This window comes from Anomaloglossus baeobatrachus, chromosome 5, assembly GCF_048569485.1.
Source record: "Anomaloglossus baeobatrachus isolate aAnoBae1 chromosome 5, aAnoBae1.hap1, whole genome shotgun sequence".
NCBI classification, from domain to species: domain Eukaryota; kingdom Metazoa; phylum Chordata; class Amphibia; order Anura; family Aromobatidae; genus Anomaloglossus; species Anomaloglossus baeobatrachus.
Window position 1 is genome coordinate 419,103,436 of NC_134357.1, and position 137,092 is coordinate 419,240,527.

Sequence of the window (137,092 nt, forward strand, 5' to 3'; positions counted from 1 at the left end):
TTATGAGCAGTGAGGGTTTGAGTGTAGACAGAAGCAGGATGTTATGCTGATTATGGCATCATCGTCGCTCACAGTCATTCCTTAAAGTTTTGGAGGACCTCACAGATGTCAGTCATCCATGCCCACTGACCTTTGCTTCTCACAAAGCCTTGCCAACATGTGTAATGTAGAGCTCCAGCCTGTGGGGAACATTGCATACCAGTGGGTGCGCTGGGACTTGCAAGTGCTGCTGCAGTACTGTCAGACCGATGGAATCCTGTCAAAATGGGCATACACATGGCATACCTTCACAAGTAGCTCAGGCAAATCTGGGTAGGTTTTCAGACACTGCTGAACCACCAAGTTGAGCATGTGGGCCAGGCATGGGACGTTTGCAATCTTGCCAAGCTTCAAAGCCGCCACCAGGTTACGGCCATTATCACACACGAACATACAGTATCTGCTTGTAGGTTCAGCAGCAAGAGACACAGATCTGTCTGGTCTGTTAGACTTTTCAACAACTATGTGGCAGTGTGCTGTTTGTCATCTAAAGAAAATTAGTTTCAATAGAGCCTGTTGCTGCTTCACTGAGGCAGTGCTGCAGTCCTTCCAGCTTCCCACTCATATGGACTTCAATGCAGAGATTGAGGATGAGGAGGGGGAGCAGTAACTAGTGTAGAAGGCCGGGGAAGCCCTGATGGAACTAGAACTTGTAATCCTAGGTATCGATAGCATGTTAGCCGCTCCCGGGTCTTACACAAGGTTCACCCAGCATGCCATCTGTGAAACGTACTATCTCTGGTCACAAGCACCTGTTCACGTGTCAATGGTTAACTGAACCTTACCAGTAACTGCATTGGTCAGGGCAAAGGTGATGTTATGGGACCTGTTCTTGTGTAAGGAGGGGACAGCACACTGGGAGAAATAGTGGTGGCTGGGGACCAAGTACAGAGAGGTGGCCGTCGCCATAAGTTTGCGAAAAGCCTCAGTGTTCAAAAACCTAAACGGCAACATTTCCAGTGCAAGCAGTCTGTAAATGTGGTAGTTTAGCTTTTGGGCCTGTAGGTGGGTGGCTGCATATTTCCGCTTGCATTCCAAGGCCAGGGGTAGGGACAGCTAAATGTTGCACTGGGACAAGTAAGTGGATGTAGCTGCTGGTGGCTGCAAATGTGCAACGACAGGTGCAGGGTAGGTGGCATCTACGCCTGTGTCCTGGACAGGGGATTGGCAAGGGCATGGGAAGAGGCAGTGGTGTCACCCGCAGACACAGATTGTGGACCCAGGTGTTCGGTCCTCTTAGTCGGCTACGTTAATGACATGTACCTGAGCAGGCTGGTGGTCAGGTCCCTACTGAGTTTGCTAAAAAGTGCCTGTCTAGAGAACATCTAAATCTTGGCATGGGAATTTGCCTCCTGTGCGTGCTATGGGGCACAGGATAACGGCTTCTCACTCTGGCCACTTCTCTGCCTCTTTCTTTATGTTGCAGTGCTACAAATCCCACCCTCTCTGCAGTGCCATCTTCGCTTCCCAGGTTGGGTCAGTGACTTAAGCCATACCTCCCAACTTTTCAAGAAAGGAAAGAGGGACAAAGTATGCGGCGCGCGCAGCGCGCCGCGGCAAATTTTGACCACGCCCCTAGCCACACCCCTAGCCACACCCATTTGGCAGTAAGGGTCATTCAGCAGATGCTGTGGACTGTTCATTCATATTCATAGCAGTCAGAATTTTTTTATATTTCTGTGTCACTATATGACATGTTGCTTATTTGTGCCTATCAATCTGTGTTCACACGTTGCATAAATTCTGTTTGTTTTTGTTTCTGTCTGCACCAAACTACACAATAACAATCTTCTCTGTTTTTTCTATTTTTGCTGCATTTTTTCTGCCTTTTCTCCATTATTTAATGCGTTTTTGGTTCAGATGTGAATCTGCGTTTTTAAGTGTTTTTATTCTATAGAGAAGCTTTTTCCTGCATTTTTTTAAGCTCCACATAGAAACCTCCAGAGAACCCCCCCCCCCCCCCCCCGAAAACCACAGAATTCAGGAGCGTCTTTTCATGGAATCACATCCACTTTACTTGGACAATTAAACACAGCAGAATAAATGTGCAAAAAAACAGCAGACAAATATGCAGCATTTACACTACATGTGAATATGGACTAATTGTCCAAGCAAAGTGGATGAGACGTCCTGAAATCTCCGCCCCTGGTGCGTGGAAAGACGCCGCTGAACTGTGCGGATTTGGTGTTTCTTTCTTTATAAGCTTCAGGATTCACATCAGCAACAAACATGTATCAAACAAGGGGGACAATGTATAAAAAATACCGCAAACACGCAATAATCAGAGAACATTGTTATTGCACTCGTGGCGCGGACACATGCAGAAAAAATGCCGCATTTACGCTATGTGTGAACACGGCCTCAGTGATCCATTTTTATTACATTTTTTATGGGTTTTAATAAAGAAAAATAATAAATTGCGCCTTTTTTTCCCGCCATTTACCGATCCCCATAAATAATCTGATCGCTGTGGGTCATTACGATTACAGGGACACCAAATATGTCCATGTTATTTGCTGATTTGTGATGTTTATTATTTTATAAAAAAGTGCAATAAAATTACATTATTCTATTTTTTTTTATTATTTTTAGTAACTTTATTAGAAGAAAAAAAATCCTCTTTTCCTCTCCCTCTAGAATACAGGACATAGAGATGCTGCTCTGTACAATGTAGCTGTGTCCTGTGTAATTTGCTGTGTAAGAGGCTGCATTGTAGGTTCATTTATGTGAAATCATCCCTCTGACATCATCAATCCTAGTGGCTCAACAGCTAGAGCAGCTAGAAAAGCAGGAGGCTGCTGGAGACAAGTTTTGAACGTTGCTGGTTTGAATCCAAGGTGGTGAAGATAAAAAAAAAAAAAAAAAATTGTATTTGTATTTATTTCCTCATTTCTTTATAGTAGTTTTATGGGAACAAATGAATCTGACTCTTTCACCTACATTGAGATACAGTATTTATTTATCTATCTATCTATCTATCTATCTCTATCCCTCTATCTACCTATCTATGATTCTATCTCTCTATCTATCTATCTATGATTCTATCTCTATCTATTATCTGTCGTGTATCTATATATCCCTCTATCATCCATCCCTCTATCATCCATCCATCCCACTATCATCCATCCCTCCCTCTATCCCTCCCTCTATCTCTCCATTCATCCCTCCATTCATCCCTCCATTCATCCCTCTATCCCTCCCTCTATCCCTCCATTCATCCCTCCATTCATCCACCCATCCCTCCCTCTATCCCTCCATTCATCCCTCCCTCTATCCCTCCATTCATCCCTCTATCATCCATCCATCCCTCCCTCTATCCCTCTCTCTATCCCTCCATTCATCCCTCTATCATCCATCCATCCATCCCTCTATCCCTCCATTCATCCCTCTATCATCCATGCATCCATCCCTCCATTCATCCCTCCATTCATCCCTCTATCATCCATCCATCCCTCCCTCTATCCCTCCTTTCATCCCTCTATCCCTCCATTCATCCCTCTATCCCTCCATTCATCCCTCCTTCTATCCCTCCATTCATCCCTCCATTCATCCATCCATCCTTCCCTCTATCCCTCCATTCATCCCTCTATCATCCATCCTTTCATCCCTCTATCCCTCCATTCATCCCTCTATCATCCATCCATCCCTCCCTCTATCCCTCCTTTTATCCCTCTATCATCCATGCATCCATCCCTCCCTCTATCCCTCCATTCATCCCTCCATTCATCCCTCTATCATCCATCCATCCCTCCCTCTATCCCTCCTTTCATCCCTCTATCCCTCCATTCATCCCTCTATCCCTCCATTCATCCCTCCTTCTATCCCTCCATTCATCCCTCCATTCATCCATCCATCCTTCCCTCTATCCCTCCATTCATCCCTCTATCATCCATCCTTTCATCCCTCTATCCCTCCATTCATCCCTCTATCATCCATCCATCCCTCCCTCTATCCCTCCTTTCATCCCTCTATCCCTCCATTCAGCCCTCTATCATCCATCCATCCATCCCTCTATCCCTCCATTCATCCCTCCATTCATCCCTCTATCATCCATCCATCCCTGCCTCTATCCCTCCATTCATCCCTCTATCATCCATCCATCCCTCCCTCTATCCCTCTCTCTATCCCTCCATTCATCCCTCTATCATCCATCCATCCCTCCCTCTATCCCTCCTTTCATCCCTCTATCCCTCCATTCATCCCTCCTTCTATCCCTCCATTCATCCCTCTATCATCCATCCATCCCTCCCTATCCCTCCTTTCATCCCTCTATCCCTCCATTCATCCCTCTATCCCTCCATTCATCCCTCCTTCTATCCCTCCATTCATCCCTCCATTCATCCATCCATCCTTCCCTCTATCCCTCCATTCATCCCTCTATCATCCATCCTTTCATCCCTCTATCCCTCCATTCATCCCTCTATCATCCATCCATCCCTCCCTCTATCCCTCCTTTCATCCCTCTATCCCTCCATTCAGCCCTCTATCATCCATCCATCCATCCCTCTATCCCTCCATTCATCCCTCCATTCATCCCTCTATCATCCATCCTTTCATCCCTCTATCCCTCCATTCATCCCTCTATCATCCATCCATCCCTCCCTCTATCCCTCCTTTTATCCCTCTATCATCCATGCATCCATCCCTCCCTCTATCCCTCCATTCATCCCTCCATTCATCCCTCTATCATCCATCCATCCCTCCCTCTATCCCTCCTTTCATCCCTCTATCCCTCCATTCATCCCTCTATCCCTCCATTCATCCCTCCTTCTATCCCTCCATTCATCCCTCCATTCATCCATCCATCCTTCCCTCTATCCCTCCATTCATCCCTCTATCATCCATCCTTTCATCCCTCTATCCCTCCATTCATCCCTCTATCATCCATCCATCCCTCCCTCTATCCCTCCTTTCATCCCTCTATCCCTCCATTCAGCCCTCTATCATCCATCCATCCATCCCTCTATCCCTCCATTCATCCCTCCATTCATCCCTCTATCATCCATCCATCCCTGCCTCTATCCCTCCATTCATCCCTCTATCATCCATCCATCCCTCCCTCTATCCCTCTCTCTATCCCTCCATTCATCCCTCTATCATCCATCCATCCCTCCTTTCATCCCTCTATCCCTCCATTCATCCCTCCTTCTATCCCTCCATTCATCCCTCCATTCATCCCTCTATCATCCATCCATCCCTCCCTCTATCCCTCCATTCATCCCTCTATCATCCATCCATCCCTCCCTCTATCCCTCCATTCATCCCTCTATCATCCATCCATCCCTCCCTCTATCCCTCCATTCATCCCTCTATCATCCATCCATCCCTGCCTCTATCCCTCCATTCATCCCTCCCTCTATCCCTCCATTCATCCCTCTATCATCCATCCCTCCCTCTATCCCTCCATTCATCCCTCTATCATCCATCCATCCATCCCTCTATCCCTCCATTCATCCCTCTATCATCCATCCATCCCTCCCTCTATCCCTCCTTTCATCCCTCTATTCCTCCATTCATCCCTCTATCATCCATCCATCCATCCCTCCCTCTATCCCTCCATTCATCCATCCCTCCATCCATCTTTGCAGCTGAATTCCCTGCTTCTGGTGTCTCACCTGCAGTATAGAGGTCAAGATAACAAAATCTTCCTACTGCTTTCAATAGAGGCAGTAGCTCAGTGGTAAAGCTGCTGCCTTTGAAACAATGAACTCACAGCTCCACGAGTTTGAGTCCCGGCCGCCCCGAAAATCCAGAGCCGATGATAATTTAATTTAATTTATTCACTTCACTGAGGGGAGGAGCCGGGACATAAGCTGTGAGCCGCGGGAGTGCGGGACAGCCCTGATAAATCGTGCAAGTCCCGCAGAATCCGGGACGGTTGGGAGGTATGCTTAAGCATCCACAACCTCGTCTTCCACTTCCGCACTCTTGTCCTTCTCCTAACTTGTTGACTTAACAACATGACTTGGTGGCAACTGTGTTTCATCATCAGTCACCTCTTGAGACAGCAATCGTTGCAACCCACCATTTTCTTCTGACCGTGGCTGCTCAAATATTTCGGCATCACTGCACATGATCTCCTCACGAGTGGTCGGAATCAATACATGTAAATGTAAAATGTAAGAAGCTCCGAGTGTCCAACTGTGGGATCACGTGTCAACCCCCCCACCCGTAACGTGCGGCAGGAAGATACAGTACAGACTAAAAGTTTGGACACACCTTCTCATGCAAAGATTTTTCTTTATTTTCAGGCCTATGCAAATTGTAGATTCACATTAAAGGCATCAAAACTATGAATTAACACATGTGGAATTAAATACTTAAAAAAATGTGAAACAACTGAAAATATGTCTTATATTGTAGGTTCTTCAAAGTAGCCACCTTTCGCTTTGATTACTGCTTTGCACACTATTGGCATTCTCTTGATGAGCTTCGAGAAGTAGTCACCGGAAATGGTCTTCCAACAGTCTTGATGGAGTTCCCAGAGATGCTTAGCACTTGTTGGCCCTTTTGCCTTCACTCTGTGGTCCAGCTCACCCCAAACCATCTCGATTGGGTTCAGGTCTGGTGACTGTGGAGACCAGGTCATCTGGCGTAGCACCCCATCACCCTCCTTCTTAGTCAAATAGCCCTTACACAGCCTGGAGGCGTTTTTGGGGTCATTGTCCTGTTGAAAAATAAATAATGGTCCAACTAAACGCAAACCGGATGGAATAGCACGCCGCTGCAAGATGCTGTGGTAGGCATGCTGGTTCTGTATGCCTTCAATTTTGAATAAATCCTCAACAGTGTCACCAGCAAAGCACCCAAACACCATCACACCTCCTCCTCCATGCTTCACGGTGGGAACCAGCTATGTAGAGTCCATCCGTTCACCTTTTCTACAAAGACACGGTGGTTGGATCCAAAGATCTCAAATTTGGATTCATCAGACCAAAGCACAGATTTCCACTAGTCTAATGTCTATTCCTTGTGTTCTTTAGCCAAACAAGTCTCTTCTGCTTGTTGCCTGTCCTTAGCAGTGGTTTCCTAGCAGTTATTTTACCATGAAGGCCTGCTGCACAAAGTCTCCTCTTAACAGTTGTTCTAGAGATCAGAAGGTGTGTCCAAACTTTTGGTCTGTACTGTAGGTCTAGATAAGTGATTGCAGTTGCTCCTGCAGCAGGCACAGCTTGGCCTGACGCCTTGCGTGCACCACTATCATCGGAACGTCCACTTCCCTGTTTCTTACCGCACGCCTTACATATTTTAAATTAGGTATGCAGCTAAGAGGGGTAATAATGGGGACTAGAATAGATATAAGCATGAAAGGTACTTTTGGTTTTACATTCCAGCTGCAAGAACTGTTTTGGTTTTACATTCCAGCTGCAAGAACTGTAAGGCAATAACCCCTGCCTAGATGCCACTAAGGCTAAACTAGGCTTTCTCCAGTAACTCTTCCACTAAATGCAGCTAAGGCCATGAGCGCACTAGAAAGTGACTTTTTCGCAAGGAAAATCCAGACCCTCTTAAAAAATCTCGCACCTGTGGTAAAAAACTGCACCAAAACCGCAACGAAATCTGCATGCGGTTTTGCCGCAGTTTGTTGCGGATTTGCTGCTGGTTGGTCCCTGCGGATTTTTACCATTATCTATGGCAAAAACCACAGATACCTGCGGAAAAGAAGTGACATGCACATTAATTCCGCAGCGGAAAATCCGCAAGTAAATCCGCAGGTATAAAAAAACGCAGTGTGCGGTTTTTTTTATACTCATAGGTTTTGCTGGGGATTGACTGCAGAAATGTTAGACACATTTTCTGCAGCAAATCCGCTGTAAAATCCGTGGTAAATCCGCACCATGCGCACATAGCCTAAGAGCATTATTATTAGGGAATAAAATGGATTGTTAACGTTGCAGCAGCAAGGACAGAAAGGCAATAATCCTTGCCTGGTTACAGTACCTCTAATACACTATCTCTGCACTAAATGCAGCTAAGAGTGGTACAATTAGAGAATAGAATAGACAAGACTTCGCCAGGAAAATTCCCTTTTTCTTTGTCGCTCCATTGGGAGACCCAGACAATTGGGACGTCCAAGAGCAGTCCCTGGGTGGGTAAAAGAATACCTCAATAAAAGGAGCCGAAAAACGGCCCCCTCTTACAGGTGGGCAACCGCCGCCTGGAGGACTCGCCTACCTAGATGGCGTCTGCCGAAGCATAGGCATGCACTTGATAGTGCTTCGTGAAAGTGTGCAGACTAGACCACGTAGCTGCCTGACACACCTGCTGAGCCGTCGCCCGGTGCCGCAAAGCCCAGGACGCACCTACGGCTCTGGTAGAATGGGCTTTCAACCCTGAAGGAAGTGGAAGCCCAGAAGAACGGTAGGCCTCGAGAATCGGTTCCTTGATCCACCGAGCCAAGGTTGACTTGGAGGCCTGAGAGCCCTTACGCTGGCCAGCGACAAGGACAAAGAGCGCGTCTGAACGGCGCAGGGGCGCCGTGTGAGACACGTAGAACCGAAGTGCTCTCACTAGATCCAAAGAGTGCAAATCCTTTTCACACTGGTGAATTGGATTAGGGCAAAAGGAAGGCAAGGAGATATCCTGATTTAGATGAAAAGGGGATACCACCTTAGGGAGAAATTCCGGGACAGGACGCAGAACCACCTTATCCTGGTGGAAAACCAGGAAGGGGGCTTTGCATGACAGCGCTGCAAGCTCAGACACTCTCCGAAGTGATGTGACCGCCACCAGGAAGGCCACCTTCTGAGAAAGACGGGAGAGAGAGACATCCCGCAGCGGCTCAAAAGGCGGCTTTTGAAGAGCCGTCAGAACCCTGTTAAGATCCCAAGGTTCCAACGGACGTTTGTAAGGTGGGACCATGTGGCAAACCCCCTGCAGGAACGTGCGGACCTGCGGAAGCCTGGCTAGACGCTTTTGAAAAACACGGAGAGCGCCGACACTTGGCCCTTGAGAGAGCCGAGGGACAAACCCTTGTCCATTCCAGATTGTAGGAATGAAAGAAATGTGGGTAAAGCAAACGGCCATAGAGGAAAACCGTTATCAGAGCACCAGGATAAGAAGATTTCCCAAGACCTGTAATAGATTTTGGCGGACGTTGGCTTCCTGGCTTGTCTCATGGTGGCAATGACATCCTGAGATAACCCTGAAGACGCTAGGAGCCAGGACTCAATGGCCACACAGTCAGAATTCAGATGGAAAAACGGCCCTTGTGACAGCAAGTCTGGGCGGTCTGGAAGCGCCCACGGTTGACCCACCGTGAGATGCCACAGATCCGGATACCACGACTCGGCCAGTCTGGAGCGACGAGAATGGCGCGACGGCAGTCGGACCGGATCTTGCGTAGTACTCTGGGCAGCATCGCCAGAAGGGGAAACACATATGGCAGTCGAAACTGCGACCAATCCTGGACCAGAGTGTCCGCTGCCAGAGCTCTGTGATCCTGAGACCGTGCCATGAAGGCCGGGACCATGTTGTTGTGTCGTGACGCCATGAGATCTACGTCCGGCGTTCCCCAGCGGCGACCGATCTCTCGAAACACGTCTGGGTGAAGAGACCATTCCCCCGCGTCCATGCCCTGACGACTGAGAAAATCTGCTTCCCAGTTTTCAACGCCCGGGATGTGAACTGCGGAGATGGTGGAGCCTGTGACTTCCACCCACTGCAGAATCCGCCCGACTTCCTGGAAGGCTTGACGACTGCGAGTGCCGCCTTGGTGGTTGATGTAGGCGACGGCAGTGGCGTTGTCCGACTGGATTCGGATCTGTCTGCCCTTCAGCCACCGATGGAAACCAATAGGGCTAGATATACTGCCCTTATCTCCAGAATATTGATCTGAAGGAACGATTCTATTGGAGTCCAGGTTCCTTGAGCCCTGTGGTGGAGAAAAACCGCTCCCCAACCTGACAGGCTCGCGTCCGTGGTGACCACGGCCCAGGTTGGGGGGAGGAAGAATTTTCCCCGAGACAGAGATGTGGGTAGGAGCCACCACTGAAGTGATGTTTTGGCTGCAAGTGAAAGAGAGATGTTCTTGTCGAGGGAAGCCGAACTCTTGTCCCATTTGCGAAGAATGTCCCATTGGAGTGGCCGTAGATGGAATTGCGCGAACGGCACTGCCTCCATAGCTGCAACCATCTTCCCCAGGAAGTGCATGAGGCGCCTTAAGGGGTGTGACTGACTCTGAAGAAGTGACTGCACCCCCGCCTGCAGAGAAAGCTGTTTGTCCCGCGGTAGCTTGACTAACGCTGGCTGGGTATGAAACTCCATCCCGAGGTAAGTCAGTGATTGGGTCGGCGTCAACTTGGATTTCGGGAAATTGATGATCCACCCGAACTGCTGGAGAGTCGCCAGAGTGACGGTAAGACTTTGTTGACACGCCACCCGAGAAGGGGCCCTGACTAGGAGATCGTCCAAGTATGGAATCACCGAGTGGCCCTGAGAGTGCAGGACTGCCACGACGGATGCCATGACTTTGGTGAAGACCCGTGGGGCTGTCGCCAGGCCGAAGGGCAATGCGACGAACTGGAGGTGTTCGTCCCCGATGGCGAAACGCAGGAGACGTTGATGTTCGGGTGCGATCGGCACATGGAGATAAGCATCCTTGATGTCGATCGATGCTAGGAAGTCTCCTTGTGACATCGAGGCGATGACCGAGCGGAGAGATTCCATCCGAAACCGTCTGGTTCTCACATGTCTGTTGAGCAGCTTGAGGTCCAGAACGGGACGGAATTACCCGTCCTTTTTTGGCACCACGAACAAGTTGGAGTAAAATCCGCGACCACGTTCCTGAAGGGGAACGGGAATCACAACTCCTTCCATCTTTAGAGGAGCCCGTGATCCACGGGAGGGTGTATAGGCAGAGGGGAGGGGTTACACTTTTTTAAAAGTGTAATACTTTGTGTGGCCTCCGGAGGCAGAAGCGACAAAAAGGAATTTTAGATTTTACGTTGCAGCAGCAAAGACTGTAAGGCAATAATCCCTATCAAGGTGCATCTAATACGATATTCCTTCTCCTGCAGCTCTCCCTACACTAAATTTTTGGTTTTACCTTGCAGCAGCAAGACTTGTAAAACAATAATCCCCGCCAACATGCCTCTAATACACTCTCTCTTCTCCAGCAGCTAGCTCTGCACTAAATACAGCTAAGAGCAGTATTATTAGAGAAAAGAAGACCTGAAAAGGACTTTCGGTTTTATGTTGCAGCAGCAAGGACTATAAGGCAATAATCCCTACCTAGATGCTTGTAATACACTATCTCTTCTTCAGTAGCCAGGCCTAAAGCTGGGTTCACACATAGCGACAGCGACAAGGACATCGCTGTTACGTCACCATTTTCTGTGACGTAACAGCGACCTTGTAAGTTGCTGTTATGATCGCTGCTTAGCTGTCAAACACAGCGACGCAGCAGCGATCATAACGTCGCTACATGTGCAGAGAGCAGGGAGCCGCGCACACTGCTTAGCGCTGGCTCCTTGCTCTCCTAGCTACAGTACACATCGGGTTAATTAACCCGATGTGTACTGCAGCTACATGTCACAGTGCAGAGAGCAGGGAGCCGCGCACACTGCTTAGCGCTGGCTCCTTGCTCTCCTAGCTACAGTACACATAGGGTTAATTACCCGATGCGTACTGCAGCTACATGTGCACAGAGCAGGAGCCGGCACTAGCAGCAATAGCGGCGGAGGCTGGTAACGAAGGTAAATATCGGGTAACCAGGGAAAGTTCTTCCCTTGGTTACCCGATGTTTACAGTGGTTACAGCTTTCCGCAGCTGCCAGACGCCGGCTCCTGCTCCCTGCTCGCTTCATTTCGTCGCTCTCTTGCTATCACACACAGCGATGTGTGCTTCACAGCGGGAGAGCGACGACGAAAAAATGAAGCAGGACATTCAGCAACGACCTCACAGCAGGGGCCAGCTCGTTGCTGGATGTCACACACAGCGACGGGACGTCGCTGCAACATCACAGAAAATGGTGACGTAGCAGCGACGTCGTTGTCGTCGTCGCTGTGTGTGACACCACCTTAAGGCCCCTTCACACACTGCAACATCGCTAGCGAGATCGCTGTAACGTCACCGGTTTTGTGACGTAATAGGGACCTCCCCAGCGACATTGCAGTGTGTGACACGCACCAGCGACCTGGCCCCTGTTGTGAGGTTGCTGATCGCTACAAGTCGTTCAGGACCATTCTTTGGTCCTTTGTTTCCCACTGCGCAGCATGTATCGGTGTGTTTGACACCATTACAACAACGTCGTTAGCGACCTAGCCCATAGGCGTGCTATAGCGTTCCCTTTCCAGCGAAGTCGTTCTGTAGGTCCGTATCGCTGCTGCGTCGTTGGCCAGATTTGCCTGTTTGACAGCTCACCAGCGACTGTTAGAGACTTTCCAGCGATCCCGGCCAGGTCGAGTTCGCTGGTGGGATCGCTAGAAAGTCTCAGTGTGTAAAGGTGCCTCTACACTAAATGCAGCAAACAGCGGTATTATTAGAGAATACAATAGATTTCTTCGCATGGCAGCAGCAAAGATGGTAAGGCAATAATCACTCTAACTTACTATTCCTTCTCCGGCGGCTCTCCCTACACTGTTTCCAGATTAGAATGAGCCAAGCAGCGCATCACTGGAACTTATATATAGACCTGATGATGCAATGTGGCTGACCAATGACAATAATGTAACTAATGTCATTAGCCAACACGGCTACCGCATTATAGTGATTGGCATTCAATCCTTGCATGTTTAGTGGCTGGAAAAAGCTATGAAACATGCGGGACAGGGACTCTAGCATGGCGTTTGAGCACCAGGTATATTTGATCGAGTAGAGAACATGCCCGAGCATTCTGATGCTCGATAGAACACAGAACAGTGACGCGCACGCTCCCCCTTCACTAGTTGGCATGTGATTGTCTCTATGCAAATTGCATATAGAGCGGCGGTAATGTGACAAGGGCAGAGTATGAAAACATCTGAATCCTAATATATTACACAATGCTAATTGCTGATATTGAAAGGAAATTTCAAGTCACAGAGACAGGAGAGTCTGGGAATACAAACTTATGATGACCTTTGACACATTCAAAGCAGGAATGAATGTATCACATGGATTTATGTCTTTTTACATCAATTAAGAGATGTGCTCCTCAGGCCATCTGGGGGCATCACAACTCTGGACCAGACCTCATTCAGAGGTCAATAAAACCTTCATACACATTATCTATAAACTGCTGCAATATTTACTGCCACAACAGTTTGTCCCCTTGCCATAGTGATAGTTCTGCTTCACATAACATGTCTTATTTACTGCTGCATTCTATGTCCTGTTGTGTATAAATATGTGACTTTTTAGATTTTGTATTAGACTGAGCCTGATGAAGAGACCTGCGTAGTCTCGAAAGCTTGCTATTACCATCTTTTCAGTTAGCCATTAAAAGGTATGACTATCAGTTCTTCTAAACAAACTCTTTTTTGTTAGAAGTCAGAGAGAAATGTCCTGGACATCTCTTTAAAGGTAACTTGTCACCTCGAGAAACATTTAATTTGCAGATATTGGGTTAACCTGCAGATCAATAGCATTTGAAGCCTGGTTAGCATGTTTAATGGAAAAGCGTTGACTACGGGGAGAACATTGAGTTTTATTCTTTCTGCAGCTACTTGCAAAGAGCCATTACAGTCACCACTAACTGCAAAGTGAGCATGCAGTAATAAAGTGAAGGCATGTTGATTGTGACATCTTCCAAGGGGCCCAACCTCAAGCTTTATAGTGACAAACATGGCATTAACACATGGCAACCCATCAGATACCCGCAACAGTGTCACAGGAGGCCTGATAGGAGTGTGTGAGTGCATGCATCTAAATGCCGCTGCTACTGATTGACAAGGGCATTTAAATACTGAAAAACATAGCAATCAAGGCTAGCTCTGATCACAATTATTAGACTGGGGACACAGAGATTTATTGCGAGTCAATTGCATAACACTCGGCTACCGCTCTGCCGGTGTAAGCCGAGTGTTATGCAAGTGTCAAGCCACGGTGCTGCGTTCACATCACAGCCGCGGAGGGAGGGATGGGTGCTGCGGAGGAGAGGGAGGGAAAAATCTCCCTATTTCCTCCATTATCACTACAATCTATTACATACGGGTACCTTACAAGACAACATACAATTTCAAATACACAGACGCAGACATGCACACATACAGCAGAAAGGTATGTACATAGTATTCAGATATGCACATACATGCAGACCAGCACAAATACAGTATACAGAAATGCACACATACAGCACACAGGCAAGTACACGCAGAAGGGGATCTAGGTTTTCTGGCACGCAAAGCAAGAATACAGTTTGCTGCCCCCCGATAAAGCAGTTTGAGCAGTTGGCATGTGACCGCTCATATGCTATTTGCGTACTTACAGTCATGTGCTGACTAGCTGCTCTTCCTAATTCGGCACACAACCTAGTATGGTGTACTCAAAAAAAAGTCTCCTGTATTAGTACACATGATAAGTTTAAATAAGGTCACAGACAAAGGACAAGGTCCTTCTGAACTATGCACCAATAAGAGCAGTATGGGCGTGAATAGAAATGTGAAATGTCCACTCCCAGTCAGTGTTATTTAATCACCATGACATCAAAATTAAAATACAGGATCGATACCACAGGAACAAAATGGATTTTGTTCTCTCACATTCATCCCTTTTGTGAACAATTCTGGGTATATCAGGAGGTTTTATTATTAGAGCAACTTAAAGCACATGGAAAAATAAAACGGTCTGAGCAGAAATGGGGTAATATAACCCACTCCTTTAGGTTAGTATAACACTACTCATATAATGTAGGATATCAAAATGGTGAGAGGATTATAAGGTAAGGTTTATGATAGGGTTAATGAAGCCTCTCCAACTGATGTTCTGGCTATAATGTTGGGGAGGCCCTTCAAGAGTACAATTGATATGGATGGAAATATTATGAGTGGAGGGGGTTATTGTGCAGGAGGCTGTGCTAGAAGACTGTGCTCTGACATTTGTTTTTGTATGGTCAGTTGAGATATTGGTCTGAAGCAGTCTCGGTAAACACTCTACGTATCGGGGTGAGGTGTCAGCAGTCACTCCTGTTATCTCCATGCTAGAACCACATGTCGTCAATGTATCTTGTGCACATGGTCCAGAATGGTAGGCTCGATGATCAGATAATAAGCCTTGGTATTTATTGTAGAGGTAGCTTAATTAGCGGTGGGAAGTGCTTTTGGTGTTCCTTGTTCCACATGCCAAGGTAGTGGAATAGTGGTGAATTGCAGGGTATTTTAGTGAAAGGATGCAGAGGCACAGCAGTAGTACATCTTTTTTTTTTTAATCAGCCGCAAACCATGTTCACCTCCGCTCTAACATATGTTCGCTCATAGTGGCATATTTATCAAAACTAGCGCAAAAAAAGAGTCAATCAGTTGTCTATAGCAATCAGATTCCTGCAGATTTGGGTAAAGAAAATCTTTCCTTATATACGAAACAAATTACTATAGGGTACTACGCCTAATTTCCTTTGAACTAGTATTCCACTCAGAAGATACTGTTTTTTTTAAATCAGAGATTATAAAAAAAACAAAACACACTTAAAGAATAACAATATCCGATAAATAATTTATTTATTGCAATAGTTGTCCAGCTGCAATAACCAACAGATCATTTATAACAACATAAAATCCACAATAAAAATATACACATACTGTGGGACGGCAGATATGACATGTGTCTGAAGATTGGGGGATTTAAGTAGGGGTAAAGCAGCCACAGAACCACAGCACATGTCACCTATGGGAAAGACACTGAAAGGTGGGGGAGGTCAAGAGAGGAGAAGGGACATAAGAAACCCACACAGAGTGTTCACTTCAACTGTGAGCATAGTCAAGCCAGAGAGACATGAGAAATGAGTTTATTCACAACCTGTCTTCCCGATATATAGCACTAATGATAGCTAAACATAACCCTGACCGTTACTTACCTACTGCGCGGGCAGTCAATTTGTGATGTTAACGAATGCCCAACAATTAACTAGTAAATCAGTATATTGTATGGGTAAGACATTCAAATATGTCTGTACTCTACAAGCTGTACAATTTTGACATCAACCCAATGGGAAGATAAATCAACATGGCTACTGGAATATGGCTAAATCACCACAGCTTTGCATTGATGTAGGGTAGATGTACGGTTACCGCTAGCCTGTCTTGTGCAGTGATTCCACCAGAAGATCAATGGTGGCACTAAAGACATGCATTAATGAAGACATTACAGTGTTGTTACATTGTGGGTACATCATGGTTGCAGGATGGCACCGCATCCTGTGCAATCGGAAGCTGGGTGAACGGAGAAGAGATCTGAATGGCTTAGACAAAGCATAGTATAGAATTACATGCACATCCCGAGTGATACAGAAATTAGGGAGTCCGTGGTGTGCTTCTAGAATCCGACCTTCCCAGAAACAGCCAGTGGTGGGTGGAATGTTACTTGTTCAGATGATGATGACGACGACGACACCTTCCCCCAGTGCCCCTGCCCCACCAGTTAATCGTAGGCACGATGCACTGGATCTCTACAAAACAGAAAAAACGATTTTAGTTGGAGATTGTTTGAAAAGAAATCTTAACAATTGGCAATATCTGGCATTCAGATAAGGAGAAGGCATCTTGATCTAAGTGTCTTTTTTGCATACTGATCATAGTGCAAAGTAGGATGCAATTGGTCCATCTTGGAGCATCTTCAGACTGCCTGGTCTAAGATTACGCTGTCTAAGGGTAAGTTCACACTTCCGTTGTTTTGCATCAGTCCCAATCCGTTGCCTTGAGGAATTACGGTACCCTGCAAAATATTTTGCAGGAATCCATTTTTTCCCCATAGACTTCTATTAGCGATGGATTGTGATTGATGGCCTTGCGTTGAATCCTCTGTGTGACTATCAGTCGTTTACTGACTGACCGTCAGGCGGGAGCAACGCTGAATGTAACGTTTTTTGTGTGCGGCGGATCGTTTTTTTTACTGTGAGGTGAGCATGCGCACAGTAAAAAACCATGATCGGCTGTAAATTCAGTTCCAGCGGCCGGAACGATCAGCTAATCGCCTGGAGGCCGGCTATTGTGAATGATCAGCTGATCGCCCGGCTATTGTGAACGATCAGCTGATCGTTCACAAAAGCCATCCGCTGGGCGATCAGCTGATCATTCACAATAGCCGGCCCCGGTAAAACAGTAAAAAAAAAAAAAAAAAAAAAAAAAAAAAACAAAAGAAAAAACAAAGGATCGTTTTTTGCAACATCAGTCACATCAGTTGTGCCACTATCTACAACGCATCCGTTGCATCAGTCACACAACTGATTTTGACTGATGCAAAACAACGGAAGTGTCAACTTAACGTAACTATTAAACAGCCATGTTCTCCAATCTGTTATATCTGCTGCTGAGCCTGAAGGAGTGGAGCGTAACAGTCATCTTTGTGCTGTACTCCACCTCTTAGGTCATGCACGAAAGCATGATGTTCAAATATAAAGGATAGAATTGCACTTCTGCTAACCCATATACCAAATACCTCGCATAATATAAACTTACGAAGCTTCTTCTTTCAGCAAAGCCAGGAACTTCCTGACGCGATACTCTGGATCCATCTTAAACATAAAAATAGAAAACATTATTGAAAATTAAGCATAAATCAGAACCCAGTATCTTTGAAGAAAGCTTTTAGGGTCAGTGAGGATCAAGTATCATCAACTGGCACTGGTGACAAAAAGTACAATTGGTTTGGCCTAGTCTGTGGAAGTCAGGAAATTTTGGAACTTTAAAGTCCCTCAATGCAACACAGAAATGAAGGGTGAGATAAGTGAGCATTTTTAATATGTAAACCATACTAAGAAACTGCTGTGCAAGCTGTTCGCTACACATGGAGAAAATAATGTACAAGATAAAGCTATACATTGATCTACACAAGTAAGAAGCGCTGGCTCCTAATGTGTGGTCTGAAAAATCCTTCTGATCAATGGTGTGCCTGGTACCATGGTTCCTGGCAAAGAGGTAACTGAACTAATGTGGTCACGCTCTTTAGCAGATATTTCCATGTTGCCCATTCATTAGAATAGACGGTGAACGCACATGCACAGTATCTCCACTCCAGCAGGTACATGGTCCGACAACCCTTATTCTTTGTACTGGACTCCAATTCAGATGGCATAAATATCTTAACACTTAAAATAAGAATATCCCACCCTACTGTGTGTCCTCACCTGCATGGACATCTCAATTAACATCAGCAGCTTCTTGATACCTATGTAAACCTTCTTGCCCTTCACTTGCTGAGCAATAATACCACGTTCATTGTCCTTGAAACTACCCAAAAGCTGCAGAATAGAAGAAATAAAATACATATAACTGGAAAACAAAACCAAAACAACACACAATACAACCAGTTCATGTGATGAGCTGACCTCCAGCGCCTCCATCAGTTGCTCTCCTGTGCAAATATTAGGAACCTGTATGGTAGTGCTAAAGGCATCCAGCATCTCCATCTCTTGGAGGACATCCTTACGACTGGTGGTGCCAATGATCAACAGTTTACGACCCTGGAGAGAAATGGCAAAATCAGAGACAAGCTCAGCACAATATACCAAAAGTCGTTCAATTCTTCATAATATCCAGGAAGCAGCATCTCCTGAAAGTTGTAGCCCATAGGTGGACAACTCACTAAACATGTCTATTACCTGTGGTGGAGCTTTCTTCAAAAGTACAAGTAATGCCTGGAGCACCAGATTGGAGAAGCGAGGACCAATGGGAACATAATCTGACATAAAAGTAAAATAAAATAGATTATAATCTCATGAGTTATTCATGCACTGATCTGTATAGCTCTGTGGTCTCACCTAGAAGTCTTTCTATATCATCCACCACAACACAACTCAGCTGAGACTTGTAAGCATCATCAAAGATCTGCCGAAAGCCAGAACAATGAATGAATTAGAGGTAAAGGAAAAGTCACTTTTAGGAACCGGACTTCATAATCTCATAAAATGAATTTATATTACAGACTACTAGTCCCTTTAGGTGAAGAGTAGTAGTGTACTTCGATCCTCTGGTCCAATGTAACTAACCATACAATAGGTAGATTCAATTTAATTCTAAATAAAGTGATCAGCAGTCTATCGTAAAGAAGAAACCTGCGTCCTTACAGGGGTTAAGTAGTGGAAACAAATTATCACCTATCTTCACCAATCACCATCATGGAGAATTTTTATTTCTCAATATAAAATAGATCAGCAAGTCCCATGACCAACAACCACTTCATTCATTCTCTGATCTATGGAGCTACCAGAGAAGCAGAGAGCAGCATTCGGCCGCCAATAGGGAATTAATGGAACGGCGGTCAAGCATGTGTACTGACGTTCCATTATAACAGGGACAAAAGTGCTGACAATCAGTGGGGGTCCCAGAGGTCAGAACCCTATCGATCAACAAGTTATCATTCTTGCAAGTAGGTGACAACTTGTTTTAACAAGAGAAATCCTTTAAATAGGGTTGAAAAGAAGTAAGAACCATATGTTTTAACAGCTACATAGGAGGGAAAATGAAGATCGATAACATTTTCTCTGAGTATAAGATGTACAGAACAATATTCTGTATATATTGCTCTGTACATCTTATACACAACTTTTTCCTTATACTATGATGCTGCCACCATGTGTGGCAGTGGGGATACTTTTTCGAGGCATTGTATTTTGGTTGGGCTTCAGGTCTAGTCTGCATATTATTATTATACCTCTTTATTATTTAAGCCAATATCTTACTTGATGGATGTAAGATCTGCAAACATACTGAAGCCCAAAAACTAGTGGAAACAAAAATAAGTCATACCTTTTTCATGGCCTGGCATTTGGCAGTCTCAGAGAATCCAATCATCTTCTCTGGTGAGCAGATCTTGATAAAGGGGAAATTGGATTCCTCGGAGATCTTGGCGGCTAGTGCGGTTTTGCCACTATGTGGTGGGCCTGACAACAGAAACTCATGTAAAATCTTGGTTCTAAAAAAACATCCTTTTTAATCAATAGCCCCATTAGAACACAGATTGAAGAACTCACCTTCCAGTAAGACGCTGACCAAAGGTGTGCGATCACTGTTCTTGGTTTGTTGAACAAGTAGCTCACCATCATCAAGGACACGAGTAACGGGGTCACCCCATTTAATGATACCGTTCATAATATAACTTGCATAGTCCTCTTGATTGGTCCCAAAGGCCTAAAAACAAGACATCAATAATCCCAGCTAGGGCTTGCCAATGAAACTGATAAAGGACCCTGACACTGAACTATTGCGTCTGAACAAGTCCAGTATTATGCTCTATGCAATAGCTTCCTACAGACATGATGTGAAACAGTCTATATATCCATAGTGGGAAGCTTGTAGGTCTCCATGTGCCTCTGTACTGTTTTTGCAGATGGCTCTGCATTGTGTATGAGGTTTTGTACCCACAAATGTGTATAAAACGTGGATCAACAGGACAACAACTTACAGGCTTTATGTCATTTTCCAGAGAAGTGAGAAAGTCGCCTCTTGTGACCTGGAGCCGTTCGGCTTTCTCCATATCCACCTCTACTTTGGTGGTTGCCTAATAAGAGAGAGCAAATATCAGTCACGGCTATGAGCAAATCTCATATTGGCAAAAATCTTCATCTATTTTAACAGAGCTTGATTAAGAGGACTAGAGGTTTCAGCTACACATAATAACAGCTGGGCTTTAACTGGTTGACCAGGGGTTTTCTGCACTTGATGGTCCTATGCTAGGAGGCTGGAACCTCAATGCTCAGCTAAAGCTGGATCTGGGGATTTTTTGTCTCAGCATATCAGTTTATATATAGGAGGTGGGAGATAAAGCAGCACAAGTGGGAAAGGACGGGCCCATAACACCATGCAGCTTTTACCAAGGTGGGATCTGAACCCACAACCCCAGCGCACTAGGCTCTTAGGCATCGAGACACTAGAGAAAGAAAAAAAAATAAAAAATACGTAGGAAAACGGCAAGAACCACACGTCCACCAGCTCATCTGCATACATTAGGGGGAGAACTCTGATTGGTTGACAACTAGAAATGTTCTGTCTGTACCACTTCTCATTGGCTGATAACTCGGGGAGTGTCCTGCCTAGCCCCACCCTTGATATTGATTGGCTGGTTTCTGCCTGTAATGTACATAGACAGCTGTAAATCAGGATCTCACAGATACTGAGGCCTACACAGTTCAACATCATCACTGAGAAGACTAGCAGAGCTGCAGCAAATAGTTTTGATGTAGACCCTTTTCTATCTCAGGAAACAGAGCTATATTGGACAGTATAAAACTGGTGTTCAATTCCCTTTATACCAAGAGGATGAAATGATCAACACATAAATGTATTATCTAAATTTTCTTTCCAATCTCTTAAAATATATGTTGTATTCCATATATTAAACAGGTTGTCCACTTTTGAAGACAAGGCTGACTGACAGATTCTCAGTTAAAGGGAATCTGTCAGCAGGTTTTTGCTACTTCATCTGGGAGCAGCATAATGTAGGCAAATAGACTCTGAATCCAACAATTTTTAACTTAGATTACTGGATGCAGCCGTTCTGACACAATCCAAGGTTTTAGATTTAGCAAAAGCAGCAGAGCTGGGAAGGTTGCTCTCGCCCACCCCAGGCTCTTAATATAGATTGTACAGTGACAGTGAGTTGTCAATCAGAGGAGGGGGCATGCCAGACTGCCATGCGCGTGGCATTGTAGTCCAGTCATGGTAATTAAGCATGTGATAAAGCCTTTACTTTACAGTAAACAACAGCACACACCCTGATAAGAGCGGCATAGCTTTTATTTTTTTAGCTCCTGCAGCATGCTGTCCTCATTTTACATAGCAAAATGATTCTCTTTAAACTCCTCCAGTCCTAAACCCAAATATTATTGCACGCTGGCCTGGATTCATCATTGCCTTTGCATCTGTTTCTTTGCTTAGTTTTATGCCTTTTTGAAGGTTTCTATTTGTACCTCTTTTAACTATTTTATATATGCTTACCAGTTTTTAATTTCTACTATGTGGGCGATATTTAGCGATAAAAGTTTCTACCAGATTTATCAATTGTGACTCTTAAAAAGTGGCAAGATATGGCGCCACTGCATTCCAGTCCACCACAGGTGTATTTTTGAGTACGCAAATAATTTGGCTAAATAATTGCACAATATGCAACTAAACAAATTGCAAAAAAATTGAAACATTTGCCAGCAAGATTCCAGAATATAAAATATACACCGATTTCCATACATGGAGAGTTTACAGCAAACTTTAAGCAGGGTACCCATCTTCACCCTGGGCAAAGCTCTAAATAAAGGGAGTCACTTCAGTACTGAGCAAGATGCACAAGGCTGGGAAAAGCAGAACTAATGGAAGTACAGGGGACCTGTAATTTTCTCCCTTTCGGGTAATAAAGTAAGCGTGAATGGTAACAGAACTAAGATGCCGCTTACATATTGTAAGGTGCTGAAAGACAAGGGATTATGACACTAGGGCAAAGCAGGGGAAGAATAGTCAGAACATCCTGAAATTCGGAGTCTGGACCCTGTCCACTAAATGGTATTGCAGTCTAGTTCATTTTCCCCCTTAAAGAGGACCTGTCACCATGGCAAAAGTAGCTAGTTTTTGTTGTTTTAATATCTCTACTCCATTATTTTGTTTTATTTTTTTTTACTTTTAAATCCGCCATACAGTTTTACACTGGGTGCAGAATTATTAGGCAAGTTGTATTTTAGCGATTTTTTTTATTATTGATCAACAACTATGTTCTCAATCGACCCAAACGACTCAAATATCAAAGCTTAATATTTTTGGAAGTTGAAGTGGGTTTTTGTTTATTTGGCTATCGTAGGAGGCTATTTTTGCAGGTAACTATTACTGTGCAGACTTATTAGGCAACTTAATAAAAACAAAATATATTCCCATCTCACTTGTTTATTTTCAACAGGTAAAGCAATATAACTGCACAAAATTTAGAAATAAACATTTCTGACATGCAAAAACAAAACCCCAAAAAATTAGTGGCCAATATAGCCACCTTTCTTTATGATGACACTCAACAGCCTACCATCTATAGATTCTGTCAGTTGCTTGATCTGTTTACGATCAACATTGCGTGCAGCAGCCACCACAGTCTCCCATACACTGTTCCAGAGGAGAACTGTTTTCCCTCCCTGTAGAGCTCACATTTTATGAGGGACCACAGGTTCTCTATGGGGTTCAGATCAAACGAACAAGGGGGCCAGGTCATTATTTTTTCATCTTTTAGACCTTTACTGGAGTAATTGGATGCATGTGATGGAGCAATGTCCTACATGAAAATCATGTTTTTCTTGAACGATACCAACTTCTTCCTGTACCTCTGCTTGAAGAAGTTGTCTTCCAGAAACTGGCAGTAGATCTGGGAGTTGAGCTTCACTCCATCCTCAACCTAAAAAGGTCCCACAAGTTCATCTTTGATGATACCAGCCCATACCAGTACCCCACCTCCACCTTGCAGGCATCTAAGTCGGAGTGGAGCTCTCTGCCCTTTACTGATCCAGCCTTTGGCCCATCAAGAGTCACTCATTTCATCAGTCCATAAAACCTTTGAAAAATCAGTCTTAAGATATTTCTTGGCCCAGTCTTGACGTTTTATCTTATGTTTCTTGTTCAAAGGTGGTTTTTCAGCCTTCCTTACCTTAGCCATGTCCCTGAGTATGGAACACCTTGTGCTTTTTGATACTCCAGTAATGTTTCAGCTCTGAAATATGGCAAAACTGGTGGCAAATGGCATCTTGGCAGCTTTACGCTTGATTTTCCTCAATTCATGGGCAGTTATTTTGTGCTTTTTTTTGCCTAACACGCTTCTTTAGACCCTGTTGGCTATTTGCCATAAAACGCTTGATTGTTCGGTGATCACGCTTCAAAAGTTTGGCAATTTCATGACTGCTGCATCCCTCTGCAAGAAATCTCACAATTTTGGACTTTTCAGAGCCCATCAAATCTCTCTTCTGACCCATTTTGCCAATGGAAAGGAAGTTGCCTAATAAGTATGCACCCCTTATATAGGGTGTTGATGTCATTACACCGCACCCGTCCTCATTACAGAGATGCACATCACCTGATCTACTTAATTGGTAGTTGGCTCTCAAGCCTATACAGCTTGGAGTAGGACAGCATGTATAAAAATTATCATGTGATCAAAATACTCATTTGCCTAATAAGTCTGCACACAGTGTAGAGCTATGGGCCTTTTTATCCAGGGCTAATTTTTATGGTTTTTATCAAGTAGGCATTGCTCACAGTGTAATAATGAAAAGCAGCCAAAAGACACCACCCCAGAGAATACTGTGAGAAATGCACTCTAGGAAAAGAAGATAAAAGAAGGGAATTTTGTTACTTACCGTAAATTCCTTTTCTTCTAGCTCTTATTGGGAGACCCAGACGATTGGTGTATAGCACTGCCTCCGGAGGCCACACAAAGCAATTACACTAAAAAGTGTAAGGCCCCTCCCCTTCTGGCTATACACCCCCAGTGGGATCACTGGCTCACCAGTTTTAGTGCAAAAGCAAGAAGGAGGAAAGCCAATAACTGGTTTAAACAAATTCTCTCCGAGTAACATCGGAGAACTGAAAACCGTTCAACATGAACAACATGTGTACCCGCAAACAAACCAACAATCCCGAAGGACAACAGGGCGGGTGCTGGGTCTCCCAATAAGAGCTAGAAGAAAAGGAATTTACGGTAAGTAACAAAATTCCCTTCTTCTTCGGCGCTCTATTGGGAGACCCAGACGATTGGGACGTCCAAAAGCTGTCCCTGGGTGGGTAAAGAAATACCTCATGTTAGAGCTGCAAGACAGCCCTCCCCTACGGGGAGGCAACTGCCGCCTGCAGGACTCTTCTACCTAGGCTGGCGTCCGCCGAAGCATAGGTATGCACCTGATAATGTTTGGTGAAAGTGTGCAGACTCGACCAGGTAGCTGCCTGGCACACCTGTTGAGCCGTAGCCTGGTGTCGTAATGCCCAGGATGCACCCACGGCTCTGGTAGAATGGGCCTTCAGCCCTGATGGAACCGGAAGCCCAGCAGAACGGTAGGCTTCAAGAATTGGTTCTTTGATCCATCGAGCCAGGGTGGCTTTAGAAGCCTGCGACCCTTTGCGCTTCCCAGCGACAAGGACAAAGAGTGCATCCGAACGGCGCAAGGGCGCCATGCGGGAAATGTAGATTCTGAGTGCTCTCACCAGATCTAACAAATGTAAATCCTTCTCATACCGATGAACTGCATGAGGACAAAACGAAGGCAAAGAGATATCCTGATTAAGATGAAAAGAGGATACCACCTTCGGGAGAAACTCCTGAATAGGACGCAGCACAACCTTGTCCTGGTGGAAGACCAGGAAGGGAGCCTTGGATGATAGTGCTGCCAGCTCAGACACTCTCCGAAGAGATGTGATCGCTACCAGAAAAGCCACTTTCTGTGATAGTCTAGAAAGTGAAACCTCCTTCAGAGGCTCGAAGGGCGGCTTCTGGAGGGCAACTAGTACCCTGTTCAGATCCCATGGATCTAACGGCCGCTTGTACGGGGGTACGATATGGCAAACCCCCTGTAGGAACGTGCGCACCTTAGGAAGGCGTGCCAAACGCCTCTGAAAAAAGACGGATAGCGCCGAGACCTGACCTTTAAGGGAGCCGAGCGACAAACCTTTTTCTAACCCAGATTGCAGGAAAGAAAGAAAGGTAGGCAATGCAAATGGCCAGGGAGACACTCCCTGAGCAGAGCACCAGGATAAAAATATCCACGTTCTGTGGTAGATCTTAGCAGACGTGGGCTTCCTAGCCTGTCTCATGGTGGCAACGACCCCTTGGGACAATCCTGAAGACGTTAGGATCCAGGACTCAATGGCCACACAGTCAGGTTCAGGGCCGCAGAATTCCGATGGAAAAACGGCCCTTGGGACAGTAAGTCTGGTCGGTCTGGGAGTGCCCACGGTTGGCCGACCGTGAGCTGCCACAGATCCGGATACCACGCCCTCCTCGGCCAGTCTGGGGCGACAAGTATGACGCGGCTGCAATCGGATCTGATTTTGCGTAGCACTCTGGGCAGGAGTGCCAGAGGTGGAAACACATAAGGGAGCCGGAACTGCGACCAATCTTGCACTAGGGCGTCTGCCGCCAGCGCTCTTTGATCGCGAGACCGTGCCATGAAGGTTGGGACCTTGTTGTTGTGCCGTGACGCCATTAGGTCGACGTCCGGCACCCCCCAGCGGCGACAGATTTCCTGAAACACGTCTGGGTGAAGGGACCATTCCCCTGCGTCCATGCCCTGGCGACTGAGGAAGTCTGCTTCCCAGTTTTCTACGCCGGGGATGTGAACCGCGGATATGGTGGAGGCTGTGGCTTCCACCCACATCAGAATCCTCCGGACTTCCTGGAAGGCTTGCCGACTGCGTGTCCCCCCTTGGTGGTTGATGTATGCCACCGCTGTGGAGTTGTCCGACTGAATTCGGATCTGCCTTCCTTCCAGCCACTGCTGGAAGGCTAGTAGGGCAAGATACACTGCTCTGATTTCCAGAACATTGATCTGAAGGGTGGACTCCTGCTGAGACCACGTACCCTGAGCCCTGTGGTGGAGAAAGACTGCTCCCCACCCTAACAGACTCGCATCTGTCGTGACCACCGCCCAAGACGGTGGTAGGAAGGATCTTCCCTGTGATAATGAGGTGGGAAGAAGCCACCACTGCAGAGAGTCTTTGGCCGTCTGGGAAAGGGAGACCTTCCTGTCCAGGGATGTTGACTTCCCGTCCCATTGGCGGAGAATGTCCCATTGAAGTGGACGCAGATGAAACTGCGCAAACGGAACCGCCTCTATTGCCGCCACCATCTTCCCCAGGAAGTGCATGAGGCGTCTTAAGGAGTGCGGCTGACTTTGAAGGAGAGCCTGCACCCCAGTCTGTAGAGACCGCTGCTTGTCCAGCGGAAGTTTCACTATCGCTGAGAGAGTATGAAACTCCATGCCAAGATACGTTAGTGATTGGGTCGGTGACAGATTTGACTTTGGGAAGTTGATGATCCACCCGAACGCCTGGAGAGTCTCCAGTGCAACATTCAGGCTGAGTCGGCATGCCTCTTGAGAGGGTGCCTTGACCAGTAGATCGTCCAAGTAAGGGATCACAGAGTGTCCGTGAGAGTGCAAGACTGCTACCACTGCCGCCATGATCTTGGTGAACACCCGAGGGGCTGTCGCCAGACCAAATGGCAGAGCTACGAACTGAAGATGGTCGTCTCCTATCACGAAGCGTAGGAAGCATTGGTGCTCTGTAGCAATCGGCACGTGGAGATAAGCATCCTTGATGTCTATTGATGCTAGGAAATCTCCTTGAGACATAGAGGCAATGACTGAGCGGAGGGATTCCATCCGGAACCGCCTGGCGTTCACATGCTTGTTGAGCAGTTTTAGGTCCAGAACAGGACGGAAGGAGCCGTCCTTTTTTGGAACCACAAAGAGATTGGAGTAAAATCCTCGCCCCCGTTCGAGAGGGGGGACAGGGATCACGACTCCTTCTGCTCTTAGAGAGTCCACCGCCTGCAGCAGGGCATCTGCTCGGTTGGGGTGTGGGGAGGTTCTGAAGAACCGAAGTGGAGGCCGAGAACTGAACTCGATTCTGTACCCGCGAGACAGAATGTCTGTTACCCACCGGTCTTTGACCTGAGACAGCCAAATGTCGCAAAAGCGGGAGAGCCTGCCACCGACCGAGGATGCGGAGGGAGGAGGCCGAAAGTCATGAGGTAGCCGCTTTGGAAGCGGTTCCTCCATTTGCTTTCCTGGGGCGTGAGTGAGCCCGCCAGGAATCTGAGTTCCCTTGTTCTTTCTGAGTCCTTTTGGACGAGGAGAATTGGGCCTTGCCCGAGCCACGAAAGGACCGAAACCTCGACTGCCACTTTTTCTGTTGAGGTTTACTTGCTCTGGGCTGTGGTAAGGAAGAGTCCTTACCCTTGGACTGTTTTATGATTTCAGCCAATGGCTCACCAAACAGTCTGTCTCTAGATAATGGCAAGCTGGTTAAGCATTTTTTGGAACCAGCATCTGCTTTCCAGTCCTTTAACCACAAGGCTCTGCGCAAAACCACAGAATTGGCGGACGCCATAGCGGTACGGCTCGTAGATTCTAGGACAGCATTGATAGCATAGGTCGCAAACGCAGACATTTGCGAAGTTAGGGACGCCACTTGCGGCACTGCTGGATGTATGAAAGCATCCACCTGTGCTAAACCAGCTGAAATAGCTTGGAGTGCCCACACGGCCGCGAATGCTGGAGCAAACGACGCGCCGATAGATTCATAGACAGATTTCAACCAAAGGTCCATCTGTCTGTCGTTGGCATCTTTAATTGAAGCGCCATCCTCTACTGCGACTATGGATCTAGCCGCAAGCTTGGAAATTGGGGGATCCACCTTTGGACACTGGGTCCAGCGTTTGGCTACCTCAGAGGGAAAAGGATAACGGGTATCCTTAGAACGTTTAGCGAAACGCTTGTCTGGATGAGCGTCGTGTTTCTGGATCGATTCTCTGAAATCAGAGTGGTCCAAAAAAGCACTTAATTTACGCTTGGGATATAGGAAATGGAACTTCTCCTGCTGTGCAGCTGCCTCCTCTGCAGAAGGGGCTGGGGGAGAAATATCCAACAGCCTATTAATTGCCGATATAAGGTCATTAACCATGGCGTCACCATCAGGGGCATCCAGATTGAGAGGGGCCTCAGGATTAGAATCCTGGTCACCTTCCTCAGTCTCATCACAGAGAGACTCTTGTCGCTGAGACCCTGAACAGTGTGAAGACGTGGAGGGTCTTTCCCAGTGAGCTCGCTTAGGCTGCCTGGGACTGTCATCTGAGTCAGAGACTTCAGCCTGTGATGCTTGAGACCCCCCTGAAGTACGGATTAGTTCCAACTGAGGGGGACCGGGGAGCATAGACACAGCAGTGTCCATGGCCTGAGCAACTGGCCTGGACTGCAAGGTCTCCAGGATTTTTGCCATAGTCACAGACATTTTATCAGCAAAAACTGCAAAGTCTGTCCCCGTCACCGGGGCAGGGTTCACAGGCGCCTCAGCCTGGGCTACCACCACATTAGGCTCTGGCTGACGAAGTGCCACTGGGATTGAACATTGCACACAATGTGAGTCTTTGGAGCCTGCCGGTAGATCAGCCCCACATGCAGTACAAACAGTGTACACAGCCTGTGCCTTGGCACCCTTGCGTTTTGCGGATGACATGTTGCTGCCTCCTCAGAGCAGTACAGGGTGTCCAGCCAAGAAGCGACCTTACAGTGCAAATATATATATATATATGGTACCAAGAAAAAAGTACACTAATATATCACTGAGGCACAAGTGGGGCCAGCACTAAGTGCAGCTTACCGCCCGCTTAGGAGCGGGTGTGTGGTCGCCGAAATCCCTTTAGTCTGGGTCTCCCAGAGCCTGCTGCCTTTCCCCAGCCAGACCGCATGTGTAATGGCTGCCGGCGTCCTTGTGGAGAGGGGGGGCGGGCCCTGGGCGTATACAGACGAAAAGCGGGAAGCCTGCTTCCCACTGTGCCTAGTGAGAGGGCTGGAGCATGTAAATAAAGCTCCAGCCCTCGGCGCTGCCTATTGAGCAGCGTCTCTCCCCTACCCTGATTGACAGGGTGGGGGCGGGAACGAAGCGGCGCTAGGCCGCAGAAGCCGGGGGCTAAAGTTAGAAGCGCCGCCGCCGTAAAAGCGCGGTCGGCGCAAAGTCCCCGGCGCACCACAAGTCGCAGCTGCGCCGCCGCTCCAGTAGCGGTCGGCGCAGTAGTTCCCAACATGTAACGTCACTCAGCAAAGCTGCAGTGACCTAACCCCAGCGCACAGCGCTACTGTCCCCGGCGCACTATAACGCTCAGCAAGCCTTGAGAGTGTCCGTGCCTGCCGGGGACACAGAGTACCTGAAAGTTGCAGGGCCTTGTCCCTGAACGGCACTCCAGCTCCAAATCCAGCAGGTTCTCTGGGTCTGTGGATGGAGCCCGGCCCCAGGGCTTGGGGGCCGGCAAGATCCCACTTCCACAGAGCCCTCCAGGGGATGTGGAAGGAAAACAGCATGTGGGCTCCAGCCTCTGTACCAGCAATAGGTACCTCAACCTTACAAGCACCACCGCGGGTGAGAAGGGAGCATGCTGGGGGCCCCATATGGGCCCTCTTTTCTTCCATCCGATATAGCCAGCAGCTACTGCTGACTACAAACAGTGGAGCTATGCGTGGATGTCTGACCTCCTTTGCACAAAGCAGAAAACTGGTGAGCCAGTGATCCCACTGGGGGTGTATAGCCAGAAGGGGAGGGGCCTTACACTTTTTAGTGTAATTGCTTTGTGTGGCCTCCGGAGGCAGTGCTATACACCAATCGTCTGGGTCTCCCAATAGAGCGCCGAAGAAATGAACAATAAATAACAAGGCCTACATTTCTAAGACCATATGGCAGATTTAAAAAAAAAAGAGGAAAAAAAAAAGGAGGAAACTCAGGAGAGCAGCGGAAATTGAATTAGAGCAAAAACCGGTCACTTATGACCCGGTAACAGGTCCCCCTTAAAGGGGTTATCTGGCTTAATTTTGACTTTTTTGTTATTACACTATTGGGCTACATTGAGGCAGGTAAGTAGATAGTGACTAGTTATCTGCCCTGCTGTCAGCCCCTCTCCCCCGGCTCAGAGTGGTCATGTGACCTTGATTTTGCTGCTTCCTGTAATGTCACAACGACTTAGGAGCTTATGGGCCTGCCTTGTCGACGGGCAGCACAGGCGACGTCATGTACACGCCCTGCTGGGCAGGTACAGTGTGTGGCATCCTCGCCCCCCTTCCCTGCACCCTACCTCACATTCCATAGTGCAGGGGTCTCGCTGCCTGTATGCTGCACGTGGCCCCCGATGCTGCTGGCAGCGCGCAGGCAAATGGCCCCCCTTGCTGAACGCAGCCTGTGCTGCGGCCGTGCAGTCAGCGCTGTATATCAGATGGCAGATTCCATGGCGCCCTGCAGAGCCTCTGTATAAAGTGATGAGCAGCCGCCGGCCAATCAGAGGCAGCAGCAGATCACTGGAGAAGCTGCATACAGAGGCGTCCCTGCACAGTGACTGGAGATCTGACATCTGATATACAGCGCTGACTGCACAGGCCGCGATCAGCACGGAGGAGGCTACAGCCGGAAGAGGCAAGACACAGGGCACCGAAGGAACGAGGACAGGTGAGGAGGATTTGTGTTTGTATTTTTTGCATGTGTGAAGAATGGCAGACTAGGGGGCAATTCTACAGGAGAGAGCATTACTACAGGAAGAGGAGCCCAAGGGGACATTACTACAGGATGGGCAGAAGGATGGGGCACAATACTATAAGATGAGGCACAATACTATATTATGGGAATACTACTATAGTATGGGGACAGGGATGGGCACATATATGTGCGGTTTATTGTGCTGTAACAGGTGAGAGAAGCAAAATCACTGCTGTGTACTATCAATGATTGGATATACAGAGCAGTGATATCTCATCTGTGACAGCACAATCACCTCACATCCACCGCAGATGATATGTAGTAATGTGCCCATCTTTGCTGGGGCGATGAGAGGTCAGTGCTGCGGCAGAATACTAACAGCCAATGAGTGTGCAGGGGGCGGGGATGGACACTGAGGCCGGGCGGTGCCAGCTCTGATTTGAGATTTGGCACAGGAATAGGTCATGTTTGGTTGAGCTGCATGTAAACAAAGAACTGCAGAGTATAAAGGGATAACTCAAGAGGAACAAAAGTTAAAAAACAAAAAAAAATAATGTATGGGTGATTTATATGACAATACAGCACAGATTAGCTTACAAAACATTTTGGAGTTTGTCGGACAACTCCTTTAAGTCTCCTATTCACACATCTGAGTTTCATGTAGAGTGCCATCCATGTGTTTTTTTAAATAAATAAACCAACATATAGGAGTCTATGGCTTTGATCTGCAAACTCTCCCCAGTCTCATTCTGTTTGAGCAGAGACCAAGTGGAAGAAAATCTTAGAGACATCTTCATTCTTTAAATAAGTTAAGTCCTTTCACAGTTGGAGCTGGATGGCGCCCCAAGTCTATGCCCATCATTTGAACACTGGGTAGAATGATTAAATCTAGCTATACATAGATAGCGGTCGGCCGATCTACCATTCAACAGACTGACAACACTAAGTGTGGCTTTGCACACTACGACATCGCAGGTTTCGATGTCTCTGGGGTCAAATCGAAAGTGACGCACATCCGGTGCCACTTGCGATGTCGTAGTGTGTAAAACCTTTTTGATACGATGAACGAGTGCAAAAGCATCGTTAATGTATCATCGGTGTATTCTCCGACATTTCCATAATGCCGGTGCAGCGACAGGTACGATGTTGCTCCTCGTTCCTGCGGCAGCACACATCGCTGTGTGTAAAGCCACAGGAGCGAGGAACCTCACCTTACCTGCGTCCCGGCTGCAATGAGGAAGGAAGGAGGTGGGCGGGATGTTTACGTCCCGCTCATCTCCGCCCCTCCGTTGCTATTGGCCGCCTGCCGTGTGACGTCACTGTGACGCCGCACGGCCCGCCCCCTTAGGAAGGAGGCGGGTTGCTGGCCAGAGCGACGTCGCAGGACAGGTGAGTGCATGTGAAGCTGGCGTAGCGATAATGTTCGCTACGGCAGCTATCACAAGATATCGCTGCTGCAACGGGGGCGGGGACTATCGCACTCGACATCGCAGCATCGGCTTGCGATGTCGCAACGCGCAAAGCCCGCCTAACTCCCGTACACAAGAGTTCTGGGCTCGGCGGAGTGCTCCTGTTTTCTGTATTGAGAGCTACTGTTTTTGCAGCGTTTTTAGATACGGTTTTGCCTTGGTTGATGCAAATCCATGCTAATAAATCGCTCCTTTTTAAAGTCCCAGCAAAGTTTATGAGATTTCTGAAATCTAATGCATACATACAAAACACCTCCAGATTTTCGTGAGAGTTTTGTGAACCACCTCCAGTTTTGCTGTGTTATGAAAAGAATGATCATGTCAATTCTTTTCAGCACTTTTGCCATGGTTTTTTACCCTAGTGACAGGTGGACTCTCAGATACCCTGGATCGGCGGGTCTGACCGTGTTAATAAAAAACCCGGTTCTGGCTCAGAATTGATCCAGGGTATCTGGCAGACACTTAAAAATGGTGGTGGGGATAGGGGGGTTGGAGCAGGCGCGCTATATTTACCGAATCACAGGCGCGGCTGTATGCTCCCGTAGCTCCTCCACTTCCCGGCTCATTACCTTCATTATATATTCACTGCTTTCATCTGTGATTGCTTGCAGTCAGACTGAGTGACAGCATCTGACTGCAACCAATCACAGACCCGGTCTGGATTTATAAAGAGAATGAATGAGCAGCTTATTCAGCGGTGACTTTACTCAGGCTATTTACGGTCACATGTATCACCAGCTGTGATCGGGAATCAGCTGAGTGAAGTGACCGGTGATCGTGCGGCTTATTCATTATTTGGAGCTCATAGAGAGCAGTCTTGTTCTATGGCCGCTCGCTGTGATCTTCACATGTAGCAGAGCTGAATCGTTGTGGGCCCTCGTGTGGATTACGTCGGACCTGCAGGGTGTGTTGGGGTTAATAAAGTGGTGAAAGAGGGGGCTTTTTGTATTTTATTTTAAAGGATTTTTTTACGTGTGTGTTTATTTCTTTTCACTTATTACAGATTTGTAATGGAAGGTGTCTCAGGTGCCTGCCATTACTAATCTAGGGCTTAGTCGCAGCTATGAGCTGCGATTAACCAGATATTACCCCGATTGCCACCGCACCAGGGCAATTCGGGAAGAGTCGGATAAAGTGCTGGGATTGTCACATCTAATGGATGCAACATTCCTGGGTGGCTGCAGGCTGTTATTTTTACGCTGGATCTCTCCAGCCTGAGAATACCAGCCCCCAGTTGTGGGCTTTATATTGGCTGGGTATCAAAATTGGGTGTGTCCGCATGCTGTTTTGTTTTTTTTCAATTATTTCTTTAAATAATTAAAAAACAGCATGGCGTACCTTTTATTTTGATACACAGCAAAGATAGGCACACAGCTGTGGCTGCAGCCTGTAGCTGTGGGCTTTATCTGTGCTGGGTATCATAATATGGGGGAACCCTACGTAATTTTAATTAATTTTTTACTGTACGATAGACTCGCAGACCAGGTCTGTGATTGGTTGCAGTCAAACGTTCACACAGGCTGGGGGCGCGTCTCACTGCAACCAATCACAGACTCCAGTGGGGGGGGGGAGGGAAGCAGTGAATATGCATAAGGCTAATGAGCGGCACCATAAACAGGAGGGGCCGTGGGAGCAGGTACGGTTGAGCCTAGAATATATGGGCTCTTTCCAGGTTAGTGGGCGTGACCAGTTGGTTTAGTGGGCGTTTCCTCCCTTCCACTATATCATGCTTTGCCCTCCTGCCCCTGTGTGATAGGGGTATGTTTAAATGACGTCATACCTGGATGGAGCCCATACACACTAGCATCTAGCATGCTTGCTTTACTTTTTTTTTTTTAATTTTTTTTTTAATTTTTTACTACCAGAGTGCCGGATCCAGGTCAATCCCTGCCTGGCCCAGCCCTCTGGTACTTTTGAACCCTTGCTGGTCTTGACATCATAAAAAAAACGCTTTAAAAACACTACAAGAAAAAGGCCACAAAAATCACACCAAAACCGCTGATGACTCCCAGGAGACATCCTGCCACAAGATCAGGTTTTGGTCAGGAAAAAAATGCTGCAAAAAAAGTCCCGTGTGAACATAGCCTTAGACTTCTTTAGCAGCGGCTTATCTCACAGCTGAACAAAAGGATCAGGCAACTGAATGCCAACAAGTCTGATCCTCATGTCACCTAAATAATCTGTTGGCGGATAGTCAGTAGACTCCAAACACATTAGATGGTCGACCTATCCCTCCAAAGCTGGCGGGTTGGCCATTTTTAATTTAATGTGTATGGCGGCCTTAACAGTTTAGTGCCCTGAAGTGGTCGAATTTTTCCAAAACTACAGCTCAGATATGCCATAGTGCCAAATCCTTGCCATGTGAACTTACCATAAAAATGTAATTCACTAAATTATTTACTGTATTATAGGAAATTAGTCTTCACTTTACTTGACAGATGCAGCTCACCTTCCCCCTGGTTACCCACTTACCATCTACATCCAATAGAGCTACTGTATATACTACCAATCAATGCCAATTCTCCATTGACAAGTCTACGCACAATATCTGTATAAATATTACAATCTGGTGTCAGAACCTGATGATTATGCAGAGATACCTGTCACTACAGAGTTGTAACTCACCTCTTCCTGCAGAAGCCGGCTATCATTGGTGGCTTTTATAGGACAGCTGCAATATGTACTAATCAATACTGGAAATTGGCTGCTGCAGCACATCACAGCACACCTCAGCTGCGCAAATTTATAAAAACATACCTCAGCCACTGCAGGACTTCATAATGAACACATCTAGATCATGTTCTTTATAAGGGCATTTAAGATTAACAGTAGATGAAAATATTCCACTGACGGATTTATAAAGATTCTGCAGCAGCTGTGGTATGCTATGAGGAATGATAGACACACTAATGTAAAGTATGAGTAACAGGAGTCCTTGGAGTTGTGTAATGATGCACAAGATCCGTTCCCATTTTGACCTGGCTGTGTTACCACTTACCTTGATGTGTCGGTTCATGGCAGTGGACTGTGCTGCCCTTACGAGCCCCTCCAGCTCGGCTCCACTGAAGTTTTTGGTCTCCTGAGCCAGTTCTGGTATTTCTACATCTATAGCCAGCAGACTGTGCTCCCTCATCCGGGCAGTGTGGATATGGAGGATCTGGATACGACCTTTTTCATCAGGTAAACCTAAATTATGGTAATATCGGAGATGACTATGATGCTTGAAAGGAAACAAAGTAAGAAGTTGTATGTATGTGTTGTGAATGTCATACTCACCTATCTCCATCTTCACTTCCAGCCTTCCAGGTCTCAGAAGAGCCTCATCTATCAGATCTGGCCTGTTAGTCATACCTAGACAGAAGGAGTTAAAAAATGGATAAGATCTACCTATACACCTATCAGGAGTGTGGATGGCACCATCTTCCAGGGCACCTCACCTATCACCAGGATGTTGTTGAGCTGCTCCACACCATCTATTTTGGAAAGCAGTTGGTTCACCACCGTGTCATGGACGCCTGTGCTTCCTGCCATGCTTCCTCTCTGCTTACAAATGGCGTCTATTTCATCAAAGATGATTATGTGGAGTCCACTGTTTGCTCCAAGCTGGAGACACAAGAAGATGACAGAGGTGGTCATGAGCATTTAGTGATCAGGGAATGACCCTCCCACTTAAAAAGAAGGTCACCCAAGTCAACTATTTTATTAATTTTTGCAATATAAGCAGGTGAAATTATTAACATGCTACCAACTTTCTAAGTTATTATATTTCTAAAGGTGCTACGGAGATGAATTTCTCACCAGATGTCAGTAACAAACCATCCAATCCAGAAAGGCAAAGAAATCAAACCATAGAGGTCTATAAATTATGTGTAATAAATGAGAAATTACACAAAAAAAGTATTGAATATGCTTACTTAAATGTATTTAATACTTCGCACAAAAGCCTTTGTTTGCGATGACAGCTCTAAGACGCATCCTGTATGAAAAAAGTAGTCATATGCATTGCTCAGGTGTGATTTTGGTCTATTCCTCAACACAAACACTCTTCAAATCCTGAAGCTACTGTGGGGCTCCTATGAATTTTGAGCTTTAGTTCCTTCCAGAAATTTTCTATTGGATTCAGATCAGGTAACTGGCTGGACCATTCTAGCAGCTTTATTTTCTGTGAAACCAATTGTGAGTTACCTTGGCTGTCTTTGGGATCATTGTCTTGCTGAAATGTCCACCCTCATTTCATAGTCATCCTGGTAGATGATAGCAGATTTCTATCAAGAATGTCTCCGTACATTTGTCCTTTCATCCTTCCTTCAGGCATATGAAGCTTGCCAATGCCATATACTGAAAAACAGCCCCACACCATGATGTTCCCACCTCCAAAGCTCAGTGTTGGTATGGTACTAAACGCCTCCAAACATGGTGTGTATTATGGCATCCTAAGAGTTTAATTTTTGTCTCATCTGGACAGATTTCTTTGTCTGCATGGATTGGATGAGTTGTTATCGACATCTGGTGAGAATTTTGTCAATATCACCTTTACAAATACATTTACTCAGAAAATTGGTGACGTGTTCAATACTTTTTTCACCAGCTGTAACTATATCTACAATAAAAAAAACCAAAAAACCCCAAAACATTCTTGCATTTTATGTTTGCAGCTTTTATGCAGACCCATGTGTCTCCCATGGTAAGAAACAACAAACAGTGTGTAATCTGACCCTGCATTCATGTTGCTATTTGTCAGTCAAATGCTTCATGCTAACCTACCAATACACATTAACATAAAAGGAAGGGAATAGGACTGCAGGATCTGGGCTAGGCGGTTGCGGAAATACATAGATCTGCACTGGAGCTATAGACACACACAGTAAGATTAAAAGTTATTATTTTTGAACTATGATTTTAGACGCAGTGAAGCAGACTCATTGACTCACCCTCCTTTGTTCCTCTTCGGCATCTGCAAACAGCTTTCGAATGTTGGCCTCAGACTCTCCAACATACTTGTTTAGGATTTCGGGTCCATTGACAACTTTGGGTTCCCGGGCATTCAGCATCTTACCGATTTGTCTGGCCATAAGAGTTTTACCACATCCAGGAGGACCGAAAAGAAGAATACCTTTCACATGCTTGCACCCTGCAGGTTGAAGTGATTGATTAGATCACGGCAAATGCCTTCCGCCCCTAATCACACTAGCATTTAGTATATAAAGGCCCCTTTACACACAAACTTTCTAGCGATCCCACCAGCGATCCCAACCTGGCCGTGATCGCTACAAAGTCTCTGGTGAGCTGTCAAACAGGCAAACCTGGCCAACGACGCAACAGCGATCCGGACCTGCAGAGCGACCTAGCTAGTCATTGGGGACGTTGTAAAGCAGCTTTTTGAAAGGGAAGTCGCTAACGAAGTTGCTGTAAAGTCCCCTTTACACACTAAAACTTTGCTGCACAGCAGGAAACAAAGGACCAAAGAATGGTCCTGAACGATTTGTAGCGATCACAACTTCACAGCAGGGGCCAGGTCGCTGATGTGTTTCACACACTGCAATGTCGCTGGGGAGGTCGCTATTACGTCACAAAACCGGTGACGTTACAGCGATGTCGTTTGCGATGTTGCAGTGTGTAAAGCCACCTTAACAAGCACCGCTCTTTACAGAACATACTGACATGTCCCAGTATGCAAAATAAGCTCTGAGCAGACACTGAATCAGCAGGGGTGGCTGGGAGCTGTGGGCTTAGGAGATTAGGAAATATAAAATAAAGTAATTACATAAATTGTATCATTTCTTTTGGAAGCAGCAATCAGATTATTTTCCACATCCCTCTCTGGTGAGTGCAATTAACTTAGGTCAGCTAATGCTGCCTTACATTTCCATTTATAAGCATTTAGGTTAAGGTCCATTACACGGTCCATCCTGGGGTACTAAACGTCCGCTTGTTTGCTGGTCGGCATTCGTTTAATAGCCCGTATACATAGCCAGACTGCGCTTAACGATGTGCACTGAACAAACTATAATAGAACGCTCATTGTTCTCGGCAGCATAAGTCTTGCTTAGACAGCACAATGTGCTGCAGAGAATAACTTTTTTGTGCACCATAAAAAATCAATTCACCTAAAAAAAATGTGTGTTTTACACATTAATCAGATGATCGGCATCCTGTTTCAACTGCAAGATTATCCTGAAATGAGCGTTCTTAGAGACTAATGTGCAAGGTAATCATGCAGTATAAATGGACCTTTAGGCACCATTACCAGTGGCTGCAAACTGCATCTACACCTAGACTACCATATATATTCAAGTATATGCCGACCCCGAGTATAAGCCGAGCACCTAATTTTACCACAGAAACCTGGGAAGACTTATTGACTTGAGTAGAAGCTTAGGGTGGAAAATGCAGAAGCTACTGGTAAGTTTCAAAAATAAAAATAGATACCAATAAAATGTAATGTGCCTGTTGTCCCCTGTGGTATTGTGCTCATATTGTCCCCTGTAGTAATGTGCCTGTTGTCCCCTGTAATAATGTGCCTGTTGTCCCCTGTAGTAATGTGCCCATATTGTCCCTTGTAGTAATGTGCCCATATTGTCCCCTGTAGTATTGTGCCCATATTGTCCCCTGTAGTAATGTGCCCATATTGTCCCCTGTAGTAATGTGCCTGTTGTCCCCTTGTAGTAATGTGCCCATATTGTCCCTTGTAGTAATGTGCCCATATTGTCCCCTGTAGTATTGTGCCCATATTGTCCCCTGTAGTAATGTGACCATATTGTCCCCTGTAGTAATGTGCCCATATTGTCCCCTGTAGTATTGTGCCTATATTGTACCCTGTAGTAATGTGCCCATATTGTCCCCTGTAGTAATGTGCCCATATTGTCCCCTGTAGTATTGTGCCTATATTGTACCCTGTAGTAATGTGCCAATATTGTCCCCTGTAGTATTGTGCCCATATTGTACCCTGTAGTAATGTGCCATTGGCGCTTTAGTTTATTTGAAAAGCATTCAAGTGAAGTAAAGCGCTGAAGACCACAGCGGTGGCTCCTGCATCGGTCACGTTCAGCGAAGGGTCTATTGTGCCTTCGGTTTGCAAGAAGCACGTAAAAAGGCACCACAGGAACAGAGGACAGGTGAGAATAATATTTTGGTGGGACCCTCACTCGAGTATAAGCCGAGGGGGGCGTTTTCAGCATAAAAAAAAATGGACTGAAAAATTCTGCTTATACTCGAGTATATAAAGTAACTAGATGCTTTTATATACAAGTCCGAAGCTCCTGCATATAGTGGTATGGGAGACTGTAATAATATACCAACACACCCAGTTCCTCCATGTTCTTTACTCCTTGGCCCAAAAGCAGAAATATCTAATGTGTAAATTTGGAGGAGTGACCAACTGATCAATCCTGATGGCTGCAGTGTCAGCAGATTCCAGCCGCTGCCTCCCAGTCTATTACCTGCCAGTGATGACAGCCATGTTTGGGTAGAGGAGGGCACCTGTCATCCCGGCCTAATCCTGTAACAATATGACCTTTTCCTGGGATGCAGGTGAGAATGTACAAGAAACACACAGTTATACTGAGATAAGGTCTACAAGACAAGGCTGGTGGAGGTGACAGAAGAGCGGGGAGATTGAAGGAGCAGCTTTTACTGGAAAAGTTCTGACATTTACGACTTTATAGACTTCTCAGAGTTCACCACTAGCACGAACAGGTGCAGCAGACCCCAGTCCACTTACAAAATAGACATAATTAACCAAGTGTGGGCTCCTGGGCACCGCACCTGACTACCAGGACTGGCATGACTATGTATACTGCTCCTCAATAACAGCCCCCTTGTGAAAAGCTTATCGATGTCTGATCACTGACTACTATTCCTGGCAGAAAAAAGACTAGTCAACTCTCCTGACATTGACTCTGCATTGTGCTATTCCTCTGTCAATCCTCCTGGAAAATATGAAAAAACTGACAATTGGACATTATGTGCTATTCAGAAGGGGAAAGGTATCACTACAAGGAGAAAAAAAAACAGGGATATCTAAGCTTCCAATGTAGCCATACATTACCAAGAGCAATGTCAGAGGAATGACTACGCATAATTTTTCTATAATTTACGTCACACAAGTGCTGTAAATTATAGCAAAAATGTATTCCTGTCCACGACTGGTGCACAGGCAACTGAAAGAAGAGACATAATAAAGAATTTGGTGCATTGTGACATAATACGCCCAATGAACCTCTTCAGAATGGCTATAGAAAGTGTGTCTGCTGACCACCCAAGATCATCCGATTTCACTGTACAGTATTAAAAAAACCTCACCCATCTGTTCCACAATCTCTGGTGGGAAGACCCTTGAGGCAAAGGCTCTTCTAAAGATGTCGGAGAACTCCTTGTCCAGACCACCGATCCCCATCTTCTCAAAGTTCCAGTCTGGGTTGATGATGGATTGGCGGTCCTGCTTGGTCTTTGATTTACCTATATGTGAAAAATTGGAAGCAAAATATCAGTAAAATCATCTACACAGAGATTCGAAGAGGAATAAGAATTCTGTTGTTGGCCGACAAGACCAGGGCTTGTAGAAATCCTCATCGTTACATATGATGCCAGAAAAGATCAGGTGCGTAACCTAGAGCATATAGGCAAAACTAAACTTCCTTTTTATCCCACCTCCCAATCAACATTTTCTGTTTTAGGTCCCCACATGCCCACAGGAGACCGTGGGGTTAATTAATTGATAATCACAAAAGGCAATTAAAGTGAAAAGTTGTTTTAATAATTAGAGCAAATTCAGCAGTTCCTACAGATATCGGAGGACAATTAACCTAGAATACAATAATCCATAACATCCACTAATCTAGAAACACACATGATAATTATATATATTGTACACACATACTTTATTGATACACACACACACACACACACACACACACACACACACACACACGGTAAAAACAGGTGTATATACAGTATGGAAGTGAATATGCTATGGATTCTACATATTACATATAATCAATAGCATATTAATTTGCACATATTACAAACACACACACACACACACACACACACACACACAGTTATCGCTCCACTCTCACATTACTGTATACTAAAGCAGATTTGCCATTCAGGACTCTAGGTAGGTGATAATGTTTGTGACTATTTTACATTATTTTTGTGTGTGTTTTTTTTTTTAAATAACTGACAGAAAAAGTTATTTTATATTTCAAAATAAAATTCCTATTTGAAGGTCATATTTTAAACGTTGCCCCCTTCTGTCAGTTGTGTGTGCTGCTGCATCTCAGAAGGATGTGTTCACGCTGCCACCTACTGGTCAAAAGTGGCAGAACACTGAACAGTCAAGCTGACTTCCTACCCAATATGCCAGTCGGAGGTATTTAGGATAAATGTCAGTTTGTTCAAAAATGGCTACCAATGATTTTACCTCCCTGACCAATACTGGCTCTGCCGGCACTACAAAAATGACCCCTTGTTTTTTGTTTAAAGTCCAGAAGAGGAAGCCACAGTTAAAGGGAACCTGTCAGCAGATTTGGGGTCTATTAGCTGTGGCCACCACCACCGGGCTCTTATATACTGTATTCTAACATGCTATATATAAGACCCCAGGCCGCTGTGTAGAACGTAAAAATCACTTTACGTGTGTTCTGTATAATCCGGACATGTCCTGGTAATAAGGCTATTAGGTCTCATAAACAGATTCTAGGGTTGCACCCGCTAAGCTGCAGAGGATCCCTCAATAATATTCAGCCATCATCCTGATCGGTCTCCATCTTCCCCAGTCTGTTTTCTAAGCTCTAAGGAACTCCGTTAATATAAGGATCACTCACCAGTGAGATTTAGCGAGGAGTTGTCGGCCTTCTCAAACACCACCTGACTGTTCCCCACAACCAGACCGGCCTCGATCTGCAGAAAGAACATGTGGAGTCAGCTATGCCAGTTCACCCTTAAGGCAAAAGAAGGTCATAGACTGTTTATATCTATGTGTAGGATCAGACTTCAGAGACAGAAATTGTAACAAAGAAGGTAATGGAGATAAGCGGCAACCAGATAGTACTGGCACCACTTATTTTAGGGGAAGCAAGATATGAAAGAGTAAATCCCTAATAAGATATAAGGTCCCAAATGAATTTACAAGGATGGAGAATTTTCAAATAGGAACCACAAACAAGATGCAAATGTAGCCTGGAAACCGTGATTGGTCATGGTATGGGGCTGTTCTGATCCCCTGCTTGTCATAGTATCTACTGCCACTAGAGGCCTTGCTCACGGTATTCCATGCTCACCCCCCGTCCTTGCTTCCATACCTCCTACTTTTCCTTTTTCTAGAGGGACCTATGGTTTACATATGAGTCTAGGTATGGTGCCACATTAGGCCATCTGATTCTAGTCAGTAACTTGCAAATTATATTATTCTGACGATGTCCTGTCACTATTGGGCCTCTCTCTGCCCTGTGGCTTCATGAGGATACATGGTTTCTGATCCCCCTCTGGGCTTGTTACGATTGCATACAGGCTGTGTAATGCTATTATAAGTAATTGATATATGTTATTAATGCTTGTATTTTGTGATCTGTAATATATACAATATTGTCTTGGAGCTGGACGGTGGGCGCATGCCGTGTTACTAGGTGTGTGTCTTTTGTATTTTAATGGTTTTTTAACTTTTACTACAAATAAAGGTTGCATTTTATTAATCATTGTTGTTGTGCTCCCCATTATGTGCGGTACTCCTCTCTTTTGCTTGTGGAAACCGTGATTGGTCATGGTATGGGGCTGTTCTGATCCCCTGCTTGTCATAGTATCTACTGCCACTAGAGGGTGCTCACAGCATATACATTACAGCTAGGGTTCCACAACAACTTGTGTGTGCACAATATTGCAACGTCATGCAGTCACATAACGAGCAATAATTGTGAATCGGGGGGTCACTTAGTGGCCCAATCGTTGCTGGATCCCTGTGAGACCCATCCACATCAATATGTGTGATTGTGGCAGCGGGACATTGGGATTCTAGATCAGCGGTCTCAAGACTTATGCAATTAGCTCCCTCTAGTGGTGAACACATGCACCACCAGACATCAGGACAAAAACCACTGTTCTACAATATACTGTTACACTATTAACGAGCCCAGCACAAAACTGGTGCCACGAAGATTATGATAAAGGATAGTAGAAATGGCAGAGTTCTTAGAGGGGTCCAGCCCTGACAGAGCCTCTTCATAATTATACATTATACAGGAGATATCAGACACATGAGCCGCACCTTCTGCTTCTTCCCACTGGACTGCTCCCCCTTCAGGATGCTGGGGTCCATTGCTTCAATGTCTTTCACAACCAGTCCAAAAAGCTTCTCATTGAAGGTGAACACCAGCTATAGAAAAGAAAAAAAAGATTAGAAAAACTTCCACAAACAGCGCAGCGTAAATCCTCAGGCTGTGTTCGGTTTCGCAGCTTTTTCCCATTCCCTTCAATGGAGCGTAGTTGCAATACCAGAGACAAACTATACACAGGTGTGGCGCTGTTTCAGGGAAAACCTCTGCCATCACTTCTTTATGGTGATGTGGGTCCATGTGAAAACATTTTTGGAGGTTGTATAAAGGGATATGACTAACCTGCTGCCCCACAGAGAAGGCCTGGTTATTGAACTGCTGGATGTACTCTCCAGCCATCCTGTCCGTGTCATACGGGTTGGAGTCCACACTTTTCTTCTGCAGGAAGTCGACCTCGATGGTCATGACTCCGATGCACTGCTTGGTCTTGTCGAAGCTGTACACCGCAACTAAAAACAAAAAAAAACAAACAGATGCTTGTTATGCACAGGCAGAACCCACACATATAAATGAATCATGTGCTGTACACTTCACTATATAAAAGGGACAAGACATAGCAATGGGTAAGGCTATGTTCACACATTGTGTTTCTGCTCTGCTTTGTTATGCAAATTAAAAGCTGCATTTTACAGTTCAGGCAAAGGCTATAAGATTTCAGAAAACCCGTGCACACAATTGCATTTATTTCCCTGATTTAATTGGACACTGCGGCTTTTTTGTTTTTTAATTTGCAGTATTTAAATTTTTTCAGCTTTTTTTCATCACAAAAAGCAACAGGAAGGTGGAAAAATGCAATCATGCGCTTCTGCTGCTTTTTTGGTAATTTAAAGGGAACCTGTCAGGTGCAATATGCACCCAGATCCACGAGCAGTTCTGGGTGTATATTGCTAATCCCTGCCTAACCGTCCCTGTATACACTAGCCTAGATATAGGGATCTTTAGAAAAAGTATTTCTAAAGATCCTTAATGATATGCTAATGAGTGCAGGGACTAGTCACAAGGGCGTTAATTGCCCCAACTAATCTGTCCTCTTAGCATCTAAGCACACCCACAGGCGCATGCTAACCTGCTATTCAATGCCCACTGCCCAGCGTCATCGGCGGTGACACACGTACCTGTGTTCGTTGTCCCCAACTCAGACGCCGGGTTTAGGCTCAGTGCGCTTCCCCCAGCACTTCCGGTCATGCGCACTATGAAGCTGGGTGTACGCATCCCGGCTTCAGAGAGGTCTAGTGCACATGACCGGAAGTGCTGAAACTTCTAATCATTCGCACTGAGCATTAACCCAGCATCTGAGGCGGTGACAATGGACACAGGTGCGCGTTTCACTGCTGATGTCTCTGGGCAATGGGCATCGAATAGCATGTTTAACACGCTGAAAGGGCCTTGCAACTACTCCCCTTGCTCATTACAATATCATAAAGGATCTTTAGAAATACCTTTTCTAAACATCTCTACCTATGCTAGTGTATACAGGGATGGTTAGGCAGGGATTAGCAATATACACCCAGAACTGCTTGTAGTTCTGGGTGCATATTGCACCTGACAGGTTCACTTTAAACTAACTTTATTAAACAAGTACTGTAGACAAATGGCACATATAATCTGCACCAACAACACAGTAAAAAACAAACAAAAAAAAAAAAAAAAACACACCAAAAATGCAGCAAAACCTGTGGGCAGGGTCCTCTCTCCTCCTATACCACTCTGTGTTGTATTCTTCATGATTATTGTACTTTTTATTATGTATACCCTTTAACAGGTAAAGCTCCATGAAATAAATAGCACTGTAAATAATCTATCCCCAAACAGATTTCTGCACGATAGAAGCAATACCATCATTCTTGGAATCCAAGAGAACAGCGCCACCTTGTGGCACATTATCCATTTGCAGTTTAACTATTTCAGTGCATTTTTTTTAAATGTTAAGTTATCCATCAGAAAACTACTGATGGGATATTCTAATCCTAGGTCAAAAATACCTGGACCCCCGCAGATCAATAGAATAAAGCGTAAGCAGGTGAATGTCCTGAGCTGCACATAAGGATAGGTGCTAAACCTAAGCAATGAGGGGGCAAGTCAACAGTCCTCAACGCTGCTTCACGTTATGACAACGGGGTCACAAGAATCGGACCCTCACAAATAGTGACTTCACACTTGTAGCCTCAGGCCAGACAACCCCTTTAAATAACAGGGTAGGTTATTACAAGGATTTGAAGACTTTGGGGGGCATTTGTGTTTTACTTAAATCGATAATCATTAGGCTTCCTTAAATTTTCACCATTTTCCTTCCATAGGGCCTTTGTGTTGCATGTATTGCTGGCTGCAGAACAAGTTAACTGAGAGTTCTCCAGTGAGCTCATTCTGAGGGAAGGAGTTTATAAGTCTTCTGTTCTTTACATCATCTTTCCACATCTGACAGTCACAATCCAAGCGTGGCCCACAACGTCCGGACATGTATGTGGTAGGCCTGACATGGACGCAAGAGCTTCGTAGGCCTATATGAGGCTGTCGAGGTCGGGTCACTAGGTCTAGACATCGTGGTCTGTGCTCAGGCCATACATCTCAGATGCATGAAGCCAGCCTTAGTCTGTGATCCTCTCGGCTGATTTCTGACCACATTAAACTTGAGCTGACCTTTATGGTTCTATCTCTTGAGCTCAAAAGAAGAAAACATAAAAAGTTATAAACTCTCCTTTAAGAGACAGCTCACTGATGGATTCTCAGTTAACTCACTCTGCAGGCAGCCATAGAAACTACAACAAGGAGATCCCAATTGAAAAAAAAATGATTTTAAGCCAGAAATTGCCCTCGAAGTGTTCCATATCATTTAAGCTTTTACTTCCAGAAAACCTAGTTAAATTAATATGCTCTGATTGTGCCCATTGCACAGGTGAGAGGTAGTGATATTCAAGCCCCCAAAATGTGGTGTATAAAGACCACTGAAAGCAGATCAGTCATCAGACTATGGTGAATGCGTAGGGGCAGTAAGGCCTCCAAATGGCACAATAAAATGTGCCCTACAGCACATCTGACCGCATAGTCTGGTCAGCTATGATCAGCTGCCTAACTTTACAATGTAATCTGCATTTTCATGTACCTATGCTTCACATGATCCATGGATATAAAAAAAAAATAAAGTTTTAGACATTCCCTTTCTGTTGGAAGAGTCCTACAACAGTCGCCTATGAACAGCTGTAATCTATGGGGGAATCTGGCAGAAGTATTCAATTTCCTTACAGTGCCACCAGAAGAGGCGGAGAGAAAAAAAAAAAAAATAGCCTTCATTTAAAAAGAATCTGTAAGGCTACTTGCCCGCGATCAGGCTTATGTGGCATTCTGGACGCAGTGCATTTTCACTGCGTCTGCTCTGGGCCCCTTGAGGAAGCAGGGTGAAACACGCGTCGGGACACACATCAGCATACCACACTAATCCGGTTGGTTTATTGCAGTTTATCTGTTAGTTATCTTTAGACTCTATTGGCTATCATAATCTAAGCATACTGTGCTTGGTCACTTTTGATTGCAAGTGGTTTCTTAGTTTTAAGAGGTCTCTTTATTTGCGAATATTTAGTCTTTTTTACCATGAACCCCTATTACAAATATATGCAAGAATATCCGATTTACTGAGCTGATAATATTGGTAATACTCTGCTTGGTGGTGGCACCTTGATCTACTACCGGTAGCTATGTTTATTTATGTCTTTTTATGTATCGTTTTAAAGTTATTTTCAATAAAAATTTAATTAACCTTTTAGAGTTTCAGTGTACTTTGTATGGTCTCCTGAGAGACTCATTTGATATATCAAATATTGGATGCATACTTTATTATTATTTTGGTCAATTACGGTAGGTAGGATCAATGAGTATTTATTTACGTAAAAATATGTGGCATGGTTTAAGAAATAATAAAAAAAAAAAAAAAAAAAAAAAAAAAAATCACCCACAAATAATTGATTAGCTGAAGACCCCACACTGTTCAGGAAGCCCAAATAAATTAGTTGCAAAAATAAAAATAAAAAATCCTAAAAATAATTTAAAAATCATAATATATTACTTTGAAAAATAAAAATTTATTAAAAAAAATAAAAAACACCCCAAAACAGACAACTCAAAAAAAAAAAAAAAAAAAGAAGTGCAGAAAGAAAGATGAATTGGGGCCTCAGAATAAAGGTATGTTTCTTTATTGACGACTCCATAATATCTAAATTCTATAGGATTTATCCGGTCTGTGGCATCACATGTGCGCTCTCTAAGGCCTTTTATCGATGCGCTATAAAACCTAATGCAAGTAAAGAATCATTAACGCAATTAGCAAAATGGTTTAACTGTGCAATGGATTCTGATCACACAGTATGTGTACAATACATTTCTGCTCTGTGCCAGGAGATGAATCAGTCTGTGACTCAATGAGAAAATAAGCAAAAATCCTGGGGGGAGTGACGCAAGTGTGAGCGTCTAACAAAATGTCACATCTAAAAGGGTATTCAGACCGCTGACCGTTTCTGATCTGTGGGAGTCTGACCGCAAGGAAAACCACTGATCACAAGAACTGGGCATTGCACTGTCCCTTCAGAAGCCACTCGTGCTCTGCACCGGTCCATTTATAGTCTACAGGACTGATCGACGATAGTATGCTGAACTCTGCCATATCGGACAGTCCCATTGAGAATTTATGGAGCAGTGTTGCGCAAGTGCTGGCACCACTCAATTCTTATCCTGTGGACAGGTGATAAATTTCAATTGAGAATAACTCTTGATGGGAAAGATGGGACCACACGAAACAAAATAGTGATCTAATCTAATAGTGATTCTACTCTGAATGAGGACCCAATAATCTGTCCGTCACTATACACCTCCTCAAATACGCAACATGTGCACGGGGTCTTAGGGCTGAAATGTCCCAGCATTCCTTGCTTAGTCAATGCCTGCACGGAGTTTGCTATGGTAAGTTACATTTGGGGAGATCTGTATAGGCACTGCACAAAAAAATCTAGTATAGTAAGAACTAAAGTTGGACACACACATAAGATTAATGGCAACCCACCAAGTTATTCATTAATGTATAAATGGCCCCCCATCCGCTGGACCTCCCACCTTCACACCTTGACTCTCAGGATTAGGCACTAGGATTTTAACATGCCATATCCTTTTGTACTCAAGGGATGTAAGTTGCCAAAAGGTGTTAAGACATCGCCATACTCCCCTCTCACCATTCAGAGCATGTGCAGAGTGGATAGGGGGGCTGGGATGAATAGCATTTGGCTAATAAGCTATCTAATTCTAAGAGTATGGCCAGCCTGTCCCCACTGCATTGTGAGAGCTGACCATATTGGCTGCTTCTATTGACAACCAGCAGAATTTCAAATACAGCTCTGGAGAATAAAACAGGCTGCAACCCAGGGCCAGCACACAAGGAGTAATGTATTTACAGAGGGCCTCAATATTCTGTGAACAACATTATTGAAATGAGCTCTCACAGAATGAACTGAACTATCTGGAATGTCCAACCTAGAAGAGGCGACTAACATAAGTCAGTGACCAGCTTTGTAATATGACCAGGGAGAATTGCCAAGCCTCACTTTGCCTCAAGGCCATAGCCAAATCTTCGCTCTACAATGAAGAGGTACAAAGACCCCAAAACAGGCTGTCCGTAGACCATAATGTGCACACATTTCTCCCGTTCAACACTGCCTGTAAGACACTGGTCACTTGGTCTTCAAGGACAGCCATTACTTCCCTCTCTCTGTAGAAAACACACATTGAAATAGTGTTCCAAGAGAAGAACTTTATTCTTAGTATTTTGAATTTTTTTTCCCCCCTACGATTACGATTTTCCATTACTTTACCCTTTCACTTTATTGATTTTTTTTCAACAGGGATGGTCTTCAGATTATTTTGGGGGATTCTGCTCCTCAGCTTCAAACCTTTCTGGTAACCAGGGGAAGAATGCGAGGTAAGCACTCCTAAATGAATGACCGTTTGGGTCGGAGGCATGACTGCACCGATGGTCCGAGGAGCACAGGACCAAATCCAAAAATCCGATGTCATTCTGAGAAGTGACTGAAAAGAGCTTATGACCGCTGTTGCTCATTGTCTTGGAGACCAGCCACCTTTGATTGACTAAAGAAATGGCTGATAACCTAGGCAACGAGCAGTAAAACTATAAAATCAAACATTCTCTGGTGTTGAGTGCAGAAAGGAATTTTTTTTTTTTTTAATACACGGCTTTTGTTATTTTTACCATATCTGATGTGGAGAACCACCCTTGAACATATCTTATTCCTAGTGCTATTACATCCACAAGCAAAGACAATACTAAGGACCAGGCGGCATTCACTGCGAGTGGAAGAAAAGTGATTACGGCAGCTAAATAGGAAAGGGTTCTTTACAGTTAGAGCAGTCAGACTGTGGAATGCCCTACCACAAGAGGTAGTAATGGCAGATACTATAACAGCTTTTAAAAAAGGGCTGGATGATTTCCTCAGTACACAAAACATTGTTGGTTATAAGTGACTTAGGAACAAAATGTAGAATTGGTGGAGGAAGGTAGAACTAGATGGACCTAGGTCTTTTTTTTCAACCTATGTAACAAAAAATATTTGATGGCAGTGTGTGAACAATGGATAAACCATTACATAATGAAAATTATCCATTTTCTACTAAATTCATAAATCGATGTCAGTGAATGGAAAACATAAGTCTTTGATTCTTCTTATACGGTATATGTGTTTCCTAAAGGACACTTAAAAACATACACTGGGCTGTAAATTCTATTATATTGTGACATCCTGACTATTCATAGTTTCACTTCTCACTAAAAAAAGACCGCAGATATAACCTGGAGTCTTTACAAGAGCAGAAGGTGAAGACCGAGGTCCAGTAATAGATAAGAAATTCGCCCCGATGGTAGATTCCTATTTTATTCTGTTCTCTATGGTTAGGAGTCTGACGACACAGAATAATTACCGTACTAATCCTGATTTACAACAATCATGCATGAAACACAAGGAGGTGAATGTAATTTTGATAGAACAAGGAGTCGGAGATCAGACGCAGCAGGTACACGCTAGATACAGAACAAGCCGTGTAGGACGATGCTGTCAATCTAGAGCCGAGCTATTCACTGGATGAAGCTTCTACCGTTATTTTATCACCATAGTAACTGGAATATTCTCATCGCTGAACAAAAAGATGATGTCTATAAAGCAGCAACTCCCCCGGGTAATGTCAGACATGGGAGGAAAAAAAAAATGAAAATGCAAAGAAGGATATCACAACCTATAGCAAAAAAATGGAAGACAAACATAGATCCATATCAACTGAAATACAGCCACTCACAGGAAAGTCTTAAAGATAAAAGACGATATTTATTAATCGCAGATTTTAATAATAGTGCAGGGTATAGGGGACAAATGCAACATTTAGTATTTTGAGGTTTCAATCTGTCCCGGGTCTTTCTAAGAGGTGTTGCTGCGCATACTTTTAAAACCAGAAGCTTACATACAGTATCTAAAATGACACATATCCATGATTTTCTCACTATCTGACATGAAATCAGAGTAAACTTTTCCCATTTTAGGTCAACTAGAAACCAAAATTATTTGCGAGGATAAAGAGAGAGCGCGCGACCGAGAGAGAGAGAGAAAGAGAGAGAGAGACAGAGAGAGAGAGAGACAGAGAGAGAGAGAGACAGAGAGAGAGAGAGAGAGACAGAGAGAGAGAGACAGAGAGAGAGAGAGAGACAGAGAGAGAGAGAGAGAGAGACAGAGAGAGAGAGAGAGACAGAGAGAGAGAGACAGAGAGAGAGAGACAGAGAGAGAGAGACAGAGAGAGAGAGACAGAGAGAGAGTGACAGAGAATGATTTAAGGCATTTTTATTACTTTCTGCAAAGTCAAAAGGTTACATACAATAAAGATTACTTTACACGCTGCGATATTGGTACCAATATCGCTAGCAAGTGTACCCGCCCCAGTCGGTTGTGCGACACGGGCAAATCGCTGCCCGTGGCGCACAACATCGCTAACACCCGTCACACGGACTTACCTTCCCTGCGACGTCGCTCTGGCCGGCGATCCACCTCCTTTCTAAAGGGCGGTTCGTGCGGCGTCACACGGCAGCCGTCCAATAGCAGAGGAGGGGCGGATGTGATCGGCCGGAACATCCTGCCCACCTCCTTCCTTCCTCATTGCCCGTGGATGCAGGTAATGAGATGTTCGTCGTTCCTGCGGTGCCACACATAGCGATATGTGCTGCAGCAGGAACGACAAACATCGTAACTGCAGCAGCAACGATAAAGGAAATGAACGACGAGTCAACAAGCAACGGTTTTTCACGTTTTTGCGCTCGTTGATCGTCGCTCATTGGTGTCACACGCTGCGGTGTCGCTAATAGTGCCGGATGTGAGTTGCTAATGACGTGACCCCGAAGATATATCATTAGCGATGTCGCAGCGTGTAAAGCACCCCTAAGAGTACTATGCTTTTAAACAATATGGGACAGCCCATATGATGATATCATGTCTTTGGAAGCTTCCGATAGGTTTATTGGCAACATCTGAGTTAATTAGAGACACACGTGTGCATGTATTTTAATGCACACCTGAAACACACTACTTCTTTGTGTAGCCTCATGGGAAAATAAGAAGAAATCAGCCAAGATCTCAGGAAGAGAATTGTGAACTTGCACAAGTCTGGGTCATCCTTGGGAGCAATTTCCAGATCCGGAGAGAGAGAGAGAAAGAGAGAGAGCTCACGTGAGCGTGAGATAGAATGGCATTATAGAGTCTTGCCCAAGGACCCCAACTGCTATTATTTCCAACAGGACTGGGCTGGAACTCAAAGCCCGGTCTCCCATGTTGGAGGTTATGCACTTAACCACTATGCTATACCAGCCATTAAAAATCTGAAAAGGAGCAAAATATGATTGATACTATGATGATTCACAGCAATCTGTATCACTAAGTGATGGAGGATATAGGCCAGATTGCACATTGTATCACAAATCATATCACGGGAGATGGAATAAATTAGGATCCAGGATGAAGGGACTTGCGAATAACAATAGACAATGCAATATGGGTAAAAGATTGATCAGAAGACTGACGAAGGCTAAGCAATATATAAGACATGATGGAAGTCTCCTTGGAGACAGTAGTTATTGCAGCCAGATAGATTATAACGCTTCAGGCAGAAGCCAAAGACTATTGATCAGCAGGGAGGTGACGTGAATAGCTGCTGACAATCACAAGGGATAAGGAATGTCCCTGGCGCCAGGATAGAGCGACATATGGCCGTGCAATGCCTCCCTGTGTCTCCCTCACAACGAAGACAACATTTATTCCACAGTGCATTAGCAGCCTGGAGGAAACCCCGGCAGAAAGCGGCCATTAATGTCTTATTATTCCTGACAATGATCTGTTCTCCATGTCAGATATCTAGCACTGACTAAAGATAAGCTGTCACTGCCTCGATCAGAAGATGTGACATGATAGCACAGTAGTTCCAGATCTTTATTTGCAGTTTTGTTTGACGTAATCTATTACTCCCTGTTATCAGCCCTTTCAGGTTGAGAAGGTGCAGACTGTGTGAGCAGATGGGGCACACACATTGAGTAGAACAGTCCTCCAGGTTCAGGACCACGGACAGCTCAGCAGACACTGCTGCATCATCCTGCGGCTCAATTCCTGCTGTCCTAGGCGTTTTCCTAGAAAAGGTCGGCTGTGACATTGAGATAGTCTCAAGATCTCCAGGACAGATCGGACGGTCCTGGCTCACAGTTTCCATCTTAATGAGCAAACAACCAAATCAATCCGAGTGTTGATTAGAAACATTGAAGGTCGGTGGAGGGAATGGCTCGGAGATATCAATGGAAGGACAAGTAGTCAATAGGCGACTTACAACATCTATCCTCTAAAAAGGTACCGTCACACATAACGAGATCACTAGCGAGATCGCAGCGGAGTCACGGTTTCTGTGACGCAGCAGCGATCCCGTTAGCGATCTTGTTATGTGTGACATGTATGAGCGATCAGGCCCCTGCTGTGAGATCTCTAGTCGTTGCAGAATGGTCCAGGCCATTTTCTTCAAAGGCGATGTCCTTCTGGGCAGGACGCATCGCTGTGTTTGACACTGTGTGACAGGGTCACAGGTACCGCTGAGATCGTTACTACTAGTAACCTGTATTGTTCCTGCGTCGCTGGTAAGGTCTGACTCTGTGACATCTCACCTGCGACCTCCCAGCGACTTACCTGCGATCCCTATCAGGTCGCATCGTTTTCACTGGTAAGTCGTTGTGTGTGACTGGGCCTTTAAGGAGGACTTGTCACCTCTTGACATTTCTCTTAGTAAATGAGTGTACTCCTATTAACTTGAGCAACTCTTCTTCTGCTGTTCATACATATCCAGAAGGAACAACAGGTGAATGACGCAAGGGATATGGTAGGTGGGTGCACAGTCTAAAAGCCTATTTATACTGGAAGAACACTGCCCCATAAATGAGTGCTGACAAGCCGATCGGGGCATTAACACAGAATGATAAAACTGTATGAGGAGGGAACAATTGTTATAAGGTTAATAAAACAATGAAGTATATAGGATAGGTAGGATAGGTGACATTCAGCCGATTACTAGGGGGAATCATATCCCTGGGATCCGCAGCAATGCAGAGATCAGGGCTCTAGGAGAACCAGGAGCCGCAAGCCCCATATTGAATGGAGCTGAGGGGCCACATAGTCTCCTCTGCTTTGTTCATCTTTTACGGGGCTGCCGGGGACAGCCTAGTATAGTACTCCTCAATATCCCACAGAAAATGAAGGAAGAAGGAGTCTGAGCACATACCCTTCTGCTCCATGCAGGACGGGGCTGCGGGATTGCTGGGGGTCTCAGGAGTCGGCTCCCAGCTATCAGGCAATCCCTTATCCTATAGAAAGGACAGAACTTGTAATTTTAAACACAAGTCTTTAAGATGATCTTTCTGCCCCTATAAAGCAAGCACATTATTGCCAGGATATCTCGGTATACCGAGTGATGTGCTGCTGACAATCATGATTTTTATGGCGCGAGAAACGATCTGTTCAATCAGCGAATGAGCGTTTTTCGCGGTCGTCAGCTGATCAGTGAAATGTATAGGTCAACCAATGATGAGGAACGAGTGCTCTTATGACAACTTACAATCTGTGCCGACAGTGTGAAGGACCACCCTCACACCAAAGAATAGTCCAGGAGCTGGACAAATAATAATGGGGGGAGGGGGGGGGAAACGACAAGACGTGCAATTTTATTAAAGAGAACAGTCATTAAAAAAAAAAAAAAAAAATGCTTATTAAGCTACAGATATGGGGTTAATCTACCGGTTAATGGCCTTCTGATGCAGAGTGGCCTCCGCTCTGAGAGCCCCACTGCCGGGAGGAAAAGAATTTCATTCCTCCAGCAGCTTGGCTTTTCAGTGACCACTCAGTATGTAGTGAGCAGCGTCTGTAACCACTCATTAATGCAAGCTGACCGTCAGTGCCGGGACATGGTTACAGCCGCGCTCCTTATGTACGGAGTGGTGACTGAAACCGCATCTGTCGCTCCCTATGACTCAAAGCCAGAGGCTGCCGCAAGCAATATGGATAATTTCCTCCTGGGTGCGGGTTTCAGTGCGGTGGCATCAGAATGCTGTCAATCTGCAGATTAACCCCATATCAGCAGGTTAATGACGGTTTTTTTTTTTCATGTGACGGGTTCCCTTTAAAGCTTTAATGCAAAAATGCAAAGAAACAATGCAAATGGTTAAAAAAAAAAGCGTCATGTGGAGGCGATACAGTAGGGGATGGACAGACCTCCCCTTCCCCTAGGGTCTCTGTGATCACATATGGTATTTAATGTTTCGCAGGAATACACTGTACTGGATTTTGTATGTGAAAGCTTTAACGTGTGCAGCACAATGGTGCATTTTTAACCCCTTAATGACTGCCAATTTGTACCGACAAAAGGAATAAAATAATAACGTCCCCCGGTGGGTAAAATTGCAATGGGTGACAGCAGTATTTTATAGCAGACAACCTGCTGCATTGACCAGGATAAATGTTACCCATCATGGTCATTTTACCCACTAGATGCGGCTGTCAATAAAGTGGGAAAGCGGGATCTAGATGGTTAACAGAGGGAGGACTGGTGACCCTGGGATTGGCCACCTATGATGGCTCTTTAGGGTGAAAAAAGAGAATTTTGTTACTTACCGTAAATTCTTTTTCTTATAGTTCCGACATGGGAGACCCAAACCATGGGTGTATAGCTTCTGCCTCCGGAGGACACACAAAGTACTACACTCAAACGTGTAGCTCCTCCCTCCTAGCATATACACCCCCTGGTAGCCAGTCCTAGCCAGTTTAGTGCAAAAGCTGAAGGAGGACATCCACCCACAAGTAGAGACAGAGCAAAACCCGGAACAACCGGAACCTCTGTCTACAACAACAGCCGGTGATAACACACGGAACAAGAAACCTGCCAACAGGCAACAGGGAGGGTGCTGGGTCTCCCATGTCGGAACTATAAGAAAAGAATTTACGGTAAGTAACAAAATTCTCTTTTTCTTCATCGTTCCTTATGGGAGACCCAAACCATGGGACGTTCTAAAGCAGTCCATGGGCGGGAATAAACAGAAAAACTGAGAAGTAGGCGAAACCTAACTTCACAAATGGGCGACAGCCGCCTGAAGGATGCGTCTGCCCAAGCTCGCATCTGCCGAAGCAAGAGCATGCACTTGGTAGTGCTACGAAAAAGTATACAGACTAGTCCAAGTGGCAGTCTGACAGACCTGCTGAGCCGTAGCCTGTGCCTGAAAGCCTAAGAGGCACCGACAGCTCTGGTCAAGTGTGCCTTGATCCCCGGCGGGAGAGGCACTTGAGTACACTGGTAGGTATCGGAAATGGCCGACCTAAACCAACGAGCCAGGGTCGGCTTAAATGCCGGAAGGCCCTTACGCTGACCAGCGGTCAGCACAAAAGAGAGATGCGCCGCCTAAGAACAGCGGTGCGAGACACATAGATCCGGAGCGCCCGCACCAGATCCAGAGTATTCAACGCCCTTTCAAAGCGATGAACAGGAGCCGGACAAAAGGAAGGCAGGGAAAATGCCCCGGTTAAGGTGGCAGCAACCACCTTAGGGAGAAAGTCCGGAGTCGGACGGAGAACCACCTTGACTTGATGAAGGGAGGACTCCGAAGAGAGTGCAGCCAAAACAGAGACTCCCTTGAGGGAAGTCATGGCCACTAGAAAGACCACTTTCTGTGAAAGACTAAACAAGGAAAACCTCCCTAAGAGGCTTTCCGGAAGCTGTGAGGACCGAATTAAGGTCCCAGGGCTCCAAGGGCCGCCGGTAGGGCGGAACGATGTGAGATGCGCCCTGCATGAAGGAGCGCACCTGGGCCAGCCGGGCGATACGCCGCTGGCACAACACTGACAGAGCCGAGAGCTGTCCCTTAAGGGAATTGAGGGATAGTCCTAGCTGCAGACCGGACTGCAGAAGGGACAGGAGGGTCGGCAAGGCCAAAAGGCCAAAGGATACTTCCGAGCTCGAGTCATAGTGGAGATGACTTCAGGAGGGATACCAGAAGTCATCAAGATCCAAGACTCAAACGCCACGCCGTCAAACTGAGAGCCGTAGGCTCTGGCGGAAGGACGGATTTCGTGAGAGAAGGCCTGGACAGTCCGGGAGATGCTATGGCACCTCTACGGACAGACGGAGTAGGTCAGGGTACCAAGCTTGCCTGGGTCAGTCTGGAGTAATGAGAATGACCCGACGGCCCTCCTTTCTGATCTTGCGCAGGACTCTGGGCAAGAACTAGAGGGTGAAACACGTAGGACAGACGAAGCTGGGACCAAACTCGAACCAGTGCGTCTGCCGCAAAAACCTGAGGATCGTGGAGCCACGGTTTGACGGCAGAAACAATCTGCCTCCCAGTTTCCCACGTCTAGGATGTGGGCTGTGGATATGGTGGACTAGGAGTCCTCCGTCCACTGAAGAATGCGATGAACCTCCAACATTGCCAGGCGGCTGAGTGCCCCGCCCTGGAGGTTGATGTAGGCAAACGCTGTAGCGTTGTCTGACTGGACTCGAATGTGCCTGGCTGCCAACAGATGGTGAAAGGCTTAGAGAGCTAGAAACACAGCTCTGATTTCCAGCACATTGATCCAGAGGGCTGATTCGGACAAAGTCCAAGTGCCCTGCGCTCCATGGTGGAGATATACTGCTCCCCAGCCGGATAGACTAGCATCTTGGTGAGGATCACCCGGGACGGAGCCAAAAAGGAGCGTCCCTGAGACAGAGGGGACGATGCCACCATTGAAATGAGCCCCTGGTCTGTGGCAAAGCCACCGCCCCGTGGAAGGAGGAAGTTCGCTTGTTCCAACAGCGGAAAATATCCAGCCGTAGAGGACGCAGATGGAACTGGGCAAGGGAATGCTTCCATTGACACCACCATCTGATCCAGCACCTGTATTAGGTGCCTGAAGGAACGACGTCGACCGCCAGCGGAGGGAGTGCTGCTTGACTAAGGGCAGATTCACAAGTGCCGACAGAGTCTCGAATTGCGTCCCTGGGTCTGTGAACTTCTGGGTCGAAGTCAGAGTGGACTTGGACAGAATGACAAACCACCCGAATTGGTGAGAGTGGCGAGAGTGAGCGAGGCACTCCGCTAACAGTCTGCACTGGATGAAAACCCAGAGTAGAAGGCTGTCCTGGACAAAAAAATCACTGCCAAGCCTTAGAGGTGCAGGACCGCAATCACAGCTGCCCCGACCTTGAGAATACTCGAGGGGCGGTGGCTAACCCAAAGGGAAGAGCCACGAATTGGACCACTCTGATTGCAAAACGTAGCCAACGCTGGTGTGAAACTGCGATTGGCACATGCAGATAGGCATCTCTGATGTCGATGGATGCTAGGGAATCTCCTTGGGTCAATGATTGATCGCAGAGACTCTATGCGAAACTGCCGCACCTGAACATGCTTGAGAAGCTTGAGATCCAGGTCGGAAGGCACCGCCCTCCTCGGGTACTAGGAATAGATTTAAGCAGAAATCTTAGAACCGTTCCCAGTCGGGAACCGGTACAATTACTCCAGTGGCCTGCAAGAATGCCACAGCCTGTGAGAAGGCGGCGGCCTTGGAGCAGAGGGGAGTTGACAGAAAAAAAAATCTGTTTGGCGGGCTGGATAGAATTCTATCCTGTAGCCGTGGGAGATGGTATCTCGCACCCACTGATCGGAGACGTGTTAAAAACATACGTCGCCAAGTGGGAGAGCCTGCCACCGACCAAGGACGTTGCTGGCGTGGCCAGATAGCCAGGAGGAGGCTGACTTAGTGGCAGCATGTCCTGCGGTCTTCTCGCGCGCCATTTGGGTTTACGATCCTTGGCTGAGCCAGTGGGCGAGGCCGAGGGCTAAGAGAACGATCAGATGGAGGAACAAAAAGAACGAAACCTCGACTGATTCCTGCCCTGGACAGAGGTTTGTGGCATGGAAGAAACTCTTCCCGCCAGGAGCTTCCTTAATAATTTCATCCAGTTGTTCCCGAACAGTCTGGTCCCAGCAAAAGGGAGCCCAGCAAGGAACTTCTTTAGACGCATCCGCCTTCCACTTCCGAAGCCACAGGAGCCTGCGGATAGCGAGAAAATTAGCCGAGGCCACCGCAGTGCGGTGAGAGTCTCCAGCATGGCAGACATGGTATAGGATGAAAAGACTGAAGTCTGGAAGCTAAGGCAACCATTTCGGGCAAAGAGTCCCTATGAGGGAATGCATCTCCTCTAGAGAAGCAGAGATGGCTTGAAGGCCGCACTGATGCAAATGGGGAGAACGAGGCCCCTGCCGCCTCCATACAGATTTGGCCCGAAGGACAAACTGGCGGACAGCAAAACCGTAAGTGAAGAGCCATCAGCCACTGAAACAACGTCCGGGCTGAGAGTCTAAACACCGGAGGGACCACCTTTGGTGAATGAGCCCACTCCTTGACCACCGCTGGTGGAAGGGGAAAACTGTCATCAGAACCACGCTTTGGGAAGCGTGTGCCAGAGCAGACCCTGGGCTTGGTCACAGTGGCCTGAAAACTGGAGTGGTTAAGGAACACACTCCTTATTCTCTTAGGCAAGGTAAACTGGTGTCCTGTTGCCAGAGAAGTTTGCTCCTCTGAAACTGGCGGATTGAGGTCCGGTACAGAATTAATGTACAGGGGGATCCTTAGAGAGGTGCCGTCAGCCACTGATACAAGTATCCGGGCTGAAATACTAGACACCGGAGGGACCACCCTTGGTGAATGAGCCCACTCCTTGACCACCTCTGGTGGAAGGAGGAAACAGGCATCAGAACCACGCTTTGGGAGCGTCTGTCAGGACAGGCTCTGGGCTTGGTCACAGTGGGCTGAAAACTGGAGTGGGTACGGAACACACTCCTTGTTCTCTTAAGGTATACTGATGCCTTTCTGCCAGAGAGGGATACTCCCCTGATACAGGCAGATTGAGGTCCAGTACAAATATAATGGACGCAATCAAATCATTAGCATCTGCGTCACCTTCGGACAGATCAATGGTACATTAAGTAGCGTCCGAGCCCCCAGTAAAGACATCCTCCTCGTCCAGTGAGTCAGCTCGTGAATCAGAGTTGCGGGACGGGGAAGGACAGGGGACCCTGCGTCTCCATTTTAGGAGGACGGGGTCTGAAACCAGATGAAGTGACCTCTAAGAGCTTGCTGAGCGAGCCATAGCAGCAGAAGCGCCCTGAGAAGGGGGCTAATGCATGCTCAGCCCCCCCGGAGCAGCTGGAGGGACCACTGACGAGCCTCCAGGCTGAGGGACCACTGTGTTTATGTGCTTAGTACAGGCAGTACGAGTCTACATGCAGTGCATATTAAGAACAGCCTTGCAGCCTTGCTCTGATGTGAGACATGCTGCAGAAGTGGGGGCTCTGTGAGGGAATGCATCTCCAGAATGACCCCCAGCAGAGTATATAAACAGAGAATATAAGCAGCTGCACAACTGGAGGTTGTGGCTGCCAGACCGTTTAACATACATTTCTGTGCCCTCCAGTCCCCCAGCCCTGGCCCCCACTTGTCACAATGTGGCATCTCTGTGCCTATGCAGACACTGAGAACGCTGAGAAAATGGCGACCGGAGCGAGGCGAGGGGGCGGGGCCTACTCTGAGAGCGGGCAAATGAGGTATACAGGGGAGGGAATCCTTCCTCAGTGAGGGGTTCCGTTCCCTGTGCTGAACAGCCGCTGGGCGGAGCCACACCGTCCCTCTGCATGACTGACATGCAGGGGGAGTGAAACCGAAACTAGGCCTCAGGCGAAGCCGGGGCCTAGATTTAAACATGCGGCCAGCGTGCAGGCACCATCGGCGCGGTTCTCCAGTGAAAACTGGAGAACCGGCCGGAAATGTTACCCCCGACATATAATACACTCCCCCCAATAAATAAAGTACAGGGAACCCTGGAAAGACCACTTTCTGTGGTAAAAACGTCTCATACTTAGCTTTTGAGACGCAGGTGCCAGGTCCCTGGGGGGGGGTTAAACGCTCCGTCCGACAGGATCCTGAACAGGGCTGCGGATGGAGACCGGTCTCCTGCAAAGCAGTGAGAACCGTGATGGCTCCCACTTCAAGCCAGAGCCCCAAGGGATGGCGAAGGAGCGCGGCATGTGAAGGCTCCAGCCTTGTAAAGTCAACCTTAACAGCACCGCCGACACAGTGGGGTGAGAAGGGACATGCCGGGAGTCCAGATGGGACCCGCTTTTCTTCCAAAACTTTGAAATCCAAAAAATCAAAAATCAGAGAATGCATGTGTGTGTGACCTCCTGAACACAAAGCATTGAAACTGGCTAGGACTGGCTACCAGGGGGTGTATATGCTAGGAGGGAGGAGCTACACGTTTGAGTGTAGTACTTTGTGTGTCCTCCGGAGGCAGAAGCTATACACCCATTGTTTGGGTCTCCCATAAGGAACGATGAAGAAAGTAATTTTTCATTCCATTCATTCACTTTGTTAACCCTTCCGTTGCTTCACAGGAATAACCAAATTAACACAAAACCTGACATCAGTTGTGAATAATTTGACGGGTGCTGGATTTAAGAGGGCATCACTTTTGGAGGTTCTCCAATATACAAGCCTCATAGTCACATCAAAGCTCAACAGGTCTCAAAAACACAAAAAAAAAACAAAATCCCCAAAACATATATACACATACTGTATATCTACACATACTGTACAGTCATATGAAAAAGTTTGGGCACCCCTATTAATGTTAACCTTTTTTCTTTATAACAATTTGGGTTTTTGCAACAGCTATTTCAGTTTGATATATCTAATAACTGATGGACTGAGTAATATTTCTGGATTGAAATGAGGTTTATTGTACTAACAGAAAATGTGCAATCCGCATTTAAACAAAATTTGACAGGTGCAAAAGTATGGGCACCTCAACATAAAAGTGACATTAATATTTTGTAGATCCTCCTTTTGCAAAAATCACAGCCTCTAGTCACTTCCTGTAGCTTTTAATGAATTCCTGGATCCTGGATGAAGGTATATTTGACCATTCCTGATTACAAAACAATTCCAGTTCAGTTAAGTTTGATGGTCGCAGAGCATGGACAGCACGCTTCAAATCATCCCACAGATTTTCAATGATATTCAGGTATGGGGACTGGGATGGCCATTCCAGAACATTGTAATTGTTCCTCTGCATGAATGCCTGCGTAGATTTGGAGCATTGTCTTGCTGAAATATCCATCCCCGGCGTAACTTCGACACGGATTCTTGCACATTGTCAAGAATCTGCTGATACGGAGTTGAATCCATGCGACCCTCAACTTTAACAAGATTCCCGGTGTCATCATTGGCCACACAGCCCCAAAGCATGATGGAACCTCCAGCAAATTTTACTGTGGGTAGCAAGTGCTTTTCTTGGAATGCCGTGGTTTTTTGCCTCCATGCATAACGCCTTTTTGTATGACCAAACAACTCAATCTTTGTTTCATCAGTCCACAGGACCTTCTTCCAAAATGTAACTGGCTTGTCCAAATGTGCTTTTGCATACCTCAGGCGACTCTGTTTGTGGCGTGCTTGCAGAAACGGCTTCTTTCGCATCACTCTCCCATACAGCTTCTCCTTGTGCAACGTGCGCTGTATTGTTGACCGATGCACAGTGACACCATCTGCAGCAAGATGAAGCTGCAGGTCTTTGGAGGTGGTCTGTGGATTGTCCTTGACTGTTCTCACCATTCTTCTTCTCTGCCTTTCTGATATTTTTCTTGGCCTGCCACTTCTGGACTTAACAAGAACTGTACCTGTGTTCTTCCATTTCCTTACTATGTTCCTCACAGTGGAAACTGACAGTTTAAATCTCTGAGACAACTTTTTGCATCCTTCCCCTGAACAACTATGTTGAATAATCTTTGTTTTCAGATCATTTGAGAGTTGTTTTGAGGAGTCCATGATGCCAGTCTTCAGAGGAGATTCAAATAGAACAACTTGCAAGTGGCCACCTTAAATACCTTTTCTCATGATTGGATTCACCTGCCTATGAAGTTCAAAGCTCAATGAGGTTACAAAACCAATTTAGTGCTTTAGTAAGTCAGTAAAAAGTAGTTAGGAGTGTTCAAATCAAGAAATTGATAAGGGTGCCCATACTTTTGCACTGGTAAAAATTTGTTTAAATGCGGTTTGCACATTTTCTATTACTACAATAAACCTCATTTCAATCCAGAAATATTACTCAGTCCATCAGTTATTAGATATATGAAACTGAAATAGCTGTTGCAAAAACCCAAATTGTTATAAAGAAAAAAGGTTAACATTAATAGGGGTGCCCAAACTTTTTCATATGACTGTACATATACACAAACACATATATACAGTATATATATATATATATATATATATATATATATAAAAAAATACCTGTATATATGTGTATATGTGTGTTTGTATGTATGTATGTATGTATGTATGTATGTATGTATGTGTGTATATATATATATATATATATATATATATATATATATATATATATATATATATATATATATATATATATATATATATATATATATATATATCACAGTATACATACATATATTTGTAGATTTAATTGAAAAAAACAAACAAAGTTAAAGGGAATATCAAACATAATGCTGATGCAAAGTAGACATGGGAAATGATGTGATTTAATCACTTTTTAGTGTGATGACTATCTGATTTAGGAGTGTAAACATAAAAAAAAAAAACTAAAAAAAAAAAACACAAACACAATCTCAGAATCCCCGGGATATGTATTACCACATAAAGGCACAGGTCAGGTTTGAACAATTTAACACTAAGGAGTTACATTTTGTTTAGCCATTTGGGTTGTTTTCTTGTGTTTTGCAATATAGCTTTAATCATATTGTATTGTACACACCACCCACTACTGTTCGTAGCCCCATGGCCTCTTGTTTTGGTAGATATGTTCTGCTATGCGGGCATTAATAGGGATAGGACGCGAGCCGTGCCTGGCGATTTGCTGCATAAAGGGCTACACTCCTTGAAAAAGGGAATGACAAAGCGGTTTTGTTATTTTATTTAATTACGTTCAGGGGGAAGAGCAGAGAAACGCCACAAGGCAGAATAGCGGTTTCATGGGGAATACAAGGATTAAGGCTGCTTTCACACTACGTTTTTTTTAACATGCGTTCTGAACGTTTTTTTAACGCAAAAACGGATCCAGTGCAAATGCAATTTCATTTCAATGCATTTGCAATGGACTCGCGTCAACATGCGTTCACCTGCGTTTGCGTGCGTTATAGTGAGGATCCAGCGACTTGCAGTTTTTTAACTTTTTTCAAAAACGCTACTTGTAGTGTTTTTGAGCTGCGTCCAAATACTGTTTTACACTGGATCCTGACTATACTGCACGCAAACGCATGTGAACGCTGGCATACTGATGGTAGAGAAAGCAGGATCCTGTCTAAGCATGCCCAGAAACCAGCCTGGCGTGATCAGTCTCTCTCCCCCTCTCCTCTCTCTCTCTCCCCCGCCTGAGAGCGGCGGACGCTCGTAACCAAGGTAAATATCAGGTAACCAAGCAAAGCGCTTCGCTTAGTTACCCGATGTTTACCTTGGTTACCAGCGTCCGCAGCTTCCAGATGCCGGCTCCCAGTCTATCACGTTCAGTTCCCCTCACTCCCGATCACATGACTCCAATGCCCGCCCATAAACTTCAAGTGGCAGGATCCTGCAAAATAACATGCGTTTGCATGCGTTTTTCTTTGTAAAAACAGGATCCACTTTTACAGCAAATAAAACGTTCATGACGCATGTTAAAAAAACGTAGTGTGAAAGCAGCCTTACAAGCAGACATGTCAGAAGAGAGGATATGTCCTCTTTAGTTAAAAAGGCAAAAACACCTCTAAATGACAGTGATGGCTCAGATGACCTGAATAAATGCAGCTCCACCGAGAAGATGGAAAGCAGCAAACACAAAAAAAACGCCAAAACCGTATTTATATGTTTAAAAACGTAAATTAATCTACAGATCCAGGAACAAGTGGAGATGAGATCACCTTGTTCGGCCTCTCCTGAATTTGACAGTTTTTGCAGAGCCATCTGCTGCCTGCAAAGCGCTCAACACAATCTCCCCATCCCGGGCACTGCCATATGTCGGTGACTGAAGGCATTAGTGGGTTACAGCCCTGGGCACCGTGTCAGATCTGCAGCGTTACACCCACTTTCACCTCATCGGCAAGGCAGCTCTTCAGATTACAGGTTAAATCTCTGACAGTACTGCAGTTCTTGTGAAAACCGATGTGAAAGGCAGGCATCATATACTTCTTAAAAAGAATATTTTCAATGAAAGACTTTGGAAAATTCATGTGGAATAAAGGTTGAATCTTTATTTTACAGATCTGCTTCCATCAAGATGGAAAACCTGTATTATCAATAGTAGGTTTAAAAGGAATCTATCACCAGGTTTTTGTTTTCCACCTGAGAGCAGCATGATGTAGAGGCAGAGACCCTGATTCCAGCGATGTATGACTTATTGGCCTGCGGTTTATATTTGAATAAAATCCCTGTTTTATCTGCAGCATATCTACAAGTTCTCTGAATGCTAAGCGCTGTGTAACTGCGCCCACAGCACTGACTGGCTGCTTTCTGTGTACACTCTGCATAGACAAAAAGCTGCCCAATCAGTGGGGGGTGGGTTATACAGAGCTCATGAATATGGAGGACTACTGTCAGTAGGTTTACTAATCTAGTGATAATCTCCTGATAAAACAATGATTTTATCAAAACTACAGCCCGCAACCCTGTAAGTGACATATCACTGGAATCAGGGACTCTGTCTCTACATTATTCTACTGCCAGATTGGGTGGCAAAAACCTGATGTCAGATTCCCTTTAAAAGGAATCTGTCTGCAGTTTTTTTTTTTGCTATGTAATCTGAAGACAGCTTGCCTTAAGGGTTAAACTATATGAATTCATGCAATGCCTCTGTTGTCAAGGTCCAATCTGTTTACCTGCAATGTTTGTTTTAGTACCAGTAGCTTATCATTGCTTGGAAAGTCCCGCAAGCCCCCCAATGTCATTAGCAGCTCCTCAGTGTTTGTGTAGAGAGCCTGGTGTGGGCAGAGGCAGCTTTTTCAGCTCTGCAGCATTGCTAAATCTAAAAATTTGCATTGTGCCACAACTGCTACCCAGTATTCTAAGTGAAACATAGTTGGATTCAGGGTCTTTTTTCCTAAATCATGCTGCTCTCAGATGAGGTAGCAAAAACCTGCTGACAGATTCACTTTAACTACGGTGTTAGATATTATATATGTTCACTGTAGAAATGAGAAGTTAGATTACTTAATATATTTTTACATTATTCATCATTGCTTTGGCACCTAATTTTGCATTATTTCACCTGCTTTTCATTTGTGCCTTTTTTAAATTCTATTTCATATGTGTTCACCTGTTTTTTTTTTTCTGTTTTCTTTTTAAGGGAATCTGTCACCAGGTTTAGTCTAAAGGGCGCTTTACAAGCTGCAACATCACTAGCAATCGCACCCGCCCCCATCGTTTGTGCGCCACGGGCAAATTGTTGCCCGTGGCGGACAAAAACGCCAGGACGCGTAACACGGACTTACCTTCCTAGAGACGTTGCTGTGGGCGGCGAACAACCTCTTTTTTAAGGGGGAGGTTCGTGCGGTATCACAGCGACGTCACACAGCGGCCGGCCAATAGAAGCGGAGGGGCGGAGACCAGCCGCATTAATGACACTCCCACCTCGTTGCGGGAGGACGCAGGAACGCTGTTGTTCGTCGTTCCCGGGGTGTCACACGTAGCGATGTGTGCTGCCTCAGGAACGACGAACAACCTGCGTCCAGCACGAGCAAATTTTGGAAATGTACGACGTGTCAACAGTCAACGATTAGGTGAGTATTTTTGATAGTTAGCGGTCGCTCCTACGTGTCACAGGCAACAACGTCGCTAACGAGGCCGGATGTGCGTCACGAATTCCGTGACCCCAACGATATCTCGATAGCAATGTCGTTGCGTGTAAAACGCGCCTTAAGAGCAGCATAATGTACGATAGGAGCAGAGACCCAAATTCCACCGATGTGTCACTGGGCTGCTTAGTGGAGCATAGATCAGGTTACAATGGGATTAGTCACATCTTAGGCATGTTAAAGCCAGACTAATAAGAAAAAGGGGAAAGGTGCTGGTTAGACAAGATCATACTCTCCATTTTAACCATGGAGGTCACTGACTACACAGAACATCTTGCACTTAAAGAAAAGGTGTCGTCAAAAAAAAAATAAAAAAATTCAATAACAAAAAATGTAAAGTATTAATGTTTTGTTTAAATATTAGTTTTTAATTGAGCAAAACAAAAAAAATATTTTATAAGTTTGATATTTTCCACTCAAACACTAGGGGAGCAGCTGATGAAATCCTGCTGAAATCCTACTGTAGAAATAGCTCACATTACAGCTGCAGTACAAGTGGGCAGAATCTTCTCTCCTGTGTGTGATGTCGCCTCCCCCTCCCAATCTGGGAGTTTCCAAAAGGATAAGAGAAACACCCAGATTGGACCGTGCGCCCCCTCTGCATACTGCGCGCCCCCCCTCTGCATATTGCGCTCAGTTATATTTCGCTGTATAATGTGGGAGAGGGTAGCGGCGCCGGGGGGAGGGGTAGGGGAGGAGGGTAGCAGCGGCGGCTCAGTGCCGGTACTCACACATCCCGAATAGGTGACAGGAGGAAAGTGCAGCACACAAAATCCGCTGTGAACTCCGACAAGATGGCACTAACCTCCTCCCTTTGCTGTGATCTGGACAGCCCAGGGGGCGCGTCCAACTCACAACAGAAGCGGTCTCTGTGTTAAGTATAGGGTTGCAGCCCGAGTATTCACCCTTATGCACAGGCGCTGCCGTATTTGAGGTGCGTAACTGTCGTTACACACAGCAAATCCAAGATGGCAGCCCTCAGTGTTTCAGTAAAACTAGAATTAAATAAAAATAAATAAAAATAGTGAATTTAATTTTATATTAAAAATACTTGATTTCATAATCACTATTAATATAAAAACAAAAAACGCAACACCTTACCTTTAACCCCTTAGTGACGGAGCTAATTTTCACCTAAATGACGAGACCAAATTTTGCAATTCTGACCAGTGTCACTTTATCAGGTTATAGCTCTGGAACGCTTCAACGGATCCCAGTGATTTTGAGATTGTTTTTTCGTGACATATTGGACTTCATTTTAGTACCAAAGTTTGGACAAAATTTTTTGCGTTCATTTGTGAAAAAAATGAATTTTGGCAAAATTTTTGAAAATTTTGAAATTTTCAACTTTTGAATTTTTTTACCGTTAAACCAGAGAGTTCTGTGACACAAAATAGTTAATAAATAACATTTCCCACTTGTCTACTTTACATCAGCACAATTTTGGAAAAAAAAATATTTTTTGTTAGGAAGTTAGAAGGGTTTAAAGTTCATCAGCAATTTCTCATTTTTACATCAAAATTTACAAAACCATTTTTTTAGGGTCCACATCACATTTGAAGTGATTTTGAGAGGCCTAGATGACAGAAAATACCCAAAAGTGACACCATTCTAAAAACTGCACCCCTCAAAGTACTCAAAACCACATTCAAGAAGTTTATTAACCCTTTAGGTGCTTCACAGGAGCTAAAGCAATGTGGAATGAAAAAAGCAAAAAATAAAATTTTACCTAAAAATGTTGCTTTACCCCAAATGTAATCAATTTTAGAAGAAATAACACAACAAAATGGACCCCAAAACTTGTTACCCACTTTCTTATGAGCGCGGTGATACCCCACATGTGGTCAGAAACCTCTGTTTGGACAAATGGGAGGGCTCGGAACAGAAGGTGCAATATTTGAATTTTGGAAAGCAAATTTGGCTAAAATAGATTGTGGGCACCATGTTGCATTTACAGGTCCGCTAAGGTACCTAAACAGCACAAACCCCTCACAAGTGACGCCATTCTGGAAACTAGACCCCTCAAGGCTTCTATCTAGGGGTATAGTGAGCATTTTGGACCCACAGGTACTTCACAGATTTTGATAACGTTACGTTGTCATATTGAAAATTTTAATTTTTTTCTCAAAAATGTTGCTTTAGCATTAATTTTCTCACTTTTTCAAGAGGTAATTCCAAAAATTGGACCCCAATGTTTGGTACCCTCTTTCTTATGAGCGCGGTGGTACCCCACATGTGGTAAGAAACCTCTGTTTGGACAAATGGGAGGGCTCGGAAGACAGGGAGCAATATTTGAATTTTGGAAAGCAAATTTGGCTGAAAAAGATTGCGGGCACCATGTTGCATTTGTAGGGCCCCTAAGGTACCTAAACAGCAGAAACCCCCCACAACTGACCCCATTTTGGAAACTAGACCCCTCAAGGAATTTATTTAGATGTTTGGAGAGTACCCTAAACCCCCAGGTGCTTCACAGAATTTTATAACGTTGAGCCATGAAAATAAAAAAATTAAATTTTAACACAAAATTGTTACTTCAACCATGTAGCTTTTTTTTTCACAAGGGTAAAAGGAAAAAAAATCACCATAAAATGTATTGTGCAATTTCTCCTGAGTTCGCCGATACATCATATGTGGTGGAAATCAACTGTCTGGGTGCACGGCAGGGCGCGGAATGAAAGGAGGGCCATTTGACTGCAAAATTGGCAGGAATCATTAGCGCACGCCATGTTGCGTTTGGAGACCCCCTGAAGTGGCTAAACAGTAGAGCTCCCCCACAACTGACCCCATTATGGAAACTATGCCCCTTAAGGATTTTATCTAGGTGTATAGTGTGCATTTTGAACCCACAGGTACTTCACAGAATTTTATAACAATAGGTTGTCATATTGAAAATGTTCTTCTTTTTCACAAAAGTGATGCTTTAGCACCAAATTTTCCACTTTTACAAGATGTAACACCAAAAAGTGGACCCCTCATTTTGTTACCCACTTTCTTACGAGTCCAACATGTAGTCAAAAACTTCTGTTTGGGCAAACGGTAGGACTTCGAAGGGAAGGTGCACTTTTCAAATTTTGGATTATTTGATTTGCAGAGCCTATGTGTTTTCAGAACAACTGAAAACCCACATAAATGGATTTTTTGTACATTTGATCTTGGAGTGAAGGGCAAAATGTGGAGGAAAATACCGCCAACTATATGGCAGACTTGTGCTTGTTCCAGAGATGAAGGAACACCAGGAGGGCTGGAAGGACACGTTAATTTTTCAGAAACTGGTCGTACAACGTCTGTTTAGCACCATCAATCCCTATATGAGGGACAATTGTGCCAGCCGACGTGGTACACCATAACAGGCTCCTACCTGCCAAGGTCGGAACCGCTATATGCACAAAACAACCAGTCCCCTACAGGGTTATAAAAGTATTGTCCAGTGCAGGAGGTTCGGCAAGAACCATGCAGTAAAGCCCAAGGTGTAAAATTACAGAACAGCTTCAGATCCTCCAATAAAATTATCATGCCCGTATCACCAAGACATAGTTGTAATAGCAGTCAGACTAAGATGACTGGTGCTAACACTTTGTGAGTGATCAAATCTTGGAATTATTTGTCAGATGATCAGATGTTTCAAGAACATTTGCGGGGTCCACATTCTGGAGTACGCAGACGTGGGCATATGACGAGAATTTGTCTGCATAACACTTCGGTATGTGAGTGATCAAGTCCTGGAATTATTTGTGAAATGGGGTAAAATGTGTTTTACTGATGAAAATAGTAAATTTTATTTGACAAGTAACACAGGGGGCTCACTACACAGGAAATATAAATGTTGTGAAAGAAAAACCCTACCACACAATTTGGGAATAGTGTATGACGTCTAATAATTGTGGGATGTGTGGTAGCTCTCGAAGCAGGGGGTAACACAAAGTCCTGGCTGGGAAGGGCACATGGGACAGTAATATCTAGATTCGCTCCTACTGCCCTGTTTGCTGCAGACCCGGCACCTTTTTTAGGACGGTTTTGGGTGGGAGTAGGAGGCATGAGACGCATAAAATGCCGTTCTGTTAGTCTCCGGGCATTCTCCGACTCGAAAGCTGCCTCTGGTGCCGCTGAGTCAAACATGAGGGACTCAATAATTTTTTCCTGGTATTGCAGAAATGTGAGGGCCCCTTGGGATTTTTTATACAGTACAAAACTGTTGTAGGTAGCAATCTGTATCAGGTAGATTGCTACCTTTCTGTCCCTGTCTGTTCAGGCCCTCGTTTTCCGCTTTACCAGGTATGGTTGGAGCACCTGGTCAGACAGGTCCACGCCACCCATAAACCTGTTGTATTGTGTCACACAGAAGGGTTTCTGTTTGTCCCTGGTGGCTCCCCTCTCTCTGACCGACACAGTGGTGTCCTCATGCAGGGTGGTGAGCATGTAGACGTCCTTGCGGTCATTCCACTTTACGGCAAGCAGTTTGTCACTTGCCAGTGTGAATGACGCCCCCTTCTCTAGACGTCTGGACACTAACTGTGCCGGCAAACCAACACGGTTTTTCCTTATTGTCGCACAGGCCCCTGTATTTGCAGCATGGAGGGATTGGTATAGGGGGATACTGGTGTAGTAGTTGTCGGTGTACACGTGGTAACCTTTACCAAGAAATGGCGTCATTAGCTCCCAGACAATTTTTCCTGGGATGCTAATTGTCTGGGGACAGTTGGGTGGGCTTATTTGGCGGTCCCTACCCTCATAAATGATAAAGTTACACGTGTACCCGCTGGTGCTTTCGCACACTTTATATAATTTTATGCCATACTTGGCTCTTTTGGAGGGAATAAACTGACGGAATGAGAGACGGCCCTTGTAGCTCATTAGGGACTCGTCAACCGAAACATTCTCCTCTGGGCTGTAGGAAGTTAGGAAGGACTCTTTCAGGAGGGAAATTAGGGGTTTCAATTTATTAAGGCGGTCATAATTGGGGTCAGTTCTTGGGGGGACTTGGGAATTATCACTAAAACGGAGGAATCTCAATAGGGTCTCGTATCGGGTTCTGGGCATTACGGCTGCAAATACAGGGGTGGCGTGGACAGATTTAGTTGCCCAATAGGAGCGTAAACTGGGTTTTTTCACTATTCCCATGTTGAGGGTAATGCTTAAAAATGTTTTGATTTCCGGGACGCTTGTGGGGATCCAGGAACGGGAATGGACAGATGTTGGCTTTTGGGCAATATATTGGCGGGCGTATAAGTTGGTGTGGTGGGTGATATGCTCAAGCACATGCTGGGTAACAAAAATTTGGAAAAAATCCAGTGGGGCAAAATTGGTGACATTTATTTTGATGCCAGGGTCTCCTATGAAAGGGGGAATTTGTGGGGTAAAGGACGGGTTGGGATACCAGGGAGCATGGGGGACTGCAGAACTAGGTCCTGCCCCTGACGCTTCAGCAGTGGCGACTGGCGGGGTGTGGGACCCCGTGGAGGAAGCCGAATCGTCACCGCTATCCGAAAACGCCTCTCTTTCTGAGGCTGATTCAGTCTCCGACCCAGAACTGCCGGAGGCAAGCAGTGAGTACGCTTGCTCTGCCGTAAACATCCTGCGGGCCATGTTTTTTTGGGGTTTTTTTTTTTTATGTATCCCTGCCTAACAAAAAATAAACCTGAACCTAATCTAACACTAGTATTTTTTTTTTATAACCCTAACCCTAAAAAAGATTTATAATGATTATAAAAAAAAAAATATTGATTAGGGGAACGGCGCAGCAAGGGATGACGGAATGACGGAGGGGGGAATGATCACGGAAAGGTGATCAGAAAATTGGGAATTGATTATCAGGAATTTTGTAGATTTATAACTTTTTGTCTCTAATATAGCAGCACGTAGTCTCTCTCTCTTCTCTCCCAGATCAACTACAAGGGAGAGAGGAGAAAGGCAGACCTAAATGCTGCCATATTTATCAAATTTTGGCATTTTGACTACTGTGATAGGATCTATCACAGTATTCAAATCACAACAGCCAATCAGATTTTTTTTTTTTGTTGCCGGGTGCAGGAGGCAGATTATGCCAAGCACACTGCGCATGCGCCCGCCAGAAGAGAGGAAGGGGGGCCGCGGGGGTTCAAGATTCTTTATTGAGGTACTGTGCGGGGGCGGTGGGGGAACGGGGGATGCCAGATCGGGTGGGAGATACTGGGAAAAGCGGATAGGACCCCGGTGGACCGGAGGGAGGGCTCTGGAGAACCGGAGGGGGCTCCGGGATACCAGACAGCTCCGGTGGACCGGTGGAGGGGGTCAGGGGGAGGACATTTCCCTCCGATCTGAAATGTTTCATCATTTCAGATCAGAGGGAAATGAATGCAGCGGCAGCAGCAGTTTTCAGCGCGCATCGGCGCCATCTTGCATGCTCCGGAGGGGGGCTCTGGAGAACCGGAGGGGGCTCCGGGATACCAGACAGCTCCGGTGGACCGGTGGAGGGGGTCAGGGGGAGGACATTTCCCTCCGATCTGAAATGTTTCATCATTTCAGATCAGAGGGAAATGAATGCAGCGGCGGCGGCGGCAGCAGCAGTTTTCAGCGCGCATCGGCGCCATCTTGCATGCTCCGGAGGGGGGCTCTGGAGAACCGGAGGGGGCTCCGGTGGACCAGACAGCTCCGGTGGACCGGTGGAGGGATCAGGGGGAGGACATTTCCCTCCGATCTGAAACGTTTGATCACTTCAGATCGGAGGGATATGAATGCAGAGCCGGCGGCGGCGGCAGTTTTCGGCGCGCGTCGGCGCCATTTTAGATGTCTGGTGGGGGTGGGGGTGGTGGGGGTTGATTTCTCCGGTACCGGGGGCTTTGGGGGCACTAGGGGCTTATATTTCTTTCTTATCTGACATGTTTGATCATGTCAGATGAGAAAGAAATCGTTATTATTTGCCATTTTTTTTTTTTTTTTTTATGTGTACGTCGGTATACGGTGTATACCGGCGATCACATTACCGGGGTCCAAAAAAACACCCCGATTCATAATCTTGGGGGTCTCAGCTACCTCCGGTAGCTGAAACCCCCGAGATTTTTCGTCACTGGGGGGCGCTACAAGCTTTTTCCGGCCTGATGTCTCAAGACGTCGGAACAGAATAAGTACCCTGTTTTTCCGACGTCTTGAGACGTTAGGCCGTCGCTATGGGGTTAAAGCAGAAATGAACAAACCAAACTTAGTTTAGATTTAATATAAGAATCATTGGATAATACTGTTATAATTAAAAAAGACAAAAACAGGATGGTGACCAGTAACTAAACAATGGACATTTGACACAGTCACAGAAATCATTAGAGCACCACTGAGAGCCATTAAGGCTCTGTGCGCACTGGGAAGTGGAATTTTCTTGAGAAAATTCCGCATGCCCTCAAAGATTACCGCACCCGCGGTAAAAAACCGCGGGAAACCGCACCCGAAAACCGCATGCGGTTTGCCGCGGTTTGCTGCGGTTTTACCGCGGTATTGTTCGCGGTATTGCCGCGGTTTTGCCGCGTGCGGGTTGGGATGTGCTTTATTGCATTCAATGCAATAAAGCACATTGAAGAAAAAAAAAAAAAAAAAAAAGTCATTTAATTCTGAGAGTAGATAGACAGAAGAATAGATAGAGGGATAGATAGATAGATAGAGGGATAGATAGATAGAGAGATAGAGGGATAGATAGATAGACAGAGGGATAGAGAGATAGAGGGATAGATAGATAGACAGAGGGATAGATAGATAGAGAGATAGATGACAGATCGCTGCATTTCCCACGGTCGGCAGTGAGTTCACATTACCGGCCGTGGGAAATGACCGGTAATTACCTCTGCTGCTTTCATTCAGCCTGTGTCTGTGACAGTCGCGGCTGGATGGAAGCAGCGCTGGACGTCGGACCTGGATTACGCCGGAGTTTTGTTGCGGGAGGGGTTAATAAAATGGTGAACGAGGCTTGTTTGTTTTATTTAAAATAAAGGATTTTTCGGTGTCTGTGTTTTTTCACTTTACTTACGGGTTGATCATGTCAGCTGTCACATAGACGCTGCCATGATCAAGCCTGGGGTTAATGGCGGTGGTCCCCCATCACCATTAACCCCTTGTATTACCTTGTCACCACTGCTACACGGTGGCAAGAAGAGCCGAGGACACGCCGGTATTGTCGCATATTGCATGCGACAGTGCCGGGGCAGCTGCGGCTGATATTCTCGGCTGCCGGAGGGGGAGTGAGGTGGGGGACATTACCCCTGCCCCTCTCCCTCCCCAGCCTGAGAATACCGGACCGCCGCTGTGTGCTTACCTCGGCTGGACGGTAAATATGCAGCGGAGCCCACGTTCTTTTTTTTCTATATTTCCGTTTTCTTTCTATGTGTCTTCTATGTGTCTGTGTCTGTGTGTTCTATGTCTGTGATGTGTTCTATGTCTGTGATCTGTGTGTGTGTTTACTCTGCACGACTTCCTGTTCCTGTAATGACATCACTTCCCTGCAAAACCGCAAGCAAGTGATGTACATTACCGGAGGTAAACCGCAAAATACCGCAGGGAATAACGCAGGAAAACGCAGTGAACCGCACAGAATTTGCTGCCTGCGTTATTCCCTGCGGGATTTCTTGATTAACATTGAGTCAATGGAGTAAAATCCCGCAGCGCTGTGCGGAAAAGAAGTGACATGCACTTGTTTTTGCTGCGGGATTCCCGCAGCAAAACATGCAGCTGTCAAATTCCGCCCAGTGCGCACAGGATTTTTTTTCTCCATAGGATTTGCTGGTGATTCACTGCAGAGATGTTATGAACATTTTCTGCAGCGAAACATGCAGCAAATCCGCGGCAAAATCCGCGAAAAATCCGGTAAGTGCGCACATAGCCTAATAGGCCGCTCTATACCAGGTAGTAGGAAAAACAGCAGTGTATATGGACTTCATTACGACTAAAAGGCAACAATCTCTGTGTTTGTGTCTTTTCACAGTATTTTTTCTGAGTAGTATGGACTACAAAGCCCGTGAATCTACGTGGCAGACCCAGTTAAACCAGGTTTTTGACATTGAGGGCGAAGTGGACAACTCTGCTGACTCAAGATCACACAGGGAACTCTGCAACCAAACCAAATTGTTATTCAACCGTAGAATGAGATTATGGTGGAATAAGGCTTTCATGCAACGTTATGTTGACCGGGGTTTGATACCCTGAGGCCTTGGGGTACAGGTATTTTCCTCTTTCAGTGTCTCGGACAAGGTCTTTAAAAAGGACTGGGAGGATGCAGCTTCTGCATGCTCCAGGACCTTCATGCAATTGCTTATTAAAAACAACGAGACCTCTCTCCGGGACATTGATATAGAGATTACCACCCTACAGGAACGTCTATCTAAAGAACTGACCCCCCAGGAACTTTCAAATTTTCATGAGACCATGAATAAGGAATTTGTAAAATGGGAGAAGGAGTTGGTCTCTAATAAAACCAAAAAATATCAACGTGATGTGACTGATTATAAGAATCAGCAGGTGTATCGCTGGAGGGGGACAGTACGTCGCAGGAGACACTTTGTCGGTCTTGCAGCCTCTGTGTCGGCCTCCTCCATCTCTTCAGTGGAAGATGAGAACTTGGTATCTGAATCTTCAACCAGGCCCATTACTAGAGGTTTTGTTGGCAAAAATCGACCAGGGAAGGCTCCTCCAGGCCCAGCTAAATTTACATCAGGCTCAGCCGCTAAGAGGGGCAACACAAATGAACTGGAGGGTGATTAATCTTTCCAAAATTGAACTAATGACCAGGTTGAAGTTTTAAAGCTTGGGTTGACATTTGTACCTGACTGTAACTTTGATCTTTTCACAGTCTCAAAGGACTTGAACCTGTTCCTTAGGAAGTTGGTCCTCCACAAACTTCATTCAAAAACATCCAGGCCTGGCTCTTCCGCTAACGAAATTGAGGAGGAGGCTGTACGTACTCTTGAGGAGCTGGAAGGACAGGCGTCTGGTGAGCTTTCTGGCATCTTCCCTACATATTTATATCCGCGCTCCACCACGTTCCCCCGGTTTTCGCTTTGCCCCCAAGTCCAGATCTTCCATGACTTAGTCATGGGAGACCTAAGATCATTACCCAAGAGATGTCCAAGCAAGAACCTTGCTGTTAAACACCAAAGGGCGCTTGAGGAACTGAGGAATCTGGAGGGGGTAGTGATTAAACCAGCGGATAAGGGGGGTAACGTGGTGGTTTGGCCATCTGCTATGTACGAGCGCGAAGTGTACAGGCAACTGAAGAATGCTGACTTTTACCAGACCCTTCCTTCAAACCCGACAAACACTTTCTTGACCCAATTGACCCTAATACTCGAGAATGCTCTTGACTCATGTACCATCACTAAAAAGGTCTATGATGGTCTCCTTCCGAAGGCGCCAGTGACACCCACCTTCTACTTACTACCAAAAATTCACAAGAACCCTCGGGTTCCTCCTGGGCACCCGATTGTCTCTGGCATGGGAGGGCTGTGTGATGCAATATGCAAGTTTATTGATTTCTATCTCCAGCCTTTGGTTGAGACGCAGCCCACCCATGTTAGACACACCTCGGACGTCCTGAGGAGGCTTAATGGATTAACGGTGGAGGGTGGAGTGTCACTGGTGACTTTGGATGTTGAGACACTGTACACCAATATTCGTCACGAACATGGCCTTCAGGCAGTTGAATATTTCTTGAGTATGAGCAATTGGGAACCCTCCTTACAACACCTGATTCTGGAATTATTGGAGTTCGCACTGACACCCAATGCCTTCACCTTCGGGGGGGAGGTTCTTCCTCCAGCGGCGCGGCACTGCGATGGGGGCGGCTTGCGCGCCGTCGTACGCAAACCTCTTCCTGGGCTACTGGGAGAGGGAGGTTTTCGGCGGCGGTGTGCCGGCTAGCTCCCATGCGCAGTGCTGGCTCCGCTTCATTGATGATATTTTTGTCATCTGGGCAGGAGCCGCCTCGGAGCTTGAGGGCTTTGTGCGCCACTTGAACTCCAATCCATATAACATCTTTCTTACGTTTCTGGCTGACCTAGATAGGGCGGATTTTTTTGGGATATCAGTATATCTATTGGTGATCAGGGTGTTTTGATTACTGATATCTATCGCAAACCCTCTTCAGTGAATGCTCTGTTGCACGCATCCTCGGGCCATCCCAAATCCACGATTAATGCTGTTCCAACTGGACAGTTTATTCGTTTAAAATGGATCTGTTCTGATATGAGTGTATTTGAGGATCGGGCCAGTGAGATGCATGACAGATTCATGGAAAGAGGATATAGCGCTAGATCCATCAAAAAGGCGTATAGACGGGCCAAATCGGCTCCACGAGACCAGCTCCTGTTGCGTTTTAATCCTGAGAGGATACGACCTGTAGAGACTAAGGTCCGATTTGTCTCATCTTTTAACCACCAGTGGGACTATAACAGAGGAATCCTTACAAAACACTGGTCTGTTTTACAAACAGAACCTTTGTTGAAGGATATCCTACCCGAGCGACCCCTTATGACGGCTCATCGGGGCCGGAGCTTGCGCGATATACTGGTTCACAGCCATTATGCGACGCAAAACAGGCTACCATTCTCCACGGGACGCCCTAGGTGCGGGTCTTTCCCTTGTGGTTCATGTCTTGCTTGTCGGCATGGCAATATCATCAGGGCCACATCCTTCACTTCCTCTGATGGATCCAAAACGTTTGAGATCCGACATTATATTTCCTGCAGTAACACGGGCGTAATTTATTATGCCATGTGTGGATGTGGTTTAATATAGGTCGGACTCACGAGTCGTGAATTCAAGGTCCGGACGAGGGAGCACATTAGGGACATAGTTGCCGCTAAGCAGGCTAAGCCGGAGGAGATTGACACCCTTAGGACTATCCCCCGCCATTTCAGGATGCATCACAGGTCGGACCCCTCAAGCCTCAAGGTTAGGGGGATCAACCGTTTGCACCTTGGACTTAGGGGTGGGGATATTCATAAAGCGTTGGCACAGGTGGAATGTCGCAGGATATTCCTCCTCGGCACTGTGACACCCGATGGGTTGAACGAGAGACAGACATTTACGTCTTTTTTGTAATCCATTCTACTCGTTCTGCGGTTGGAATTTTTCAACTCTCCTTAGTGGGATGTATGTTGGTACTATTTGGATGCAGTTTCCCTGTAATGATTGGCTTCTGAGTCTTTTAATAATAAATTTTTAATTCCCTTTTTTAATTGACCTCTTTTGTGTCCCTTTTTTCACAGTTCACTTTGTCCTGTGCCCCCTTTTTGTGTCCTTGCCGGATGTTCCCATGTTAAATTTGGAGTTCATGTCCCACTGCGCAGAAAAAAGCAATAAAATGGAGGAGGATAAAGGAGAGGAGAGGAAAAAAAAAAATCTATGATCACCACTTTACTCTGCTTAGTTGATCCTGCACAGTCTTGGCTGATATTATGTTAACGTCTTGTAAATTATATGCTGTTATGTACTGTGCCTGATCTGATATGCGAAAACTATGCTAATCGTCCCTGTGGTGCTCTCTAGGTTCACTTTTACCATGTGTATATGTTTATATGATGTCTTTATGCCTCCCCTATAGCGGTGTGACTTGCCCTTATCTTTGCCAGTACTTGGCATGGCATTTGCGATCGCACTTCTGGGTGCGGGGATTGCGCATGCGCGGTGGGCGCGGCTCTCCTTTCAGCGTCTTCTGGGTAAACTGACATCATTAGGGGTTTTCCCTACCCAGGTGACGCCGGAGTAGCCGCCCACACCAGCGTTATGCATCCCTGAGACCGTTGAAATGCGACAGGTGCTGCAAATTTCATGTGACTACAGCAAGTATATAAATCCACTTTCCCATTGTTGTCCACGGTCCCCTGAGGAAGTCACACGAAACACGTGTTGGGACTTGTCCCCATGTGTGTCCACATGCGATCTGTCTCCATTGGTAAGCTCCCTGTACTGTTATCCAGTGCTGTTGTGGTTCTCTATGACTCACTGTTTTTTCTAGCCTGTGATTATCTGACCTTGTTCAGTACACTGTATTAAGTAAAGGCTGGCAGTTGTTTCTATGTATAAGCTTGGTTCTAGCACTCAGCACTTTGCATATCAGGGAGACAATATATGAATTACTCTGCATGTGGCCCCACATGGGGATTTTTTCGCCTGTCTTTGTCTAATCCTGTTTTGTACGTTTTATTACACTATATACCCCATGTACCTTGTGTCTAATAAAACTTTTTATGTGCACTATAGCGTTTATTTTTCGCTAATTATTGACCATGGGATATACCGATACGTAGGCAAATTTAAAGACTTCCGTTTCTTCTTATTTGTCTATACCAGGTAGTGTCTAGTTGCACGCTTAGTAGATAATGATTTTGAAGGTCAGTCCCTCCGTAGTGGATGGTCTTAATTTCTGCGCCTGGTATCCTTAGTCTCACATCCAGACTAACTCTGCCGCTGACTAGACCTCATGCAACTATGTCACAGTGATTTAGGGGTGCACACTAAGGGGGTGCACGATCCTTAGTTGTCTGTAGTCCAAATTATAAGTGTGATATATGTATACATACAATAACCACGCAGTAATCAATAATCAAGAGTGCTCAAATCAAGGAAGGAAATAAACAATGTTTATTTTAAGGAAGTTAGATGCTTTTATAATGGTCACTTGGGAAAAATTTTAAAATCCTTCCAAAGGGTGCAATACTTTATCATACAGAAGTTTTCAAGCAGTTCTAAGCAAAAGGAAATCGAAGGCAATAAGACATATTTCCCAACATTTCTTGACACTGTACTTTTCTAAAATACGAGAAGCAGAAGTATGATACACATTTCTTCATTTGGTGAATTTCAAGTTAAGCTAAATGGACAGGAAAAGAACCTGCCTCTTGAATGTCTCTGAATACAGATATGGGTGCAAGCGCCATCTTGTCCTGTATTTTAGGTATCTTCATGTAATCATGTCCATAACAGGACCTAGCAGAGACACCGAGGATGCTGGGCACAGAAGCGAAGACCGGCTGCCCAAGAGAACCAGAATGTAAGTGGGAACAAGGCAGATTGATTTGAATTGCTAAAAAAAATTGTATGTATGGATGTAAATTTCAGACAAAGATTGGCCTTGTTGAAAAGAACTATAAGGTTTGAAAGATGTGACATTATTACAAGGAATGTCTTTCCTTTATCTCTCCTTAAACTCTGCCCACTAAACTTCTAGATCCTTTTTTAAAATCCATTGACTCTCTGCAGGCTTACTTTGAGCAAATAAACCAGCTAGATTAGCGTGGTCCCTTTTATGTAGATCTAAAAGGTTTTGATCTCCCGGATTTAAGGACATATTTGTTGGAGACCTGGGAGGTCTAAGGCTACTTTCACACATCCGGTTTGAGCACTGCGGCTCAATCCGGCTGTGAACACTATGCAACGGATGCGGCGAAAACACCGCATCCTTTGCATAAGTTTTTACATGCGGCCCGTCCGTTTTTTTCCGGTTGCGGCATGCTACTGAGCATGTGCAGTGGAAAAAACCGCATGCGGCGAGCGGATGCGTTTTTTTCCGCATCGCGCCGCATCCGGCCTCCATAGGTATGCATTGAAAAATGCGCCGCAGCGGCCGGATGCGGCGCGATGCGGTGTTTTTTGCCGGAGCAAAAAACGTTGCAGGGAACGTTCGATCCGGCCGCGGCATCGGCTAAATCTGCCGCATGCGGCCAAAACCGGACCGAACGCAAGCCCCTGCGGCACAATACGGCACTAATGTAAGTCTATGCAAAAAAAAACCGCAACCGGCGTTACAAAAGCCGGTTGCGGTTTTTCTGCAGAACGCCGTATTGTGCCGCAGAGCAAAAATCCGGATGTGTGAAAGTAGCCTAAGAAAGTATCAGGTCAGATTGTTGCCAGCTAAGGGGTATTGTGAGGCTGATTGGTGCCCCCCCCTGTTACTGGACAACTATTTTTGCTTCATTTCTTACAGTGAGACCTTTGTTATGGTTATTTATCGCTGTGGATTATAGATTGTACACACTATTTATGAGACAGTTTCACACTCTGGTCTCAATTATTGTTATTTCGGCGGGGTGACTCTTACCGAATGTACATTTTGCTGTGGATTACTAACTGTATACATCATATATGGGACAGTTTTCTTTCTTGTCTCAACTAGTGTTATTTCGGTAGAGTTGTTACTACCGGATATACAGTGTCCTTAACTGGGTAATGACAGGAGCCTAATATTAGCTCCAATCTTTGGTTGGTTTTACAACAGTTTATGTTGTGTGGTATAAAAAAATTTTAACTTGGATATTAAAAGTTACATTTTAATTGTGACCACAATTGTTTAGTACCTTTGCTTTGCTGGTTATTGACTATTTGGTAAGCAACGACACATCTTTACTTCAACTTGAAAACTACCCTAATATATTTGGTCAAACAATTAACTCACTGTGGCAGCTGGAGCTTCTACTCTTTGGTGCAGCTGTAATATTAGGCGATGTTGATCTTGTTGCTTTTCACAACTGCTTTTCCAGGTTTGAATTGTCTGGGACTGCTGTATATACATCAGAGGAGGGTATGGGGGCATATACACCACAGGGGAGGGTTGGGAGAAATATAGAACACTGGGGAGGCTGGGGGCATAGACATCACTGGGGGGTAAATACATCATTGATGGGGAGCACAGACATAGCTGGGGGGGCATAAACATTGCTGGGGAGGGCTGGGAGGAATATACATCACTAGGGAAGCAGCAGGGCATAGACGTCACTGGGGGTACATACATCACTGGGGGTATATACACATCACTGGGTTGCACAGACAAGACTGGGGGGCATAAATATTGCTGGGGTTATATACATAGCCGGGGGCAGACCGCCCTGGGGGATGCCGGAGGGACACAGACCGCCCTGGGGGCACAGAGAATGATGGGAGAGGCTGGCACAGACAAATCTGGGGGACGCTGGGGGCACAGATGGCACAGAGACGGATGGGAGAGGCTGAAGGCACACAGACAGACCTGGGAGAGGCACGGGGCACAGATCACTGGGGAGACTGGGGGGGGGGCACAGAGATCACTGGGGAGACTGGGGGGGGCACAGATCACTGGGGAGACTGGGGGGGGCACAGATCACTGGGGAGACTGGGGGGGGCACAGATCACTGGGGAGACTGGGGGGGCACAGATCACTGGGGAGACTGGGGGGGGCATAGTGATCACTGGGGAGACTGGGGGGGGCACAGAGATCACTGGGGAGACTGGGGGCACAGATCACTGGGGAGACTGGGGGGGGGCACAGAGATCACTGGGGGGGGGCACAGAGATCACTGGGGAGACAGCACAGATCACTGGGAAGACGGCACAGATCACTGGGGAGACTGGGGAGACGGCACAGATCACTGGGGAGACGGCACAGAGCGCTGGGGGCACAGGCAGACCCGGGGGAGCTTGGAGGCAGTTAGAGAACTGGGCGAGGCCTGGATCACTGAGTGCTGGAGGTGGCTGCGGGCACGGAGAGCAATGCCAGCGTGCACAGAGAGGAGCAGCTTCCGCCGGCCACAAGGAGCCACCGCCGGGTACAGGGAGCTGCCACTGACGCCGCCAGGTACAAGGAGCCACCGCCGCCAACAGGGAGCCGCCACCGACCGCCGGGCAAAGGGAGACGCCACCGCCGCCGGGCACAGGGAGACGCCACCGCCGCCGGGCACAGGGAGACACCACCGCCGCCGGGCACAGGGAGACGACGCCACCGCCGCCGGGCACAGACCTGGGAGACGATTGGCAGTTAATCCTCTCCTGTTTGATTTTAGCGCTCCTCACGCCGACCCCACCTACAAAGTACGTCCTCACGTAGGTGGGGACGTAGTCTTTCAGTTATAGGAAATGCAGCGTTCAGCATTGAACGCGCTGTGTGGGGTTTTAAAGGGCCAGCAGCCAGCAAGATACGGCTGGCGCTCTAGCACTGCAATCCCCGGGAATCAGCTCGGGGGCCGCAGGAAAAGTCGTCGCGGGCCGCATACGGCCCGCGGGCCGGAGGTTCCCCACCCCTGCTCTAGGGGGACTATTTTTAGTATTTCCTTTCATCAAAACAGAGAGCGAAGGTTTTATCCTTGGCACATAAATCCTCAATAACTTCACGATTGGAGGAACCAAATTATAAAATTTTGGAAAGATGATATAGGGTCCTGACAAAATTAAACAAAATGTTCCTCTCCACTGACTCGAGGTGTTAGAACTGTAGATCTCATGGAGGCGATATTCTTCATATTTTTTGGTCTTGCCCAGTTTTCGACCAAAGTGAGGAGTGTGATTCGGGTTGATCTGAGGCCTAACTTCACATATGGGTCCAGAGCTCTTCTTCCTTCCGCTGTGTGGGACTTCAGCATCCTCCTACAGAAGCTCTCTATTGCGGTTTCCGGTAATGGAGGCTAGAGCACGCATGTCTGTTTTGAAAGAAAACTAATCCTCCCAAGTTTGTCCCTCTGGATTTGTAAGGTTAATGATTTAATGCTTATGGAGGATTTGACGGCTTCTTTATACAGCAAATATGACATCTTTTATAACAGTTGGTATTACTGGATGGCGTTTCAAAGTTCCTTGAAGGCCCTTCTGGGTCGGACTTGAATCGTTAGCTGGCAGAGTTATATTCATAACTTGTTCCTCCCCTTTATCATTATTTCTCTTTTTGTTTTGTTCTTTCGCCTTTATCTTAAATATGAAAAATTTAAGACAAAACTACAGGATTTTTCGCTTTATAAGATGCACCGGATTATAAGACGAACACAAAATTTAAAGATAAAAAAGGTAAAAAAAATAAAAAATAAAAATGGGGTCCGTCTTATACTCCGGTGTTGTCTTACCGGAGGGGGCAGCAGTAGTGGTGAAGCGGGTCACAGGAGGAGGCAGAGGTTCTGCTGGCACACGTGGTGGCAGGCGCGGCGGCCGTGGCGGGTCAGTAGTGGCAGCGGCAGGCGAGGCGGGTCAGTAGTGGCAGCGGCGGCGGGTCAGTGGTGCAGTAGATCAGTGCGGTGAGTGTCCCAGTGTGTCCGCGGTCCCGGTTTAAATGATGGCGCCCGGAGCGGCGCATGCAAGGGCTCCCATCTGCGCACGCGCTGACTCCCGGAGCGACACGTGCGCAGATTGAGCTCTCATCCAAGAGCTCCATATGTGCACGCGCTGTCCCCTGGCGCCATCAGTTGAAACTTGGACCGCGGACGCACTGGGAAACCTCCCACACAGCCGCCCACCCGCACAGAGAGGCAGCCGGCTGCCGCCCACACGCAGCCACAGGCACCCGCCCGCACACAGGCACCCGGCTGCCGCCCGCACACAGGCACCCGGCTGCCGCCCGCACACAGGCACAGGAACTCGGCCGCCGCCCGCACACAGGCACTCGGCCGCCCGAACGCACCAGATCGCCGCACAGACAGGCCACCCCAGGTAAAGCTATATTCGGATTTTAAGACGCACCCCTCATTTTCCTCCCAAATTTTTGGGACGAAAAGTGCGTCTTATAATCCGAAAAATATGGTAGGTTCCATACTATATGAATTCCACCATAGTGTTATGCCGGCGTCACATGGTACGATATATCGGGCGTTATGTCGTCAGGATCACTTCGTTAGTGACGCACATCCGTCATCGTCAGACATATCGTACCGTGTGACACCTCGGAACGACTGAACGAGCAACAATACTCACCTTATCATTGCTTGTTGACACGTCGTTCATTTTCAAAAAGTCGGTCTTCCTTCTGTGCTCCGGTGGTTCGTCGTTCCCGAGGCAGCACATATCGCTCCGTGTGACACCCCGGGAATGATGAACTGCAGCTTACCTGCGTCCCGCCGCAATGCGGTAGGAAGGAGGTGGGCGGGATGTTACGTCCGGCTCATCTCCGCCCCTCCGCTTCTATTGGCCGGCCGCAGTTTGACGTCGCTGTGACGACGAACGTCCCTTCCCCTTCAGGAAGAGGATGTTTGCCGCCCACAGCGAGGTCGTTCGGGAGGTAAGTACGTGTGACGGGGGTTCATGACTTTGTGCGCCACGGGCAAATAATTGCCCGTGACGCACAAACGACGGGGGCGGGTACGATCGCTCGTGCCTTAGGCCGCGCTCACATCAGCGGTATTTTGCCGCAAAGCCGGATCCGTCATAAATGCGTTTCAGTTCGATTCATTTACAAATGGAATCGCGGCAAGATGCGGCGACATGTGGTTGTGTATGCCGCACGCAACCGCATGTTACCGCATCTTGCTGCGATTCCATTGTAAATGAGTGGAACAGAAACGCATTTATGATGGACCCGGTTTTGCGGCAAAATACCGCTGATGTGAGCGCGGCCGTATTTAGCGATTTGATTTGGTGAATTCTGAGTTATTCCTTGTTTAACTGTCAAAGGACTTTATACAGTGGTCCACCTTTAGTCGGTCAAATATGTTTGGATAATCATTGTGATTGTTTTGTTCTTAAATAAAATTAAAAAAAAAACAAAAACAACAAAAACCCACAAACAAGAACACCACCACGACAGAAATGCTACTTTCCTCCAGAAACCGTGTCATACCCATCTATGCAGCTGGTATTGTGGTTTAGTGCTAACTAAAATAAAAGGAGCTGAACTGCAATAACAAACACAAACTATGGACAAGCGTGGGGCTGTTTTTTTGGGACAGGGCCGTCATTTTTCCACTCCTGCAAAGGTGCTTTAAGGCAATTAAAGACAATAGTCATGCTGATGAAACAAAATGGTCATTAGTGTCAAGACTAATTTGAGAATCCAATTAGCAGGCTGTCGGTGCAGTTTACTCATGCATGTAAATGGAGACACAGGACCCCAGTGATGAATTTCGCTAGTGGGATTACACCTCTTGTTCATTCTAACCACAGAACTGCTTCCCGTGCACAATGTTATGGTAGTCTTCTATCTAGGAACAGGTTATTGTGCCGCCATATGGTGCGCACAAAGCTGAGCATACAGCTACTGTACAATACTCCGGAGAGGATCTATTTAATTCATAAATAAAGCTCACACTCCCTCCACCCACTGGCTAACAGGCTAATAAAATATCAGCATTAAGCTAAGGGAGCCCGGGCATCAGAGAGGGATTATTTATAGTACGCAGAGACATTGTTAATTCCCCAGCGCCTCAATTACTCAGTGCACGGCCGGAAACTGCCTTCTGGTTGAGTAAGGCAAAGAACGCAGGATTAATGCAAGGGAGTTATCAAATGCCTGAACGTAGAAAACTGTACACGATTCTCTGCTGGGGTATGCACCAACACTATGAAAGAGCGTACTACAAACCTTACAATAAATCAGGTCATTGCAAATGCTAGTTCTGTGGATCGAAGGGGGATTGTCTTCTAGATATCTTCTCTTTAGAAACCCTACCGATAAGGGCCCCTGAACATGTCTAGGGCCAAACTTCTCAGGTGGCTTAACGAACCAGGACCTACTTTCTGTAATATCCCCATCTGCATGCAGCAAAAAAACTCTCCAAGCAGGAGACCCCATTATAGCCAATAATCATCACAGAGGTAGGACCACCAAATGTGCAGATATGCCATAAATACCCAAAGGGATACCCTTTGCGGTATTGCTTGATTTATTTTTTTTTTTTTTGTATGGGGTACAATTTAAATGACTAACTATAATGCCTATTTAAGATCATAATCGAAATCTTTTTTTTTTTTTTTTAACATTCTTTTATTAAAAATTCCTTATTGTTCCCGCACTACTCTGACTGTTTTGTTTCTGTACTACTTATTGTGTTATGTTGTTTCATTTCAGAATACCAGTGCATGCTGGGATAGTCCGTCATCATCAGGGGCAGAGGCTTTGGTAACTGTGGCAGCCTTTGTCCCCACCCTGAAACAAAACTGGGATAGTCTCTGCTCTACTGAGCATGCATCAGTTTTCAATGCCGATGGATGATCAGCTTACTCATGTGTATTCTTCTCAGTGCACAGTGACAGTGCGCTCCCTCACCGACTGATGAAAAGTGACAAGCCAGCAACAGAGTGCACTGTCAGTAAGCATTGTAAGAAAATCACCTGGCGGCCAGGAAAAGAGGAGACCATCTCAGGCCCCTTATGACGACACATTTGAGTATGCAGGCATTCACTGGGATTCTAAAACAACACAGCAAGTAGTACAAAAATAAATTAAAAAGTTGCAGTAGTGATAGAACAATATTGAATTCTTAATAAAAATATATTCGAAAAAAATATTAGATTATGATTAGATTATGACAGATTTAAGATTAAAATAAATTTTAGTTTAGACCATCCTTATTTTTTTTTTTTTTTAAATCTGGATGGAGTAGTATGGTTGTAAAGGCATTGGTACCCCAATAAAAATTATACTTTATTTTGTGGAGATCTGTTATTCCGGTTATAAAAAAGGCAGGGTAAAAACCATATGCAAATTAGAGTGTCGGTGCTCTGGGGGCGTGTCCATTGAATTAGACTGACTCTTTCTAGTGTATTGAAACACTCATTGCACTTCCATCCTGATTTGCATATGACTTCTATATTACTTCTCGTGACTGGTACAAAAAAAAAAAATGATAAAGAAGTATAATTTTTACTGGTGGACTAGCACCTAAACAGCCATAATAATACTTTAACATGTAAAAGGTTTTCATTAAGGTTCGACTCCATTCTTAAAGGGTTTGGTTAGTATTTCTTATCTCCATACAAGTCATTGTGAGATGCTGCTGTATGCCGCAGGGACAGTTATTCTTGGTCGTATTACAAGGATTGTGAATGTCTCCTATTCTTATCTAATAAGAGGTGTGCACATTACCTGCTGAGGGTCTAGCAGTTGCCTTAGCAATGCTCAAGCTCTACATGCAGCAGTGCCACTACATGCCTGATGTGGAAAAGAGAGCCAATGCATAACCCCTTTAAGAGCTCTTTGCCTGTGTCCAATCACTCTGTATGTGAACGAGCTATGGAAACCTCTAAGAAGATTCTGCAGTTTCTATAGTAGACTGAACCTCCCTCATACTCCATGTTCAGTGGGTTCTTCACACTTAGACCTCCACCAGTCACATTCAGGAGACATAAAAAATGTAAACACTCCAAATTTACTACAGAGTTCTCATTTCAGATCACACCTACAGAGTGATATGTAATATTGATATAGATAACTGTCTCTTACGACATCATACCCATCCATGGAGCAGGAATATCAGCCAAATAGATGTAAAACCTTAGTAATAAAGTGATCAGCTTCCTATAAATCCTCAACACTAGAGATGGTGCAAATCAATTCACAACACTTTGTCCATTGGACACTTCGGCAATCTGTGTCTGCTGGATGGGAGCCCCGAGAACTTCCTGCTTGATGATGACATATGCGGCTCCGCTTTTGATTAGCAAAGACGGTTAATCAAAAGAAGAGAGCGGATGCAGTCAGGTGTGAGCGGGCTCAGAATTCCCAATCATAAGCCACAAATTATTGATGTGATCAATGGATCAGGTCCTACAAATTTATTTACACCCATTCTATTCACCATATTATGGAGGACCATCATAATCCACACATTACATCCCTCATGTATTGTGAGAAGACAGGTGAGAAATTTCTTACCTTCTACTTCTTGCCCGATAGACAGACCAGCCCATTTTCTCTATAGAAGCAAAAGGAATAACAGTCAACATTACGAGCCATAAAATACAGTAACAACATAAGTCTGTACCAACTGAGAATAAGTCACTAATGATCAATGGGTCTCAGTGTCTTACCTGGGGGAGGCTGAAAGCGATATTGTTTGGCAGTACAGTGTGGTGGGTCTTCACGGTGAAGATATACCGATGGTTTGGTGACGTCCTCACGATGACATGTCTAGAAAGAGATGACGGGTGTTTGAACATCAAGATAGCAGCTTCTGTATGTCAAGTGCCTGTGTTACTAGATAAGCTGATCTAAAACTATATAAATTTTAGAGACAGTACAGTATATGTGGTTCCATCAGCACACAACCTTCTCCTGCCCAACTCTACACTGGGTGAAGAACAGGCCACAGTTTCTGCACCAACTGGGTCAATTGTAACCCATAAGAGCGCCAGACGTTTTTGCAGCAGAGTTTCTTAAAAACCAAGAAATGCTAAAGTAAAAAAAGAAATGGAAATTCTGTTGAAGATTTCAACAGTTTTCTATTTTTAGGATATAGTGTGGGGGCTTTTTTGCATATTTTCTCATGATGAGAAGTCGCAATTGCTGTTAAGCTGCTAATGAGCGAGAGCGGGGGCAGGGGCTTTTCTATGGCCAGGAATACTCCACAATTATCTTAAAGGGAACCAAACATCAGGATTTTCGTGTATAAGGTTCAGCCAGTGCAGTACTGGCACTATCAGGCACAGGCTGTACAGTACATACCATCAGGGGGCAGCTCGGGTGGCTGTGAAATCCAACTTCATAAAGTTTGAAAAATCAAGCACTTTTTGATGACATGTGCACCACTCTCCTAATGTCCGGGCGGGTTATGCACGTGTATCCCCGCCCCCCCCCGCCGCCTGTTCCTCCCTCTCCCTCGATGTATTCAAATTTCTCTCTTCAGAGACATGGCGCCGGAGTTCCTACCTGCGCATAGCTCTTATCTCCAGCGCCATGTTTCTGAAGCCCGCAGTAGCTAGTATTACCTGCAGCTACGATATCGTGCCGCTCCAGGACATCGTGCCAGCACAGCAGCCGCCTAGGACACCGGGACGCCACAGGAAAAAGCCAACAGCAGCCTGCCAGCGACATCGGGGGGTTAGGTGAGGTAAGTTCACAATGGACTCACATGACTCCGTGACGGCAGTGCTGCGAGATCCGGTCACGATATCGTAGCTGCAGGTAATACTAGCTACTTCGGGCTTCAGAAACATGGTGCCGGAGATAAGCGCTATGCGCAGGTGCCAACTCTGGCGCCATGTTTCTGAAGAGAGAAATTTGAATGCAACCAGAGAGAGGGAGGAGCAGGCGGCGGGGGAGGGGGGATACACGTGCATAACACGCCCGGACATTAGGAGAGAGGTGCACACGTCAATCAAAAAGTGCTTGATTTTTCAAACTTTATAAAGTTGGATTTCACAGCCTAAACACCCGAGCTGCCCCCTGATGGTATGTACAGCCTGTGCCTGATCGTGCCAGTACTGCACTGGCTGCACCTTATACACCAAAATCCTGATGTTTGGCTCCCTTTAATTGTTAACTGTTCACAACTGAATGAAGTGTCCTGACCAAACAAGATTTTCCATGAATCCTGCTGAGAGCACTACAGCGTGTGCTCTGCTTGGAAAATCCACTTTTATACACGAGGGTGTATTGATATGTATTTGCTCAAGACTAGAAAAAGAAAAGAAAAAAAAAACCACAACACCACGTTTTTCAAAGTAGTAGGTTATTCAACATTTTTCCCTTCCATTTCTATACATTTAACGCATCAATCAAAAAGTCATTGCCATCCTTTAGTAAAAAACAAAATGTTAACGTTGTACATTTTCAGGCTTTCAGGGATTTTGTGAACTTTGAAAAGAGATAATCAGATGGGGCAAAATCAGCAGCTTATGGTGGATGAGAAACTATTTCAAAACAGATTTCATTGAATTTTTGCAGGACAAGGAGTCTTGTGGGTGGGTGCATTATCCAACAAAACACACGATGTCTCCCTTGCTGAAGTTCCAATCTTCACCTGTGAGGGTTAACTTTTCTTAATCCAAATTTCAGTATGACATTGTTAAAATGTAGCATTTGCACTTGTCAAAGTTAATTCTCACAGAAACTGGATTTATTTTTGTCTGCTATAAATATTCATAGCCAACTGTTTATCCATACCTCTGCGCAGGGCTGTGGAGTCGGAGTCGTGGAGTCAGAGTCTGTGTTCATTTTGGTGGAGTCGGAGTCGGTATAAAATGCACCAACTCCTAAAATATATAATAAATTGGGGACAGTAGTGCAATGCAGAATGTGCTGAATATTTTTCATAGGAATTTGGGAAAGTTATGAAATATCCTATAAATGTTTGTTCTATTCCTGATCTAAGGCTACATTCACACAGCATTTTTGCTTCATTTTTTGAGGATACATTTTTCAGCTGCAAAAGCAGATCAGATTTTTAAAAAACCGCATCACCTGAAAGATTTTTGAGCTCATAGATAATGCTTTCAATAGCAAAAGCAGATTATAAAAACGCCACACAAACTGCCATGCTCATTCTTTGTGAGGATCCGTTTTTGAGCCCAAAAACAGATCCTCACAAAACAATGCTTCAAACACGTACACAAGTACAATTAAACTGATGAATGAGAGTAATGAGCAAAAGCTAGAAGAAAATTTAGGATTCAGTATGTTAGAGATGGAGCCACAGTGCTGTTCATTTAACGAAGGAACAAACAGATATTACAACAGAAGAACATCAATATGATACTTTAGGATTAGATGATCTTGTTGAAGCTGCTTCAAAACACTTTCATATTCATCACATGCGCTGTGTTGTGCACACGCTGCAGCTGGCAATAAGAGATAGTCTGCAAGAGGGACATGCTGGAAATCTGATTGGAAAACTGAGGAAATTGGTTATTGCCGCCAGAACCCCTGAAAGTGATTCCATTTTGAAGAGACGTGCTGGGAAAGGGGCAATTGTAGATCAAGCCACTCGGTGAGGCAGCACTTATTTAATGATTGAGCTATTGCATGAACTAAAACCGTTTTTTATAGATATGGCGAACCCTCAGGGAACCCTAAATGAAGGTCAATGGACACAGGTGGCTGAATTGAAGGAATTGCTTAATCACCCATTTACCATGACTAAAAAATTACAACCAGGGGATTCAACTCCTGGCATTTTCATAAGGGAGTGGAAGAACTTGCTATTTTGCCTGTCCCAAAGAGGTTTAATCGCCAATGGCATTTCTGCTTCAACGGAGAGACACAGCTATTGGAAAATAAAATTCTTCTGGCAGCTGTTTATGTGGACCTAAGTCATCGTATACTGCTTGATGATCAATAGCTTACCAAAGGAAAAGAAGCTTTGAGTGAGGTAGACGTTAGGATGAGCAGCTACAGGACTGCCAGGCGCATGAGGACTAGGGTCCTGACAGTGCTACTGCTGCCATAACTTCATCCTCACCAGATGAGGAGTTTAACTTTGACAAGTATTTGAATGACATGTTGCAGGCAAAGCGTTGCTGCAAGGAAAAATATTTCACTCCGTCTCCTATAGCAGCAGATTGACCAGATTTCAGCCAAATGTTTCACTTGCTCTCAAATAGAAACCGTTCATAAACACTGACCGTGCATGAGGCAATTCCTTTATACCCAGAAATTGTTAGAGATGTTGCCCATGTGGTTACGGCTTTGCCTCCAACCCAAGTTACTGTAGAGAGGTTGTTCTTTAGCCTTAAAATTATTAGGTCAGATTTGAGGTCATCTGTGAAGGAGGGTCTGATGGAAGCAATTCTATTTCTTAGAATAAATTCATAGACTGCACATATGTTATTTAGTATGTTTTTGTTGAAAACTGTTTTTTGCCATTTATAGTTTATTACAGTGTGTTTACACATTATATATATATATATATATATATATATATATATATATATATATATATATATATATAAAACCTATATTACATAGTGTGTTACATATTTACAATTTATTACAGTTTTGTGTTCTAAAGGTGTATTCCAATAAATATATTTTGTTCTATCTAAATATCTTGATTATTGTATCATAAAAATGATTAAATGTCTGATGTTCACATTGTACTACAATACATTTTTCACTTAAATATAAGCAATATATGTGGGAGTTGGAGTCGGTGCAAGGAAAATTGAGGAGTCGGAGTCGCAGGTTTGGCTTACCGACTCCACAGCCCTGCCTCTGTGTCCCATATTTTAGAATTTATAAAAGTGTTCCTCTGGGGAAGCTGCCATGTCATTGTTTTAAATAGTTAGTTTGTAATGCTTTACATGTCCAGTAGTAGCGCTACTGAACACTTACTACCAGAATGATCATTGGGGATCACATTAGAGGGATGGTCTATTTTGATAACCAGCAATGGTAAAGCAGACAGCTGAGAGTTTATATTATCATGGCTGGGAAGGTCCATGGTTATTTGGCCCTTACCAGCCTAACATCACCAGCCCGCAGCCACTCCAAAATGGCGCATCACATGAGATGAGCCAATTCTGGAGCTTTGCCTCAGCTCTTTTTGATTGCTCTGGTACATTGGCAATTGGGGTAATAGTAGTTGGGGTTGATGTCTGCTGTGTAGTGTCATCTGGCATCAAGTGCTGGTGTCTATCAGACATGCCTATTAACCCTTGTAAGTAAAAATAAAAAAAAAACAACAAAAAACCAAACCTCACAAAAATAGTATACTTAAAACACTCCCTTACTTTCCATGGTTCACCATTTTGTTAAAAAAAAACCCTAAAACATGGAATCTGACACGGGTCGCAGAATTTGAAAAAAAATAAAATAATCTAATGTAATGTGCCACTTAACACTAGAAGTCCCAGAGAGGGGTCATTTAACATTTCTACCTTTGGAACCCAGGGAGCTTGAAATTTCTGGGACTTCTAGTGTTAAGGGGCGGCTGCGAGCTGGTGTTTTTAGGATGGGAAGGGCTCAATAACTGTGGACATTCCCAGGCAGATAATATCAGCTCACAGCTGCCTCCTTTAGCTTTGCCAATTACAAATAATTAGAGGGGACCCCATGTGGCTTTCTTCAATTTATTTAATCATAAAAAGCTGTCCTGTCAAACTGATGGCGGCTGTGCACAAGCACAGAGAGATGCGTGGCCTGACGTCAGCTGGCAAGAAGAGCCGTGGTCTTGGAAAGGGCCACAAGTTCCATCTCACCATTGGTGGTTCTCGTCATGCTGCCTGGAAAAGACGCATCACTCTTCAGCTGCACCGTTACTACTAATTGGGATAGTACTTGTAAATTTGACAAAAATAAAGCTGTTTGGGAAAAAAAAAACAAAAAAGCTGTCCTGTATACTTCGCAGGATGCATTTTTATTGTCTGTCAGTTGCTCTGTGTATGAATCTATGTTTATCCATTAGCTATATCTATAAATCTGCCAGGAAAAAAAAAATCTTCTACAATAATTAATCTAAAAATCCTTTATTGGTACACCAGTTCAAAGAGATAGACAGCCGGGGAAAGAGACTGATACAGACAGTCGAGAGAGACAGTTACTATCCCGGGCAACGTAGAGATGATAGAGATATTTATAAGATAGATAGATAGATAGAGAGAGACATAAGCAAGTATTCACCCAGAGTAAGTTTACTATTACATAGATATAGATATATCTCTATTTATATCTAGAGAGAAACTTGGTGTGGGGGAATAATTGCTCTAAGGTGTGAAAGTGTGGGAGTCTCACAAAGGGAGAACTAAGACAGTGCAAAGAAATTAGCAGACCAAGGTGCAAAATCAAATGACAACTACACATATATTATGTTTAATACTCTTGTAAAAACTGCAGAATAGTTACCACACGAATGTGCTTCTGGGACGCCCGGTGGGGAAAGGGGGGGGGGGAATTCAGACTCACACTGACACTAGGCCAAATAGGTTATCATTAGAAAATGGGCGAAATATTGTGAAATATTTGGGTTCAGATTATGCTATTTAAATTCCGAGTACTATTCCAGTATTTGTCATGAATAACGAATCTAATGCAATTCAAAAGGGAACCAAAGCATTTTTCTTGAAGATATTTCTGAAAAAATGCTCAGGTTCCTCAATTAATTGAATTAGGTTATTAGTAGAGTTGAGCGAGTACCTAACTATTCGTACTCACTATATTCATAACGAGTACTGTAATACTCACATATTCATTCCGAATAGCGTGTGCAATGCAAGTCAATGGGGAAAAACTCGCAAAGTAACGAGAATTACGTACTATTTGCTACTCGCATGAATAGTACGGCATTCGGGTTATTCTTTACTTTGCGAGTTTTCCCCATTGACTTGCATTGCACACACTATTTGGAATGAATACGCGAGTATTAGACAGTACTCGTTATGAGTATAGGGAATACGTATAGTTAGGTACTCACTCAACTCTAGCTATTAGGTGATCTGAAATGAGTGTTTATACTTTTTCATGTCTCCTAAATGTTATTGGTGATGAATAATGTAATAATATTCGGTATTAAGATAGTGAAATATTCCGGTTCGGATTATACTATTTGCCCATCTCAAGGTATTATAAATCTCTATAGCACTGCTGTTTCAAAACACATACAAAAAAACAAGCAAAGATGCTACAAAAAAGCAACATATCCACATTTATTTATTTTTTTATTAAGTGTTTTTGACTGACTTCCTTGAAGTCAATTGGTGAAAAAATGCTGCAAAAACGCTGAAAGAATTGACATGCTGCAGATTATTTCTGCACCAAATCTGCAAGTCACAAATAAGCAACGTCTGCAAGAAACTTCAGGATTCTCAGTGACTTTACCAGCACCAGGATTTCCTTCAGGTTGTGACAAATCTGCATCGAAAAACACAATACAAATGCGATGTATACACACACAAAGTCACTTTTTTGTTGACACAAGAGGCATTTTTAAATAGGACAGGGGGCGCTGAACCACATGAAATGGTAAAATAAAATAAAGTGTACTAAATAGTTGATTTTTACTGGAGTATAAATGGCCAATCATATTTATGTTCAGCATTTATACACCAGGATCAAAGTGTGTTCACCACTACTGAGCGGGTTTTGTATCCTTGGATCGTTCTCTCAGGATGAAGGGTCCCAGATATCACACAATAGAGAAAAACAAACCATAATGACTCTCAGGCCACGTTATTTCATTGCTTTATGCATAGTTTGCTCAAAAATGTCTAAACTTCCCCCAATGGAAATAAAAGCCAAACAGATCTATACTTACTGTCCAGACTGGAAATCCTTCTCATTCACCACAGCGCAGTTTGTGAGGGAAAGCTCATCTGTGGGACATCGCGCTGCTTGCATAGTCTGGAGACAACAAAAATGTAATTATAATCCAGCAGCAAGATGATAATTATCTAAGGGTGACAAGGGACAGAATATCTAACGCTGTAAATACAAGGAGTGTTCTGGTTGATGGGCCACCTCACAAGCAAGTGTATTAGAATAAAGAAAACAAAATAGGCAACATTGCAAATCACCTATAGTTGTGTATGCAGCTCCAGTGTAGACTATTAGGTTTCCATAGAAACAGACTACGATCACACAGTGTAGTCTGATTTTGCAAATATACATCATCCTTCACTCCTCTACAATGTTACAGATGGAATGGGTATCACATCATCTGTTACCAGAGATACGCAAAGATTTTCATAGGAGCCGTGAACATAGAACGCTAAGGTATTATTAAATTAAAACTACTTAAAGTATTTTTTAAATTATCATTTTCAACATTTCAGTCTCAAGGTCAAAAGGTATGGGGAACTCAAAAACGAGAAACGTTGTCGTAGCTAAATCTGAAGTGCTGAGAAATGATCTGGCAGGCTTCCTTTCCAAGTGGAGCTCCTAACATTATCGACATGCTTCCATTATTGATGTGGCAGCACAAGCGGCTGATATCAGCACTTTGATCATTTCTCTACTTATAGTGGTGCCATATTTCAGGCTCCTGTGGGTGACATCCAAAAGCTTCACTAAATCAGAATATTTGGAGCCACTTTGTTTTGGGAATCAGTGGAAATCTCAGCACCCAATTTGTCTAAGGAAAACTTGTAATGTCGCTAAAATCGATAGTAACACTTAATAAGCTCTAACACTACTTCAGCGCAGCCTCAAAACCCTTCTCTTCTAGAGTTTGTATTAGGCCTAAGCCACACGGCGAAAAAAATCGGTGCGAGTAGAGTGCGATAAAACATCGCATTCCACTCGGACCAATTTTATCCTGTGTGCCAGCGCACGAGTGATTATTTTCTCAGCCCTAATTGGACAGAGAAAACAATAGCAGCATGCTGCAGGTGTAATGTGAGACTCTTTTCTCTCGTATCCATTCAAGTGTATGGGGCGAGAGAAAAATCGCACTGCACTCGCAGTACACCGGTATACCACGCGTGCAGAGCGAGAATCCCAATAGCTGGCTACGGAGGAGAGAGGGAGATAAATCCTTCCCCTCCTCGTGCCGGCCCGCCCCTCTGCAGCGCCGGCCCGCCCTTCTGCAGCTAAGCTCCTCTCACACAGTCAGACCGCAGTCGCAGGGATACTAGCATGACACTCGGCTCTGCTGTGCTGCCAGCGTGAGCCGAGTGTCATGCGAACATCGCACTAGTGCCCCGTGTGGCCCCAGCCTTAAAGGACATCTGTCAGTAGGATTCCCCCCCTCCTAAGCAGTCTATATCGGCAGGTAGGTCATAGAAAATTCACATTTTTTATAATATGTAAATAAGCTGTTAAAACCTATGGGTGGACACTGATCTTCCTGAGAATCTGCCTCCAGGGATTATTTTACCAGTGTGAGACATGTCGATCAGGAGAGCAGACTGTCAGTCATTACATGTCTTGCAGCGGTAATTATTTTTCTTTTAATGGCCTTCAGCTCAATCTCGAGCTTGATGGATGAACGCTCTATGAGAAGATCGATCTTGTGCAAACCTAGATAGGTCAACCCAGACTGTTATCTTGATAGTATCAAGACATTGGGTTTCTGGTCTTCCTCTTTGCCTTGTTCCTTCTGTTTTTCTGACCATGATGTAACACCTCCTTTAATAATCCTGGAGGCAGATTCTTAGGGAGATCTGTTGTGTGTTCAGCCCATAGATCTTAACAGCTCATTTATATATTAAGAAAAAGGTGGATTTTTCAAGAATAAGACATCCGATCACAGATATCAAAATATCATATTTAGCTTTCTCTGACCTACATATCCATATAGATGACTTGGGAAGGGTGATCCTAATTAAATATTCCCTTTAAAAGGAGTTGTCTTCTGTAAACAATTGCTTCTAGCTAAAAGGGTCCTCTCTAATCTGTGGGGGAACTGCAGATATGTACTATTGATTTCTGTAGAACACAAGTCTCATAAAGGCAGCCCATGCATCTCTTATGGGGTCCAGTCTCCTTCCATGTATCCATTACAACGAATTCTGGAATTATTGAAGTGCCTTGAGGCCTCAATATATGTATCGGTAATGTTACCTCAATACTAATAGAGTATCATACAGAAACACGTTTTGAGCCCACATAAGGCTGAACAAGGAGGAAAGTTACACCATGATCCAATGCTTTGCCGGCAACATGCAGTCTTTAGATTAGCGAGCAGAACATAAATCATATTAATCTCATTGATGTATGAATAATGGTGCTCAGCTGTCATCACGTCACCAACAAGCTCACTGCTCTACTGAATATCTGACGGATGCCTGGAAAAATGTGCCATGGAAGAAGGATTCAGAAGAAAAATATATCCATAAGAGTGTGATGCCCTGGCAAAACCAGGTGGTCACAGCTAGGCCCCCGCATAACACCTTCCCTCATTAGGAAACACACAGCCAACCAGAAAACCCTAGTCACCCCCCTTAGGGACAGACAGACACCAGTGGGCGTGACCAGGTGGTTGGGACACGCCCACCCAGGGGTCCAGACAGCCCGGGGCTGGAAAAACAGCAGATCTGTTGGAGAGTTCAGTTTGGAGAGGAGTGTGGGCTGGAGCTAGGGGGTAGCTCCAGCAGTGAAGTTCAAGTTGAACGGTACCAGGGTAGGAGCCCTGGTGCCTTGGCTAGGAGGCAGACGGTGGTCTCCGTCAGCAGGAGACGGGAAGACGGCTCGGTGGAACAGAGGTGGACCGGGAGAGGGTTGTAGCGTGCCGGTACCGACACGGGGAACAGACCTGGAAACCATAGCACAAAGAGGGGTACTCGGGCTTGAAGCCAGGAACCAGAAACAAGTGGAACTAGTTAATTAACAGATTGAAGCCAGGACTAAAAGGTCCTATCCCACCCAAAGTCCCTCATAGAAGACAACAGCCCAACGATTAGGGATAAGAGGTCACCGCCAGAGCCCATAGATCCCACGGGCCAGCGTCTGCGGGCACGGCTCCTTAGGCCACATCCAGCCGGGAGCAGACTCCTGAGTTTTATACTGGGAAAGTCCACTTTACACAACAGTGCAGGAAAAGGATAGAGACCACCAGCCGGGTGGGGGATCCCGAACGCAACCGGCCGCGGCACCGGCCACCGCCACCTTGGTTTACCAGGGACTTGTTTGTTTTACTAACAGTGAGTACACCAGCACCACCCTGCGGTCGCCATCCCCTGCACGCACCAACCGGGACTACCATCCCTGCCCACGGAGGGGTTAACAACTTGCTCACAATATCTTCCCGGGCGCCCCGTAACAGCAGCGGTGGTGTCCAACCTCACCACACACCGTGGGTGGCGTCACGAACTTACTACGGCCTAGCCCGTAATCTACGTTCCCCCATTTATTCGGCGTGTCCGCGAGACCTCGGGTCCGGAGACCCTCGAGCCACCACCCCTGAAGGTCCGGGCCCGAGCAGCGAACGGCTGCTGGCACGGGGGCGGCACAAGAGATTATCAAGACTCGGCAAGACTTTAGATACATGAAGAAGCTAAAAGGTTAGAAGAAATCAGATTGCAAAATGATAGTCAAAAAAGCACACGATTAAGTTTAAAGAGGGACCATAGCTTTGGACAATAAATTATAACTGGGGTAAAGCACAAATGATAGTGTGGATATAAGTGACAACTCTTGTGAGAAGCTGCTTTTGGGATGGATGGCTTAAAGTCTAAGCGTCATTTTAATTTGTATTTCATAAATCAATAATACACATGAGAACAACTTTAATATTTCTTATCAGAGAAATCTGCTCCTTTCTCTGCCATTGATCAGTCATTAGGAAAATTCTCAATTCTGAGGTCAAATCTGTATTCCATGAGGAATTTTCCATTACTGAGGTAGGAGATGGCAGTTAGTGCTGATGAGATTCTATGACAGGAGGTTGGAGGAGCTAGAGGCAGAGCTCCTCCCCCTCCCTCTTTTATTTACATAGGAGATGGCCGTTGGTGCTGATAAGATTCTATGATGGGAGGTGGGAGGAGCTGGAGGGAGGAGCTAGAGGCAGAATTCCTCTCCCTCCTATTTACATAGAATCTCATCAGCAGCAACTGCTATCTCCTATGTAAATAGGAGGGGGTGGAGTTCTGCCTCTAGCTCCTCCCACCTCCCATCATAGATTCTCATCAGCACCAACTGCCATCTTCTATCTCATTTTTACACGGTACCTTTTGTCTGTTTTAATTGTTTTAATCAATATTAATAAAGGTGTCTTTTTTACTGCCTTTCGTGTCACTCGTACATGTGGGTGTCCATTGACATCCATGGTTGTGTGTAAAAATGTTATTTTGAGTGCTGAGTCTCACAGGTTTCTGACGTCTTACCACTAGGGAGGAACAGGAAGCACTTTTGGTCTTACAATCCTTGGAGGAGGAAAGTTCAGGATATGAGGTTGGTAATTTTCCATTGCAATTGATGAATAAATCAAAAAAATTTCCCAGTTTGAGTATCTGCCCGGCCTTAGAGGTATTTACCAAGCTTGTCTCTGAGGAAATTGAGAGCTTGGCTGTTTTGCCACCACCATCCCGCAACCTTAATAAAGCTGAATGGGCTGGCCTGAAGGAGTTACAGTCCTGGCGGGATGTGATGATCAAGCCAGCCGATAAAGGCGGCAACTTAGTCATATGGCCGTGTGACAAGTACGAGGAGCAAGCCAACAAATTGCTGGGTGACACTAATTGCTATCGGAAATTGCCATATAACCCTACCTCATCCTTCCATAATTCCTTAATTCTGATCCTGGAGCAAGCATATGATAAGGGCATAATACCGAAAAAATTCCTGGATACTATAAAGGGACTTCGTCCGCGACTCCCAGCACTTTACCTGATCCCAAAAATACACAAGGATCCAGCAAACCCCCCTGGCAGACCCATTATATCTGGTAATGGTAGCCTGATAGAATTAGTCTGTCAGGTTATTGATTTTTATTTGAAACCGTTGGTCTGTGAATTGCCATCTTATATTCAGGATACCACCGCCGCCCTGAGACGATTAGATGGTATTCATCTTGAAGATAACATGCTGTTGGTGTCGGCAGATATTGAGTCTTTATATACTTCTATTAGACACCAGGATGGTCTCAGGGCGGTCTCATGGTACCTGAAGGCTAGTAACATCTCGCGACCAACGGTTGATTTAATACTCATTTTGTTAGAATTTATTTTGACACATAACATTTTTACGTTTAATGGTATGATTTTTTTACAGACGCAGGGGACTGCCATGGGGGCTTGCTGTGCGCCCTCCTATGCCAACCTTTTCTTGGGGGCATGGGAGCGGCAAATTTTTGTGGATGACAACAACTTATGTACACACCAGGTCCAAAATTGGGTCAGGTATATTGATGATGTTCTGTTCATCTGGGAGGGGCATCTCAGTGGTCTCCAGGAATTTATGCAATGTTTAAATCAGAACGATTTGAACATTAAACTTACCTTTGAATATGGGCGCACCATTAATTTTCTGGATCTAAGGATTGCTGCGTCATCCAATGGCTTGTTATCTACACAAGTGTATCGCAAGCCCACGGCTACTAACTCGTTGCTGTTAGCATCCTCTGCTCACCCCAAAAGTACCATTCAGGGGATTCCCAGTAGCCAGTTCCTCAGAATAAGGAGGATCTGTTCGGATGATGCTAGTTTTTTGACTCATTCGGAGGAACTGGCACATAGGTTTGAGACTAGAGGTTATAGTCGGAGAGTTATTAGACGTGGGTTCAAAAGGGCAACAAAATCGACCAGAAATTCCCTTCTCTTTTCTAATGTTACAACTTATAACAGCAGATGGGATGAGTTGAGAAGGATTGTTCATAAACATTGGAACATCCTTATGACGGATCCAATTTTGAAATCAATCCTTCCCTCGCGGCCGTCTCTGGTGGCTAAGCGTGCTAAGAATCTGAGAGATATGTTGGTTCATAGTCACTATGAACCATCTTGGGTTGGCACGCCTGGCCAACCGCTGTTTGGTTTTTTCCCTTGTGGCCTATGCAAGGCTTGTGCCAACCTTGTGAAGGCAAAAAGATTCCATAACTTTGATGGATCCCGTGAGTTTGAGATCAGACAAAGAATCACGTGTTCATCAAGGGGGGTCATTTACAGGGCTGAATGTCCTTGCAAAAAGGTATACATTGGTCTGACCACAAGGGAGTTAAAGGTTAGGGTTCGCGAGCACTGTCTTGATATAGAGAAGGCTAAAGGTATTGATGATGTAAGTCTTTTGAAAACTATCCCGAGACATTTCAAGAACTTCCATTCCTGCAATCCCAACATGTTGAAAGTTAAGGGTATAGATATGATCTCAATGGGAACAAGAGGGGGGGACCTGGGCAGGTTACTTGCCCAGGTCGAAAGCAAGTGGATTTATAGATTAGGAACCCTGGCCCCCAATGGTCTGAACGAGAATATGGGATTCTCAGCTTTCCTGTAGGGTGTTTTAGGTGGCTTTTCAGTGCATTTTGGGTCCACCTTTGGTTTTGTTATTGTGATCTTTGATGCGGATCAATGGCTATACCTGGTTTTAGCTAGGTGTATGTGGTGGGTGTTTTATGTAATTTTAATTGTTTGTCTTTTCAGTTCACTAGGTTACCCTTGTTTGGCTGTCCATTTTTGGAGCATATATGTCTACATCAGCGCTTTGGAGTCTAATGGGCTATGGTATCTATCCAAAGAAATGAAGAGGATTCTGTTTATGGACTGCAATTATTTATTTGGGCTTTTAGGTCCTATTGGACCATAATTGTGAATGTGCACCAAAAAGTGATATGTTACAACATGGTCAAGATGTTTGAATACTGCGTATACATCTATACAGTTGTGTATATATTAACAAGCGGCGGTGTCGTCTTCCGTGGGTAACCATGGATACAGTGATATTATGATATGATGAGGTTGGCTGGACATTGCCTGCAATATCTACATTCCTTTAAAATTGTATTTTAGAATGTTATTATGGATAATAGTGTTTGTCCCTATCCTTCGCCATGATTGTGTGCCATTTATAATATTATAATATGTACGGACTTCGTATAACAGGAAGGCGGAGTGTTGAAAGCCCACTTGAATTTAAAACTTTTCCGATTTATTTCTATGTGTGTGAACCCACCTAGTGCGCATGCCTGCTGAACTGCTCGCTCGCTTCCAATACCGCGTCTGAAAGCGTCCCGTGGTTTCCATGGTTCCATCATCACATGGGCCGTGACGTCACGGGCACGTGATCGCGGTATACAGGAAGTGCATTTCATCAGCGATGGTGGTAACGGTTGTCATGCGCTACGTTTCCAGGTGGGTTCACTCACGTTTAACTAATCACATGATTTGAAAAGCTCATCTCCATTGGTCGCTTTAGCCTTTTTTACCAGCCTGCCCCTCACCTCTGGCACGCTCCTTGAGAAAGCAACTGCGAAACACGTGTCGGAGTGTGAGGGCCACGGCAGGATATATTTTCAGGTGATGTAATTTGTTATCTTTACTCTCAATGTACCTGTTATTTACCATCTTACCTGTTTGAGTTTGCCTGCATTGCCGCTTTCCCTTCTCACCGCCGGAGTCCATTCTGTTGCCTGTGCCTGGCATGCATCATGCTTTATTAAGCTATATCCGTGTTTACCTTATTCATTTTGGTGAATGTTACTATTCCAAATTGGAGGGTTGCCCCATTTTCGGGCGTGACTGATATTGGCATGAATTGCATATATGCCATGCGCAGACGGTGCATGGATCTGGATGGGTGAGGGGTCAAAATGGTTGTATAGCAGGTAGAACACTCATTTATTGCTTCTTGTGTTCTGCACATTGTTATTGAATAACATTTGTATGCACACCATGCAGTCTGATGGAATTCCATCTGCATGGTAACTGAGCAGTGTTTTAGCAATGTGCAGCACAGGAATATTGCAACTTTTCAACACTCAGTTTACACAGGTGTACTGGTGCAGGTGTATACTCTCTGGTCACCTGAAAAACCATTAATATTTGGTGAAATTTTTTCCTGACTGTGTCCCTCTCCGTTTACGGTACCTTTTGTCTGTTTTAATTGTTTTAATCAATATTAATAAAGGTGTCTTTTTTACTGCCTTTCGTGTCACTCGTACATGTGGGTGTCCATTGACATCCATGGTTGTGTGTAAAAATGTTATTTTGAGTGCTGAGTCTCACTAAATAGGACATGAGGTTGTTAACCATCTTCTATCTCAGTAATGGAAAAGTCTTCGCTGAATACAGACTTTACTTCAGAATTGAGAATTGTGATAATGACTGTGATAAGCAAGCTACTACCATGTTCAGGTGCTCGTAACAAGTACGTCAGACACTTTCGACTCGAGTGCAGTGTATAATGGACGTCAATGAGGAACTTGATCATTTTTACAGAAGAGTTCCTGAAAAGATGTTGGAGTTCTCCATGGACTTCCATTACACAGGGTACACGAGTCGAGCCCATCTGAGCCCAAACTGGCTGTTACGAGTACAGAGCACCTGAGCATGGTAGTGCTTGCTCATCACTAACAATGACCAATTCTGGCAGAGAAAGGAGCAGAGTTGTCTGATAAGATATATTACAAAGCTGCTTATTTTCATGTGCACTATTGATTTATGAAATAATAATTAAAATGATGGTTACACTTTAAGGTTCTCTGCAGTACCACAGGTCAGATCATCCGCCTGCCCCACACATCAGAATATCCCCGAGGCTTTAGATACATTTCTGTAATCGGCTGACTGATTAAAGCCATAAGCTCGTCAAACTGGACACCAATTATCTTCCTTCCTTTACTCGGCCTGAACAGTTGTTCTTGAAAGACCACAAATCTACTGAAGAGCCTGAAAGCACGTCATAATCTTGTGTGTTAGAGAGCTTTCTATGTCCTGGGCTATTTACTATGGCTCCATTTTTCAGTTGTGTGCGGTCTGATCCAGGACGATTATAGAGTGCCACCAGTAAGTAATACCGCCAAATCAGGAAGACACTGAAGCAGCAGGAAGCGGCTGGGATTGTGAGCTCGCACCATATAAAGGGGTCTTTTTCCCATCCCCTTTGTTATAACAGAATCATACAGATGACCTTTGACAGTGGTATATATCACTACTATGTAGTCACTGTATGGTGGGATTATTTCCATCAACTTTTCTGACACTTGACCTCATGCTTGTGGCAGGAGCATTTCCTTTCAGGAGATGGCCTCATGAAGACATCCGTCCGTCCATGTGCCAATAAGCTGACACACGCTTTTCAGCACCGTCACTACTATTTAGCGGCTTCCCCAAAGCTATAAGCTCATCACAGGAGGTTTATGTGTTACTTCCCGAGAATAGAGTCCATCTCATAAAAGTGCCTATATACAGGAGTCCTGTAGTAAATGACGGTAATGATTACCCAGGGACTTGCTGCAGTCTAGGAGCACACCGCAGACTGTCTACATTCACATCAGCAGAATATGTCACCTATTGTTTAAATCAGGTGTTTGGGTTAGAAAAATATAAGTAAAAAATGTGCCAAATTTTTTTTTTACATTTTACAATCTGTATTAAAAATGAAAAATAGAAATCTTGTCATTTTCACATAGGTCACTGGGGTGTAAACTGCTAACTTTCTGTTTCAGTAAACAACCCATGTAGATTAGCCACAATGGTTAGACCCTGACTATTTTTTGTATTCAAGCATCTAATGCGCGTGTGCAAAGATCTCTGTAAAGGGAGGGAGGATTGACATCTATTGTGATAAGTGTATCCTGTGTTATCAGCAGTTCAGAGAGGTGTTACCTGTCTATAATAAGGAGCCTCTTCCTGAAAAGGACAGAGATAGGAGTTTAAAAAAGCCCCAATGACCAATGTGAAAATTACCACTTCCTGGCAGCTCATTCACTTCCAGAGGCGCTCATTACCTTCATTGCATATGCACTGCTTTCCCTGCCCACCGGTGTCTGTGACTGGTTGCAATCAGACGCACCCCCATGCTGAGTGACAGCATGTCTGACGCTTTCAATCACAGACACTACGTGGATCTATCATGCAGTTAAAATAAATAAAAAAAATTGGCGTGGCGTAGTGCTCCCCCCCTATTATAAAACCCAGCAGATAAAACATATGGCTACAGGCTGCAGCCCCCAACCATGCGCTTATCTTGGCTGTGTATCAAAATAATAGGAACCATATGTGTTTTTTTTGTTTGTTTTAAATATTTAAATAGATAATTTAAAAAACAAGTGTGCTGTGTGTCCCCCCTCCCCTCCAATTTTGATACCCAGCCATGATAAAAGCAGACAGCTGGGATCCTCAGGCTGGGTAGATCCGTGCTTGCCCCAGCCTAAAAATAGCAGCCTGCAACCGCGCGGAATTGCCGCATTCATTAGATGTGACAATCCCGGCACTTTACCAGTCTCTTCCCGATTGCCTTGGTGTGGTGGCAATCGAGGTAATAAGGGGTTAAGGTCAGCTCACAGATGCCACTAAGCCCTAGATTAGTGATGGGGAGGATCTTTGTGATCCCCTATTACTAATATGCAAATGAAAGTAAACTTAAAACACTGAAAAAAACCTTTATTTGAAATAAAACGCAAAAAACAGCCTCTTTCACCCCTTTAGTAATCCCAAAAATACCCCTGCAGGTCTGACGTAATCCACTTGAGGTCCCACGACGACTCCAGCTCTGCTACATATCTGAAGTCACAGAGCACGATCATGGAACATGACCACCCGCTGTGGACTTCAGGCAGAGACTAAGCAGCGATCAGCGGTGACGTCACTCAGGTAAATTGTGGTCACAGCTGGAGGTTCCCATGGCTGCTCGTGGTTATGGGTGCATATTGGACCTGACAAGTTCACTTTAAGAGCAGCAAGTCAGGAAGTGTTGTTAAAGAAAGACGTAGAAAAGGGAAGATGGAGACGAGCTCTGGACATGAATTCTCATAATGGAGTCGATACTATATGGACACAAAGGGTTCTGGCAACATCCACATGCGGGCCAAGGTTCTGGCGACGCATCCACTCGCCGGCCGTGGTTCTGAACTTCTACATGTGTAGTAATCCAACACGTGCTTCATGGCAATGTTAAAAGTTAATCTCAGAACTCAGTTTTGAGGATTTTTATGAGGAGGACTTGGTGAGATTTTGTGCCAAAAACTCAATGTAAGTTAGCGACTGTTCACACTTATTTTTTTGGAGCAGAATTGGAGCATAATCTCTCCAAATCCTCAAAACTTGGTTCTGGTGATGTACTTAAATTTTTTCGATCCTTGGGATTGGTTCAGTATGGCAATGCGGCACTTGGACCAAAAGATGTTGTGCACCCCTGGTCTAAGGCCATCTTAAAGGGGTGTTATCATGTAATCAACGCCAATCATTTTGATCTATTGCTCCCTGTTATCAGCCATTTCAAACTTATCATTGCTTCTGGTGTTTTAGAGTCTACACCTACATTAATCACTACACGTAAGAAAAAGGAGAAAGAGCCCTCTATGTGTATTTAATGGCGATATCCAATTGCTGAGTGAAGAATTATTTGCATCTCTTCCCAGAGTTCCTCTGTGCAGTTATGTAATCCTGGCTGTGAGGGGAATTGCTGATTTGGCTCTAATGTGAGAACAGCTTTTCACTAAGGAAAATCGCTGAAATTCAGACCTAATCTTAGAAGGGAAGATAGCAGCTACCCTTCCTTATACAAATGCAATGTCATCAGAGGTCACCCCGTGATGAGGACAGCGCCTCGGCAGTCAGGCCCGCACCCCGTGAGGAGGACAGCGCCTCGGCAGTCAGGCCCGCACCCCGTGAGGAGGACAGCGCCTCGGCAGTCAGGCCCGCACCCCGTGAGGAGGACAGCGCCTCGGCAGTCAGGCCCGCACCCCGTGAGGAGGACAGCGCCTCGGCAGTCAGGCCCGCACCCCATGAGGAGGACAGCGCCTCGGCAGTCAGGCCCGCACCCCATGAGGAGGACAGCGCCTCGGCAGTCAGGCCCGCACCCCATGAGGAGGACAGCGCCTCGGCAGTCAGGCCCGCACCCCGTGAGGAGGACAGCGCCTCGGCAGTCAGGCCCGCACCCCGTGAGGAGGACAGCGCCTCGGCAGTCAGGCCCGCACCCCGTGAGGAGGACAGCGCCTCGGCAGTCAGGCCCGCACCCCGTGAGGAGGAGAGCGCCTCGGCAGTCAGGCCCGCACCCCGTGAGGAGGAGAGCGCCTCGGCAGTCAGGCCCGCACCCCATGAGGAGGACAGCGCCTCGGCAGTCAGGCCCGCACCCCGTGAGGAGAACAGCGCCTCGGCAGTCAGGCCCGCACCCCGTGAGGAGGACAGCGCCTCGGCAGTCAGGCCCGCACACCGTGAGGACAGCGCCTCGGCAGTCAGGCCCGCACCCCGTGAGGAGGACAGCGCCTCGGCAGTCAGGCCCGCACCCCGTGAGGACAGCGCCTCGGCAGTCAGGCCCGCACCCCGTGAGGAGGACAGCGCCTCGGCAGTCAGGCCCGCACCCCGTGAGGAGGACAGCGCCTCGGCAGTCAGGCCCGCACCCCGTGAGGAGGACAGCGCCTCGGCAGTCAGGCCCGCACCCCGTGAGGAGGACAGCGCCTCGGCAGTCAGGCCCGCACCCCGTGAGGAGGACAGCGCCTCGGCAGTCAGGCCCGCACCCCGTGAGGAGGACAGCGCCTCGGCAGTCAGGCCCGCACCCCGTGAGGAGGACAGCGCCTCGGCAGTCAGGCCCGCACCCCGTGAGGAGGACAGCGCCTCGGCAGTCAGGCCCGCACCCCGTGATGAGGACAGCACCTCGGCAGTCAGGCCCGCACCCCGTGATGAGGACAGCACCTCGGCAGTCAGGCCCGCACCCCGTGATGAAAACAGCACCTCGGCAGTCAGGCCTCACACTGTACAACAAACCGCACCTGACATGTATCTCTACGAATCTGTGCAGGTCAGGTGCACACTGCTATAGAACCCCGTCTTCTGGCAGAATTTGATTTCCGCCTTGTTGGCTGCCACTATTCAGCACGAGGGCCACACTTTGTCCAAACTTGCCATATAGCCATTATATTATAAAGGTTATAGGTTAAAAAGGATAAGAAATTCACCTGTGGCTGCCATGTTGACATGAAGCTATCCTTACAGTAATCAGTAGGGGTCCTGTCACCTAGAACTCCAATCAATCAACAGTAAAATGAGGGCGCACATATAAGTGGGGCTGAGCCTAAGTACTAGCCTAGCGACACACAGTAGTGAAGTGAGCACAGGTGATCAAAAGGGTCCTGGCGGTGGGCCGTCAATGTTAATGCCCCATTTATAAAATAAATGGTGCCACTATCCCTTTAATACTACATGAAGCATTGTACTTGAGCTGTTCTTGAGATTTTACCAGCAGGGAAAAGATAAATAATGCAAACGGCTTCTACTCCCTGAATGTTCCTTCTTCTCTAACAGAAATAATTCAGTGCCGATCCAGAGTTCCCTCCCTCCTCGATCCCTGCCGCTGCACAGAATCCAGGTCACACAGGGCTTCTCCGTCACATCAGGAGATTTTAATGGGTATCCGAGGAATCGGTGCCTTATGCTAAATCTGGACTCAGCCGCAGGAATCACTGCAGATTCACACCCTCCCGGGGAAGGGCTCTGCCCACATCAGCACCACACAGCGCGCCTCTGTCTGCTCCATATTCATTCCTGCAGCAATCACTTCTCCCATTCTCTGCTGGTATTACGTGTAAAATGATAAATATGCCGATATCAACACTGCAATAGAAAGATTAACAGGAGGAGAAAGAGTAAGGAAAGGCTACACCTCAGGGAGCAGGGCAGAACTGTGCACATGAACCGGCCACCATGTACAGCTAGCCGCACTACAAGTGGGCTTATGGCTTATTCCAAATATTGACAGTTATCAACTTTCCACAGTATAGATGATAGTTTTCTGATTCCTAGTGGTCTGCTAGCTGGGACCCCACAGGTCCTGAGAAAGGGGCTCTGAAATACCCAGCCCCATACACACCACAGCTCCATTCATTCTCTATGGGATGGCCAGTTATAGCCAAGAACAGTGATCGGCTTAATCCAGTCCCATAGAAAATTAGTGGACTGGTGACATGCGTGGGTGGTCACCGCTCCATGCTGATGGGGCAGTTCAGAGGATCCTTTCAAGGGATCAGTGGGGGTCTCTACCAAAGGTAATAACTCCTTAATAACCAATATTGTATACTATTTAACCGGCTCTAAAAAGTACCATGCTACTTAAACAGGGTTCCTTATAATTTAAAAAAAAAATCACCAAATTATGAGATTCTTATCTAAAGGGGTTGCGTCATCTTGTTAAATAAGAATTGTTAAATTGTATAGTATAATATTAATATTATATATATAAAATCCGTTTTGCAATTTACCGCTTATTAAGAATACTTTCCACGCATGAACAGAAGCATTTTTCATGTTAAAGGGGTTATTTGGCTTCTTTGACATTTTTTTTTTATTTCCCTATTGGGCTACATTGGGGCAGGTAAGTAGAAAGAGACCACTTACCTGCACTGCTGTCAGCCCCTCTCCCCCGGCTCAGAGCGGTCATGTGACCGCTCCTGCCGCGATTTTGCTGCTTCCGGTCATTTCATGTTAACATGGGCAGGGCCATGTTGACATGCAAATCTGGAACAGCTTGTCGCCTCCCTGCTGGGTGTCTACAGTGTGATGAGCCCCGCCCCCCTTCCCTGCACCCTCCCACACATTCCCCCGCACCTCCAGTAACCTCCCCCTGCACTGCTGTGGGGTCCGTGACCTGGGGGCGGGGCCTGGCGGCAGCTGCCATGGTGTCAGCTCCAGCACCGGGCCCCCTGCCCAGGATCGCACATTCAAATGTACCGGCATCACAGATCACAGATGCCGGTACATTTGAAAGTGCTGATGAGAAGCAGCGCAGCTTCTCATCACTGTCCCTCCCGCTGTCTGTGCTCTCTTCAGCTCAGCGGTGACGTCACTACTGTGCTGAAGAGAGCACAGACAGCGCACGAACGTGCAGGAGCGGCGGGGACCGAGGACAGGTGAGTATGTACTCCCTACATGTGTTCCCGATGGGGATGGGGATGGGGATGGGGGGGTTGCAGAGCCATATGTGTGCGTGTGCAGAGCCATATGTGTGCGTGTGAGGTGCAGAGCCATATGTGTGCGTGTGCAGAGCCATGTGTGTGCGTGTACGGTGCAGAGACATGTGTGTGCGTGTGCAGAGCCATATGTGTGCGTGTGCGGTGCAGAGCCATATGTGTGCGTGTGAGGTACAGAGCCATATGTGTGCGTGTGAGGTACAGAGCCATATGTGTGCGTGTGCGGTGCAGAGCCATATGTGTGCGTGTGCGGTGCAGAGCCATATGTGTGCGTGTGCGGTGCAGAGCCGTATGTGTGCGTGTGCGGTGCAGAGCCATATGTGTGCGTGTGCGGTGCAGAGCCATATGTGTGCGTGTGCGGTGCAGAGCCATATGTGTGCGTGTGCGGTGCAGAGCCATATGTGTGCGTGTGCGGTGCAGAGCCATATGTGTGCGTGTGCGGTGCAGAGACATGTGTGCGTGTGCGGTGCAGAGCCATATGTGTGCGTGTGCAGAGCCATATGTGTGCGTGTGTAGAGCCATATGTGTGCGTGTGCAGAGCCATATGTGTGCGTGTGCAGAGCCATATGTGTGCGTGTGCAGAGCCATATGTGTGCGTGTGTGGTACAGAGCCATGTGTGTGCGTGTGCGGTACAGAGCCATATGTGTGCGGTACAGGGCCATATGTGTGCGTGTGCGGTGCAGAGCCATATGTGTGCGTGTGCAGAGCCATATGTGTGCGTGTGCGGTGCAGAGCCATATGTGTGCGTGTGCAGAGCCATATGTGTGCGTGTGCGGTGCAGAGCCCGATGTGGGGCTGTTATTTGCAATGCTGTAGTGATAACAGGTCAGGTGCTGGGGAAGAATACTGACAGGGAATGTGTGTGCAGGGGGCTGGCAGGGGGCGAGGCTGGACACTGGGGTGGGTGGTGACAGCTCTGACTGAGGTTTTGCACAGGAAGTGGTCATGTTTGCTGGATCTGAATGTAAACAAGAGCTGCAGAGAATAAAGGGATAATTCAAGAGGAACAAAAGTTAGAAAACAAAAAATAATGTAGGTGTGATTTATATGACAATACAGCACAGATAAACTCAAAAATTTTTGTTAAGCTAATGTCGGACAACTCCTTTAATCGTATACTGCACGCTGCCCAGGTCACCAGCCACTACTCTATCAGAGGTGGTCTGTTTCCTAGACAAGGAACGTGGGCTTGCAAGCTCTTCGCTTTACAACCTATGAGTGCTGCTTTGAGGCTGTCCGGATTCCCAGGATCTGGCCGCCTCAGTGCCTGTACGCTGCTCTGATTCTGCAGAGGATAAGCTGCCTTTGCTTACGAGTCCAGGCTAGCGCCTCGATCGATCGTACAACTAGACTTAACTATTAATCTTCCGAAGTGCAGGAATCTGGAAGGCAGAAGAGCAGTGCGCTCCTCACTGGAAAAGCATGGGAAAACCCAATAAAGGGATTTAAAACAAAAAAGTGGCTGTTAGACAAAAGCTTGAAAAAATTACTCAAAATACTGTTTGTACAACAATACTGATGTTAAATCCCCCTCTGATCCAGGGCAGTTGTGGTGTGTTTATTTCCCTGCAGCCCCAAAGTCACCTCAATGCACATAACCGCTGCAGCCAATCTTTGGCCTCAGTTTCTGTGCCATACATGTTAGCATCGCTGCTGAGGTCAGTGATTGGCGGCAGGGAAATAATCAGAGACTGAAGGTGTCCGCTGGGGCATTGGTGCAGGAGCGGATGGATTGAACAGGTAAGTAATTTATAGCCAACGTTATCACATTTCTTTTTGTAAATTCAGAAGCTTCACCTACTGGCCACGGTGGAGTGGCTACAAAGCATCTGCGAGTCCGGAAGGCCCAGGATGTCCTGCTTACACAAGTCCCACTGATTTCAATAAGAACTGTGTCAGGTTTCATTCCTCCCCTCAGGGCGTCACAGGGGAACTGAACACTGGCTGCCACGCTTCTCTAAAGATTTCATGCAATCACTAGGGATCCTTGAGGTAAGACAACTTGGAATTAATACCCTATCTAGAGACCCTTGTAGCAAAAAAGCCATTGGCCACAAAGGAGAAAAACCATTAGAGGGAAATGTTTAAATCAGAATCTTGGGCCTCGTTCAGATTTCCGCATATCATGGTCTGAATACGGACTGTGATTTCTGGTCTGAACACAGATCTCCTGACATGAAGTCAACAATCTCGTATACACCAATCAGACTGTTGAGCTCGGCTGTTCAGTCCAGAAAACCCCCTGTAGTGACCATGGCAGGGTTAAAGCCCAGCTGACTGCAAAATCAGCAGTTTACTGAGGGTCTTGAGAGGGCTGGCCTCTGGTTGTCATGTCATGCTGGGAGTTGTAGTTTTGTACCAACACTGCAGCTCAAGCACCCACCTCTTCTGTGTTTCCAGTAGCCACAATGGCAGGGTATGACCACTGGGCCACAACCCTGCTCCTACTTGCCGGCATCTCTTCTGAACAGTAGGCCCGGTACGGTATCATGCTTGCACTGCAACTTAGGCTGAACCACATAATCAGAAGAGGCTGAGGCTCGCAGAGCTCCAGTCTTCCAGCCATGGCATAACATCGTAGCCCTGTCCTGCAAATCTCTTTATGCAACTCTACTTTTCATGTAGCGGTAGAGAAGGGATTTATTACCGGGAAGAACTGCGGATTGTCCAGGTCACTTTCCCTTGTTGCTCTTCATACGTTATGTTGCCTATGTTTACATTCAGATGCTGAACAGCTGTCTCGGCCTTGTCCCGCTCACACAGCTGATGGTTTTGGTACAATTGCAGTCCAAAAGTACCCAGCCAGATTATGAGCAGAGGATATTTACTATACAGAACAGGTCATAGCCATTTCCCATATATCCTAGAGCATATATACATTATATTGAGGGGTCCTCAGCACATAAACCCACCCCCGCACTCTGGAAGCCATAACAGAGCGTCACTCACAGCTCCACTCAAGAGGACCAAGTGTGATTATGGAGTAAAGTCAACCACTCATCTGACTGCCGGTCATACGGAGACCTATACTGGGAACTACTGGTGGTGCACTCCTGTATACAGGTAACGCTTACCTACGAGGGCTGGAGAATAGACACCACCACTAGCCCTGCGCGGACTCATCTGCCGCTCTCTATAATAACTATTTACCAGTAAGTTAATAATAAATTCTGTACACGATCGACTGCTGTAAGCTCATTTCCCAGGACGCTGGAGAGCTGCTCCTGGACACAGAATTAACCTTCAAGAGAATAAAGTATCCACAGCAAAACGGAGCTGATACATTGTAACAGACCCACCACGACAAGCAAGAGAAAGTTAGCAGACTCTGAAAAAAGGAAATATTTACACAAGTAACAGCAAACAGAGAAGGAAAAAATATTCATTGTGATGTCCATAGGGGGCACTGTTATGCTCTAGCTCTGGCATAAAGGGTAGAAACCATTCTTACCCAGCATGCAGTTCCCTATTGCTGCGATAGCAGGGTTATGTTCTCTGGCCATTGATCTATCTGCAGCCGCCTGCATTATTCACATTCTGTTAATGATACCATTGGCAAAACAGTCAGCAAACAATGACCCAGTGCTGGTACAGACGGCAGCGGCACAGCTGGCATTGTGCACATCTGCGGTGACCTGGGTAAATGGAAACAACCTGCAGCCGTGCTGGTCTCCAGTCTGTTTCCATCCTGCAGTCAGGGTAAGGAAAAATAAAGGATCTGATTGAGACGCCTACAAATCCCACAGGGAAATCAGCGACACACAGCAACAAGTGATAGCGGAATGTAAATCATGTCTGTGCCCTGACGAGCTGCCCTGCAAATCACAGACACCCACTGCAGAACCCGGGCATGGCAGGGACAGACACCAGAATACACCGCCCTGTACAATGCAGGTGACAGCAGAATATATCTACAGAGCTGCTCATCATTAATAGTGCTCCAGCCCCCAACATCTACAGTCATAATACAGGGGAGCAAAGACAAACTATACAAGCCGATATCAGATCACATCCTCCTAGTCAGAGTATATACGTGTGTATATATTACCAGTACATATGCATACATACATACGTGTACACAGAGCACCACACCCGCATCTGTTAAATACAATCAATGACCAGAGCACGTGTCCTGCACAGCTACAGACGTGACATATATAATACATATGCTACTACAAGGGGGCGGCACGGTGGCTCAGTGGTTAGCACTGCAGTCTTGCAGCGCTGGGGTCCTGAGTTCTAGTCCCTTTAAAGGGCACCTGTCAGCAGAAATTTCGCCCAAAACCTAAACGTTTCCCCCTCTGCAGCTCCTGGGCTGCATTCTAGCAATGTTCCTGTTGTTTATGTGCCCCTTTTCTGACCAAAATAAAGACTTTATAAAGTGGTACCTTTTTGTATGTAGATACTGTAAATGGTACACAGGGGCGGGCTGCCTGGCGTCCGTTATTCTGCCTCCTGCCGCTTTAGGCCGTCCCCCATCGCTCATTTCCATAGCTGTGGACGCCGCCCAGTGCTCCAGAGGTCCCCGCGCATGCCCAGTGCCTATCTCTCGTGGATGAGCACTGTGCCCAGTGTCACCGCTGGTGACGTGTGCGCAGGCTTTAGATTATGGGCGGTGCTTTGATGTTTATTACCAAGTAACCGCCCATAATCATGGGACTGCGCTTTCCCCCTCGGCCTCCTTCGTTTTGCGCAAGCGCGGTGCTGCTGACCCCACGTTACCTCCTTCCCATCTTGCCCTGAGGCAGGAAATAGATGGGAAGGAAGTGACGTGGGGTCAGCAGCACCGCGCTTGCGCAGAACGAAGGATGCCGAGGGGGAAAGCGCGGTCCCGCGATTATGGGCGGTTACTTGGTAATGAAAATCAAAGCGCCACCCATAATCTAAAGCCTGCGCACACGTCACCAGCGGTGACACTGGGCACAGTGCTCATCCACGAGAGATAGGCACTGGGCATGCGCGGGGACCTCTGGAGCACTGGGCGGCGTCCACAGCTATGGAAATGAGCGATGGGGAACGGCCTAAAGCGGCAGGAGGCAGAATAACGGACACCAGAGAGCCCGCCCCCGTGTCCCATTTACAGTATCTGCATACAAAAAGGTACCACTTTATAAAGTCTTTATTTTGGTCAGAAAGGGGGCACATAAACAACAGGAACATTGCTAGAATTCAGCCCAGGAGCTGCAGAGGGGGAAACGTTTAGGTTTTGGGCGAAATTTCTGATGACAGGTTCCCTTTAAGGACAACATCTGCAAGGAGTTTGTATGTTCTCCTCATGTTTGTGTGGGTTTCCTCCGGGTACTCCGGTTTCCTCCCACACTCCAAAGACATACTGATAGGGAATTTAGATTGTGAGCCCCAATGGGGACAGTGTTGCCAATGTAGGTAAAGCGCTGTGGAATTAATAGCGCTATATAAATGAATAAAATGATTATTATTACTATGGATTACTTATGAGTATATAAGACATAACGCCGTCTGATATATATACACATATATACACATACATACATATATACACATACATTACATATATATACACATACGCACACACTGCAGATTATATAGGATTACATGGGCTACCGTATGTATATAACCTGTGTACAACAGACACGATCACATGTATAGTGTGCGTGTGATGCATAAAATACTACTATGCAAGTTTCATATGTACATTCATAATATAACACTACTGTACACAATATGTAGGCATTTGGTATACACCACTTTATATGTATACATACAGTGTTTACAGTATACACACATATTTTATGTCTGTATATATTCTATGTAATTATGTATGTGTATATATTTGTGTGTATAGTTGTAATGTATGTACATACACAGTGTACATGCGATTATGCATTACATCCTAAATATTATACAATATGTTTGTGCACATTATATATTATGAATGTGTATAGACTTCTCATTACATATGCACATGTTGTGGACATACTGTATATATTGTGTATGTCTGCATATAGAGGTTATATGTGTGTGTAGGTATATATCATAAAATCTGGGAGTATATCTGCATATAGTGTGTGTACCATATATACACACATAAGATACACACCATCTATATGTGTATACTGAATATATGTAAACATGCAGGGGCGGACAGGTCATTGGTGCGGCCGCACAGTGTCCCAATAGGGCAGCATGGTGGCTCAGTGGTTAGCAGCGCTGGGGTCCTGGGTTTAGATCCCACCTAGGACGACATCTACAAGGCGTGTGCATGTTCTCCCCGTGTTTGTGTGGGTTTCCTCCGGATTCTCCGGTTTCCCTCTCACCCTCCATAGACATACAGATAGGGAATGTAGACTGTGAGCTCCAATGGGGACAGTGATGATCATGTATGTACAGCGCTGCAGGATATGTTAGCGCTATTATAATAGGTCAGGGGCCCATTTCTACCTACATAGCAGGATGAATTGTGCATTATGAGGAGATATTAACTGCAGAGGGTCCATATATTGTCCGTGCACAGGGGCCTCTCCTGTGTCTTCCAGTGTAAACATGTACATGTGTCATATATACCGTGTATGGCTGTATATAGTATGTATGACTATGTATACTGTCAATATTATGGCCACGTATATAATATGCACACCCCCTATATAAGTATACACTGTCTACACCGCACACAGGTGTAATACTCGGGCTCATGAAGCAGCCATTATCCCCCCAGCCCGACTCATCCTCCCGTCACTGCCAGGAAGCGCCGTCCATTCAGCACCGCACAGGGCGCGCATTAACCATCTCCATCCCGGAGGCCGTGACGCGGACAAGTGCCACTCACCCGCGCCGCCATTGCTGCTGCCGCTGTCCCCGCACACCAGAGCCGCCGGCTTCACAGGCTGCAGCACAGCTCAGCACAAGAGATTCTTCAGGAGGAGGAGCCTGTCAGATCACATGACTGTTGTCAAGAACGTAAGACGTAAGAACGCAACCCCGGAAGTGTCCATTGCCTCATGGCGGCGACGTAAAGGAGCTGGGAGGCCATGTTTATGGTTATCTAACGAATTATGACTAACAAGTGATGCCTATAGATAGTAGAGCGTGTATATCAATGGGATTTATATAAGTGTATTTATATATTCACTGGTTTGCCCTGGATTAGAGGAAAAAGTGTTCTGTAGCATCTGGGCTTGTGCAGAAGGTATTGCTGTAGGTGCAGCAGGAGAGTTGGCCAAACCCCCACACCAAACCCTCCAGAAAGCATTACTTTCACGAGGCTGCCTCCAAGGAGGTGGCTATGAGTGAGAATATCTGAGTACTACGTGCACCAGGTCCCAGCAATCAGCCGAAAGTTAGGAAATGTCACACCTGGGCTCTGGGAAGCCCCTCCACCATAGTCCAAGACGTTTGGGGTCCAACATACACACATAATGAACATGCACAGGAGAACCTCTTGGTCAGGAGCCCACGTGATGCCCCTTACTGCACATAGCGGCAGTGCTAGACCCCGTGGGAAGGACCGTAAACCAGTCACTATTTATTGAGCAACCTCCGTAGCGCATGTACATGGGTCACTGTCTGTGGCACAACTGTATAAGGACACCTCTAGGGGAACCATCTTAGTGGGCGCACCTGGACGAGTTTTATAATTAAGTACAGTCACCTCCACCATACTTCAGACTGGCATGCTGTGCTGAAAGCCTGGGAAGTTTATTGGATACATCAAATGGATACCAGTTTTCCTATTGGACTTACAAGTGCACTCCACAAGGAGGGTAAGCCACAAAAGGTCATTGCCAAAGAAGCTGAATCCAATGCTTATTAATAAAAAGTTGAGTGGAAGGAAAAAGTATGGTAGAAAAAGGTGCACAAGCAACCGGGATAATCGCAGCCTTCATAGGATTGTTAAGATAAGGCCATTCAAAAAATTGGGGAGATTCACAAGGAGTGGACTACTGCTGGAGTCAGTTCTTCAAGAGCCACCACACACATATGTATCCAGGACATGGGCTACAACTGTCGCATTCCTTGTGCCAAGCCACTCATGACCAATAGACAACGCCAGAAGCGTCTTACCTGGACCGATTAGAAAAAGAACTGGACTGTTGCTCTGTGGTCCAAGGTGTTGTTTTCAGCTGAAAGTAAATTTTGCATTTCATTTGGAAATCAAGGTTCCAGAGTCTGGAGGAAGAGTGGAGAGGCCACAATCCAAACTGCTTGAGGTCTAGTGTGAAGTTTTCACAATCAGTGATGGTTTGGAGAGCCATACTGTAACGTCCTAAAGGTGGATCCACGGGACCGAACACCGGACTCCCCCAGAGAGGCAACCAAGAGAGAACCCCTATACAGGGACTGTCCTGATCACCCCTCCAGAGGGCCTAGATTCACGATAGCCAGAACACTAGGGGTACGGATTACGGGTCCTACAGAATTCTGTATGGGAGGTGACTATTAGTCCAACGGGAACCGTATGCAGGACGGATGACTGGAACCGGTACAGGTGCCAGGTAGTAACAGCAGACGGGGTCCGGATCCAGCGAGACGTGCAGACTGAAGTAGCCAGGTGGAATCCAGGATCGGTGACGGGAACAGGCTGACGGAAGATGGTGGGATCCACAGCAGACAGTCACCGGGGCAACTCCTGGGAAACCGGCAGGCTGGGCACACTCAGGATGGCAAACGGGCACTGCGGAAGAGACAGGTTTAATCTGAGTACACAAGACAGAGGGACCTGAACACCTAGCTACAGGAACACGTTGAACAGGCACCGCCCACATGGAAAAGGAAGTCATATACCCTGTAACTGCAATTATCCTGTTCCCGGGACGCTGGCCCTTTAAGAAGAGGTGAGTGAGCGCGCCTGCACCCTAATGCGCATGCGCGAGGCCTGAGTGCCGGAGACCAGTGCAGGAAGCAGAGAGGAAGGTGAAGGAGATGCAGGGAAGCCAGGCACAGAGTCCTGGGTCGCAGCAGGACGCTGGAACAGGCGGACGGGAGGCACGGAGGACGCACAGGAGGGGGAGTGAGAGGGGCAGCCGTGGGCAGGAGGACCGGGGACCGGAGCGGTAAGTGACAGGTGGCGCCGGGACTCGGGGAGCGTGACAGTACCCCCTCCCTCACGCCCCCCTCCCCGCAACCGTATCCCTCCCAATAAACAAGAAAGAACTGCTTACCCCGCAATCTCTTTATGGCCACTATGTCCTTTACCGCATACACATCGTCGTCAGCAATGGGAGGAGTAGGAGTACCGGTATCAGAGGAGAAGGGACCAAGGATGACTGGCTTGAGTAAGGACACGTGGAAGGAGTTAGGGATCCGCATCGTGGCTGGGAGCCGCAGTTTGTAGGAGACCTCGTTGATCCGGTTGATGACCTTGAAAGGACCGATGTACCATGGACCCAACTTGTAAGATGGCATCTTCAACCTGATGTATTTGGAGGAAAGCCACACCAAATCCCCAGGAGCAAAAAAAGGAGGATCAAAACGTCTATTGTCCGCATGTTTCTTCATCTTGGTGGAAGCACGTTCAAGGGAGGTTTTGACAGTACTCCATATATTAGAGAAGTCTCTGAACAGGGCATCTGCAGCGGGAACATCAGAAGTAGAGGATACCGGTAATGGGACGGAAGGGTGAAGACCGTAGACAGTATGCAAGGGAGAGCTGGAAGAGGACTCACTGATGTGATGATTATGGGAGAACTCAGCCCAAGGTAGTAGCGTGGACCAGTCGTCATGATGGACGTTGACGAAGTGTCGAAGGAAGGAGGTCAGGACCTGGTTGACACGTTCAACTTGGCCATTAGACTGGGGATGGTAGGCCAAGGAAAAGTCCAGAGACACTCCCAGATGTTTATAGAGCGCCCTCCAGAAGCGTGGGGTGAACTGAGTTCCCCTGTCGGACACTATATGCAAGGGAAAGCCGTGCAGCCGGAAGATATGCTGAATTAAGGCATCGGCGAGTTCCGGGGCAGAGGGTAGGCCGACCATGGGGACGAAATGAGCCATCTTCGAGAATCGGTCCACCATGATCCAAATGACCATATATCCGGAAGATAAAGGCAAGTCCGTGTTAAAATCCATGGCAATGTGTTGCCATGGAACGAAGGGAATCGGCAGAGGCAGGAGACGGCCATAGGGCAGGTGTTTGGGCGTCTTGTTCCGGGCACAGGATGGACAAGCAGAGACAAAGGAGACGACATCCTTACGGAGAGACGGCCACCAATAGTGACGGACAATAGCGCCCCACGTTTTCTTCTGACCGGCATGTCTGGCCACTTTCGAAGCATGCCCCCATTGAAGGACCTTTAATTTGTCGGTCTCCGTAACGAAGGTCTTCCCAGGGGTATCTGTGCCAGGGTGACGGGAGCCACCGGGATGACCTTACTGGGACAGATGATGGACTGGTTCGTCTCTTCCTCTTGCTCTACCGGAACGAAAGACCGGGACAAGGCATCAGCTCGCACGTTCTTGTCCGCGGGCCGGAAATGTAGTTGGAAGTCAAACCGGGCAAAGAACAGGGACCAACGGGCTTGTTGCGGGTTAAGTTTCCGAGCGGATCGCAGATACTCCAGGTTTTTATGGTCGGTGTAGATGATAACCGGGTATACCGTATACCGCACCCTCCAACAGGTAACGCCATTCCTCCAGAGCCAGCTTGACAGCCAGGAGCTCCTGATCGCCAATGGTATAGTTGCGTTCCGATGCCGAGAAGATTTTGGAGAAGAACTCGCAGGTGACCAACTTCCCGGTGGACGACTTCTGCATGAGCACGGCCCCGGCTCCTGAGGAGGAGGCGTCCACCTCCAAGGTGAATTGTCGGTTCAACTCCGGTCTGTGGAGAACAGGAGAGGAGGCAAACACCCGTTTCAAGGAACAGAAAGCGGCGTCGGCCTCAGGTGACCAGTCTTTCGGGTTGGCCCCCTTCTTGGTCAAGGCGGAGAGAGGCGCCGTCAGAGCAGAGAAGTGGGGGATGAACTGGCAATAATAATTGGCGCAGCCTAGGAAGCGTTGGATGGCTTTCAGTCCGGAGGCAGGAGGCCACTTGAGGATAGAAGACACCTTCTCGGGATCCATCTGCAGGCCCGTGTCGGTAATCACGTAGCCAAGAAAGGGAAGGGACGACCGTTCAAACAAACATTTTTCGTACTTAGCGTACAGACGGTTCTCCCTAAGCCTTTGCAGAACGAGTCATACGTTTTTACTGTGGGTCGGCAAGTCCGGTGAATAAACCAGGATATCGTCCAGATACACGACCACACAGACATAGAGAAGATCCCTAGAAACATCATTCACCAGTTCCTGGAAGACAGCTGGGGCGTTATAGAGACCGAAGGGCATCACACAGTATTCGTAGTGCCCGTCACGGGTGTTGAATGCCGTCTTCCATTCGTCTCCCGGGCGAATATGAACCAGGTTGTAAGCTCCGCGAAGGTCAGGTTTGGTGAAGATACGGGCCCCCCTGAGCCGATCGAATAGCTCCGGGATGAGAGGAAGGGGATATTTATTTTTTACTGTGATCTGGTTTAAGCCCCGGTAGTCGATGCAGGGGCGTAAGTCACCTTCTTTCTTCTTGACGAAGAAAAACCCAGCTCCTGCAGGAGACGAGGATCTCCTGATGAACCACCTTGCCAGGTTATCTGCAATGTAGTTCCACATGGCCTGAGTCTCGGCAGGGGATAAGGGATAGATCCGTCCACGGGGAGGAGTAGTGCCCGGCAGCAAGTCGATGGCACAGTCGTGGGGTCGATGTGGCGGTAATACCTCTGCCTCCTTTTTGTCGAAAACGTCCACAAAAGACCAATACACGGAAGGCAGTCCTGGTAGGGACTCTGGTGCTGTAGACTGATGGACGGGCCGTACAGACTGCAGCCCGTTCTCGTGACAAGACTGGCCCCAACGAGTAATCTCTCCAGAGCGACAACTGACGACAGGTTCATGTAGTCGTAACCAAGGTGGGCCCAGCAGGAGTGAGTGAGCCAGTTTCGGTAGGACATATAGAGCAATCTTTTCGGTATGCAGAGCACCAATACGGAGTTCCACGGGTTTGGTGATAAACAACACGGATTCGGATAGGGGTTTCCCATCCATGGAAGCGATCACAAGGGGTTTTGAAAGCGGAATGACAGGTATCCGGTATTTGTCCACCGTAGCCTGTTTTGATGAAATTACCCGCTGCCCCCAAATCAAGGTTTGCCACTGCCGTGAACCGGGTCTCCTCCGTCGTCACTTGGACGGTCAGCGTAACCGGGTCTGAGAGGGTTCCGGTACCTAGGGTGGCCTCTCCTACCAATCCTAGGCTTTGGAGTTTCCCGGCTTCTCGGGGCAGGAACGAAGCAAGTGTGTACCGCTTCCACAGTAGAAGCACAGACCCTTGGCAAGCCACTCTGCTCGGTGTTGCTTGGCTTGTCCCAGACGATCTATTTGCATAGGTTCGGGAGTAGAGTTGCCGGACGGCACCGACTGAGAGACGGTGGACTTCTGCGGAGTGGAGGTGTGCCGTGTCGGTCACCTCTCCCAGGATACTTCCTTGGACCGTTGCTGGAAACGGAGATCAATCCGGGTTGCTAGAGAGACCAGACCATCCAAGGTAGGAACATCATGACCGGCCAACTCGTCCTTGATGCGGCCGGAGAGACCCTCCCAAAAGGCTGCTGTCAATGCCTCGTTGTTCCATCCTTACTCAGAGGCAAGCGTACGGAACCGGATGGCGTACTGGCCAACTGTTAGGGTTCTTTGGCGTAGCCGGAGGAGCGAAGAGGCAGCCGTGGTGGTGCGTCCCGGTTCATCAAAGGTGTTACGGAAGGCCTCAAGGAATCCCCGGATGTCGGTAGTCACTGGATCTTCTTTCTCCCACAAGGGATTTATCCAGGCCAATGCTTCACCCTCCAGATGGGACATCAGAAAGGCCACCTTTGCTTGATCAGAGGCAAAGAGGTGTGGAAGCAACTTGAAATGCAGCGAGCATTGATTTAGAAAACTTCTACAGGTCTTGGGGTCCCCGGCGTACCGGGGCGGAGAAGCTAGGCGGAGTCTCAAGGTTGAAGAGGAAGCCACTACGGAAGCCACTGCTGTGTTCTGATCTGACAGGGATGTGGCTGTTGCTTGGAGATTATTCAGACGGGTGTCTACTGACGACATAAAGGCCAGCATGCGAGATTGGGTCTCGCGTTGTCGTACCAGTTCTTGTTGTAATCTGGCCAGCTGGGATGCTTGTGCTCCGGCGGAATCCATGGCCTGTTCAAACTGTAATGTCCTGGAGGTGGATACACGGGACCGAGCACCGGACTCTCCCAGAGAGGCAACCAGGAGTGAACCCCTATACAGGGACTGTCCTGATCACCCCTCCAGAGGGCCTAGATGCACGATAACCGGAACACTAGGGGTACGGATTACGGGTCCTACAGAATTCTGTATGGGAGGTGACTATTAGTCCAACGTGAACCGTACAGTGCAGGACGGATGACTGGAACCGGGTACAGGTGCCAGGCAGTAACAGCAGACGGGGTCCGGATCCAGCGAGACGTGCAGACTGAAGTAGCCAGGTGGAATCCAGGATCGGTGACGGGAACAGGCTGACGGAAGATGGTGGGATCCACAGCAGACAGTCACCGGGGCAACTCCTGGGAAACCGGCAGGCTGGGCACACTCAGGACGGAAAACGGGCACTGCGTAAGAGACAGGTTTAATCTGGGTACACAAGACAGAGGGACCTGAACACCTAGCTACAGGAACACGTTGTACAGGCACCGCCCACATGGAAAAGGAAGTCTTATGTACCCTGTACCTGCAATCAGCCATATCCTGTTTCCGGGACGCTGGCCGTTTAAGAAGAGGTGAGTGAGCGTGCCCGCACCCTAATGCGCATGCGCGAGTCCCGAGTGCCGGAGATCAGTGCAGGAAGCAAAAAGGAAGGTGAAGGAGATGCAGGGGAGTGAGGCACAGAGTCCTGGGTCGCAGCGGGGCGCCGGGACCGGCGGACGGGAGGCATGGAGGACGCACAGGAGGGGGAGTGAGAGGGTCAGCCGTGGGCAGGAGGACCGGGGACCGGAGCGGTGAGTGACAGGTGGCGCCGGGATCCGGGGAGCGTGACACGTCATCTGCTGGTGAAGGTCCACTGTGTTTTATCAAGACTAAAGTCAGCGCAGCCGTCTACCAGGAAATCTTAGAGCACTTCATGCTTCCCTCTGACAGCAAGCTTTTTGGAGATGGACATTTCATTTTCCAGCAGGACTTGGCACCTGTCCACACTGCCAAAAGTACCAATACCTGGTTTAATAACCACAGTATCACTGTGCTTGATTGGCCAGGAAACATGCATGATCTAAACCCCATAGAGAATCTGTAGGGTATTGTCAAGAGGAAGATGAGAGACACCAGACTCAACAATGCAGATGAGCTGAAGGCTGCTATCAACGCAACATGGACATCCATCACACCTCAGCAGCACCCCACAGGCTGATCGCCTCTATGCCACGCCGCATTGATGCAGTAATTCATGTAAAAGAAGGCCTGACCAAGTATTGAGTGCATTTACTGTATAGACTTTTCAATAGGCGTCAACATTTCTGAGTTTAAAATCATTTTTCCTGTTGGTCTTATATAATATTCTAATTTTCTGAGATAATGACTTTTGGGTTTTCAATGGCTGTAAAGCGGGCTTTACACGCTACGATATATCATACGTTATGTCGTCGGGGTCACGCACATCCGGCATCGTATGACATATCGTAGCATGTGACAGCTACGAGCATCTGTTAATGAGCAAATATACTCACCTTATCGTTGCTCGTTGACACGTCGCTCATTTTCTAAATATCGCACGTCCAACTTTGCCGGTTGTTCATCGTTCCCGGGGCAGCACACATCGCTCCTTGTGACACCCCGGGAACGCTGAACTGCAGCTTACCTGCATCCCGCTGACAATGAGGAAGGAAGGAGGTGGGTGGGATGTTTACGTCCCGCTCATCTCCGCCCCTCCACTTCTATTGGCCGGCCGCTGTGTGACGTCGTGGTGATGCCGAACATCCCTCCCCCTTCAGGAAGAAGATGTGCGCCGCCCACAGAGAGGTCGTTTGGAAGGTAAGTATGTGTGATGGGGATTTACGACTTTGTGCGACACGGGCAACAAATTGCCCATATCGCACAAACGACGGGGGCGGGTACGATCGCACGAGAAATTGAAGCATGTAAAGCAGCCTTAAGCCATAATCATCAACATTAACAGAAATAAACACTTGAAATAGATCACTCTGTCTGTAATGACTCTATATAATATATGTGTTTCCATTTTTGTATTAGATTACTGAAATAAATTAACTTTTTGATGATATTCTAATTTATTGAGATGCACTTCTAATTATAAAACTGATTTACTTTATTATTAATGATTATGGACCTGTGTTTCTCTATTTTTTCCCCTTCTAAGTGTAATTTATGTACAGAAATAATTTATGAGTTAATTGGTTAATTGGTAATTGTTTATATGCAGTAACCTGTTGTATCGTGAGATTAATTGTCTATTTAATTAACACTGAAAGTCTATTGGTGGGGTTGGATTTTGGTGTTGTTACATATATTGTCTTCAGATTCACTGTATGTTCGCTATGACTAAGGGCATCAAGATTATGCATAAAAAACCTACCCTTTAAAACTATATTTATTAATTATTAAAATGACAAAAATGTGTGACTGATGACCTATTACTACGTGCACAGAAAAGGAGAATACTTGCCCGTATATGATTTTCCCTCTTCTGTTCTGCCAAGCAGCGGAGGTCAGCACGCTAAGATCCTTCCATCCTCCATATTTTTGTTGCAAAAGCTAGACACCTCTTTAGTATTCACCTGACTAACATGAACATACAATTCAAGATTCTGGTGAGCTGTTGAACGTTTTCTGTTTGATTAGTCTGGGACTGTAGACAGGATTGGTTGAAACCACTGGCAGACAGGTGGCAGAGTTACAGATGAGAATGACGACAGGCAGCAGAGTTACAGATGAGAATGATGACAGGCAGCAGAGTTACAGATGACTGTAAACAGAATTGCTAGAGAACACTGTCAGACAGGTAAATGATACTCCAGAGCAGAGAAGATGTCAAATAAACCGCAGGTGGACACAAACAGAAGGTCTAATGACCAAGGCCAGGAGCTGAAGGTCCTAAAGCTTAGGTCACACGTAGCGACGCAGCAGCGATCACGACGACGATCTGACCTTATCAGGATCACTGCTGCGTCGTTACATGGTCGCTGGTGAGCTGTCAAACAGGCAGATCTCACCAGCAACCAGTGACTAGCCCCCAGCCAACAGAGACGCGTGGAAGCGATGCTGCACTTGGTAACTAAGGTAAATATCGGGAAACCAAGCAAAGTGCTGGTTACCTTGGTTACCAGCGCACACCACTTAGCGCTGGCTCCCTGCACTCGTAGCCAGAGTACACATCGGGTTAATAAGCAAACCGCTTTGCTTATAGTTACCCGATGTGTACCTTGGCTACGTGTGCAGGGAGCAGGGAGCCGACTTCAAAAAGCTGCGGACGCTGGTAACGAAGGTAAATATCGGGTAACCAAGCCTTTGCTTGGTTACCCGATGTTTACCGTGGTTACCAGCATCTGCAGAAGCCGGCTCCCTGCACATTCAGTTCGTTGCTCTCTCGCTGTCACACACAGCGATGTGTGCTTCACAGCGGGAGAGCAACGACCAAAAAATGGTCCAGGACATTCAGCAACAACCGGCGACCTCACAGCAGGGGCCAGGTCCTTGCTGGATGTCACACACAGCGACATCGCTAGCAAGGTCGCTGCTACGTCACAGAAAATGGTGACTTAGCAGCGACGTCGTCGTCGCTGTCATTGTGTGTGACATGACCATAAGACTTGGGATAGGTAACAAGCAGGACTCCAGAGTACAGTTGCAGTGCACAAGCCAAGTCTAAGCCTAGTCTCACAGAACTCACAAAAACAAAGTCAGTCTACAGCAAATCAGAGCCACAGAAAAAATTAAACCTCAGCTCTCCTTGGGGTCTCCTTAATATCGGGATGGAAGTGGAAACTAGTGCTAACAGAGCCACAAGAGACTGGAGCATTGGGCGGTTCCCTCTGAGAGACTGATTTAACAGAGGGGATTTGGTCAGACACAGAGGTAGCAGACGATAAGAAGATCTTGGGGACCAGGGATTCCGATTTGTCAGCAGTAAGGTCCATGGCCTGATTATACTATGACGGCTGGTGGATGTGGACCCATTGTGTCATGGGTAGGGTTTACCATGGAGGGGCGTTACTAAGCGACTGCCGGGTCTTCACTAGGGCCTCTGATGGAGTGGATAGTTGGAACACGGATAGTCGACAGGTACCACTACAGGGCAGTCCTCTGGTCTACAGCAGCTGACTGATGGATCAAGACAAGGCGGACAAGGGAAAAGATGTAGTAAAGCAGTCCGAGGTCAGGCCAGGCAGCACAGATTTAGGATACAAAGCTGAGGTCAGGTGCAGAACACAATCAGGCAAGGCACAAGACAAAGTCAGACTAAACTGAATGAGGCAAAGGTGTGGAGGGAGGAGTAGTCTAATATATCACCAGTTGGGAGAGGATAGACCAGGTAAGTAGAACTTTGCTGGACGCCGTGGATAAAAAATCCAACATTGGCTGTGTCTCCTTATAGCCAGGCATAGGGTCTCCACATAGCACGATGCAGCAAAGCTAGAAGTACTGTAAAGCAGCTCAGTATGAAGACCTGGCACTAGGGGGAGCAGAGCGGAGAACGCGGTGAGTAGGACGGTACTGAGAAGGAGTGTGATCCTTTCCTTTGGATCTCGGTTTCTTTGGTAGGTTTGCAGTTGTGCCATTATCCTTCCATTTTTGGATTATTGTTTGAACAGTGCTCTGCTTTACTCTTCTCCACAACTTTATCTCTGACCTGTTTGGTGTGTTCCTTGATCTTCATTATGCTTTTTAATCCCTAATCTTCTCAAACAAATCTCTGAGATTCACAGAACAACTGTAGTTATACTGAGAATAAATCACACAAAGGTAGACTCAATTTACTAATTAGGTGACTTCTGGAGGCAATTGGTTACTCAGGACTTTATTTAGGGGTATCGGAATACAGGGGGTGAATACAAATGCATGTTACAATTTTGAAATTTATATTTTTACAATTTTTAAAAAGCCTTGTACTCGTATTATTTCTTTTACAATTCACAAATACTTGCTAATTTATCTTGGTATCTCACATAAAATCCGCAAAAAATACATTTAAGTTTTGTAATTCTAATGTGAAAAAATATGGAAAATTCACGAGGTATGAATACTTTTCAAAGCATTGTATACTGTAGGGAGAAATATTAGGCAAGTAACTCAGACGCCACAAAGTGGAGATGGGGTACTGCTATGGGTTGGCACTAATAAAGATGAGCTAGTTGAACCTTTTCAGGTTGAAGATGGACTCAAAGTCAACTCCCAAACCTAGCGCAAGTTTTTAGAAGACATTCTCTTCAAGCAACAACGTGCAGGAAAAAATGTGCATCCTTCAAGAAACCATGTTTTTTTCTGCAGGACAATGCTCCATCACATGCATCAAAGTCTCCACTGCTTGGCAGCCTGCAAAGGCTATAAAGATAAAAAATAATGACATGGTCACATCCTCACCTGACCGAAACCCTATTAAAAACTTGTGGGCTCTTCTTACACTGGAGAATTACGGTGAAGGAAAACAGTCACCTCAATGAACAGTGTCTGTAAGGCTATAGTTGGTGCTGCCCAAAAAGTTAATCGTCAATAGATTAAGAAACTGACAGACTCCATGGATGGAAGACTTAAGGGCCGTTTCACACATCTGGCATTTTGCCGGATCCGTCACACTCCAGTACAGTGTTAATACTGTACAATGGCATCGCAGCAACCTCCGGTCACATGCTGTAATGTGACCATAGCATGTGACCGGAGATTGCCACGATGCCATTGTACAGTATTAACACTGTACTGGAGTGTGACGGATCCGGCAATCTGGCGAAATGCTGGATGTGTGAAACGGCCCTGAGACTGTCATCGAAAAGAAGGGTGACTAAGATTCACCAAAACCAAAAAGAAAAAAACTCCCATAAAATCCAAAACTTTATTGTAAACCAAATTAGTAAAGTGCAAGTAAAACCAAGGTACTGGCATACACTTCAGGAGATGGGGCCCGGGCCAGGATTCCCTGATGTCTCCCTTCCTAGCTGCGGAGGTTGGCACCCTATGGTGGACGAAATGGCGCCCCCGCTCAACGAGGACTGGCCCTTATTCGCCCTATACTGATTATACAGGTGCTGCTATTCTAAATGAGGGCCTTAAAAATCCACAGTGATTCCACCACACCTAGATAGATAATAGTTCCTTTCCATCAGAATTTCTTAATGTCATGTACACAAACCAATTATGTTTACTTAAGAGAAGGTTTTTGTGTACCACAGAATTCCTTAGGAAATATGGATTCAAGGAAGATTCAAAAAATCACAAGGAAGTTGTAAGCCCTTATGACTCAATAGTCAATATACTTGTATTATAGCAGTATAGGCCTCCTCCCAACGTGTATGCACCAATACAGAACAAATATTCATCACAACTGATGATAAAAATGGCCAAATGGCCAGTACTTAGCCACACTCAGCAGCTCATTGCTGGACGCGTTTCTCCCCCAGAGTAATATAATGGAGGTTCATCAGGGGCTGTCCATGATAGGACCACATCAAGATGACACAATTATAGCACTGTCATCCACAGGAAAATAAGGGACCTTCAGTAAAGCAATTTTAACCATCAGGGACCATGCTGCTCCATGATAGGAAACGCACACCGACAGTGTGATGGCAGATAGAAGCTTCTATGGCCATTTTTATCATCAATTGTGATGAATATTTGTTCTGTATTGGTGCATACACGTTGGGAGGAGGCCTATACTGCTATAATATAAGTATATTGACTATTGAGGCATAAGGGCTTACAACTTCCTTGTGATTTTTTGATTCTTCCTTGAATCCATATTTCCTAAGGAATATCCTACAGGTCGAAGGCCAAGAATACTCATATAGACACCTTGTCCAGAATAAACCAAAAGCAACCAACTCATGAGGTGGACGAAGAGCTGGAGGGAGATGAAACTCCAGACTTCAGACATTTTGCCACAGCCCTGGTAGCTGTTCAAAAGTCAAAAAATGAACCCCAACCCTCAAGAGTACTGGGGTGACCCAGAGACAAATGGGTACAGTTGCAGCAATCCAACACTGAACTGGCTGAGTTACAAAAGTGGGTGACTCTTAGTCAGAGGTCCACCAGGGAAGAGAGAGCAACCCTATCAGACAGTGCTCTTCAGATGCTTGGTCAGTGGAAGCGGCTCTATATGGGAGACTGGGGAAGGGCCTAAGGACACTACAAATATTAAGGGATCAACTGTTAAGCATACCAACGAAAACAATGAATAATGAGAAGAAAAGAATATGCTATTGAACAAGGATCACCTGTGAATAGTATATTAACAGTAATTTTATTAAGCAAAATACAAAACAATCCCCATGAGAAAGACAGTTAAAAGCATTTAAAAAAAAAACAAAACTTAGACTGTTAAAAGAGATGAAACTTGATGTGTCCAGGATAAGAAATATAATAATACATAATAATAATAATATTTATTCACTTATATAGCTCTATTAATTCCACAGCGCTTTACATACATTGGTAAAAAAGTCACCAATCCTCACAGAAATGCCACATTCATAATGGAAGGTATAGGGTACCAATGTTGAGTGGTCACACATGAACACAATAAGCTAATATTACAAAAAAGATACAAATTAAATAATGAGCAAAAATTACAATCGAAGTAAATATAGCTGTTAGACAATTCCCTTCCCAAAACTGCTAAGAAATAATAAAGTGAAGCATATAAATAACCATATAAGATAATGTACTAAGGATAAATAGCATAAGTACATAAATGGACACATCAAGAATAGCTTGCTGTACCAAAGAATACAGCTGCCTAAAGAATTTGGAACCAAATAGCAGGTGGTGATACAGGAAGGAATGGCAGCAGTCTTGTAAAAAAAAAAAATGCATGACAAAGGTGCACACTTTATGGCGGAAAGAACTTTTCAGTAGTTACAACGATTCATGTTTTGGCCCCAACTACATCGGATCGTGAAAGAGGCCTGATGAAAATGTCGACAGTGTGAACTCACCAAGCTGCCTGAAAAAATGGCCCCCACCCAAGTAATTAAGACATCTGAGTCCTGATGGTCGACTAACTCATGATATGTTCATCTCATAATGGCTATGAGTACTACTTGGTGATGACCGACCACTAAATTTGCACTTGTGACTCTGACTCGGGATCAGATGGCTGAGTCAGTAGCTCGGGCTACCTGCCAGGACTTTATCTGCATGTAAGGGTGCCTGAAGGAGCCACTCTGAGCAAGGCTCCTACTTCCAGGGGAAGGTCATGGAGGAATTACATCGACTCTACGGCATTGATAAGTCTCGAACCACGTCTTACAATCCCCATTGTAATGGAGCCGGTGAATGTTTCAACTGAACGCTACTGAAAATGTTTAAAACTCTAGAGGAGGAATTTGTTCCAGAACTTGTGTGAGTAAATAACAATCAAGTCCACACCACCACTGGATACACCCCTTACATACTGGTGTTTGGTAGTAATGGCCAGGATCTTCATCCAGAAGAAGGGTGCATGAGAGCCCACGTCAGTACTTGGGTGCGAGAACATTGGCACCGACTCCAAACACTAAGGAGATTGGTGAAACAAAATTTTCGGGGACTGGATATCTGGATACAACCCAAGTTCAAGAAGTGCCGCTTCAACCAGGAGATTGGGTGTTGATCTGGGCTAAGCGACCCAAGAACAATTTGCACTATCGGTGGGAGGTGACCCCTCACAGAGTGACAAGGCAAGTTCATCCCAATAATCCAGCCTATGAAGTCCGACCTGCGAGGCAGAAGGAAGCTCTTGGTCAGGTGACAACATGTTCCACCCCTGCGTATTCAAAGGAGAAAAGCCCATATTTGAGCTCCCAAAGGTACAACAGGATATCTTATGTAGCAAGTCCACCAGTGATGAAGATGAATGGTTTGCAGTGCCCATTAAGCCTTGAGGAGTAGAACCCTCATCTCCCACTAAACGGAAGATGGGCCTGAACATAAGCCTCCGCATGAAGTGCCCGAAGTCCCAAACGTCCCTCTTGCACCACCTCAGGAAGATCTTCGTAGAACAGAGCACGCTAATACTGGCATCTCGTCCACAAGATATGCACAAGATGGGTTCATCTGGCAAAGCATTATGCAGAAAATCCTGGAGTGTGAACAACTGTTGTCCACATTGAAACCTCCCTCAAAAATCACCAGTGTGCAGAAGGAGTCTCTTCGTCCGAGGACTGGTGAATTAACATATACATGATTATACGTCGCTGAGAACGATGATCATTTTGCTTGTGCATCTGGTGATCATCAGCCTGTTTCTAGAGTAAGATTAACCAAGGAGAGCTTTTTCAGTATCAGAGTACCTTTGGCGTTACGCTTCTAGTGATAATATATTAGGTCGTTGTTATAAAAGAAATTCCCTGCTATCTTTTGATTCCCACAAGTTAGTCCTTCAAAAGCCAGACCCCACAGTGTGTTACTTTTCCTAAAAACACTGCTTATTGCTCGGCTGCAGTCTCACAGACATTTACTTACATTTTGACAGCTACAGATTTTTTAATTTTTTTTTCACAGCTAATAGTAACATACAAACTAATGCATATCCATGAATTAATAATTAAGGATGTAATTTGAGTGGGTAGATGAGGCGCTGGCATTTATACTGCAGTATTGCTGCATTCTAGTATTGTGATAGAGGAATGCTCCCCCTAGTGTTCAATTCAGGATAAGCATTTAATATTCTTCATTCAAAGATACAAATACATTCCTATGGGTATTGATTTTCATCATGAATGATAAATTTACTGTGTTTCAATATGAAAATAGGAAAAGTATCATCTTACATATGTGAAGAATTTACCATTCAGTGATAGTAATGGAAGTCATTCTAATTACCACTCAGCCTTTTGGTCATTTTACATTAAATAAAAGCCAGATCATCCAATTATCTAATGTAAATAATAGGGTGCCCCAGCCCCTACCAGCAGCAGATGTCTGAGGATAGAAGGATCAAGCATGTAGATTTTAACATTCTTTGTTTCCAAATGTGATTAATGCGGAGCAATTTCCTAAGACATGAGATAAAGTTGAATGTGTTGTGCAAGTAACAGTGTAGAAAGGAGCCCCAAATGTATAAATCTGTATTGAAGGTCAATAGCAAGTTGAAATTATTAGGTGAGAATAGTCAAATAATTATGGGCCTTCCCAGCCTGGTAATAGCATCCCGCAGCTTTCTGCTTTACCTTGGCTGGTGATCAAAAATAGGGGGGACCCAACACAGGTTTTTTTTTATTTATTTATAAGGCTAAACCAGTCTAAATACTATTTAGTTTGCTTTAAACACATAAATAAAAAACCCCGCATAGGGTCCCCCATATATTTGATTGCCAGCAAGGTAAAGCAGAAAGCTGCGGAATAGTATTGCAGGCTGGGAACGCCCATGGATATTTGACTCTTCCCGGACTAAAAATACCAGTCCACAGCTGCCCCAGAATTGGCGCATCACATTAGATGTGCCAATTCTGGCGCTTCAGCCCGGGCTCTTCCCGATTGACCTGGTGCTTTGGCAATTGGGGTAACGGTTCATTGGGTAGTGTCAGCTGGCTTCAAGTCCAGGATTTAGTAATGGAAAGGCATCTATCAGACACTCCTATTACTAACCCAGTAAGTGTGACGTGGAAAAAACACACCAAAAAAATAGTTTATTTGAATAAAGACACCCTCACAATTTCCCTGATTCACCTATTTATTAATTAAAAAAATCCATGAAGCTCCAAAGTAATCCATGTGTACTGGTCCCATGATGTCTCCCAAATCGGTACTCCAACTTATGGAGCCTCGTTCAGAAAACGAGGCTGTATAGGTCACCCAGAATTTCTCATGCTCCATGGATCTTCTCAGCCTGATAAGAAACAGCCCCCCAGCTACCATCTTTACCTTTGCTGGTTATCAAAAATAGGGGGGAACCCATGCCATTTTTTTTAAATTACTTATTAATTTATTTATTTTGTCAAACAACAGGGCTAAAAACACCCCTTAGTGCCACAGGAAAGGCATTAACGGGTGCAAGTGTACAAACCCTGCTCTTCTCCCTCCTACATCAACTCTCTCTGAACTGCTTCTAGAGGAGAGTGTGCTGAGCATCACGCCCCCAGGTCTCATATAAGACCCAATGCGGCCAGCCAA

At 45.9% G+C, this 137,092-nt stretch overlaps 1 protein-coding gene across 2 annotated transcripts; it reads right to left on the minus strand.

Moving 5' to 3' along the window:
• Positions 1-15,657: 15,657 nt before the first annotated feature.
• On the minus strand, positions 15,658-119,674 carry NSF (N-ethylmaleimide sensitive factor, vesicle fusing ATPase). 2 transcript variants are annotated; one of them, XM_075350295.1, is made up of 21 exons: positions 119,565-119,674; positions 97,519-97,604; positions 90,362-90,461; positions 90,207-90,246; positions 44,440-44,606; positions 44,091-44,198; positions 42,655-42,730; positions 41,129-41,284; positions 37,759-37,958; positions 36,265-36,430; positions 36,104-36,178; positions 35,826-36,013; positions 20,575-20,670; positions 20,144-20,300; positions 19,920-20,053; positions 18,932-18,998; positions 18,773-18,852; positions 18,500-18,634; positions 18,299-18,412; positions 17,631-17,686; positions 15,658-16,621 (listed from the first exon to the last, which is right to left on the minus strand). In XM_075350295.1, exons 1-21 carry the CDS (start codon positions 119,574-119,576, stop codon positions 16,594-16,596), a joined length of 2,241 nt encoding a protein of 746 aa, XP_075206410.1. In that variant the 5' UTR covers positions 119,577-119,674; the 3' UTR covers positions 15,658-16,593. The 2 variants fall into 2 exon arrangements, with proteins under 2 accessions (XP_075206410.1, XP_075206409.1); XM_075350294.1 differs by having other exon boundaries at positions 35,826-36,178.
• Between the last annotated feature and the right edge of the window lie 17,418 nt (positions 119,675-137,092).

Excerpts from the sequence above, each read along its gene's own strand:
- NSF (XM_075350294.1), bottom strand. Across the intron at positions 44,607-90,206 it reads TATCGGGCAAGAAGTAGAAG|TTGCGGTGTACAGCTTCGAC; the intron begins GTAAGAAATTTC and ends TTTTGTTTTTAG. Across the intron at positions 44,199-44,439 it reads CCTTCTCTGTGGGGCAGCAG|CTGGTGTTCACCTTCAATGA; the intron begins GTTAGTCATATC and ends TCTTTTCTATAG.